A 106,271-nucleotide genomic window follows, 5' to 3' on the forward strand; every position below is an offset into this window, starting at 1 on the left:
GTATACATTATGCAAATTAACCACTTACCTGCAGTGAAGACCAGATGTTGCAGCGCCATGCCTTTTTCTTTTCTTTTGTTGGTTTTATTTTTCCTCCTTTTTTTTTTTTTTTTTTTTTGAATTTCACAGCTTTAAACAAACATTGGAAATCCATTGAAAGTGTCCAAATTGCAACCTGGTGTTGTTTTAATAGGAACCAACGTTTTTTCGATATGAAGTGTGTCTGAGATCTGTACTGATGTGCGTGCCTGTGCGCATGTGTACATAAAACAAACATAGACTCACAGACGCATTGTGTGTGTGTATGTGTGTGTGTGTGCGTGCGTGTGAGAGCGAGTGTGCGTTGTGTGTAAAATTTTATAAATGTATGTACATGTAAATTTATAGGTCTATATAAATATATATGTACAATTATACATGTTTAATTATGTGTGTGCCTAGGTGTACATACCTATGTATGTATACGGTAAATATGTATACATACACACATAGGAAAGCATGTTTAGAATGGAGATGAATAAATGAGAGCGTGCAATATTAGTAATTCTTTGGTCCTTTGGAGCCATACCCAATGGCACAGGCACTATGAATGTGTGAGCAGCACCCAACAAGACAAGCTCTTCTCCTTGTACAAACAGCATCAGCCTTTTCTTCTGCTACAGTACACGTCTATCCCCAAAAGAGAGTGAACTGACTGGAGGTGCAAAAACCTTGTTTGGCCTGGGAGGATGATTAAATGACATTTTTATTTTCTTTAAATAAAGAGGCACATTAGAGGACTTTGCTTTATTTCCATCTTGGTGTCCAGTTGTGTCCACATTTGTTACCACTGAGGGGTTATTTTTGTTTTTATTATGTGGATGCTGCGGTGGAGTTAACGTGAGGGGCCGCACTCGACATATATGTGGGTGAGTAGTGCCGAGTACATTCAGTGTCTTTACTGTGTTTCAGCAGGGTTGTTTTGGTATAAATATAGGCCTTTTTTTGAGTTGTCATTGTAGAAAAAAAACGCAGGTGTTGCTAATAACATTAAAGATGGCTGTGTTATATTCAAGTGTGCCAGTCAGTCATGACAGTGTAGCATGAACAATACCAGGACCCTGAAACTGGAGCAGCTAAATGGAATTCAGCCATCATTAGTTTTATTGGTTACACCTGCACTTTTCCTACTGTGACACGTCCACGTGTCTTCTGTGGAAAAAGGCCTACTGAGATCTCCTGATTTAAAGGCCCCTCACACCCCGATCAGACCTCAGATCCAGTTAAAGGTGCTGGGGACCACAGGAGGTCCCGGTGCTTCATGAACGTAGTCTGATGAAAGAGCCATTTCAGTGCAGTAAAGCTGACAGGAGAGTCCGGGAGATGTCAATCAAAGAGGTCTAATCAAGCAAATAATTAAAATCTCCTGTGTGGGTCGACAGCAGGTGTTCAGGGCTAGCGATTATATTTTAAAAATACTTTGATTGTACTTTATATTACCTCACCCCTAATACAGTGACCGTCAGTTTGACTGCACTGAATGTAGAAAACGTTGCACTTCTCATGTCTTTAATTAGTCACAAAGAAGATTAGGAGTGGGCAATATAGATGAAATTTTATACAACTAAACGCATCATAAAGTGCTTTTTCTGAAAATGAATTGAGAATCAGGAGTTTTAGAGCTGAAGAGCTAAAACAGCTGTTTGAATATCAATTAGTTGATCGACAGAAAATTATTTGGTGACAATTATAGTAATCAATGAATCATTTAAGTCAGTTTTTAAGAAATAGCGCTTTAAGTTCTTTCTCTCACTTTGTGTATCAAACAAACTAAAGTCAATTTGAAGACGTCACTTTGTGCTCCGAGAAATTGTGACGTTTCATAGCCTAAATGATTATTTTTGGGAAAAGGAATCGATAGATTCATTGATAATGAAAATAATTGTTAGTTGCAGTCATATTCTTGAATAATCCAGTTGTTTAAATACCTGACAGATATATCATATTGAGGCAAAAATCATATAAAAAGCTAATGTTGCTCATTGATTTGCAACGTTGCCAAATATGATCTGATACACGCAGACATGTTAAAGGGTGCACCACCATTTAAATATTCTCGCAGCACGAATAGAAGCAGATGAATGAAAGACAGATTTTTAAGCTTTAAGACGAGTCAAATGTGTGTGAAGAGGACTGAATCTCAGTATCAGTGATAATTTCTTCTTCTTTTAGTACTTTTTTTTTAATTTGACATGATTCTGCATTTGCAAACACGTATTTGTGTTGAAATCACATTCATTTCATTTCCACGACGTTGTGTCCATCTCTGCCGCCATTTTCCAGGTTTTTTGCAAAGTGAGGTGTGGACTTTAACGTCCCATGATATTTAGTATTTCATCCACAGAGTGAAGTGGCTTCAGGTGAGCGATTATACTGAGTCATAGTGCACACGGACCTCTAGCTTACACCACAACTCTCTAAAACAGACCTTAAGATTCTGATTTATTATGTACAGTTCATCAGAAACAATTTAACAATTTGGCAAAAAAAACCCTCACAAACATTTGGCACAGAAAGTCAGCAATAAATATATTCAGATATGCATCTTAAAAACAGCGGGTGGGTCATCGGACATCAACAACAGAAACAAACAGTGTTCAGAGAGTGAGATGATCAGAGTGTTTACATCAGGTCACAGTTAACAACCAGAGTGAAGAGACCTAAACCACCATCTGACTTTACCACCTTAAATCAGACCAGTTAGTATTTACATATGTACTTGTTTGATTTGTCTCACTTAATGCCACGTGTGTTTACTCTCTAATAAGGAAAACTGCTGTAAAGTCAGTGACTTTTCTGTGACTGAGAACTTCCTGTTTCTTCGTTGTGGTGATGCATTAAGCTCCACCTGTTTGGCACTCACAAGGAAGGTAAAACAAACACCAGTGATGGTTTGTAACAACAATTTGGTCCACATCATCATCATCATCATCATCATCATCATCATCAGTAGTGATAAACTTTGAGTCCTTTAAAGACATTTAAAATATATATATATATTCAAGTTCTTCACAGTGCCGCAAAACATTTTGGACAAACAAATTGAGGTTGTATGAACAGATTTTTGGACCCGTTCAGAAGAGGAATGTCACATTTTCAAATCCTCACACCAGGTGTTTACCAATGGGCTCTGTGCTGGGACGACGTGGTGCACTCTGGGTAATGTAGTTCACAGAGACTTGTGCTTCCCCAGCAGGCAGAGGCTGAGGCACTGCAGCAGGCCCTTCATCCACAGACAGTGAGCCAGGAACAGCAGCAGCAGGCAGGCGCCGGCCGAGCAGTACACGCCGATCACCGTGCTCTCCTCCGGCAGGAAACACTTGGACAGAGCGTAACTGCTGGGCGACACCGACGCCTGAGGGGGGACAGGAGGGGGGAAGCAAATGGGTTAGAGGTGATAATCAGCGTTAATATCAGCGGACGTTGCTGCTCAGCCACCAGGGGGCCTCAGAAAACAGAAGATGTGAACTCTGATTTGGTTACTTGCAGCATATTTTTTTACCTTAATTTGACTTATTTATTTAAAGATGCAATAACACGATTTAAGGGTGCTATTTGAAAATGTTGAATCCTTACAGATTCTGGAGGCGCTAGCGCATATTTCCAGAAACAAATCTCACCACAGGGTCCATTTAGTAGCTGTTCTGGAGCTTTCAATTATATTTATTGTTGATCTTCATGTCGCAAAATGGACAAGAAGTCCTTAAAGTGCAAACACATCAAAACTACTCATTATGCAGAATGGCCCAGAATAATTGTATTATATTATAGTAGTATAATTATTAATGCATTAATGCATGTATCGATTTAATGTTGCAGTTGGTACAGATGGGGCTGGTTTGAACTGCTTTATATAGTGCCGGGCCGTTTAATCTATAACAATACATCAGAATTTATTTGTTTATTTATTATATTTTGTATTAATAATCTGAATCTGCAAAGTAACCAAAGCTTTAACATAAATGTAGTGCAGCAAAGCGTACAATATGTCCCCAATATTGTAGTGGAGTAGAAGTATTAAGTAGCATAAAATAGAAATGCTCAGGTGAAGTACAAGTACCTCAAAATTGTACTTAAATACAGAACTTGAGTAAATGTACTTAGTTAAATTAAACAGCTAAACAATGAGAGATTAGGGTGATAATTCTCTGCAGGTTCGTCACCATGAGAAAAGCTCCTTTCACATCATTAAACTTTATTACCATAACAATATTGATTATAGCACAAAGAATGGACTCATGTTGTTGTTGATGTTTACATCATCTCTTAATTAATAAACAACTCATGTCGGAGCAGAACTGGAGGCTGTTTCTACTCACCAGGATGAAGCTGGGGTTGTTTCTGTTCCTCCAGCTGAAGGACGGCACGCTGATCTCTGGGTACTTGTTGTCATGGAGAACCTCACATCCGCTGTGGGTGTGTCCGCTCAGGATGAGGCGGGGCTTAAACCACTGCAGCAGCTGAGGAGAGAGAAAAGCCCACATCTACCTCAGAGACCGGTTGCTGCTCGCTTACATCACCAGTTTCATCATCATCATCATCATCTTGCTGCTTCTGCACGGGACTATGTCTGACAGCAGACTGTCGTACTGTATTTTAATTGGATGGAACCGCTTCAGAAGAGATCCGTGCAGAGGCGGTGTGATGCGACTGCAGAGTACTCACCCTCTGTGAGGCCTCTTTAGACAGCACGTCATACTTCTCTCTGAACAGCAGGTGTCGCTCTTCAGGCGGCGCAGCGTCCAGGCCCGTGCAGCCGGCATCGCTCACTCTGTACAGAGGATAGTGCTGGAGAACAGGGGAGACATGATGATGACCACCTCCTCAGCGTCTTTATCACCTTTAGTTTTAAATTATCTTTTGCAATTTTGATAACTCAAATAAGACAAAAACAGAGAAGATTAACAGGAGTTCATGTGCAGCAAAGATCATGAGAAGGTCAAGTCCAAATATTGTGCTACAACAACAAACATGCAGCCAAGAAATTGTTGAAAAAATGGCCCAAAACTTAATTAACACGTGTGCTGAAGCAATAAATCATATAATAAATTAGTGGTAGTGGTATTTCTGGTTCAAGATTCTCAAATGTGACGATTTGCTGTTTTTTTCTGGTTTATATGATTGTAAACTGTGATATCTATTTTCTAACATTTTAAAGACCAAAGGATTAATCAGGTAAATGACAAAATAATCGACAGACAAATAATCAGTAGAGCTGGCCGATTCAGCCAGTTTCTGTTTCTGTAACTCCTGTCAGTTTTCCCCCTTTCCTCCCTGATAAGTAGCTTTAAAACATATATATTGTTAAAATATATATATTTTACAATTATATTCTGCATCAGCTTTTTCCAGTATTACAGGAAGATGTTTACACTTAATATTCAAATATTCAAACTCAAGACCAACGATGTTTTAAAGGCTGAAGTATTCCATCAAAATGATTATATATTCTAGATCATTTTATACACATTTCTCCTTCTTCAGCCCGACGTGTTTGTTATCTTTAGAAACTTTAGGATCTTCAGTAAGATTTTAAATGATCAGCAGTATTTGGATGCAGCATTGAGTTTGTACTGTCAGAGGGGTTTAACCTCTCAGGGCTGCAGCTAACAGATCATTTCATTGATCTTTACAATTAATTTCAGATTAATCCGTTAATTGTTCGGTCTATAACTGTCAGATAAATAACGTTATGTCTCAGTTGGCAGGGTAGGTCGTCCAACAATCGTAGGCTTTGTGGTTCAATCAGAGGCCTCTCCTGTCCACATGTGAGCTTGAGCAAGAGGCTCCCAATGTGCGCTTATATAAGGGTTGAAATGTAAACAAAGGGACTTGATTTTCCATAACGTGAAACAGAGGGCTGCTGCAAACATTTACATTTGAGAAACCAGTTAATGTTTGTGTTCAACTTTTTACTTGAGAAATTAGTTCAGTTGCTTGAATTGTCTTTGCCTCATTATCTGTCAATTGAATATTTGTTTAAAGGGTGGGTTTGGAGATGCTGAAGTCTGTCTTTATACAATATTCACATGCTGTACGCTGAAACAGTCACTGGTCCCTGTAATCATTCCTCAAGTTTTGAAAGATATATAAAGTTTTGCTGAAGATAATATTTCCTCTTCAGGCTTTAGTGTTTCCCTCTTCCTGTGACTGTCCCAAGGAAACTCAGCTGGGAGAGAAGGGAATTGTGAACTCAAAAGTCAGTAACTTTGGAAACCCAACAGAGTGAAAGAGTCACTTTGAGGCCAACAGGAACAATTATATTGACCAATAATCTTTCACTGTACATATCAGTTTGTAAGTATTGTATAAGACAGACTACAAACGTGTCCTCTAATCTAATGTTTTGTGCAGTGTGATGAAGAGTGAGTTGAGCCTTTCAGACAGAGAAGAGTGCACATACAGAAGGCACTTGCAGTTTACCTGTAACATGATGGGGGGTGTGGGAGGATAGAGCTGTGAGCCCTCACAGCTGTCCATCACTCCGCTGCCCGACTGTGAGTTCTGCAGAAAAGACAACATAAAGAATTCATCGTCTGTCTTGTCCACAAGCTTGCAACACGTCCTCAAACATCAGCCGACGTTTTTATGTCATATTCTCTCCACTCCTTCTGTTTCGAGAAGATCCGCGCTGTTCGCAATCAGACGCTGCACTTTTAATGTGCTTTTAAAATTACTGCATGTGTAAAAAGAACCAAACACCTACTAAGTGCAACTGAGCTTTGGATATTATTGTGTTTTTTCCCTCTTCCTCGACTTGACTTGAGTCTTTTAGACTTCATGAGCGCCGGCAGCACAGTGTGCTCGAGGTGCTGACGGTGTGAAAGTGTGCTACCATCTTCCAGAAATGTTCCTCCCACCTGAAGAGAACAGTTGAGGTCTCTGGAGAGTTTGATCAGCTCCTTCTCCACCGACTGGCAGATGGGACAGCCGTCGCCGTGCAGGGCCACGCTGTTCACCAGCAGGAAACTGAGGAGGGAGGCATAAAAACTCTTCAGTATCGCTGGCATGAAATACAGAAGGGCTGCAGTGAGGCTGCAGAGATACATCATATCATAAAGTTTTTCATTCTGGGTGCTTTAAATGTACCTTCACACTAAATCTTGTATGGAGGAAACGCACAGCTGCAATGAACTCTTCTCAAAGAGGGTTTAAAGGTAGACTGTTGTACTTAAGACCAGCAGAGATGTAGCATTTTACAACAGTGCGACGCTACATCACTGCAGCGCAAGCAAGGTTATTTGTATGGCTGCAGTTGCTGTTTAGTATGAATCCCACCATAACAACATTCAACATGGTCTCTTCTCATCGAAGCGTTGTGATATTTGTTACAAATTATGTATTTACTGTATTTTACAATAAAGGGATCAAAATCATTTATGGGCAGTATTGTGAAAATACCTCTCTTTATATTGGAGTTTAATACGAAATACTTTCATCATAAATATGCAGTTTTGTAATAAATATTTGGTTCCAGTTCACTAGCTTTTTGCGCAGGTTAAATGTGTGTAATGAAGGAAATTTTTATATTCTATTCCTTTCTTTTTTTTCTATATAATCTGTGTATAAATAACTATGTAATTTTCTGTTGTTTTTTTGTTCATAATAGTAATCTCACTAGACTCTATATTGGAGTCCTCAGACACCTTATTCTTAAATAAAGTGAAAGAAATGATAGAATATTAGAATAAAAGAATATTTCAGCCTTAAATAGTAAAAAGCACTAAGGTCACTGCAGCAGAATTGATAAATATATGATGAATATTTTGGTTCATTTGTAATGCAAACTAAATGAAATATTTGTACTTTGGCAGATGTGTTTGCTGGTTTCAGGAGGATCAGGACTTAACAAACATAGATGACTTGATAAGGAGATTATTTGCAGTGCTTGCTGTATGTAGATCCACGTTGATGTCAAACACAGTGTGAAAATAAGAATATAATCTCAACTGTTCTCATTTGTGCCCCCATTAGCAGATATTTAAGATCTCTGGGCCACTTTACTTTCTGTTGTCTTGTTTAAAAGCCCTTTTGTTTGGCGCAGACTGACTCAGGGGATTAAACCTGTGACCTTGCAGCCTGCGGAGTCACATTCCTGCAGCTGCAGGTTATCATGTACGTTGCCTCCTCCTGTCACTCACTTGACTCCCTTCTTGGTGACGATCCTGGTGGAGGAAGCGTTGAAGACCTTCTCGAAGCGCTGCAGCTTGAACCAGTCCATCCTGCAGGGAGACACAAAACGCACTCGTCACACCGCAACAAAAAACCTGCTGCTCAGTCTGTCACGTCTGCCTGTCATATGCTGTTACATAAGAGCTGTGCCATCTCACTTCCTGCTCGCACGAGTCAAATCAAAGCACACATGAGCTGCTGCGTGTCTACATGGTCCCACATTTCTGACTCGCAGGCATCAAACACTAAACTGTAGGATGATTTTTATGCATCTCGTTGTGTTTCCCTTTCGCTGCTTCTTCCCCTGAGAAATTAAGAACGACAGTTGGACACAATAAACGCAACAACTCTGCAATATAACGCAATCCAGTACAACACCACCACAAACATACTGGCTCAAACATTACCATAAAGGTGAACCAAGATCTCTCAGATATAATCATATCAAAGACTCCACAGGAGTGTTGTGTGTTAGGTTGCTTTATATTGTGTAGGTGCTTCTTTCAGCTCTGTGGTGTTTTTCTTGTGACTTTCTCAATTAATGTTCGATGTAATATACCAAAAACTAATCATCTATTATTCTTAATTCAGTTTACCAAGTGTCTTAATTGCTATGTTATTTTTTGATTATAATACTAATCTCATTACAGAACTCTATAAAAAATGATTACATCGGATGTAAAGACACTTGTAAGTGTGATGTAGGAACAACATACTGTACCAAGGGACATCAAACTGCTTTAAATGTCATAAACTTTGTTATAAACTAAGAAAAACAACAAAATCAATCTCATAAGAAAGTACACTTTTCAGATGAGATTATTCTTTGACTTGGACTTCAAAGCCAAGACTTGTGACATGCAAAACAATGACTTTGTCCTAAACATTTGCCCAGAATAAGTCAAAATTAAAGATACTGAGTGTAAAAAACTCCTCGGGTCTACCATAAAAAGACCAGAAACAACAAGTCATTAGTCCGTCTCTCAATACTTTACGACTTCCCAACCCTGTCTGTGGCACTCAACCACAAGCCCATTAGTTCCTACTACAGCTAACAAGGCTCCTAAGACATAATTTTCTCAAACTGGGTCACAAATATATAATTTCATTTTTTAAAAAGGCTCAATCATGTCCTAAAACAGCTGGGCACTTTTAACAAACGCCACTCAAACTGGAGTAAATGCTGCATTTGTTAGGGACTATTTTCACCTGCGGATTAATACACATTTGGTGCTCCAGTGCGTATTTACAGCAGCAGGACGATGTATGTGGGATTGACTCTGAATAAACTACAGTGCCCACGTTCATTGTGAAGAAGTCTTTTGTCTTTTGATAGGATTTTGTTGACAATACGTAAAACATATCGACGGCTTTGTCCTTTAAAAATTCCCCAAATTCCTAAAAACAAAACATCAGACATGACCTCACTGTCCTCACAGGTACCTTTGGCCATGACTGCTTTCGCTGCGTCCGAGCCGTGTACGCAACATCTCAGTAAAATCCCTCCTAATTGGCTCATAAATATTCCCTCAAATGTTATGCAATGTGGAGTCCCTTTGTTGTAATTGTTTGCTAGCTGCGCAGTGTAATAGTATGAGGCTTTTTGGCAGCCGACACCCGTCTTCTCAAGTCAACACTTCTTGAGTTAAAGAGACACACAAATAGACATCTGTTATCAGATATTTCTGTAACTGGGGCAGTGAATAATAACACATCATACTGAGGTTGAACAAGAGACAAATAGTGAAATCAAAGTCCTTATTTTATTATGACTCTCTGCACAAAGTCCTTCCCTGAACCCCACACAGCTTTACCTAAAGCTGAGGTTGAACAACAAAGACAATAAGCCTGTAAAACCTGTACGTACTCGTAATGGAAACCGATGTCGTGATTTCCAACCAGTACAACCAGTTCTGTGTCCGTGGAGTGTCTGAACATCCTGTGGAAGCGGCGCACGTCGTCCTCCCAGTGCTGCAGAGGGAGAGAGAGAGACAACAGTAGCACAAACACACAGCTGAAGCAGGTTTCAGTACAGGCCTTTAATAAGACAGAGCTCCCCCTGGGAAGCTCATGAGAGTTAATGGGGTCTCTGAGGGTCACCCAGCAGCCCCCACGGGTGGCTGCTTTGATTCAGACTCCAGATTCAATTTTGCACCTGCAGGGGCCGAAGCCGCACACAGTCTTCTGTGTGTTTACATGATGTTTTTCACACTGATGTGTCTCTAAATGGCTCCCTGATGACGACTTTTATTAATCAATTAATCTTTGAAGTCATTTATCGGGCAAAAATATCAAACACTTGCTGGTTTTAGCTCCTAAAATATGCAGATTTGCTTCTTTTTTATTTTTTATATCATTTTAAATATTTATATATTTGGGTCTTCAGAAAAGTGCGTGTTTTGTCCGACTATTGGTCGGACAAAACACGTCCCTTTGGGTTTTAAGAAATTGTGATCGTTACTTATAGATCAAACAATTAATCACAACAAAAATAATCATTAGTTGCAGCCCTACTTTTAGTCTCGTTTCTCTTTCTGCAAATTCAAAGCTCTAAAATTCTCCAAGAGGAAGCCTGAAACAATTAAGTCAATTATCTGTAATTTAAATGATCAATGAATCGTTAAAGTGCCAAATATTGCATCATTTTGAAAAGAATATGTCTGGGTTTTTCAGACAGAACAAGTCATTTGAAGATGTGGCTTTGATGAATCAATAAATCAAGAAAATAACTGACAGATTAATCGACAATGACAGCCGTATTTCAGACAAGACAAGCACTTTCAAGACGTCATCTTGGGTTCTGGGAACTGTTGACTGGAATTTTTCACTATTTTCTTACATGTAAACCAAACAATGAACTGAGTAGTTACGAAAATAATCAATAGATTGATCCATAATAAAAAACAATCTCTAGTTGCAGACCTACTGTAGTTTCAGTGTTCTGCAAATTCAAAGATTTGAGTGCATCCTCTTGCAGAAAGTCTGCAGAATACAAATGACAGAAGAGTTGCCAACCAAGTGTGACGATGAGTGAGGAAGCTGACGTGGGAACGTAGATTAGTGGAGATTTTACAGTCTGCAAGCTCTGTTTCCTTTTTTTAATGAGGCTTTGCTCTGTGCTGCACTTGTCCAACACTCTCTTCTTTCTTCTATCTGGCTTGATGGATGGATCCAGTAATAGATGAATTCCCAGGGGATTTGTTTCTTTCTTAAAGCAGGATGGATGTACCATGGAGGGCTGAGAGGCTGCAGCTGATGCTGATGCTGTTGTTGGTGTTTTCCTCAAAACCTGCAGCCTCTCGGGCCTGGATGGTACAAGATGATGATGATGATGATGATGATGATGATGATGATGACCGGAGAGTACCGGCCTCTGCTCTGCATCCACATACTGTTCTCTCACAAGCATCACCACCACCATCATCATCCTCATAAGCACTGTGGGTTTGCAGACAAAGCAAGAAGGAAAATAAAGGGCTCTACGTTACCTTCTGCGAGCTCCACTTGCCTTCGTCGAAGATATCCCCGAGAATAAACACTATTTCGGGCCTGAGCAGCCACAGAGCGGTCTGGAAAGCCCTCTCCATCTGCCATTCCCTGCGCGTTTGGAGACAACAAGTAAGCGTTAGCTCTATTTGTTGTTTTTGTTTACAAATGACAGACGGATGTATAGATGGAGGACTGGTGATGGATTGCTGTAAAAGAAAAGAAAAAAAGGAAAATGACATTACCTCCTCAGCTTGTCGAACCAGTGTCCCCCGACGGCTCCGAGGAGGTGGGTGTCCGACAGCACCATAGCGCGGACCGTTGAGTCCATCGGCCGGCCGTCGATGCCCTCTCCGCCCCGTGCATGGCTGATCTTCGGCCAGGCGCACTTGAGGATGGTCGGGAAGTAGATGAGATACTCGCAGAAGAAGAAAGCGCCGCCGACCACGAGAATCAGCAGCACCGCAACCATCCATCTGACGCTAAACCTCGGCATTTCTTTGTTATTCGTCGTTTGGGATGCCCTGAACTGGCGCACTGGCGGTGATGGAGCGGTCCATGAGGCATCTTCCCCGACTGTTTAGGTCTCCAGCCGAGTGATGCTCATGGCAAGTTGCTCTGAGGCTGCGCCGGATACACACAAAAAAACCCCGTGTCGAGTCCAGGTGATTTAAAACGTACGATTAAAAAAAAAGTTTAAATTGTCCTCTGCTTGTGGTGAGACAACCGAGAGGACAGCAGCCTGCCGCTGTGGAGAAATCTCGGCTCCGCTCAGCTCCTCATCATCAAGCTACAAACATTTCCGGTGGGTGTAGATTTTCAAAATAAAACGTCAAAGGCGATCATGTACAGTAAGGATCACATCAAAGTCATGTGTTTTTGGGTAATGGCGGAATGTAATGGCAGATAACGGCATTTAGCGTTTAAAGCTGTAAAATAAACATTGTTGTGGCCAATAGTCGAGAAAGTATTCTGGTTGAAAATGTTAAAAGTAAAAGTGTAGCCGAAGAGGTATTTAGCTTAAGACGATTTACGGTTTGTTAAGAAGAAATGCGATACATGTATACTCGTGTAAATCCTTTAGGCCTCTCTTCTTTTTTTTAATCTGAACTGTCACTTTTGTGTTTAACTCACGAAGTAACACATTATTTTATTCAAACGTAGCAGATTTAACTCAACGTAAAAGCATTAGCGGCTAACTTCCGGTGTTTTTCTTGCTAACACCTGCTAGCTTGACGGCTGTGTTTTTGAGCGTATGTGTGTGCGCGTGGGGGCGAGGAGCGGCGGAGGGGGTGTTCAGCACGAGAGACTCAAAAACTCTTGAACTAAAAGTTGTTTTACAAAAAGGTTATCAGTCATGAAAGTTATCAGTCTGTAAACTACACAACTATTGATAAATACTGATCAGTGACGAGAAAGCCTGGCTCCTGTCCACACAAACACAAATACAAACAGATGGAAAGGAGCCAACAACTATGGGACAAATGAGATTAAGTGATTAGGAGCAGAAATCTGATCACCAGGAGACTTGCTTGTGTGCTCAGCTCTGGAAACTAGAACCAGTGAGGAGTTTGATTCACACAGTAAACGGCTCGAACAAGATGGCTCTAATTGTGGCCTCAGAGTTCCTGCTAAACCAGTTGGTTCACAAGAGCCAGGTTATACTCACACATGCAAAGATGAGGAGGAAATTTACGCCCATTCACTCCAGTCCTGTCTTCGCCCTGACACAAAAACATTTGTTCCAGCAGCTGGTATTCGGTGCAAGATTTGGGCTCATCCCTCTGTACCCATTTGTTCCCAGCACGTGTGTCTCTTGATATAAACTAACATTGTAAGAGATTGGTGAGGGCTCAAAGTGCAAATTGCAAAAGAACAAAGGGAGATGGATGTTTCAGATACAGTTTGAATGGTAAAAATCCCTTCAGCCACTCTACAAGGACTATAACATCAATTAGACCATAAGCTGTAGGTGGGTGATATCAACATACTGACACAGAACATAAAACCCTTGAAATGTCTCCTTATTGTGTCAAATTAAGAGGATATTAAGCTGGGGAACATTGGTACGCTCCCCAAAATTTGACTCGTGCAGAATGAGGAAGCTGCAGCTGTGAAAAAGTAGAGCAGCACAGCAGCACAGAGGGGAGCTGACGCACAACAGAGCGATTAAAGGGAGAGGCATCTCAGTTTTCAGACTTCTGATTTGATTTCCATCATGAATGGACATTTTTGTCTCTAAAAACCAAAAGGGTGGAGACTCATAACTCCACTTTTCCCCACTGACAAACAGACTTTGACAACATGAAGAACATTTGCCTTGAATTGTAAAACGGCCCTCAAATGCACAACTTAGTTTTGAAGCCTGAAACTGATTAACAAAGCTGCCCAGTATGACTCCTCGCATCGCAGGAGAAAGCATTCAAGAGTACCAACAAAACCCACACCAACGAGCTGAATTTCTAATTTGGAGATACTCTCTTTTGAAACAACCAAGAAACACAATTCACGGTCTTTTATATTACAAATCCTGCTTTCATTCACTGTCAGGGTCTTAGCCACTATTGAGGACACACAGGGCGTGTACTCAGTAGGTTCTCTGGGAATTTGGAGGTGGTCAGCAACCTTGGAGAGAGGGGGGGGTCCTATAATGTAATAAAAAAACTGCACAATATTTATTTTTAGGCTAGTATTCAGTATTTAATTCCTGTCAGCGTTGGGAGGGCTTTAAAACACCATTTAAACCTTCATGTTGTCATGCAAAATTGTCTCCTAAAATACTCTTTTCCTTTCAAGGCAGTGGCCAAGATTTTAGTCCAAAGACCGACTGAAAAGCTGGGAGAGCGACGGGAGCAACAGGAGCGACGGGCTGCTGTTCATGGTGAATGTGACGTGTCTTCAGAGCACAACTGTGCAGCCTGAGAAGAGAATGTAAATTACACACAGAGCTGCAGAGACTGACGACTAATTTGTCCGTGAACGCAGCGTGCTCTTTAGCCCCAAGCATGGGTCAAACTCCAAACACACTAGATCTTACATTTCCCATAAAGCAACTCAATGGTGTCTTTCATTTCATTCTTTTTTTCCAGTTTTTATTGACGAACATTTTTCACATTATATGGACAGTGAGCAAAAAGCAAATAAGAAACAAAAAAGCAGGCTAATATGAGGTCTTGGGATGACGAGTAAATCAAAGCATTTTTTACTGTGTAAAATTTAAAACATTGCACATTGTACATATAATCATTTTGTCTCATCTGTCTCATGCCCACTGTTTTTCTCCCAATTCTTTTTGGAGTCGTATGGAGTAGGTCATCTGCATAATGTCTTTCATTAGACCCCCACCGTGTCTTAAATGTCCACTTCTTTCAAACCCCACACCTTCATTCTGCAACACATTCTTTTCTGTTAAAAATGTGAGACTCAATCTCGAGATTCAACGTGAGGATGGACATGCTGTTCGAAAGCCTTCCCCACATGGTCAGGAATACAATTCTAATGGGGAAATAATAAAGACTAAATAAATAATTTCCTTATACAGCTGGGCACTGTATTTGTACCTCAAAAAGGAATAAATTGAGCATTTGTTGGGGACTATTTTGAGCAGCGGATTAATACACATTTGGTGCTCCAATGAGTATTTACAGCAGCGGGAAATGTTCGTGGGATTGACTCCAAATACCTGGATCAATTAATTGTTGGTTTTGGTCTTTTCATGGGATTTGCTGCCAAAAAGAAAAATACAGATCATCACTGGCCTTAATCCTTATCAAACACTAATTAATAATTTAACAAATCAAGTGGCTAAAACCCCAAATTTCCACAAAAATAACAGAGGAGGACATGACCCCAGTGTCCTTAACGGCCCTCTGTTCTTCAAATCTGCAGGAAACACTGATTCATGCATCCATTAACCTAACAAATGAAGGTGACAAAGAAGACATTTCCATATGAGTCAGGTTTGCATGTAAAAAAAACCCTGACACCCGACTCGTGTTGGTTGTCTGTGATACTGTGTCCAACCAGATTTGATTTATGTTAAATTAGTCTCACTGGTCAGCCTCCAGACACTCATTAGAAGCAGTATGTGCCGATGTTATGCAGTGTGTCGGAAGAAAAAATGTAACTGTAAGCTCCCCTTTCCTGAGCTCTGCCAACGCTGTTTCATCACAGGTGAATTTAAATGTGAGTGACTCAGCTCGCCTGTTGTTTGAAGGAATAAATAGTTTCCTCAGAAATGTGTGATAATGGATCTGAAGTGTAGAGCTTACAGTTTTTGCAGACTGTTTTTTTTTTTGTTTTTTTGTCTGAGTTATTTCAAGCTTAAAATTTAATTCAGGAGCAGATTGTCTGTCCAGGGGCATTAATTATTCACTGATTCTGTGTTACAATATTTATTTAAATTCAGTGTTAAGCTTGTAAAATTCATGGGGAAAGCTCTAAAACTGCATGAATGAATGAATTATGAAAATGAATGCATTAATTACAGGTTTAACACGAGTGGACATCAAAATGGAGCTAATCTTTCCTCCTCTAACTTTAAGTAATAATTTGACAGTTTAGGAAGTGAGCTTATTCGCTTTCTTGCCGAGAATTAGATGAGAAGAACAATACCACTCTCGTGTCTGTAAGGAAAATATGTAGCTGGAACGGTATAGCGGTAAGCTTAGCTTAGCATAAGACTGGAAACAGGGGGAAATGGCTATCGTGGCTCTAAACCTCTAATGCTCAATAATGAACTTATTCTGTACAAAAACCAAAGTGTGAAAATTACATGTTGTGGTTTTACGGGGAGTGGTTTGGCAAACAATTTCTTGGCCTGAATCAGTTGCCTGGCAACCAGCTGAGACTCCAGGAAGTTATTGCTCCCGTCCAAGACATAGTTTGGCAAAAACCTTGTTGGTTTTATAATTTGGTTTTATAACAAAACAAATTTCCTAAAATGTTGAACTATTCCTTTAATTTTTCCAAATTATCAAAAGTTAGTTAAAAAAAACAAACAGCCATGACAAAATTATCTTTCTATCAATAATGATGCATCTATGTTACAATGGGGTCTCCATATGCACAGTTTTTCTCAATACCCAGGTTGAACCAATTGCCTTTTCGTCCTTTATAGGCACTGGTGACTATTCTTGCCCAGCCATGTTCTCCCTGAAAAGAAAAGAAAACAAACATTATTTATTCTGCAATGAATGACTTAATTACAAATGACTTCTTAAAAATATGTAGTGAAGTGAAGTTGTTAGCTCCTGCTGATTTATGTCAGACTGAGAGCAGGCTGAGCAGGCAGGGTGTGTTGCAGGGAGAGAAAGAAAGAGACCAACCCAAAACTCCCCCCAGGAGTTCCTGACAATCCAGTATTCAGTCCCGTCCTCCGCCACACCCCAACCAGCCACAGACACAATGTGATTCGGCAAAGACAGGGGGTGAAACTCTGAGAAGATCCCTCCAGAGTATTCCTCCAGGCCCTCGGTGGCCATCAGGGCACAACTGAAAGACGGAGTGAAGAGAAGAAGTCCTTCAATCAGCTGCAGCAAAATCTTACACGTCTCCTTTTTTTTCGCTTGATCACTAAAATGTGATTATGAATCATAGAAAGAACATTTCTATGGGCTCAAATAAGGGTCTAAATCTAGACTTTTTTTCTTTGGCCGTGCTTTTGTCTGTAAAAGCAGGACCAACGTTTGTCCTTGTAACTTAAATGTTTGAGTTTCACACAGTTTTCTGCTCTGAGTCTGCAGTCAGATGTTCACAAAAGCAGTTTCAGTTTCCCCCTGTAGGGCCTTTGTATAACTTCCCCACTGACATACGTACCAATGTCACAAATTCTCAGTTCTTTTCATGGTTAGACATATTTTTTACTCATAAAATGTCTCATACAGTGTTTATAAATAGTGAGTTACAGTTACAGGTCAGCTTTTGAACTTCTCCATGTCACAATCCTATTAACTCTTATTTAAGCACAAACATTTCAAATGACAACTGATGAGTTTTTGAAAAGTTTGATCCAACACATCTGCAGGTATTAGAAAAGCAAATGGAAGACTTTTTAAGACCTTGTTAATACTGCATGGGATTAATTTAAAGACAATATAAAAGCTGTCGCAGACAGAACTTTACTAAGAGAATAACAGCTAATGTGAGACGTTAAATTATAAATGGACAGGATGAGGAAAAGAACATCAGTAAATGACATTTTAAAAAATGACATGAAGCTCAGTTGTGTTAATTAAAGTGAACACATGGTCAAATATATACCTCTGTATGTAAGATATAAGGTCAATACTTTAAATTAATATAGTTTACTGTATTTTAAGACTTATCTGAGTGAAATAAAATGATACTCAGTGCTGTTACGTTTCTCAAAGTTTTAAAAAGACAATTAAATATGTATCTACCGATAAAAACTTCACTATGATTAAGAATTACTCTGTGAAAAGTTTAGGCTGAATCTCTTACTTCACATGGAGGCTGTAGGTGGATGGATAATTTGAAATGACTGGGGAGGACTCTACCTGATGGGCCCGTTGGTGTAAATTTCAGCTTTCATCTCGTCTCTTCCAGAAACTTCTCCATAGTCTCCAACTTTCCACGCAGTGTAGTTCTTCACAACGGCACAGGATTCAGATGAGCATGTGCCGCACTGGTTAAACTGCTCACACTCTGAAACAAATGGAGAAGATTATTTATGATGATTTACATCGCAGTGCGACACTCATTTTACTATTCAATCCCATACAATTTCCATGAAGTAAAATGTTGAAAAACTGCAACCTACAATGTTAGTTACATTTCCCCAATAATACTTTTTAATACTAATAATTTTTTTCCCAAAACGACGATTTAAAGATATACCTGTCCTTAAACAAACAAACATTTTACAACACTACGGCAACGTCAGTCTGAAATATAGCAACACTTTTCCACTAAAATGGATATACACTATATGGCCAGAAATATATGGCCACCAAACCATTACACCCATACGAGACTGTTGAACCAAACCCGTGGGTTTCAATGCTGTCTGTTCTTCTAGGAAGACTTTCCAGGAAATTTTGGAATCAGGCTGCAGGGATTTGCTCCCATTTAGCCACAAGAGCATTAGTGAGTTAGTTGGCCACTGATGCTGAGCGATAAGACCTGGCTCGCAGTTGGTGTTCCAGTTCATCCTAAAGGTGTTGGATGAGGTTGAGTTCTGGGCTCTGTGCAGGCCTGTCAAGTCTTCCACACCAAACTGAGAAAAAACATTTCTTTATGGACCTGGCTTTGTGCACGGGGGTCTTGACATATTGAAAGAGGAAAGGACCTTCTCCAAAGTAAAAAGCACACTTTGGTATTGTATGCTGTAGCATTCAGATTTCCTTCATTGGAACTAAGGGGTCCAGGCCAAACAATGAAAATAGACAGCCCCAGACCATAAATACACAAACACAAATATTTTTGTCCATATTTAACAGCATGCAGACTGATCAGAGTCAAAAAAGATATAAATTGTATGTTTGTTACTTTGGTTTATGGCTTGGTAGTTGTTGCAGGTTTCGTCAGGAATGCCTCGCTGGTGTGCATAGGCGTAGACTTTCAGGTGATCTCCTCCATAACAAGAACCCGCCCTCCCACAGTCTATCACGTTCTGGACTGACAGGTAGGCCGACGGCCACGTTCCTCCACGCTTGATGTTGATGCGGTCTTAGAGGAAAGAATAACAAAACCAAATACTGACAAGTTGAAATGGTAAGCTCAGCCAGCAGGGTGGATGCTGCTCTCCATGCTCACTGCCACACTAATGTGATACTGTGTAGTCAATAAAAATAAAATATGCACATTATAATATCTATATAACATATTGTGTGAACAAACTGTGTAATAAACATATTCTAAATACACATAATAATATCAATCCCATCTTCTGTCCATCCCTCTATTCTTCTATCACATTCCCTCCCTTCTCCATCCTTCCCTCCGTTGCCGTGGTTACCAGCTAGTGCACTGGTGGCTCCCATGGCCCAGCAGGACCCACAGTACTGGGGGATGTGCTGGTTCCGTGTGACGCTCACATAATTCTTCCCCTTGATGTTCCTCCAGTCCCATGACAGAGGAAGGTCCGACACCTTCACATACTCACGTGGGCGGGCCTGCGTCCTGAAATAAGTAAAGGATGAAGCGCATGTGTAGCTGAAATCGTTAATACTATCAAGAGAAATCAGAACAGTCAGCCCTCTTAAGGAAGAACCACAGTAATCTTGTAATAAATATAGAAACATAGAGCAGAAACACATAATATCGCAGAAAAGTCAGATTTCAATTATACATATCCATAAGAGATTATCTTCATTTACAGCTGTAACTGTCAAGTTAATAGAGTCACAAAATCACAAAGCCATTAAGTACATTTAATCAAATTAATTTGCTTTAAATGAGTACCCTTAACTGCCAAATCTTGTACAATTAGAGGTAATCAGTCAGGAATCATCTAAAGGACTTTTGATTAATTTAATGAGTCATTGATAATAATTACAATGCATGCCATGCAGAAAAAGCATGAAAAATTGCCTCCATGAATTTTGTGCCTCTACGAATCAATAAATCCTACAAGAATCCCTATGACAACCCTAATGGCATTTGTATTAAGTAGTCCTGATGATTGTGTAATAGAGAAGTTGGACATTTCAGAGATAACATACTGTGCTGTGGTTTATAACGATATAACGTGAGTAGTGATGATAATAGTGATGTCTAATAATAATAATAATAATATACATTACAATATGGATGGAGAACCATCCCAAGTTAATGAAGCTAGCTACCAGCGTTACATTACACCAGAGCGAGTTACTATTAACTATACTAGATTACTATAAACTCACTACTGACTACTATATAAGCCTATGGAATATTTAAACTGTACTTATATAGCGTTACTTGCAAACAGCTTGTAAGAAACACAGATAATATCCAAAGTAGCGTCGCTGTTAGCGTTAATATAACGCTAAGCTACTTCTTAAGAGTGTAACGTTAATGTTAAATGTCCAAATCACCGCTGAGGAGTAACGTTAGTCCACTCAGAGGTAAACGACCAAAGTCCAAAACATTACACTCAGAAGAAAATGTACGTTTTCTCGTCACTTACTGGACAGAGTCTGGTCTGTCGTCTCTGAAGGGTTTGTAACATGGCTCAGATAAGAGACTGGAAGAGCTACTTTGCAATGAAAATGATGCTAAACAAAACAGCAGCGGTACAGTTACTGAAGGCGCCATGTTGGCTCCGCCTCCCTCATCTGACGCACACACAGAGCGCCCCCTGTCGGCTGCTGTTACCACGACAACCTCCCGTGACCACCATCACATGGGCTGTTCAGTACTGTGATATTAAATTCAATATACATGAGGATGCTTTTATGACAGGAGGCTATAACTGTAAATGTATATGACGTCCATAAAGTTTCTTTAATTGAAAAACTTTATCGAACAATACGGAGCACAGTGGTGGAAGAAGTACTCAGATATTTTACTTAACTAAAAGCAATACCATAACGTAGAAATATCCTGTTACAAGTAAAAGCCCTGCATTAAAACATTTACTGAAGTAAAAGTACAAAAGTGTCAGCATCAGAATATATTTAAAGTACAAAAAGTAAAAGTACTCATAATGCAGAATGACCCATTTTAGAAAAATGTACATTCAATTATTGAATTATAATTATGTGTACATTGATTTTAATGTTGCAGTTAGAGCAGCGCAGGTTCTGCAGGGTCAGCAGGAAACTTTTTAATAACATACTCACTTACCAGTTACAGTACAATCACATTACACCTAATGCAGGGCCTGATGATTGGTTGGATTGTTTTTATGGATAATATGCAGCTCTTAACAAGGTTATTATATCTCAGGATGAGGCTCAACTTCAATCAAGGTCTGTGTTTGTGAAGGGGAAGCACAATTGTTTGTGCTTTTAATGATTAAAACTTAAATCAGATTAGATGTGCATTAGGCGCCTAATGAACCCTCAACAGGAACACTAGATAAATCACTCACCAGTTGTTATTTGCAGTGCGATCCATCTTCAGATTGTGGTCTTTATCCTGACGATGATGATGATGCTGAGCAGCTCATGTACTGTAAAAGCTGCTCAGCTGTGAGAGGAAAGGTTGTTCGTGCGTTGATGGCAGTTTAAACTCCACATGATGGGCTCTAAAAATGAGTTAGATGCCTTCTGCTGGGTTGGAAAGGTATGAAGGCAAATATCAAAAGACAAATCAAAGTGACAACATGGTTTCACTCCACTGTTTTCAGAGATGTTCTGCTCAAAAATCTTTATTGAGCCTCAGCCTGTTTGATGGAAAAAATGTCATAAAATAGAGTGGTGAAATATAACTAAGAACATTTATACAAGTACTGAACCTAAGTACAATTTGCCACTTTATACTTCAGAGGGAAATATTGTACTTTTTACTACATTTGTCTGACAGCTTTAGTTACTTTAATTTAAAGTTTACTTTAAATTAAAGTTTACTTTAAATTAAGGTTTTACATACAAAACATATGAAGAGCTTAAAGAATATGATGTTTTGTTCTAGATTAAACTATCTAAATCTGAAATTAATGGATTTATTGATTAGTCGACTGACAGAAAATGAATTGTCAGCTATGTTATTAATCATTATTAAAAGTCTTACAAGGAAAATATTGCACTACTCCACTACATTCATCTGACAGCTGTAGCTGCTAGTTATTTAGGTTTGCAGGTAAAGATTTGAACACAAAACACACATCAGTACAACAATAATGATAATTCAGTAATATAATACATGTAATAATACAAATTCTGAAGGGGGAACATTCTGGATAGTGAGTACGTTTACTTTTGGTGCTTTAAGACACGTTGAAGAGAGGACCTTTCCTGCAATTAAGTTATTTTTGCACAATGTTATTGCCCACGTAAAGGAATTAACCACTGCTAATGCTACTTTGCTATTGCTCTTTCCAACTTCACATATAACCCACAGCTGACAACAATGTATTCAGGTGGATGTTGAAGGTCATTCTGAGAAATGTAGGAACTCACTGGCTGCAGTACACGTCGTTGAGAGAGGCTGAGATACCACGAAAATATAAACAGCACACTTTATCACAAAGCAAACACTGAATCATGACTCTGAACATCAGAAAATGATGATGTATGTGACAGTGAGGACGCGGAGGTTGTTCCCAGAAGGAGTCGCTAACCTCAAATAATTTATTAGTCTGCATTTAAAGCTTCAAGAAACTTCACCAAACAAACCTGACCCTAGCTGATGGATGAAAAGTTCATCTCTGACCGAGTCTTATCAACTAAAACTGAATTTTAATCACAGACAACGCTCCTCCTCATCAAGTCACTTACTCCGTGTTTTCTCTGAGAGCAGACACCGCCTGCTCCTCTTAAGAAGTGCATTGTGTTGAAACACAAGTGGCTGTTGTCTGCTGCAGGACCAGAGGAATGAAGTCCCGATGACCTCTGTCCTCTTAGCTCATAGCTGCTGTGTGAAAAGCTAAACTCTTCCCTGCTTTGAGGCGTCTTCAGAAGCACAAACAGTCCTCAGTAGCACGTGACCTCACAGAATGAGGCTGCTCTTCAATCTGAGTGCTGTAAGTCATTCAGGGTGTAACGTTACAAACAACACAGAGGTAATACTGTAATGTTACTAATAATCTGTCAACATATCAGTTCTGTCTGATGAGGCCGACATCCTGTGTGCATTAACATGAGCATCTTCCTGCCTTCTAATGCTGAGGAGCTATATACGCCTTGATGACACCGCTAAACAGACCGTCAGTCCTCAGTGAATGAATGCCATTATCCTTCTTCAATCTTCAATAATAAAAGAGCTTTTAAAACTGATCTCTTACATCCAGGCAGATGATAAGACAATCAGGCGGTTGTTGCAGTTAAATCATTTCAGCTCTGTCCGTTCGTCTTGCCTTTCCAAAACAGCTCTTTGTGATTGTGATGAATATCCTGTCAAGTGGCGACAGTTTAAAAGTGAGAGTTGAAGCTTGAAGCCATGAGAGGATCCTGGCGCTATGGATGGTAATGTTGGTAATGAATAAAAATATCTCAACAACTGCTGCATGAATAGCCATTGCATTTTTTGCAGACATTCATGGTACCAGAAGAATGTCTAGTGCCACCAGCAGGTCAAAGTTTTCTCTTTTCCTGTGAAATATCTAAACATCTATTAAATTCAAGGGACTGGCGCAAAACTTTGTACATACATTCATCGTCCCCAGATGTTGAATCTTACGGACTTTGGTGATCCTCTGACTTTTCATCTGGTGCCACTGTGAGGTTGACATGTGTGATTTTGAGGGAAATATCTTAACAACTATTTGATGGATTTGGAGCAGACATTCATGTGCCCATCAGGATAGATTGTAATCGCTCTGGCGGTCCCTTCAACAATGAAGAACCCTATTTTATACCTTTTTAGCCATGCTAGCAGCAGGGCTCTGGGATTGGCAATGTTGGCAGGTTCACCACTTTGGTCCAGAATGAAATATCTCAACAGCTTTTGGATGCATTGCCATGAAATGTTGTCAGACATTCACGGCCCCCAGAGGATGAATCGTAAATCGACTTTGTTGATCACTGGACTTTTCCTCTTGTGCCACCTTTAGCTCAACTTTTGAGGGAATATCTTATCAACTGTAGGTTGGATTGCCATGAAATTTGGTATTGATGAATTGTAATTACTTTTCCTTTAGTGCCGTCATCAGGTCAAAATTTGAATTTGTTCAATACTTTGGTGACCAAATACCCTAAAGACTAATGACATTGGCATTAGCCTCAACTGTACTTTGTATTTAGTGTTAATTACCAAATGCATGGCTGGAAAAAAAACATGTATAATTTCAAACTGTCATGTTTTAAACATTTTATAAAAACGGATTATGAAGTATTTGTATATTTAACCAATATAGTTGACAGGTGCAAAGATCACAGAAGAACAGGAGGTTAATTCACATGTGTAGTTAAAACATGAACATCACAGACTGGAGTCACAAGGTTTCCATACGACTACAGCGATATACAGTATATCTGTCTAAATTCCAGAGGAGACGATCTGCCCGCAGCCACCGCATAAAGACACTAAAAAGCCCACTTAAGCAGAGGCACCTTTAGAGTGCATGGAAAGTGCATCCATGTAAATATTGAGCACACACACAGTTTGGATTTCACTCGCGGATCAATATTGAAGCAATCTGGACGTTAATTTCATTTGCACTTCTGTTCTCTTCTTCTTGGGCTGCTGCAGACGGGCAGTGTGGGATCTCCAGTGAAACAAAGTCAGCATTTAGAATGATTTTCGCCAGATTCACATGAACGTTTTAGGCTGGCACGATTTCTGTTCTGTTACATTTTCAATCAATACTCCAGTTATTCATGTCATTTTCTACTTTTGCAAGTATTTTTCAGACAGACTAGACAGAAAGAACAAGTTTTGGGAAAAAAAAAAATCAACCTGCAGTTGAGGACTGCATTATACAGTTGAAAGCACCAGAAAAAAATGAGTAAGTTGACCTTAAGTTTAGACCTTAAGTTTTGTCAGCTGTTTTCTCTAAGGTCAAGTATGAACTGTAAAACTCCAAAAAAAAAAACTTTAGAGAATCACATCTGTAAAAGTTCTGTTTTCATTTCATCAACGTGATTCATTTTACAATCAAATAAGTTTGTGAGACGTGAAGTTTTGACATGTGCACTCTATAATATTTTAGCAATCTAAGAAATGGATCCTGCACTGTTCAGGCTAATTATGAGGCCTCCCATCGTCTCCACTATAAACATCCACCCAAAGATGTACACTATATGACCAAAAGTATGTCCAGTCATTAAACTCACGTGACTGTTGGCTTTCCACCTGATTTTGGAACCGGGCTGCAGGATTTGCTCCCATTGGGCCACAAGAGAATTAGTGAGATCCAACACTGAACATACTATTGCTGCTGCCAGACACATTAACTTTGTAAAACTGTCCTCTTTTCTTCATGCAAGTTTCCTTTCATCAAGGAAGAAGGTACAGACTGAAATATCTCAAAAACTGTTAAACGGATTGCCATGAAATTTGGTACAGACATTCATGCCCCCCTCACATTGAACTGTAATAACTTAAGTTATCCCCGTACTTTTCCTTTAGTGGCGTCATCAGCTCAAAATTTTAATTTGTCAAGAACTAACTGATGACATTCCCATCAGCTGCAGTTGTATATGCTAGTTGACACATATTAGCATGCTAACATGGTAAACTAATATGGTAAACATGATAAACATTATATATCTGCTTATCACCCGAATGTTAACATTGTAATTATGAGCATGTTAGCAGGCTAGCATTAGCTTTTAGCTCGAGCAGCGTGACAGGAGACTCTTGTTTCAGTATGAAATGCACACATGTGGAGGTCTCAAAAGAACAAGGATCCAACATAAAGCAACACAAATAATTCCTTGTAATTGCTTTTATAGTAATTCGGACAGGCAGGTCAGTCGGTTTGTGTAAAACTGTTGTGTCCATTTGGCTCGAGAGCTTATCAATAACTCCCTCTCAAGAATCGGTTGAATAATGGATCAAAGACAAATGTTACTTAAGATTCACATTCATCTGAGGGATTACATCAGCAGGTCCGGGCTTCAAACAGCAGAAACAAATCGAGGGCTGTCATGTTTTGAGGTTGGTTATTGATTATGGCTGGCTGCAGTTCAGGGCCTCATGGGTGACTCTCTGACTGCGCCCCACATGACAGAGTATCCAGCCGGTCTGGATTTCCTGGGGAATGTGACGCTTTAGGGCAGAGGTTGGCAACAAGCATGTTGATGATCTCCCAAAGTCAGCTTTTCCCTCAGCAGCATTTAGCCGTTTATTTTTCTTATTTTCATAAACTGAATCCATTTTGGTGATTAGGCCAAACGATGATTCATCACATCACAAGCAGGACCTTTGCTGCTTTAAGTGCCCTGCGTTTTCCAGGTGGAGGTTGAGGAGGGTCATTTGGCTCAGTCCTGACGACTCCCATCATACCTTGCTTTCCCCCTGCCTAATGCACTTCAGAGGAAACAACAGCATGGATCATCTTCTTGACAATATAGTCATTAAAAATATCAACGCATGCATGATTGATTGGTTTGAATCATATGTTAATGCTCCAGTTAAAACTTGGCCGCTCCTCTTCATCTTATATACAACAACATGAGGTCAGCGCTCCATGGCTTGTTCTGAAATGCCGTTTCTTTTAATAGTGGTGATAAACAACCTTAAGTGGAGTTTTAAGTATTTCTGACATCTGGGAAATAAGGGGAAAACCAGTTACAGTCATTTCAATGTTTATATATTCTGTTTGCTGCATTATTTTTAGTTTAAATGTAGTGGGCAGTGGTTGCTGCTCCTTTTATACTCTTTACAGCAATCAGGAACATACATTTTGTCTCAAATCAGATCATTTTGTAAGTAGCAAGGTAAATTTGTGTCCCAAGACACACTAATAAGCATAAAACTTCTGCTAATGAGGAGCTTGAATGAAAATGGACTTTAGAAATGAGGAAAAAAATACTTTCTGGAACATTTCTGTGTATGTTGGCTCATACGTTTTACCATTATTTTGAAATGTATCTCAAGTTAATGTTACGTGAGTCAACACCAGGTGCTAGAGGAAAGTCAAGGGATCAACAAAGTCATTAGGATTCATCCTCTGAGAGCCATGAACGTCTGCGCAAAATCTAGGACCAATATTGGCACTAGATGAAAGTAAATGGTGTCACTGAATGGTTTCTGAGTATGAAATTGATGAGAATCATATGACGTGGTCTTCACAGTCACAGATCTCAACCCAGTTGAGTGTCTGCAGGAGATTTTTGGACTAATATGTTCGACATTTAAAGTAATGGACAATAATTAGTTGATTTTAGAAGATGTATATAAAAAGCAATGTCTCTATACATTATCATGGTCAATGTATCAAAGTCATATATCTATCAGTATTGCTCTTAAATGTAACAACATTATTAACCCCACTGATCACCTACTAATCGTCTACTTTCTCGTTGTCTTCAAAAGTACGTTCAGAGATCAGACTCGGGTGCCGAGCAGGAGCCACGCAGCTGGAAGGGATTCAGTTTCCTTCTTGCTCAGCAGCTGTCACAGGGGTTTTCCTTCTGCACGTTATCCCACTGACAACTACCACCACAATGATGCAAATCAACTTAAATGTCCCAAACATTTTGGGGGGAAATCCACAAACAGATCTGAGCACTCTGGGGTTGAGGTGTGAGTCATGATACATGTTTATTCAGCATACAACTGGATGAAATGTAATCAGAGACGATGTTTTTGCTACAGTTCTCTTAATTATTTCAAGAACTTGAAAACATTTTGGTAAAAATCATTTTTCCTGCCTGCAAGGAGAAATGTGACAGGCCTGTTTAATGGTAACAGGGATTAGATTGAAGTGGATGTGTTGCTTCGTGCAGGCTGGTTTTACACCAGTAGGCGTCGCTGTTTCTCCCAAATGAACAGCTGGACAGCAGATCTGAGGAGACGCAATGATCACTGAAAGTCTCTTGACATTTAGCCTATGAAATCTTCCTGGAAGTGGGCGTGCTTTATATGTAGACTTAAAGATGCAGACTAAATACTGTGAAACTATGAGAATAAATATTTTTTAAAATCAAACAAAAGCTGGATTTGGTTTCGTTATCCTCTCATACTTGAGGTATTTGCATCCATCTCCGCGTCCCACCTCTTGCTTCCAATTATCACAGGAGGCTGGACCGATTACCAGACAAAGACTTCTGATTGGCTGAATCAGGTGTCAACCACAGACACGTCCTGCAGCCTCCTGTTGGCGAATACAATCCACACCAGAAGTCAGAAAGTCAAATTTCACCAAGGGAGCCTAACGGGAAGGGTAAACTATCCGGTTATTCTGAGAGCTCCTGTCACGCTTCACAGTAAAGAAGTGAAATTAGACCTTCTTATATTTTGAACGTTTCTCGTCTATGTAGTTTTGTTGAAAAGAAAAAGCAGGTTAATTGGTCTTGAGGACTTGTTGGCTCCTTCCTCCGGCATTTTTTTACGCGCACCTGAGTTTGTGCAGCGCCAACATGACTTTAATACGCCTGAGCAACTAAACTATCATGGTGACATTACTTACCGGTGACATGCCCGCTGTGGTGAACCTTGGTAGTAAATGCGCAGTCTTTCGCCGTGGAATAACCACCGGAGTCCTGGTGTCATCAGGGAGAGCTGATGTGGCCGTTTGGAGGAGCGCACCAGTTTGATGTCAGCTGGGATTTGACAGAGCGCAGGAGTTTGTGATGAGAGAGAAACCTTAGAGAGACAATCCTCGGCTACTTTTACCTGGATTCAACGCGGGCTGCCCGGAGCCATGGCCTCTGAGGTGGTGTGCGGGCTGGTCTTCAGGTTACTGCTGCCGCTGTGTCTTGCAGCTGGTGAGTTTTTTTCTAGAATCCCCACTTTTTACGCATCTTAATCGGCCTGCACTGCAATGTGTGCGCCAGGTGGGGTTCGGTGATTGATCGATTAATAGTTTATCTGATATTGTTATTTCAAATTAATTCATTATAAATGTAACGTTTGATGAAGGCTGTAGCTTATATTTAACATTGTGACTTGTCTTTTTTTTTTAATTTGCCAAATATTCCACCTCCTACACTAAACTACATTAAAATCTGTGACATTCATTCAAAATCTGAGGTACACTAGTGCAAACCTGTGTGTGTTTGAATACTCAGAATCTCAAGAGCAGAAATCAAATGTATGATTGTGGGAACTTGTAATAGATTTTTATGATGATTTGTGACTGACCTCATGATGCTGGAGGTCACAGTTCATTCCTCTTCCCTGTTGAGGTCTGTGCTCTAAAACTGGGAACCAAACAAAAGCAATAGACTGAGACACAGAGTCATACACCAGCTGTGATATATTTAAATTACAAACCAGAACAGTGGTGTACCTGGCTGCCACCTTTTATTGGATTTAGTAAAGGAAACACAGCCGATAAGAGAGCGTCCAGTCACTGCAGAGTGTGCGTCAAAAGCGACCCTTTGGAGTCCCCACACTCTACACAGTGTTTATGTCTCAGTTTGTATGTCCAGAAATGTCTGATATTTAAAAAAAAACAGACAAATATTAAGTGCATCTTTTTCTCTTTTAAAAGCCTGAAATGCTAAAATAATCAAATCAACAAATCAGTTTACTGTTTTAATTTGTTCTACTCAGAATAAAAACAGAAACCATTCCTTTAGGTTGTCTATTTGCCTCAAACTGTATAATGTTACATGTTATATAATTGATAGCTGTGGTTTCTAGTGTGGTTTCTGAGTTTTGCTTATTGCCTATTAATGAATCATCAGTGTTGTTATTGATTGTTTAACTGCTGACTGGACATTCAGTACATGCCTGTAGTGTTAATACTGTTAATTAACATTTATATTGCCTTGACAGTGTTAGAGCTACGTGTCCTGTGTTGTTCACATTCCTTTTAGTCAGCGGGGGAGTTTTTTGGTTTGTTTACAGCATTTGTAACTTTGTTAAGAAAAGCGCTCTCACACAGATGAAGTTATTGTTCCTGCTGTGTTGGTGAATGTTTGATTCACTCTCTTGCTATGCAGATTTAGAAGATGACTCATGGTCAGAGTTGGCAGCTTATTTGGACTTTTAGCAGCTTTAAACAGACAGGAAAAGTCTCGTCTTTGGAGCTCAGATATTACTAGTTTCACTGAAGAAGAAGGCACACGCTTAAACGCTGATTTAGTCTTTGTGGAGATGAAGCTCGAGGTATGATCGCACCTTGCAGCCTCTATTAAATGCAGTTTACTTTGTGCTTTAAGCTGTAATCCTGTGGCAGGCCACAAGTGAAAAATGATTAGCGTCTAACTGCCATTGTGGTGTCTGTGTAAGCTTTATGAGGCTGAGGTACTTTTAAAGCTAACAGCATGCTTTCTATAGATAAGACCCACTCAGTACCACCATAATGCATCACTTGACAGCCCGACGCCCCCTTTATTTCCAAAAGCAATTGTGAGGCCATGCATTGTCTCCATTAATTCGTGGAAAGTCGTTTTAACAGTATGAATTAATAATGTGGTTGTGAGGGAGAGAAGAATTGCCTTCCCTTTTATCGTAAACATACCTTTAATATTTTATGTTTTTTCAAAGTGCAAAATGAGCACTTGTCATTCACTGCAGCTTGTACACAGTAACTGACAGGATGAAGGAAACGTAAAGTGGAAAGAAGGGAAGGTATATAGGAGCAGACGGCGGCAGGGATGAGAGATCATCAGCATCATCTGATCAGCGGATGACTTTCCTTCGTTATTTCTGTTTGACAGACAAAGATCTCATCTTAATTAAAACTGAATGGGTTTGGTGTAAATCAATAACCATCAAGCCATCAGCTAACAAACGGTGTAAAGCAGATTATTGTTTTTTTTCTTTATCGTTTGTAACTTGTGGCTGGAAGATCATTTTAGGTTCCATTTCTTTTCCTTCTCTTGTTTTGGTCCATATTTTCAGCTTTCATGTTGTGTGTTTTTGGGACAAAATAGGATTAAGAAAGTATATTTTTGGCCTCTCAGTGCTGCATAAACAGAGAAGAAACACGCTGCAGCACAGCAGATGTCATCTGACTCCAAACACCTACATTATTACCTTTACTGTATACGTTCAGTAGTGTAATATATGTTGCACACCGTCGCTTTTGTCATGTCCTAGTGACAGACTTGTCTGCTGACGTTACATAGTCTGTGTTTCCTGTTGGTCATCTGACAGCACCTCTTTTGAAAAGCACAGAACTGCTGGGCTCATGTGTACACAGTCCCTCTACCACACACACATTTGCACACAGCTACAGTTTTGCAGATCAAACAGGCCGCTGTTTATGTGTTTACTGGCACAGTTTGGAGTGTGAACATGATTATGAGCGCGGCAATTGTCTGATCTGAAATCAGACTTGTGGTGTGAATGTACAGACGGGGCAGGAGGTCAGCTGTGTTTTGAGTCGGGCAGGTTGCAGCAGAGTAAAGCACTGAAGCAAACAGAGGTGGACATGCGGATGCTTCGCTGCTGGCAGCATCATGGGATTCATGATGCTTTAGGTTTTTATTTGAACTTAATGAGACAAAATACATTTGCATCATAAATCTTGAAGCAGACACAGTTGGCACCATCATGATGGTCCAGAGGAGATGTGGGTGTGTAAAAATCATGCTTTTAACCCACTGAATCATCGTACAAATAAAGCTCTGTGTCAGGGTTAAAAACAGTTTTCAGGTTGTAGAAAAAGCCATTTATCATTCTTAGATCAGAAAATGGTTGATAAGTGCTTCATTTCAACTTACTTTGCTTATTCAGTCTGTAAACTGATCAGGAGCAGAGAAAAAAACAAAGAAAATGGTACATGGTGTCAGGTAAAACAAACTTCTATACATGACAATTCACATTTGTAAGTAGATAGCTGATAAAAAAAAGATTATTAGTAGTATTTTCAAATGAGAGGTTATTGTGACACAAATGGTCATGTCGTCAGCCTGAGTATGTGGTACTAACCCACGTCTAAAACACCTGTAGCTTTATTAGAGTCTAACAAACCATGGTTTGTACATTTTTGGCTGTTTGGTAGCTAGGCAGCAAGCTAGCAGGCTAATGTATCAAAACTACTGACGTTATATAAATGTAACTTCTGAAATATCCCTCGTACAAACAAAAAGTTGAACTCATAAACAATAAAACACCCCCTTGCTCAATTCAACACACTTTAATTGCCAAAACAGTGTTAATTGTTGTGGTATGACCAGCAGCTTATGCTAGCTAATGTTAGCTAGTTAGCTAAGTTAATGTTAGCATATTTCAGTTGACTTCATGGATGTTTTGCTACTATTACTGTCGCTATGGTGTTTACCATTATACTGTAACTTTTATTTGTGGCTGCTGTTAAGCAAAGGTAACATAGTTTTGTTTAACTAATAAATGGCTATGAGCTAGCCCCTACAAACACTAGCGTCTAGCGTTAGTTAGCTTGTACATAGCAAGCCTGTAAGTGATAGTTAGCTAGCCAACAAACACACTCTCTTTCCTAAAATTGAATGGTCAAGCTACACTTTTGATAAATTAAAAATTTAACTATTTTATGGACTAAACGATTAGTCAAGAAAGTGATCGATAGGTAGATTTAATAGTCATTAGTTGCAGCCCTGAATTAAAACAGCTGCTCCAGGAAGATGTGTTATGTCATCGTAGAGGCTTCTTTTTACCCAGTAAGCAGTTGTTGTTTGTTAAATATACTTCAAGTTTCATGCTCTGTTGAAAACAGTAAACCTCCGCACAGCGGAGGTATAGATTTGATGTGGTGTGCTCTTTATTATTTTCTTCAGAAGGGTTTAAATTCCTCTGATATCTCCCTGTGCTCGGTCTTGCCAGGCACCGCACCACCTTATCTTCTGTCATGACATTTATGTTTTTGGGCTCAAACTCTGAAGTCGGTTGGCCCTGTTTTCACATTTAAGGCTGTCTTGCTTCTCTTGTGTTTAGGCTTTGTGTGCTGTAATAATAGCTTTTACTGGGAGAGACAAAAGCCTGATTCAGACGTGAATGGGGATTTTTGCAGTAATCTGATGTCTGAAAACAACGGCAGTTTATTTTCATTCCTTGTGTTAAAATCCTCAGATGGTGAGTCATACAGTGGAGGCAAACGGTCAGGAAGACTGCGGTCAAGTGTCTGCAGGCTAGCAGCGGGAGTAGAGCCATGCAGATACAGATTATCTGTATCTCTTCACAGTAGAGATACTAAAGGACTTCCTTAGATTTGTAACTCTGAACAGATGAATAATGGGAGCAGCGGGCTACAGACTGCCAACTTGGGCAAAATAGGCAGGTTTAGAGCTTATTTAATGCCACATTTAAAGAAGATAAAATGGGTGGGGATAGAAATGGTGCGTCATTCCCTCCTCATTCACCTTAGAGGCTTAGGCTGAAAAAAGTATCTCACCTACTTGTTTGAAATGTTTGAAAAGGAAACAAAAAATGATGAACAATAATGATAAAGTGCTTCTTTATGTTGTTCGACTGTCTGGCATATCAAGCATACATGTGTACTTGAAATTGAATCACATCAACAATCTACAGATGTTGGTGGTTTTCTCAAAGATGACAACTCCCATAACATTTATTAACTTTTGTTGGCTTTCATTGGTCTGTATCTGAGAGCACAGAGAAAACAAGGAGGTTCACTTACTTACTTAGGGCTCCAGCAAGGGAGAAGTCAGAGCCAAGTCAAATGTCAATGAATAGGTCCATTGAGTGTGCAAAGATAAATAAAAGCACCATTTTCAGCAGTTAAGTGTAATTTTTCAGAAGTTCAAGACCAGTAGCTGCCCAGACGGGCCGATCTCTATGACTGAGACGGCAACTCACTCAGCCGACCGGGTTGTAAACTTTGCGCTTGTTGATATAACCGCAAAGAAAAATTTGGGAGGTCAGACTGTGTGTCCACATTTTGTACAAAGTTACTGTGTAGTACTTCCCACCCTGCTGCACTACCTACTGACCTAAAAATGTTCAAAGAAATGTAAGGCAGAAAGGGCGTTATCACATGTTTTGTGCAAACTGTGAGCTGTAAGTGTTATGTGAAATATTATTTAGAACTGATTTTACTGCTGTTAAAAGTACAAAACTCAAAATGCTCTTCATGCATAGGCTTCAGTGGTTCAGCTGCAGTGTGGTTCATTTTGGATGCGTTAATTGATGTTCAGTCAGCAGGTGATGAGAGCTGTTTAACTGTTAAAAGCCCTGATTGGGGCAGATGGTCAGTCTGACTCTGGGAAATGAGGTGCTTTACGGATCAATACATCAATTAATGGTTTTTGGAAGTCATGTTTGCACTTAAGTGTTTTAACTTTCATCATGAGCTCAAAAGACTTCCTTCATGTCCCTGGACGGGTTGTGTTTATATGTGGGTGAGTGTGTGCGTGTGCAGGGGAGAGTGTTCGGGAAAGGGTGAGTGTGTGGAGTTACATAATCCAGTGTGTAGTGACACATCCTAGATACAGAAACGGTGCATTAAACTCAAGCTTAACTGTATTTAAAGCAAACTAACGATTATTGTCGTTATCATTTAATCTGCGGATGATTTTCTTGGTCTATAAATTGTGAGAAAAAGGTGAAAAATGTCACATCATCACATCACAAGATATTCACTTTACAATGATATAAGTGGCAAATCCTCACATTTGAGAAGTGAGTTAGTTAAAATAAATCAATATTAGCAATCAAATCTCATTTTAGTCCTCGATGAAAAAGACTAAAACCAAACACTGACGGTCATGACATTTCAAACTCTGCACGCTCCATGTGGCTTTGTTTCATTCAGAGTTTTGGCAACCAAAAGTTATTTTCCTGTTTTCTAAACTCTGAGGTACATCATGCATTTTAGGGGCATCTGGTTTGTGACGCCACTCTGTTGCAAAACTTTTAGAGATTTTAGTTTTGTGGATTTTATTACAAAAAATGATCCAGTTTCAATAATGCTCACAATCCATGAAATGCTATGTGATTCCTACAAAATGAAATCTTCTCATGTGATATAAACCTGTACTTTATGAGGCATTATGAAGCCCAGAGAGGCAAAGCTGACTGCAGAGCTGCTCACTCAGTTAATTGTCTCTCTTAACACCCAAATACTATCGGGTGATTATTGTACTTCAAAACAATCGTCAATTCCCTGAATGACTAAATTAAGCTCCGGTTCTTTTTGTCATGCAGGCCAGATGAACAGATAATGAGGCTTGTGAGTGTAAAGTTTGGTTAGAGGAATGTTCTGGCTTTTTATTACTTAGAGCTTTTCTACACCAGGAACATTTTAATGAGTTTCACCACATGTTTCTCTCAAATCTGCGTTTGGTTGATCTCAGTGACGACTCCTGACTGGGCAGCTTGTTGCCAGCTTCCGCACTTTATTTACTGTTAAAGGTTATGTAGCGCACACACAGCAATAAAGACGCTATTGAATTAGTGGTATTTAAACTGAGTTTTATTGTTGTTTAGTGTGATCAAAAGGTGGATTTGCTGTTCAATCTGTATTTGTGTCTTGGTCTCTGCAGCTTGCCTGTTCAGGTACAATGCCCTGTCCTTCGTCTACCTCATCTATCTCCTGCTTATTCCACTCTTCGCAGAGCCCACAAGCACAACAATGCAGGGTAAGTGAAACTCTCTTTGAAGCTTCACATGTTCGATGGCTTTGGCTTTGTACATCGCCAAAAGCCTCCAGTTTGAATTGCAATATTGTTCTCTGTAATGTAAACCAGCCCTTCTCCAGGAGACTTGAATTTCCTCAAGATGAGGATGGATTTGGCACATAGTTCAGTCCATGAAAGGTAATATAGGTTAGTGCGGGCATGAGTCCATCTGTAATAATAAAAATGATCCACGGCTAGCCAGATCTGAGATAGAAAGACGTGATCCATCAGGGCCAGATCTAATGTCCACTTGATGAAAATGTACATTTTAGCCTCAGGTTTGGTTTAATTTACACAGATAATGTCCATATAAATGATATAAAACTGAACACACGAGCTTTACAGTTGAGAAAAGAAACACAAAAGAGCCTGTGAAATATCCTTCAGAGAAAAAAAAAATAAGAATTGGAATGAGGGCTGTTTTTGATAATGGCTAACCGCTTCACTTATCTAAGGGGGGGGGTATAAAAATTGCTCCTAAGGCTCCACTGATTCTCTAGATGGGTTTCATGTCGTAATACCGTGATCTGCGTGCATTTGACAAGTGTTATTAGTTAATTCAGCTGATGTGAAGCTTGAGGCATTTAAGCTCTTTGGTATTTTGGTTTAGAAAAGAGTTCAGTAAATGAAAGCCACCCTTAAAACTGGTGACGGGGCAACTACGCAGCCTCCAAAGAAATATAAATCACAGTTGACCTCTGAGGCCGAGGTGACTGTTCTCCTTACGGGGTGATGAATGTGGGATTGCGGTGGCCAACTTCAGCCGCGCCTTTATGCCTTCCCCTCAACGCAGAAATACTAAACATAATGTAGGTTTCTGTAGGAGACCACATGCAGTGTTTAATTATACATAAACCCATATTGGTGGAGGGAACAACATCCAGTCCGAGAGCTGTCTCTGCTCGTCTCCAGCTGAAATAACAATCAGGAAGTAAAGGAGGAAGAGAGGGAGAGGGAGAGGAGGGAGCAGAGAAAGTGGACCACTTACACTCTCATCAATAGTTAAAGAGAGAAGTCTTCTAGTAAAGCTCAGTGATCATGTATCTGATAGCTGTTGACTTCAAACGTGGTTCAACACATGGCATTTAAATCAGAATTTCTTTTTTTTAATTTATAAATATTAGTCTTATTAGGCTAAAACATGAAGCGGGCCTGTAGGCAGAATGTCCTGTCCCCCTAAACTAAACTTAGGTTTGGGTTATAAGACTTTATTTTATTCTCCCATTGGATTGGATTGGTATCCAGACACCTTTACACCTTCCATTAACTTTGGGGATTCTGGTGTTGCTAATAGTAAAGTTACATATGTTATCAAATATTGTTGAGTGGTTTATTTCTGTAATTTCCACATAACCAGTTTGATTCAGGTAGTATAATGTAATGTGGTGCATTATATTTCACTCAACTGTCAGAGTGTTTGAGTAAATGGTGATCTAAAAGTAATCACAATAGAAGAACAATGTCCCAATTTACAGCAGAACAACCTCTTAAATGCTCTAAATCTTAAGCGTATCCATTCTCTCTTTTAAAAAACAAACAAACAAAAAAGAAGATGTCATTGAAGCACTGAAGCTCTATTTTCCGGGAGGCCCAGCTTATGTTTATGTAACATTTAACCAGAGATTGTTGTGTTTCACAAAAGCAAAACCACAAAAGAAGTGAATATCACACATGTAAATTGCCGCAGGCTCTTCTAGTGTAACACCTGCCAGCACATATCCCATCTGTCTGCCTCACCTGTCGGCCATCATGAGGAAGTGTGAGGAAGAGGAAGAGTGAGCAGGGTCTTTGTTACAAAGATCAGTTTTGACTGATTGGAAACTATAATCATTGCAGGTTATTTTAAGTAAATATTTATCAGGTTATGGCAGGAAGAAGTATTTAGTTTTGGTGCCACGTAAGTTTAAATAACAGCTGGTTGTGGTTGAGGATGATTGTGATATTGCCATAATTACTGATCTGTAAATTATCAATTGTCCATTTAACTTCAGATTGTTCACATTTAGAATGAAAGGTAGTAATACACAGCTACACTGTGGTAATTATGTTATTATAATCATAATCTGTGGAGTTACAACTTGACAGTTATCTCCTTCCTCCTGGCTGTCGTACATGACATTTAAATTGTTCTCTTAATTAATGTATGAAAACCTATTGCAGACGTCCAGAATACACACTGAAAGCACAAACTTAAAAAAAAAAAAAATACACATCTCATCGTGCAGAAGAGACACACGCTACATATTTGTTTCAGAGGGAATTAGAGAGGGATTGAGCTAAATTCAGTGCTTTGTTTTGATGGTCTGCTTCATTTTGTCTGTTGAATCTTAAAGGACATGCGGCGGTTAAATCGGTCAAGTTAATTTAAACCAAATGTTATACATGAATAATTCATTAGATGTAATTTGCTTTAAAAAGCCACAGCAGTGCGGTTTGCCCAAGGATAAGTCAGAATACAAGACTCCAATCCTAACTGGAGACGAACAAGATCTTATGCAACTTGTTGTTGTGTGTGATTTACTCTCTAATGTCGTAATTGCAGTATTTGGCTCCACATCCCCTTGAATGCATTCAATTCTCAGTGGAGGTGAACAAAATCTAAACGGTTGCTCTCATATGGGTAACAGGCATTTTAAGAGGCTTTACAGTGGGTGCTATATACCTTGTTGAATGGGCACTGACATGGCAATTTCCCTTTGGGGAGTCTTTTAGTACTGTTGCATGAATTTGTATAAATATTTGATGTTATGGATGATTTATCAGGTTTATGTTTTAGCAAGTAAACTTCTAACAGAGGGTGTCTGGCTTTAACGCATCTCCTACTTTGGCTTTTTTATTTTCATATCCATCTTTATCATACCCTTTTAAGATCTGAGACAATTTTCTCCTTTGTATTGTCTGGCAGGGACTTCTCAAAAATACCAAATGATTGCATTGAGGTTCAAAACATTTAATTGGCCCTCTCTGACACTATGATTTAGCAAAACCATGTGGTTAAATCAGGTCTTAATGTTGTCGAATGGATACGATTATCTGATTGATTGGGGGAAAAAAGCTGCAACTGAACAATGCCCTCTGTTTTGAAAGCCTTTAAAAAGTACTCTTGGGACGGCACTTTGAGACTAAATAATGAAGCGAAGCGAAATACTAATTCAAGATGAGCGTCAGGCTACCAACATAGATGGCCGTCACACAACAAAAATGCTCAATTACAAATAGGAAAAAAGGGGGACAGAGCCAAAGCAGTTGCGTTGTCCGGAGCCTTAGGTCCAATTTGGACGCAGGAGCTCGCTAACAGTCCTCATTCCTTGTATTTACAAGCATTCTTTTCACACTTTGTGAAAGCCCAGGGAATTGCAATGGGAAATTAGCACAAATTGTTTTCACTTCAACATTTAATTTGCCTGCCGTGGTTGTTGTTGCACAGATTTGAAGGTTAGCCCTCGATGGCCTGAGGCTCTGCAGTAGCATTTCACCTCAGCCAGGATATTGTGCCATACGCTGTAATAAAACCGGTATGTGTTCCCCGCAAGGATGCAGTAAATATAATGAGATGGAGACGTTGCCATGTGAAGACCCAGTGGACCAAACCGTGCAGATATGTGGGACATTTTACTCTTTCAGGATGATGTTGTCATTTCTACCTCAAAGAAGAAGAGCCCCATTGAGCTTATTCTTCCCTGAGGATGATCATTTTCTCAATAAGAGGGGGTCCGAAAAAATCCTACTGTAGAGGATTATCACCATAACAACTCCTGAAATTATCCCAAATACCTGTAGGTGCACTATAAAATAGCCATGTGTTGAGCAGCTGTGGCAGCTCTTCAGACTGCTTCCATCCTTCCCTCCCAGGATCAGTAATGTCCACTGACAGCTGTATTCTTTACCTACATTAAAGACAGACACTAGGCCAGTCAACACCTACGGTATATACACTGATCTTGGACAGCCAAGTAATTTCTTGCCAACTTCTTCTTTGCTCCTTCTATGATGAATTAGAGACTCAGAGAGAATTAGAGGTCTTGTGGTCCACCAGAATGTTTATTTGACTTTTCAACAGAAATAAGCTTTGCTCTATGGTGGTGTTGCCAGTTCTTAGCCAGGATATGTATCGTGATCCACAGAAAATCCCCCTTGGGTGCTCTCCCAGTCACCTCCACCTTTTTTACAAACTCATTCAAAACATCTCCAGACTTCACAACTGATCATATGAATCGTTGCCCTCCTTGCTCTCCTTTATGAATACTATCAAAATTCAGAAATATCAGGCACTTTTTAATGTTGCACAACTCAAAAAGGATTAAAATTTCACCCCTTGTGTTGGACAAAGTTCTCTGTGTCTTGAAAAAATAACCAGCAAAGAGACCTTTTTCTGGGTTTCAGTGCATGAACGGCAGAAATAACATGTGGAAATCCTTAAACTGAGTGGTGGTGGTGGTGAACTCACTGTAGCTGTTCTCCTCCTCCAGGCCACACAGGGCGTCTGCTGCAGTCCCTGTGCTTCACCAGTATGTCCTTCCTGCTGCTCCACATCATCTATCAGATTACCGTCAACAGCCTCCTGGCAGGGAAGTCGCTCACCTCTGACTTCAACTGTGAGTACACTGCAGCCTTTATGGTCAAGGCTCTAAAGGTAGTGAGGTTTCTTGAGTATGTTCAAATCAAAGCGACTTACAGGTCAAGAATCCACGAAGAATGTGCAGAATGGACTTGACTGATGACGTCTCTTTCAGTTTTCTTTTGAAAGACATACAAGAAGAAGGTTGACAGACTAATAAAGCCACAATCAACCCTTTAAACTCAATTTTTAATATTGGTTAAATTTTGACAGTTGCAACCCTGTCTCCTAAAAATGATGTGGGTATGCTACAAAATGGTTTAGCCAAATATGTTTATATGGAGGAAACGCAGTTGTTGCCTGGATTATATTCACTGGCAACATTATTTCCAGTCCAGTAGTGTTAGATACAAAGACTTTGACCCTGGAAGGGTCCCGTGTGTGATTAGGTTAAGGCTACTCAATCATTTGGGTAAAGGTTAGGGAAAGATTGTGGTCTCGTCTCGAACTTCAAGTCACTTATTTAGTATTTAAACAAGACCACCCTCTTTCCCTAACCTTAATCAAGTGCTGTAAGAGCCTAAAGGAGATAAAGCAGGTCCTCCAGACACCTCGGGCGTAGGTTTTGATTTTGCGACTTTGCAGGTACATTCCTGAATGATCCATTCTCATTATGTCAATAAAAACCTAACAAATGTGAGTATATAAACATAATTTGTAGGCGACAGTTGGACAGTGTTATGAGTTCATGCTGTTTCAGGTGGTCCAAACAGGAAACCCTATCCCTGACAATGTTAGTACTTAGTGCCTTTCTCAAAAACTAAAACAATTAATTAATTTCTAATTCTATAATTTACTCACTCTGAGCCCTCATGTAACACCAAAACAGCGAGGTCTCTACTTGTTGGGCCACACGTTCATGACAGACTGTGTGCACACGTGTGTGCCATCCATCACACAGGCCGTTTTGTGTCTTAAACTCTGACCTGAGCTATTGGTGCAGTGTCACAGAGTTGTTTATCACCAGAGAAGGTGTCGGGGGGGTTTCTTTTTCACAGCCTGAAGGAAAGTTTCCATCCAGAAAAACTAAGTGAAGACATGCTCCACTTGTAGCAGTTGGTAAAATATGCTCTCTAATAATGATTCACAATTTCTAGAAATATCCTCACTCTTATAGCATTTTGTCACATCATGAAGATTTATGAATCTAACACATTCCTCAATGTAATTAGCTTCCTTGTGCCATATGGCGATCTAGAAAAAAAGGAGATTCTTGCTGCCAGTAAAGCAAACACTGTAAGCTACTGACTCGGTGTTGGGAAGGTGTTAATAGTTGGCCTTGGGTTTTCTCATGAAACTCTGTATCAAACTGTAAAATTTGAATGTGTCTAGACGGGACAGACCCTGACCTTGTGTTCTAATGACTTGTTCTTTCTAATGGAGGTAAGTCGCTTTCCAGCGTCGAAGTAGAGCCAACTTTGCTCAGAAGGCAGAACGGACCTTATCGCCTCAGGCAGAAACACACAGAGCCGTTCAGAGAGGGTAGACTAAATATTCACTCAAGGAGATCTTTATTACTGAGGTCTCAAGGGCTGCCGTTTCTGGCAGATCAAACCCTGGTGTGATGAGACCATAAAATCTATCCATCTATAGATAATTCATAGATCCATTTATCTATGTATTATCTATCTACAGTACCTGTCTATTGATCTGCTTATTTATTTAAACAATAGTTACTCACATTAAAAGGATTGTGAGTCGTGAAACAAAACTTTTTGTGAATCTTTGCAATGTAATATCACTTTGAAAAGCTTTAATTTCATACTAGCCAGTCAACCGATTGACATGTTAACAATGAAATTTATGACTAAAAGAATCAGCCTTACACTAATAATAATCAGTGATCAGCTCTTTGGTTTTGGATAATATGAGGCTGTTCCACCGGGGTAAAAATTTGGTTTCTGGCTACGTGATGCACTCGAGGCACTTTAATGCACCATCTTCCTGGTGTTGTACGTATGCTGGATGTATGGACTATAGCTAGCTGTAAGTCAAATAAGGGTTTTGTTTCGAACTTTATATCATAAAAGGTCCATTGGCACTTGAATGACTACCATCTTGAGTCATTATCTGCAACATTTAGCAGCAAAGTCCCGCACTGGGCTGCTCACGAATTGCTCCATGGTGAACAGCTGGTGGATCCTTGCTGTCATTTGACAATTAATGAGGCTCAGGGTGGAGAAATACAACAGCACACACTCATGATGAAAAACTTCATATGGAGCTAAAGGGACACTAAAGAATGACTTGAAAAGAAACATTTGTTCAGCACGTTGCTGACAACAGTAAGACTCACAATATTGCACAATATTAAACATACATATGTATTTGAAAACTTATATTTACTTATATAACTTGTGTTTTTGCCAAACTGTGATGATTTATATGCATATTTCTACTTCCTGAAGTTAATGCCATCCTATTCCTATTTTTATTTTTGGGCTACATATGCAACAAGAAGTCAGATATTAGTCTTTGTCCCCTTGATCCGCCGCCTGTGTTCTGAGTAAATCCCTTATCTCAAGTTTCTATATCTGGCATTTAGCCCCTCGACACCCTTTTCCTTTTGGCAGCCTAAGTATAAACAAAGAGTCCTCCGTTGCGGTGAGGCGGTTATCCTCCCTCCAGATAACTTCATATAATTTCCTCTGTTCGCCGTAGCCAAATACACCATTAGAGCAGTAAATTGAGTTGAGTATGACTGAGAAAACCTTTCCAAAAAAGCTAGCACCTCCAGCTGTTAGAGCAGGTCAGTGACTGGTCACCAGATGAGCTCAGGCCGGCTTCCTTTGGAGTCATCTGTCATTCCTCTGTGCTGACTCGACACTACGGGAACTGCATTTACAAACAGTCACGAGCGTTTGTATTAACCGTTAAAGAGCACCAGATGGGTGGAGCTCATTACATTACAGATAATGTCAACTAAATTGTCAGATAGTGACAGAAAGAAATACAATGACTTACAAAATACTTTCCCGTGATTGTCCTTTTGGCAGTCATTGTCCTTAGTGGCAACCCCCACCCAGCTGGCGATGAGGTAGGTTAAAACAAACCATAAAGAAAGAATTTTTCAAGTTTGATTCAGCCCATATCTGATGGCAATGGATATTTCACCAGCTCATAAGGAGTAAATGGCCTGTTGAATGGCTGTTTTGTGACAAGTTCCTCAGGGATAGTCTTCATTAAGTCACATAGACGGAACTGTTGACCTTTACCGCCCTCCGTATCCCCACATATCCTGTCCACCATTCCCCAAATGTGAGACATTTACTGAATTCTCCCTCCGCTTGCTGATTGTCTGATTACAGTTATGACGTGCTGAAATGTTGACGCTGCATATCACCGGTCCCTGCGGAAAAGGGCAACTGGCATTAGGCCCCAGAGATAGAAGAGAGTGTGCAAAGAAATGCTGTGCTGAGAGGTTAACGGCCCAGCAAGTACAAAGGGTGTTTTATGATGTTCACATAAAGTCTGAGGACAGGTATTTTTGGTTCTCAGCTGGGGTGGAAAGCGGCCTCGCCTCGACGGGCAGAGACTCTCACACTGTTTTCCAGAAGTCTCCATGCTGAGTTCAGGCTATTAGACAATATCCCCCTCCTCATCCTATGGATCAGACTGGCCTGACTTTACCTCTGGCCGTCATCGTGTATGATATAACACACAGGATGGGTTTCCTCTGACACCTGTAAACTCAGTTCGGGCCGGGTGAAGTTAGGTGTTGCAGATGTCTGAATTTGGGATTTACTGAAACAGCCTCTGTTTTGCCTGTGATCACCGGCCTGACATTTTAAGATGAAGAGTTTCTATTTGAAGATTTAAATGGGCCATTAAGTAATCTATGACCTTTGTCCACCTTATGGACAATGATTATGATTATTAGGGATTACAACAACATCAATTGACCTTATCTCCTCCTGTGCAAGTTTCTGGCCTGTCTGGCTTGTAAATGACACAAACAGTTAAGAAGCTAGCTAATTAGACCAGAGGCCCAAAAACGGTAGTGAAGAATTAATATGATATACCACTGGCTTGTTGGCATTACATTTCCAGACTCTGATGATTTTTCTTTTTGTTTATGCTTGTGAGAAGTCTCCTAAATTAAAGCTGCACTGTGCTGTGCTGCTGCATTGTGCTTGCTAGCTAAATACACAACTTTGATCACCAGCCATCGCCAGGTGGTATTTATTTGCTTATCTGATATTTTTTACCACCTATGGTTTAATTTGGGCAAGCTATAAAACCAAAACAATGAGCTTAAAGCAGCTAAATACTGTTCACAGAAGGCAAGTTGGGTGTTGATTCTCAGTGAGTCTGGGACTACTAAATGTTAATATAGAAAACATCAGTGAATGGATGTTTTAGCGTCAGCCAGAATTTTGCCCTACATTTGTGTAGGTGAGTAGGACTTGTTTTTCTCTCAAAAGTGCTCCTTACAGGTTGTGTTTTGGATCCAAGTTAGTACAACAGAAGAGAGCATGGTTTTCTTTGTTGTTTGGGTGGGTTTGCCTTTATTAGATAGTGACAGTGTAGATACAGACAGGAGTATGACATGCAACAAAGTTCCCCGGCTGGAATTGAACCAATGTTGCAGTTATATACTGTGCATCTTAACCACTAGGAAGAGAGCGTTATTGTTCATCTTCATCATCCATCATCAAGTAAAATTCTGTTTCTATTAATTATCTTTTGATGTGTAGAGATATGATGAGACGCAGCATTCCTTATCTTGGACAAAATACACAAATTTAAGTAGTTTAACACATTCGTTTTCAGCAAATAATTCACATCAATATGTGATTAAGATTTGTGATTTTAGAAAAAAGTGTCACCAAGGCTTAAAGAGGTTGTCATTAAGGTGAAATGATTGTGATATTGATTTGAAGTCATGTCACCTTCCTCTAGATAATATATCACAATGCATTTCTATACCCACAGAATAATAACTGATTTGTATTGGTTGTTTTGTCTTTTTATCCTTTACAGGTGTGATGTGTTGCCCAGTTTGGTCAGTCACAGTACTGTCCGTCCTCACTGATCATATCATATCATATCATGTCACATCACTGAGCAGCTTGAAATGGGAGTAGATGTGTGGAGGTGGACAGATTCTTCTAGTGTGTCATAGTTTAGTTGGAGTAGGACTGTTGGTGTTTGATGTCAGAGGTTAGGTCAGGGGTTAGTCATGTGGGCTCCTCCCATGACAGATGATGCCCACTGACCTCTACACCCTTCTCCTCTACATCTACCACAACACACATAACATCTGCGATAGTGAAGCTTTTCCTTCAGATATTGACAGGGTTTTTACTTAGAGCCCGTTACCGTTTTATTCAACTTGAGTGGAATTCAGAGTCTGTTTCCTGTTTGTGCCTAACAGTGCCTAATAGTGTGACTCATTCCTTAACAGGATACATGTCGTGAGTTTCATTTAGGAGAACATCCTTCAGATTGTCTTTTGACAGTTGTTTTTTGCTTTATCTGTTACCCTCCATTTGCAAATTAAGCTTTTCAATCCAAAGTGACATCCACTTTCTAAAAATACTCTACTATTGCAAAAGATTGAGTAGCTGTAGCTATCAGGTTATAAACAATATTTGTTATTGTCTGAATCCTCTATGTTTTAGAGATATCATCCTGAAGTAATGGTTTAGCTTTCTTTTTTTCTTTCCTTTTTCTAAAATGGATATATTCCACTCTGGAATTGAACATTTCATATACTGTTTTAACAAGAATTGCAGCAAAAAATATTTTTTAAGCTTAACAAACTCCTGAAAGTAGAAGTAGTTTGCACACTAGATAAAGTCTCTCTGATGAAGCGCTTTGTCTGGTGTCTGTTTTGAGTTACGCTCACCCGAGTCGAGCGCTGTTACTGAAGTGTGTTTAACATCTTCGCTCTCCGCACTGCGCTCCATGAACCAGAAACTTCAGCACCGCAGCAGTTCAGCACCTAATTAGTCGGCTAATACACTGGCAGACACAGCCGGATATATCGATATGTCATTGAGTTGAGATCCTCAAGTCACAAACTGAACTGTTATGTTTTGTCTGGCAGTAGAACAAAGGCCGGTCAACCTTCGGCAGTTCTTCTCAGTTTACCAGTTGAATACCTGGAAATCTCTTTCTGAGCACTGGAGTGACGTACAGGAACCCTTCAGCCAGTACGAGCTTTGGAAACAAAGCTTTTTGTTTTCTTGTTTTTACATGTAGGTTATCTCAGCAGAATTCTGGCTCTTACAAGTGATTGATAGCAGTTTTTTTTAAGGGTTTGTTAATGGTTTTGTCAGAGGCAGAAAAACGACTATTATACTAATAGTGAATAATAAACAGCAGTTATTGGCTGTATATATATATACTGGATACAGTAATGGAAATAATCTCTTCTTAATTATGTGAAAGTTTTATATAACAGCTGCTTGACCACCTGTAACACCACCGTTTGTTTTTAATGACTATGATATAAAAGTGTTATTAAAGGTGTTAAGGTGTGTTTCTTTGCCAAACAATATCAATGTTCACTAACTGACTTCATGTTTTTTGTCCAGGTTCCACGTGGGAGAAATCCATAAGACAAATTGGCTTTGAGAGGTAAGATAATGATGAATTCAACACTTTCACAACAAGCTTATTCACTTAAGTAGCATGTGCACCTAATAATGATGGTGTTTTACAGTTCGACAATATATTTAATTTATTTTGTAATTCATATAGCAATCGATGAGATCCAGAATATTCATAACTTCAAGTTAACACTTTTTCGAAATCACATTTCTCCTGACGATCATCAGCAGCATAAAGTATACAAGTGTGGGTTTTGTTTAAAGGAGTGTGAATGTTTCTCCCACCTTTTTCAGGAAGTGATAGGACTCAGCTCAGTGACTGTTTGCTGATGAAAGGGAGGGTCAAGAATATGACAAGACTATGCAACAGAATATCATGGAAACATTTCTTTTTTTATCAGATTCAACAGCAAAATCATTTTAAAATATATATATTTTTTATTTCACCTGTCAAAGATCAGACATGTGGTTCTCTTCCACGGTATTTACAAGTAGAAGGCTGCATTGTGGAAAGTGTCCTAAATATAGCAACCCTACAATAACATTAAACACCACTTTTTGCATTTAGCCACGCTGGCTCGTCATCTGACAAGGTTTATAAATGCTCCTAACCTGTCCCTGTGTGGATTCTTGATGAACGCTAAACCCAGTTACGGCTGACAATCAGTTGACAGGCCTATTTTTCAAAGCTTTTGCCGCTGTGTCTGTCTCCTCACACCCCCGTGATCGTGTTAGATGTGGTTTCCTAAGTACGGGAATGTCCAAACTCAGCCACATCCTTTTTCCAGTACTCAACAGCCCTCGGTGGATAGTATACTGTAAGTGGCGGAAGCAGAGCCATAAACATTTTATCCTGCCTGCATTCACCTGTTTGTGTTGAGGATCATATACAGTGTACACAATATTTACAGCTGCGTCTGCTACACAGGCGGATGCTTTCTCCTGTTTACTGCCCGTATGGAGGAAAATGCAGCGCTCAAGTCAGATGTATAGGAGTCTAAAGACAATTCACAGCTGTCGTGGGCCTTTTCACCCAAACAGTTCCTTCACTTTCCTCAAGGTTGACCTTTTCAAATCCCATATAAATACCAAATATTTATATGGTTTTGAACATATTTTGCGGTCTCTGTATTTGTAGTTTTTCACTGTCTCCTCATGAGTAATTACCCCTACGGCCTGAGGCAGAAAGGACAGGTCTTAGCACTGCTAATGTTATTGTAATTCTCTCACATGATAAGCAGGGGAAAGTAGGAGTCATTAAAGTTGCTGGCTCAACCATATCTGGCTCTGACGGTTTCCATCTCTTTCATCCATGTGAGGATGCACGAAGCTTCACAACAATAAAGCACATGGAAACAGACGTCCTTGATTAGATTAAACTCGCCAACAGCAGCCAAAGGCCCAACTATTTATCTGAGTGTGCGTTTTCCATCGTGTTGATTAGCACTCTGTTTTCAACTTGTTAACTTTTATAAGCTTTATATCCATTCAAGGCCAGAATGAGATTGGTTCTGTTTGAAATGACCAGTTGCTTTATAACTCGATCCAAGCATCAGGTCAGCTTTTTCTCCTGCAGCCTGCGCCACAGAACCACCAGTATGTTTTGTTTATTGTAAACAGTTTAATTACACTTGGAGCTCAGCATGAAATGTAAAGAAAACACTTGGTGGCCATTCACAGGATGCAGTGAGATTGTTGTAAAACTGAAATAGAAATTGGTTTGGATGATAAAAGTGAGTTTTAAAGGTTTTGAAACCTGTTAGCCATTTCAAGGACAATTTTTATTTGCTTTAATTGTACATGCAATCATGACACCTCATAAAACTTGTCCTTAGGCAGCACAGATACATCTCACCAGATCATTTGAAGCCTGACGTTACTATAGCTGTCATGGCAACAGTCGGCTGCCACTGTTTCGCTTCCTGTTTGAACAGCCCTTTTGGTATTTAGTTAGCGGTGAGCAGACTAATCAAATAACAAATGTTACAAAAGCTTTGTTTGCTTACAGCGATATAACCACAAGACATCAAACAAGTCTTATTTTAGTCGATGAATGAAAACCACACACTGTGCAGACCATAACTAAGATAAATAATATGTGTTATAAATTATTATAACAGTGTTTGGTGTGAAGAGAATTCAGATTATCATCATCATACCTTAAATTATAAAACTCTAAAGTAGTTTCAGTCCTTTTCACTTTATTCTATGCAGTTTAATGAGGTAAAAGAGGGCTTATTGTTCACACTACCTTATTGTGAACAAAGGATGCAATTTTCAAGGGAGTAAACATGTTTTTCACAGTTCAGTTTAAAAAAAACACCCACACTCTCTCTCATGGCCTTTTTGTTTGAATGGAATTTCACTCACTTCACTACATTTAAAACCGGCAAGCCTGATTTCATTAAAGTGGGTGGTACTCCATATAAAAGCTGAAGCATTCAACACAACACATATTAAAAGAACAGTTAAGTCATGGAAAAATCCAGATTCCCATGCATTCATGTGAACAGGTTGTGTTTTCTGAAAGATATAATTTCTGCAATAATATCCATTCTTATGAGTTTGGGTGCAGCTCCAGGCTGCATGAACACAGATTGTAAGGATGTAAAGACTCAGTGACAATGTAATTTTTTTAAGATTGTTGAAATATTTTTTTGCTTTTTTTAAATAGTCAAAGAGACACAAAAGATTGGATACAGATACAGAGGGAGGTGACATGTGACAAATATCCCAGACCAGATTCAAGCACACTACAGCACAGTTATTTGTGGGCCTCATGCAAGTGAAATAAACGAGCAACCACAAGTCCCGGGATTTCTTAGAAAAAACGTTTCATATTAGAAGTGATCGTTCATGGACAGTTAAGTTTGTTGTACTCTCTGTCAGTGCGTATCCTCTGTCTTCTGTTTGTCCCCAGTGTGATTGGTGCAGACGCAGGGAACGGCATCCGAGTGTTCATCCCTGACATCGGCATGTTCGTGGCCGGCTTGGCCATCTGGCTGCTGTGTCGCAGTCTGGTCCAGAAGAGACCGCCTGAGGACATGGCCCAGTACAACGCCGACTTTGAAGCAGAGGAACAAGTGGGTTTCAGACATCTATCTATCTATCTGATGAATTGTTTAAAAATCAAAGAAAAAATCGTGAAAAAAGCCCATCACAATTTCTCATAGTTCTTCAAATAATTAATCTTGCCCAAGCAGCAGTCCAAATCCCAAAGATATTCAATTTATAATAACATAAATCAGAAAAAAAGCAGCAATTCCTCACCCTTTGAGCAGGAAACTGCGAGTGTATAGTATTTTTCCTTGATCAATTTATTAGCCTCAAGATTTAAAACAGTTTAAAGTATGTCTTAAGAATGGGCCAAGATGTTTTTTATTTTCAATAACGTTTTACCACATTTTACCCCTGTTAAATATGCATTTATGCTGTAGCTAAGGGTAGTGACATGTCAGCTCACGGTTGGTGGTTGGAGGTAACGTAACATTGTTTCCAGCACGTGAGTTTTCCAGGTGCATGGCAGTCAGAAATATTAATTGCCAGAGAAAGCAGCAAAAGAAGCCATTGTGGTTTTAAAAATGTTTAGGAACCGCTGGACTAATAGATTATTAAGACTTATCGTTTCAGCCTAGTGTGTGTTGGGATAAACATCTAAAACCATCTAAAAAACTGTGTTCAAGTCCATAAAACTAAACTGAAGAAGTAAATGAGAATGTTCTCCTAAATATAAAAGAGGAAACGTCTTTACTCGGTTGGAGAAATGTTCTCCAAACACCTCAGATGGCCACAAATCTCAATGTAAACATCTCTACACGAACTGAGTTTAGATTTCTGGACGAGGAAAATGACAAATTTTTCAAATTTCTATGAGCAAAGACAAATTTCTATGAGCTTGTCAACATTTCCAGGCTGCAGCTCAGGTCTCTGACAGTTTATATTGGTAATGGATGACATGTATGTGTGTTTAATGTAAACAAACAACAACAAGTACCACATTTTGGGAGTTATAACTGCTCAGATTTAATTTTCACAATGGTTAGAAAAAAGCTTTTACTTCCTGAAGTGCCGGTAGAGTGTACAGTCTCTTCTCCTGCTCTGTAGCTAATGTCCACATTGAGCTTCATGAGCAGAGCAGGAGTTTGAATAGAGAGAGTTCCCTTTGAGTTGATGACTTGGAATACAGCCCCCATCCCCTGGCAAGTCCTCCCTTCTCTTTATGACTCGGTGCTAATTAAATCCACATTCACTTTCACTTCGACTGTGCTGCTCACGCTGGCACAGATGGCGTCGCTCCCCATTACTGAGAAACACCAGGAATTCATCTATAGAGCCGGCGATGTGTTCAGGCTTTTATTTCCGTCAGTGAGCCAGAAATTGTTGTTTGATTCAAAGCAGGGTTTGTACCACCTGCTACTTTTTTTTTTCTAGAGCCTTATGTGTTCTATATAAATCACAGTGAATGGCTCGCTTGTCATTATGTCTCTATTTTATTGAGACTGGAAAAGAGGGACACATAGTTGTCTACAGCCAAGAGAGGACTGACTGGATTAGATCTCAAGCCAACATGTGGTTCCAGAGCAAAACATCTGCCAAGGGTCGCTAATAATGTCTCAAGCAGCCACACAGACCATATATATGTTTAAATATGCCGTGCTACGTGCTAAACATGCTCATGCTACCTGAAGGAAGCTGTTTTCAGCACCATGGAGAGCTCTGACCTCCAAACTGCTTTCATCATTAGATACTGAAATGTAACGTGTCACTATAACCCACCTCCAAGGAAGAAGAGGAGAAGCTGAGCCTAGAGGACAACATCCTGCTAGAGGAGGACTTTGAAGCGGGGTACGAGGCCGAGGAGGATGAGGAGGACGATGAGCTGGACGAAGAGGAAGAGGAGGAGGAGGGAGAGGAAGAGGAGGCAAAGGAGAGCACCAAGATGAAGATCCTGCGGCGCGTGGCGGAGGTTGCGTCCAAAGTGAAGGAGATTATCGGAAACTTGATCACCACCGCGGGGCAGGTGGTGGTCACCATCTTGTTGGGCATGACAGGTGAGCAGCTTGGTGTGCGTACAGTGAATCCGCGTCTTGATCTCGTAGAATTACCATCTGAATATTTAGGTGATTTATTGATTGACTTTCTAACAACCAGAAAGCCATACATTCCAGTTTACAAGATATCAGAATATCTTAATAATACTTTACTGTTGGCTTTTATTCTGTAGTAATGTACTGAAAGTCAAACAATATTTTCAAATAATTCTGAACTGTTGTTTGAACCTGCTTCTTGAACTACATGTGAGGTGAGAGGTTTGCCACGTTCAGTAAATTGAGGGCCTTATGGTTTAGGAAATTAGGGACACAATTCAGTTAGCGATTCTCGGATTGAACGATTTACCTGACGTCCACTGAAGTGTTGTGATGTGCTGCGTTCTGCCAAGCTGGTGCTCTATTAAGGTCAAAACAAAGGCTGATAATTATACATCATCCTATTCAGATAAGTAACCTCTGACTTTGCATCCACTGTTTTTGTTGTCTGCAGGCATCATGCTGCCCTCGTTGACCTCGGCTGTCTACTTCTTCATCTTTCTGTTCCTGTGCACCTGGTGGTCCCTCTGCCGGACCTTCGACACACTCATCTTCAGCTGCATGTGTGTCCTGATGGCCATCTTCAGCGCTGGACACCTCATTGTCCTCTACCTCTACCAGTTCCAGTTCTTCCAGGAGTCCATCCCACCGGACGACAGCTACATCAGGTCAGACACGTGCAGTTAATATCCATAAAAACACACACAGAATCCAATCACTGAAACTGTCAAAATCCTGAATGTTGCCTTGTTTGTTTTTAAATTTGTATTTTTAGTGTAGGCGCAAGGTTCAAATATTGGACATTTCATTTTTTAATCGGTCTAGATCAAAAAGTGTTTAAATTTGCGATATCTCTTGCTTGTTTGTATGCAATAGATTTGGATTATGTTCCCAATTTAAACTTTGTTGGCACACTTGACTGCCGCTCTGCCTGCAGAAGGAGATGAATCAAACCTCAGGAACAAAATACAAACTGTCTCCCAAACAGCAGAGAGCGATGGCTTCATCTAGAGAAAGTTAAACTTCACGGCATTGGATCTCCCGTCTCTTTGATGAATTGTTGTTTTCTAGTTAAACAGCACACGCCCGTACTAATGTCGTCTGGCTCCTTAATAATGTGAAAATACATGACGTGATGACAGCGCTCAGCAGCCAGAGCTCCTTTGACTCGACGATATTTATTGCGCCCAAAGGCAAGTTTGTTTAAACGATAATAAATATTTACTATTGTTACAAACAAGAAGGCAAAGGAAAAGGCAAACCCAGCTGGAGGGGAGATATATCAAACTCCTACTAACAGCACATCAATATCAGAGGCAGAGCTTTTAGGCTCTCCGCTACAACCAGTGTTGTTTTATTATGCATGAGAAAGGAGACAATCAGCTGTCTGTGGCTGCAGCGGTAAAACATTGTGGTTGGAGTAAAGCCACATTGTTGCACATCTTGCCAGCATACGTTAGCCACAGTTGTAATGAATACAAACTCTGTAGCACAAAGTACCTCAAGTCACTGAGCTCATTGTGTTTGACTGACAACCTGGAATGTAAAGAATGCTGCTTATTTACTAATTACAAAACAAAATACACATCAAGTCTACCACCCGAGATGTTTGACAAAAAAAGTAATGTTCTGCTACATCAGCAAAAGAGGAACATTTATCAATATAGCTCAAATTATTATTAGAATGCTGCCTTTATTTTGACAGGTAGATAAAGGTTCCTGCTGTTAATTGAACTGATTACATGGTATGTGTATTTACCCTCTCGACCACCAGGGTGCCCATTATAAAACATTTTTAAAAACGTATGGATCCACATAAAAAAGTAATTCTACAGCATATTCCTTTGTCCATTGCCTGACTTTCCACCGCATTTCTTGCCAACTATCAGGCAACCAAAAGGGAATAAAAGCTGCAGGCAGCAATAGCACCATTTGTGTATTGACAGCTAACTGACATATACGTATAATATAAAACAAACAGTAAATACCGTGTGTTGAATTAAGAAAACATTGTATCTGCACTACGAGTAAAAGCTCAAGTACTTAACTGAAAATCCAAACAAAGTCCACAGTCAGATGCCAAAACACATGAATATGAAATAGAAAACAGTCTCAAAAAGTGATGTACACCATGCTCAGAGTAGCTGTTGTCTCACTGTAGCCTGTTGTCTCAGTGTAGCTGTTGTCTCACTGTAGCTGTTGTCTCACTGTAGCCTGTTGTCTCAGTGTAGCTGTTGTCTCACTGTATCTGTTGTCTCATTGTATCTGTTGTCTCACTGTAGCCTGTTGTCTCACTGTAGCTGTTGTCTCATTGTATCTGTTGTCTCATTGTATCTGTTGTCTCACTGTAGCCTGTTGTCTCATTGTATCTGTTGTCTCACTGTAGCCTGCTGTCTCACTGTAGCTGTTGTCTCATTGTATCTGTTGTCTCACTGTATCTGCTCTCTCACTGTATCTGTTGTCTCACTGTAGCCTGTTGTCTCAGTGTAACTGTTGTCTCAGTGTAGCTGTTGTATCACTATAGCTGTTGTCTCACTGTAGCCTGTTGTCTCACTGTAGCTGTTGTCTCAGTGTATCTGTTGTCTCACTGTAGCCTGTTGTCTCACTGTAGCCTTTTGTCTCACTGTATCTGTTGTCTCACTGTATCTGTTGTCTCACTGTAGCCTGATGTCTCAGTGTATCTGTTGTCTCAGTGTAGCTGGTGTCTCAGTGTATCTGTTGTCTAACTGTAGCCTGTTGTCTCACTGTAGCCTGTTGTCTCACTGTATCTGTTGTCTCACTGTAGCCTGTTGTCTCACTGTATCTGTTGTCTCACTGTATCTGTTGTCTCACTGTATCTGTTGCCTCACTGTAGCCTGATGTCTCAGTGTATCTGTTGTCTCACTGTAGCTGTTGTCTCAGTGTATCTGCTGTCTCACTGTATCTGTTGTCTCACTGTAGCTGTTGTCTCACTGTAGCCTGTTGTCTCACTGTAGCCTGATGTCTCACTGTATCTGTTGTCTCACTGTATCTGTTGTCTCACTGTAGCCTGATGTCTCACTGTATCTGTTGTCTCAGTGTAGCTGTTGTCTCAGTGTATCTGTTGTCTCACTGTAGCCTGATGTCTCACTGTAGCTGTTGTCTCAGTGTATCTGTTGTCTCACTGTAGCCTGATGTCTCACTGTAGCCTGATGTCTCACTGTATCTGTTGTCTCACTGTAGCCTGATGTCTCACTGTATCTGTTGTCTCACTGTATCCTGATGTCTCAGTGTATCTGTTGCCTCAGTGCCCTTGGTGTTGCAGGGTTTTATTGATCTCACAGTTTCTCATTTGAAAGCTGTGCTGCTGTGTGTCAGGACCGAGGCTATTTACAGCTATGTATAGCTGAAACTGCCTTCGACAAACCTTGTGTCCTCCCCATTCTTCTCTTGGCTCAGATGGCAGATAAGGTGTGATTACAGTGTTGCATTGACGGGCTTCTCGTTGGAAAACAAACTCATGAGTATGCATGCACTCCTCTCACACCATCTGCACAGTCAACAATAGTCTGTTTAAACTGTGAATGCTGTAGTAACTATACAGTAGGAGTACCATCTAAGTCAGTGGTTTCCAACCTTGGGGTCAAGACCCCCTTTTGGGTCCCAAGATAAAATCTTAACATTTTTGCTTTTTTTCCTGAAATACTAGATACTTTTACTTCGTTAGGCCTCAAAAAATACTTAAAGTTAGATGAATACTTGATACTTTTCACTCTTTGGGCCTCTAAAAATATTTAAAGTTTGGGAAAAACCAGATACTTTGATCTCTTTGGGGCACGAAGGTTGGGAACCATTGATCCAAACTACTTAGTAACATAAATACTGCCAATAAAAGCTAAATTATCCCCAAAGACGACTCTTAACTTCAACACTAACTTTTGCTCCATTTAGTTTCCAGCAGTAAATATGTCAGAGTGGGTGTAATATTTGGGACAGTGGACTTCTCATGTTGCAAAGAAGCTCTTCATTTGTGTATTTGAAGTCCTAAATTTGGAAGGTATACGCCAACACGAATTCTTCTTTGATAGCTCTTTACATGTACTGGACAACTATTTCATCATGTGCCGTCTCTGCATGCGTTCATGTTGACTTTCCACAGCGCTGAGGTATTTCTGTCTGCTGCTGCGTGAAAACTGAGGCCCAGTGTGATGATAAAAGTAACATGTTCTCCTCTGATCCGGCCTGTTTCCTCTCTGCACACCCTCAGACGGTCAGAGGGAAACTCTTGCGGACATAAATATGTGCATCCCCCATTGGACAATAGGCCACCTCAGTGCCTGCCCTAATTGTGCCTGTTGACAGTGACTTGGCCTTGCTGTCGGCCGGGTGTTGAATGAGACTGTTGAGAGGCCTGGCTTCCACTCCACTTCCTGCCTCCCCTCCTTACAATGGAAGTCCCCAGTCACGTGACCAGTGGGCCTTCCCCAGCCGCAACAAGAAACCTTTCAGGAAGTGTGATGGGGTCAGAGGGGGGTGTTCACTCCTCCACATGGCATAGAAAGAAAAGACACAGGAGACATCTAAATCAGTGAGGTTGTCACTGGAATACGTCAGTGCAGTTCCTGTTGAGCAGATGACCTTTATTCTGCTCAGAGGAAAAGGAGTGAATCATATTTCATCCTTTGTGCTACAAACAGATTTCTAGCCTCAGTGCATTTCCCAGATTCCACAGTTAGGGCGTAGAAGGTTTTTTTTGCAGGAATGTCATTTAGCAGAAAGTGACTATCAAAGCCAGCGACTAAACTTTATTTATAAAGCTGTTTACATGAGGGCAAGTCAACTGTCAGATACTTTAACATTGTTGTTGTTGATGTAAATTGCCTTTCTACACTTTAGTTGCTTGACAGTATATTTTGATATGTACATTGAAGGTAGTTTAATCATGACAATATACCTGTTATCAGGGCCTGTATTTATCAAATGTCTAAGAATTACATGATGAAACCACTTAACACTGAACTAAACTTTAGCAAAATTGGACTTACCCTTAGCTCCAACCATCCACCATCTTGAGCCACATATCCAGGGTGCTTGTCACGGTGGCAACAGGCTAAGCAAGGTAGTCCAGATGTCCCTCTCCCCGACCCCCAGGTTGGGAACCACTGATAGTACCCAGCACAGACAGCATGACTCTGCAGTTCCTACTCTCTTTTGTAACGTTTAAAGATGGAGAACCCAAGGCCTCCTGTGCTGAATTGAATGTAATGAATTGAACAATACACTCATCTCAATGAGAACACGATTCAAGAAAGCCAATCTATTTTTCTCAACTATTATACTAGATTTAAAAAGGGTTTAAGTTCAATTGTAAACTCACCTTCAAGGATAAATTCAAGGAACAAAGGTTATATTTTTTGTCAAGTAAAAAGTTAATTAGTTAGGATAAAGTATACAAACAGTATTCTGTCAATTATTTACTCTGTTAATCGTTTGGCCTGTTTGCCCATCACAATTTCCTAAAGTCCAATCAACAATCCAAACCCCCAAAATGTTAATTTTACTATAAAGACGAAGAAAAGCAGCAAATTCTTACCTGTGAGAACCCGGGACCATCAAATATGTGGCCTTTAATCTGAGGGGCAGTTAAGAGAGAAATATTTTCTGGGAATGAAATTGTGTGATCTTGCTTAGAAATCACAGCCCTACGCCAGAATGACTGTTTATGTTGACCTCTATTTTAAAATGTCAGGCTTTGTTTGTGGTCAATATTTATGTATATCTTTACACACAATGTTGTTTCTTGCAAATTTATACTCTTAAGTTCCTGATTTTACAACTAAAATCCTGTCCTTTTCCTATCCTCACATACCTGTCTGTCTGTCTGTCTGTCTGTCTCTGCAGTGTATTTGGCATCTCCCCCATTGTTCAGAGCAACTGCTCCTACACATGGAAGCTCATGGTGCACCCGGAGCGGAAGTGGTACCACTTTGTGAGTCCCATCATGCTGCTGATTCTCTACTACACCCTGGCCACGCTCATCCGCCTCTGGCTGCAGGAACCCACCGATCATCTGACGGTGAGGACAGCAGACAGAAACGCAATGAAAACACATGAGAGTAGACAGCTAGTTCACAGCAGTGTGACATTTTATTTTAAAGTATATCAATAATTTGATCACGTGGAAAGCAAAAACTGAACTACATTTAGTCATTTAGCGTTTTTAATGATTTGTGATGTACTATTACTACTGTTAATACTACTATTATTGGAATTATTTGTTGTTTTATGATGTCCTTTTCTTGTTCCTATACCTCAGTGGCCAAAATTAGACATTATGAGATCTTTTCTGGAGTTTGAGAGAGAAAATGTTTCAGCTATCAGAAATATATTGTCCTTGGTTTCTTTAAAATCATAGAGAGAGAACACTGATTTTGCAGTGCTGTTGAGCAATCATAGAGGAAGAAATAGCCTGAATAGACAAGTATACAATGCACGTTTTGTCATTCAGTTTTCACTATCGCTCTCTTCAACTCTTAGTTAAATGCACAAAGTTCATGCTTGATTCTGGGAGAGGCAGCAAAGCAATTAAGTAACCAGAAAACAAAATACAAGACAAGAAAGGGCTAATGTGTGTGACAAAGAGTAATTTACAAATCTTAACCACAAAATCACAGCTAAAATGAATAATGGCAGAAAATTGAAATGCCAAGAATGGATCTAGATTTTCACCTCCAGATAAAATAACGTGCCTTTCTGCCCATAAACAGTGTTTAATATTTATGCTGTTAAACTTGAATGAGCTCCTGCTAAGAGACAGCTGGGTTTGCAGTTAATGAGAAACTGGGTGGATGCAAGCAGTCCAGTGGGTGTCAAAGATGTTTAGTCGAATTCGGCACGCTACACCTCCACACGGCTCCTCTGTAAATTCCAGACAGTGAACTGAAATAGAAAACAGATTGAATTAAATGGGCAGCCAGGTGGCCTCGTGATCAGAGAAACTGTATTGATGGAAGATTCCAGGACGATCGATCGCTGGCTGGATCTGTCCGCCGTAGCTCAGGTGTTATCTGAGACACTGCTGGTCTAATTTTGACAAAGCACGAAGGGAGGATGCATCATGGCTCCATGTTCCAGTGTTCCAGTGCTTTATAGGGAATAAAGAAAATCTAACTGTTACATAACAACTCCACTTGTCCAAATTTTATGACTTTTGAAGTGAAGATGCAGTTATTGTACAAATGTCTACACATTAAACTATGATTTTAATTAAAAACTGCGGTCAGTTACTGTAAAGTTTTACACTAGCGAGTCTAATTGACAGGTGCTTCAGATTATAAACTCTGACTATGAAAGAACAAAAAGATCCCGCACATTTTAATGTAATTACAAGTCAAACCTTTAAACTCTGAATGACGAGAGCCGCACCTGATTTTTCACCTGATTTTGACTGAACTTAATCGATCAGTTCACCCAAATGACCAAACACACCGTCAAATGTTTTCATAAGAACTGTTTCTTTCTTAGAAATTAGTTCCAGTTGTTTTAATTGTTTCTGAAGCAGATATTAAAATAGACCAAAACCTGGGTAAATAAAACCAAAACTATCTGCATGACTAAATACCAAAATGAGAAAATGTGTCCTTCGTGGGTGATTTGACCCTTTAGGGGGGGTTTATCTCATAACTGATAGACTAAGTAGTGTCTAATCGTTATTGAAGACTTTGCCTTTATTTGATACAAACTACCACCACTGAAGTGGAAAGACTGCAGTTACCAATGAAATGTCATGCAATGTGGGAAGACGCTCCTGAATTCAACTTGTCCTCCTTCTCCTCGGAGCTCGAGGCTCAGCTCCTCTGTCCTGTAATGGAGTTATAGATTAGTGTTTTTATAGAGGGGTCAATACTTCCCTGTAAACCTGTGGGGCTGTATGCATTATTGATCTCTCCACAGAGGGGGGTGGGTGTGTGTGTGTTTTCACCTACTCTTACACTTTAGACAAAGCTAATAATAAAACATGATTACGAGATAAATCAGCAGCTGACAGGTTTGGTCGATGGTGGAGATGCCAGATCATGATGGACCTCATCTTCAGTAAAAAGACAAGAACAATCTGGATGCACTGTTACCATTTCTGAATTGATTTATTGCTTGATTTGTAGTCCATCTTCTGTGTTTATTCAGCAGTAGTTCACAGAGGCAATAAAAACTGTGAAAACAGATTCATTCAATACATTTTTATAAAAGTATCTAAAGGCAGACACGAGGAATCTATATCTGGCTGCAGACCGGAAACACATGATAGCGTCAGTGTAATAATTTGGTTATAACGCAAACATTTAGATTGTGCAGTCTGGGCTTCATGTTGGTTTTATTAAGAAATTGTTGTGTTGAATCCACAAGTGTGTGTGATTGACATTTTTTAATCTCTAAGGAAAACACATTTAGCACCATAACCAGCAGGAGAAACACAACTAGAACCAACAATGAAAACGTCTTCTTCAGCATAAACCTGCAGTGTATTAATGGATTTTACTAAATCAAATTTTTTACTGATAATAAGATATTTAGTGTAGAAAATAACAGACTTAACAAGTGTGTTTATCTGTTATTGAGCCCTGATATTTTACAATTTAATCTGTTTCAATAGTCTTGTTTTCTACTACAGCATTATCCTGTCTTGTCCGAAGATACTGACACTCGGAATTCCTAAAACTCGGGAAACTGCACTGAGAACAAGTGGGATTTTCATACCAATGTGAATCGTAGAAGAAAACATGTCTTGAAGGCTGAAGAGCCTGCGAGTAAATTAATTTCTGTGCAGTTTTTTTCAGTATTTTGTGGTATTTTAACCACTTGGACACTGCCAAGATGACACTTTGTTTGTTTTGAATAAAATAGAAAAAATCAATGGTAAGTAATGCTAATAATTTACAGTAAAACTACACATTTTCCTCTTTTAAAAGGTCATCCAACTCCTCCTCAAATACTGCACTCCTACACTGTAAAACAGTGTTCAATAGCAGACGGTTAAAACTGTGATTCTTGAGAGTATCGTCTCTGTTGCACAATAGTGGACTGACTTCAAAGTTCAGTAGTGAAGATATATATTTTCCAAACTGCCTCATGTTTTTTCAGGACGACAAGGAAGACGATATGTGCGAGGAGGAAGATCTGGACGGAAACAGAACAAATAACTCCGCCAACAGGAAGAGGCAGCTGTGGTGGGAATCACGACAGGGCACAGATGAGAAAAACGTACGTCAGGGTTAATACACACATGACTAACAGAGTATTGATTATTGGACAGGTCATGAAGTAATCACCCAGCATACCATTGCATAATACATATATGGGATCCCATTTTTAAGAAATGGTGTTTTCTAGGACGTGGGAAACATGTGAACAGCCTTGTAAAGATCTGTTTAAAGATCTGTTTAAAGATCTGTTTAAAATATTTTTCTTCAGCTTCTGAAGTGTTTAACTTTTTTTCAACAAGCTTGGCTGCTAAAAACCCAAATAACACATTTCCTTTTTTTCAGTCTTACAACTGATAACTGACGTTGGCCTGGAACAATTTGGTTCAGTTTAGCTTACAAACAATGGAGTGGAAAACTCCTGTGATGCTTTAGTGCAATAACTGTCAAAAATAAACAGGAAACCAACTCTTTGTTAAAGTGTGAACTCAAGCTGTAGTTGTTGATTGTTTTCACAATGCTCACTTCTTGTTTTACCCAAGCTTTCGCCATCGTAATAGACTCATCCCTGGAAAGACACACACACTCACACACACACACACACACATTCTGACCTTGTTCCCATATCAAGGTCCGTAGTCTGTCTCCGCCGGCCACCTCCTGAGGTTTAAAAGCTTTTAGGGTGTGCAGACGCAGATGAGCGATGGGCTCGATTTACAGAGTAGTGCTGCTCGTCTTTGTTCCTGCTTATCAGCGACTATAAAGAACAAGGAGGCCTTTGACTTCAGCAGCTCATCGATAACGCACCTTGCCTTGTATGCTCTTTTCTCCCTCTAGCTCCTCTCCACCCAGGATGGCATCAGTACAACGGAGGTGGGGGATGCTCTGGATTAAATCTGTGCATTTTACTCCCCCCCCTTCACCCCTCAGTCTTGCTGCAAGAAAATGAATCACTGCAAAGTACTTTTCACACTGCACCCTCATAGAACAGGGTTAATCTTAAGCTGTGTTTAAAAAAATCAAGTTTAACTCCTCTTCCCACTGTGTCTCTCGGCCTAGACTGAACATACTGAACTGCAGCGGCTCAGTTGAAGCTGAAATCATAAAGCCACTTCGCTCTAGTGCCTCTGAGTTGGAAACATGGAAGATGTCAGATAGCTGGGTTATAAGGCAGGTTGTCTAAATTAAAGAATGTGCAGTGTGAAAAGTAGAAAAACTCCCTTTACTGCCCTACAAAGCCAAAGTGTGGTAACTAAGCAGCTAACAAACACACTGAAACTAACAAAAAGCCAATTTTTTCGGGTGAAAAAGCACAATATCCAGCTGCTAAATCAGTGAATCACACAAAAAGCAGTTACTCCTGTTTGCCTTTGTTGGGGCAGAAGGCTGTGCAGTAGTGTGATCCCATAACAAACCTGTTCCTCTGTTACTGAAATGTCTTTGTAATTTATGATGATGATCTACAGGCTGTGCCCACCTCAAACGGGACGTCCTTCGAGTTCGTCACGACTGATAATGGACCAGTCTGTCTGGACTTGTACTCCACCCCCCAGTATAAAATGGACCAGCCCGGTGATGAAACAGGTGAGCTCTTTACCTGTGTCTTCTGTCTGTCCTTGAAAAGATCAAAGTGAATGATGTGAAAATGGGGTGGAATGACTGTAGAAAGAACACTTAACTAAATTATAGCTCATTTTGAAGAAGAAGAAGAAGTCCTTGTCTCTAGTTACATCCTAAACTAGCACTGCTGCCATGTGGAAACCCTGTTATGCCTATTACGGTTGGTTTTATTTTCACGCTAACCCATTTTCACGCTAACCCACTCGACAGCCTTCTGTGACTCTAAATGAGTTTTGTAGGCTGAGAAAATAACTCATTTGAGTAGTCTTGTTTTGGGCTTGGAGACTACACATTTTTAGCCATTCTATCGACGCGGCTCTCGTGATGGTGATGTCGGTCTGTCTTTGGTCCAGTCTGACGTATCTCAACACCTATTGGATGAATCGCCATGAAATTTTGTACAAACATCCGGAGGATGAATCCTACTGACTTTGGTGATCACATGACTTTTCCTCTAGTGCCTCCATGAGGTTGACAGTTTTGGCTTTTAGTGATATATCGTAACAACTGTACACAACAACTGTAAATTTGGTACACACATTCACGACCTGCTTAGGATCAATTTGAATAACTCCGGTGATCCTCTGACTTTTCATTTACCACACCCATCAGCCTCAGCTGTACTTCTGTCTAACTTTAGTGATAATTAGCAAATCTTAGCATGCTAGCACTCTAACTAAGATGGTAAACATGGTCTACGTCCTAAACATCTGCATGTTAACATTGTCATTGTGAGAAAGTTAGCATGCCCACGTTAGCATTTACTACTAGTACTGTAACTGTTAGTAACAGTGAGTTGTGTTTCTGTGTCCAACCAGAGAAGAAGGATGAGTGTGTGTATGAAGTGTGTTTGCCACCGGAGGATTCGCAGTTGGAGGGAGGGGAGGAGAAGTCGGAGGAAGGAGAGGATGGGATGAAGAAAAGAGGAGTCAGTGCGGCGGTCAAAGTCTTCCACTTCATCATGAAACAGAGCTACATCTGTGCTCTCATAGCCATGATGGTGAGTAACGCGGCCCACAGATGGCGTTACAGAAGTTGGCTTATGCTGCATTTGTGTCATGTATTTAGAAAGGAAAACATCCAAAATCACTTTAATTTATTAATTTAAAATTGACCAAAAACAAACTGTCAAAAGTGACTCTCTTTAAGTAGAGTTGTGAATGTAATTGACAGTAAAACATATCCTACTTCTTAAAACCTCTACAATGAAGATGTGAGTGTTTTCCAGCTTGCGGTTTATATTTATAGTTTAATTTGACGTGACATGAACGCACCAGAAAGTTACACGTTTAAAGCCACAGACCTGCTGGAAACGGTTAGTAAATGATCAACTTACATCAAATACCCTTGAGCAAGGCACCGAACCCCTCTCTGCTCCAGTGGAGCCGCTGGCTGACCAACAAGAGGAAACTGTGGTTGTACTGGGCAGCTTCTTCAGCAGAATGTGTGGCAGGACATTTTTGAAAAAGAGCATCTGTTCTCAGTTTAAACATTCCTGGATGAATCACAGTTAAATAAAGTTGAGTAACAGTTACTTTGTTTGACAGTGGATCTTTCTTTAAATGCGATAAATGAAAGTCTGAGTTTAAGTAGCCATGTTTACATTTGTGCATAGCTGCAAAAAACTAATATGGAATAAAACCAAATGAACCCTTAGCCCCCAATTGACGCATTTCACCTTAGATATTGCATCCTGTCCTGACTCTCACACACAGATGTCATGCAGGTACATGTAGTGCTGGATGTCACAAATGACACATGTCCATAAATCTGTTTAGAAATCATGTAAACAAATAACAATAGTAAACAAAAAGTAAGAAAATAGTAAAAAGCTGTCATTGAGGACACGCAGGTATTGTTTTTCTGTAAAGGTCATAGTTTAAGCAACTTTAGGGGAGTTTTGCAGTCAAAAACTAAATATTTTTAGGTATTTTTAGACCCTTTTCCCACCAGGATTCAGCATTTCTACTACAGAATTTTAATCTCTGCAGCATGGAGAGGATGTACACGTTTAGACCTTCAGTTTGAGAAACAGGTGGCTGTAATTTCCTAATAACTTCCTTAGGAAGCTTCCAGGAAAGAACTAAGAAATGAGGTAGTAATTATAGAAAGCATTGAGGCAAAGTTCACAGTTATTTTACTTAGTTGTGCTCACAAGCAGAAAAAAAATAATCGAAAGAACTGCTTAATTTAAATAAAACATACCACGACACAGTCTTTAATATGGAGGTCTTTGGTCAGGATTGTAAAATAATCAAATTTTCTTCTGTATCAAACGTAATCCAGGTGATAGTTGTCAGTGTAAACAGCTAACTCTCTGACTGAATGGCAACAATACACATAGGTTTCACCCAAGGCATGATGGGAACTGTAGTGCCAAAACTCATTACATATACATACCAAAAGAATATAGGAAAACGACACATTCTCCTCTGTCCATTCATTCACAGCTATTTAGTCTGCATTGCAAACCTGTGGAGATGCAGGCAAGAAACCCGAACAATTGCATAAAACTTTAAAAACTATGCTGAAATATTTGACATGCGTAGGTGTGTCATAAGTCTGTAAATACAGGGAGTGAAAACTGAGCAAAAACAGCCCAGGCTCAGTCCACAAATATTTGTACAACAAATAACAACAACAGCAGACTTTCTGCATTTATATTTTCTGTGATTTGTCCTCCTCAGGCGTGGAGCATCACGTACGTCAGCTGGCTGACGTTTGTCTTCCTCATGTGGTCTTGCATGCTGTGGATGGTGAGGGACCGGAGGCGTTACGCCATGCTGTCTTCTCCCTTCATGGTGGCCTACGGAAACCTGCTGATAGTTCTGCAGTACATTTGGACTTTTGAGATTTTTGGGAACAAAGAAGAAGACTACCAAGCATACTCAGGATTCTTTGTAAAGAAGAATAACCCTTTCCACTCACTTTCATCCAAGGTTTGGGAGTTCAAATTACTAGCCAAAGAATTTTCTTGATTTTGACACTGCCATGTATTTCTGTCTACAATGAATCCATGCGATCATTAAAACTGACCTTTAGATTGAGTTACAACAAATGTGCTCTAATATGTGCAAGGATTTCTAATGCAAGGTGTACTCTGCATGCAGCTCATGGAATATACTTTTTAGATTCTGAAACTAAACATTGTCAAACTGTGTCTCTCTAATAGCCAGTTAATTAAACTGACTTTCACTGAGCCTGACCTAACTGTGTGTAGAATGAGATTCTATGCATCAGTAGGCGAACCGCAGACTTGCAGTGGCCTTAATGTATTCTTCATCACCCATGCTGCTGTTTTATTAAACAGCGCATGTGTTCATCCCTTCAGAGAGACGAGATGCAATTATATTTCACATCAAACTGTGTTTTTAAAGTTTATTTTAAATGTCAGTTGAAGTTTAGACAATCCAATTTATGTTTAGAAACTCAATTCTGATTTATGTATATATATATATATATATCTTCTCATGTTGTTTTGACCACACATATATGGGCTCTCAGCAAGTTAAAGTAAATGCAGAGGATTTATTAGTTCATCTTTTCTTTTCTTGCTGGTCATCTGTTTGTCTAAACATTGTATTTATTGTGTGAAGGTCCTGTGTATGCTGAGCTTCTGGCTGCTGCTGAGACAAACGCTCACGGAGAGATGGGAAAAAGAAAAGGAAGACAGCGCTGGTCTCTCAGACGTTCATGTGGAGGATCAGAAGAAGAAGGGTAAACTCTGGGCTCTTATTTTGTTTAGATTATAGTAGAAATACTGGAGTAGCAATTGAATTTGGAAACTGCCACCAACTGCTAGCAGCACCTGTAATGAGAAAGTGGCTGGTTACTTTAAACATTTATAGATGGTGGATCGAAAGGTTGAGGTTTCTTGCCTCAGTTTGGAATCAGATAAGACTATTTATAATTTCTTTCGAACTATTTCAGTTTTTCATTCACAATCTACCAGGCAGTCTTTGCATTTTCACCTTCCAGTATGTTCCACAAACTTGTTATGTTTTCATTTAGATATTGAGGCACTATTTGAGTAAGTCAGTTCCCACTTCACACCATTTTCAGAATCAGAATCAGAATCAGAATCATTTTGGTTGTTTACTTGTGAAAACTTTAGTAAGGCTGTACTTTAACCCCCCTAAACTAGCAATTATAAGCAGTGTATGAATATTTCATATGGTTTATAACTTAATAAGAAGTTTTAAGCAGATGTAAGTGTTTATTAATGTATTTGTTAACAAGTATAACTCCTCCTGTGGGCACCCATAAGTGGAGTCTGCTGTATAAACAGGTAATGAATGACAATGTAGTAAAACACAGTTGTGACACTATAAAATATGTCTTCATAGGAGAAGTTCTAATTGCTGACAAATATTGTACATTAACAAACACTCGTATGTGCTTTAAACTACATTACAGTGTGTTGTAAACCATCTATTAAATGTTTATATAATGCTTTTAAATAGGGCGTGTTAAAGTAAAGTGTTGCCAAAAAGCTCAGGAACAGTAGTTTGACAAAGTAATTTCAACTCAAGGTCCACTTGCATGCTTGCTTTTTGTGGAGCTTTCAACCACATCTCACAGTCTTTATCAGCTCAGTTGCAATAACTGATGGTTCAGCTGTAAGCTCCGGAAAAAAAAAGCTAGTCAGTTTTGCTGAGGTAGTGCAGAGTTTTCTGATTCGCTGCTGTGTTTTATAGAGGAAGAGGATTCTGAGGAGGGAGGGGAGCAGGACATCATGCAGGTTTTGGGCAACATGGTCATGGCTCTACTGATTAAATACTGGATCTACATCTGCGGTGGCATGTTCTTCTTCGTCAGCTTCGAGGGAACCATCGTCATGTACAAGATCATCTACATGATGATGTTCCTCTCCTGTGTGGCGCTCTATCAGGTACCAAAACCATTCCATGCCTTTTACATTATTGCGTTCTTACATCAGATGTATGTGACACTTGTAGTTACATGCAGTGTTGCGTTAATGTGCGCAACCCTGTTTTCGTGTTTTAGCCTCATATTCCCAACGTGTCTCTTGAATTTCCTCTCAGTTATCTTCAATGTGAAACTTTTTTCCAAATGCATTAAATACATTCTGTATCTTCTTATTCAAGCGCACAACTGAACACACACAAAGTTGAAATGAAATCCTAAATACCACTTTTTATGGCTACACATATACATATAATACACAGTACACATGTATATGAAAATCAGACACAAATTTAATATTCATGGAATAATTTGGACCATGACAAAAGAAAAGAAAATTACTCTTTCATTTGCACAAATCCTCAGACCAACAAAGTTTGATGACCTCTTTTGCTTATAAATCCATTCTTATCTAGGTGCACTTTGAGTGGTGGAGAAGGATCCTGAAGTACTTCTGGATGTCGGTGGTGGTGTACACCATGCTGGTCCTCACCCTGGTCTACACCTTCCAATTTGGAAGCTCGTTACCCTTCTGGTCAAAGATGTTGAGCATGGACGAAAAGGGGTGAGCTCCGCTGAGCGCCACAGGGCACCGCTCTTCCCTTCGTGGATAACCGAGTTATCCAGATTAGAACGTTGTCGACTGGACATGAGTCTTGATCTTTTTTGGGGGTTTTTTAGGCTGGTTTAAAATTTATCTGCAACTGTTGTCAGAGCAACAAGTCCTTAAGCCCAAACCTGCAAAAGTGCAGGCTTAGTGACAGTTAGCTGGATCACAATGACATCAAAGATGTTTTACATCTTTAACAGGTTATTGAGAAATGATCTGTTGGTGTAACTATCACAGTTTAATTTTCGTAATGAGGAGTTACCTGTACTTACCCTATGTATGATAAAATATACGACAAAAACAAATGTAGTTTGAGATGCTGTGACCAAAAAGACAAAAAGCTCAAAGATTCTTACTGTTGAAGGATCAAAGGAACCAGAACATGTGGCATTTAATTTGACATTAAAATAGGAATTTGTTATTTGAACACTAAAATTATTATATTATTAAATTATTAACTGCAGAACTTACTTTGCTCAAAATTGTTCAGCAAAATGCAGCTTTTTAAGAGATTTTAGTTTCATTTTCATATCAGGCTTATGATTAAAACTTAAAAGCAACCAAGCTGTTTTCAAGCAGTTAACATCAGGTAACATGCATATAACATCGTTAAAAAGAACTTTGACTTTTTATTCACCTTTTGTTGGTTCACCTTTCATTGACAGTTACCTCAAAAAAGATGTAAGCTCAAGTCTCATGTTTTCCTGTTTCCTCTAATTTTTCCAACATCTATGCAGCTTGAATGACCTGGGCCTGCAGAGGTTTCATGTCCCCGAGCTGTTCACCAGGATTTTCATCCCCACTTCCTTCCTGCTGGTGTGTGTTCTCCACCTGCACTACTTCCACGACCGCTTCCTCCAGCTCACCGACCTCCAGGCTGTGGTGGCCAAAGAGCAGAGCACGATCTACAGGTCAGAAGCGTTCTGTTTCGTAATGTCACACCCCAGCATCCTGTTTCAAAATAAAATACTTCACACTGAGGAAGTAATAATATTGTTTCATGGGTTCTTACAGCTGAAAATGAGCATCAGCCCAGACTGCAGTTATCCATTGGTTATGTTGTAATGCAAGGCACTAGTACTGCTGGCACCTGTAAAACATAGATATTCTGGGGTTTTTCTCTTCATTTCTTCAAATCACTCTAAGAAATACTAAGTCAAACTGCACCAACCTAATAAATAGATCTCAAAATTTGTCAAATGTATGCAAAATCACATATGAAATAATCAAACTGATGTCCAATGCAACATAATGTGTCCCATTGTTACTCTTTGTGGAAAATGAAAAGTTCAGTAACTTTGTTACTTTTTAATTAAAACTTGCATCATCAGAAATTTGTATATAATAACACCTGATCGCAGTTAGCTCCAGTTTGAGCCTCTCGCGTATTAATGTTTGAGTTAAGAATAATTACTTTTGGGTCAAAGAGCTAAGCATTTGTTTTTCTAAAAGGTAAATTCCTGGCGATCTTTGAAAAACCTCGACGGTTGTTAAACATGGAACTAAGAAATAGTTTCACAACTTGAGAAATTAGTTGAAAATCTTTTTTATTGTGCATCAGACATAATATTGCTCATCCAGATGGTCAGGAGAGTCTCATCATCTACAACATAATAAAGTGTGCAACACGTGCGTCTTTCAGAAAAGCAGCTGCTTCCCTCTGTGACTCGAATGTCATAATACATGAGAGGCACAAACTGGAGCTTCATGACCACCTGATTCCACTGAACTGATAAACAATAAAACTGATTTCTTTTTCTCCAAGAACGGCCATTACACAAGAATGTTAAACCCGATGACCTTACTTGAGCGTGAGGTGAAAGCATTCATCCCTATTCATCTCACACCCCGTTAAACGCCCATTATAACCACTGTTCTCATCACACATCTGTCGCTCTGTGCGTTGATCGTGCGCTCTGTGTGTTGTTGAATGTTATAACATCCACATTTTCACGGTCTGTGGCGTGGTGTGTTTAACTTTATTGCCGTGTTGTTGTGGATTTTCCATTGTTTCGCTGCCGCTTGCTTAGCTCGTCTCTGCTCTGCTTCTCACTGTGACCTGCTGCCATCTCTCCTCTGCCACCCCTTCTTCTCACAGCCACGCTAAAGTCAGTGGGCGTGTCTATCTGATCATGAATAGGTGGGTATCTGCTCGATTTCTGTGGCATCCATCACCATCCCAGTTCACCTCTGAGTCTCACCTTCCTCCTCCTGTTGCAATATGTCCTTTCCCCCCACACTGACTTGTCCCATCTATCCAGTTTTGGCCAATGATGATACATTGATGATCTAGGAGTTTAAGTATTTTACTGACATGAATGGTGTTTGCTTTCAGGTTTGGGGTTTTATTATTTTGCCTGTAGCCTTCTCTTTTTTTATTTCTCTGCTATCTTTCTTAACAATGTTAACCCTCCTCCAGCCCAGCTCTTTCCCCAATAAAAGAATTCTACTTCTCTCCAATAGTTTCACACACGAGCATGTTTGAATCTGAAAGAACTGTTCTTCCCTTCCAGTATCTTGCCAGTGATCCCTTTTCTGCACTGAACCCTAGAAAATTACCCCCTTCCTGAGAAAGCTCCTCTACCTTAAACCACAGGATCCTTTTGGCCGGTTTTCATGCATTTTAATGAAACGATGTGGATATTTCTAAGTGTCAGTTTCAGCCTGCAGCCTCTGTCGGTTTCTCTCCGCACTGTTCATCTTGACATCTGTGTAACTTTATTGTTCTGAGCAGCATCAAGCAAAAACTTCCCACTCAACCGAGCAAGTAAGTGTGATCACTGGATGACAGATAACCAAATGCTTGCCTTGATATGCGGCCGGTTCATGCAAGCCAAACCCGACCTTTGACCTCGCTCCATTGCCTGAGAAGAAATTAAAGGGTTAATGCCTCCCTTCAGCTACTGCCATTTATCTGCTGCAAGAAGAAAATCCCTCAGACACCAAAAGACCCCCCCCAAAAAAACCTCAACACAGATTGATTTAAAGAATGCAAAAGGAATGTGCACTGCTTATCAATTACAATGCCTGATGAAACGTTGCTCTGCTGTTCAGTTAGTGGACACAGAGCTGATGATTCCCATCCAAACATTTGCATCGGAGCCTTGTGAGAATCACCTGGACCATATATATGTGTTGTATTTACATACTTATGAGGACAGAATGCCTTCAAATAGATATGAATGCGAGGAAAACCCCTAAATACGTGGAATTATTGCTGTTTTGAGGTTTAGCGTTAAGATCAGATTCAGATTGATTTCTAGGAAAGTTAAAGTTACTTTGGTGGCAGAACACATATTTTAATTCACAATGATAAAGGAGTAGGTCACGCTTTCACATAACCGCAACGTCCCCCATTCAAGTCCGTCTGGAGACCTTAGCTGCACGTCGCCTCTCTGCTGTCTCTAATTAAAAACAGAAGTAAAATCCATTGAAGGTCCTCATAAGTATAGTAATACAGATATGTGTGTGAGTCTGCATGTGTCTTTGTGTGAAATAACTTCTCACATGTCTTCAGACTGGTGGGAACCGATGGCAGCCTGGCAGACCTCACCATGCTCAGCGCCAGCTCGGTGGAGGTGACGCTGCCCAGGGAGGAACAGGAGCCGGAGGAAAAACAGGAGGAGCAGAGGGAGCAGGAGGAGCAGGGGGAGTGGGGGATGGAGGAGAAGGAGAAGGAGAAGGAGCAGGCCCTGGTGGTGGTGATGCATGACAGTGACATGACTGGCAAGAAGCCCGGGAGCTTGTCCGACCTGCGGCAGTCCAGCACAGAGGAGAGCCACCACTGCAGCGCGGGGACCGAGCCAGAGCCGAGCACTGAGCAGAGCTCAGGTACTGAGCAGCTCTCGAACGATGTTGATTAATTGTCTGCCAGTCAACTACAGTAATAGTAGAAGTGATGTAATTTCAGTTGCAGTAGTTTCATGTTGCCAAACCTCCCTCTCAAGCTCGCGGAGGTCTGGAATAATTCAAGCAAAAAAAAGTGTGGCGAACTGGAGTAGTTTGTATTTTTCTCAAATCAATACCATTAAAATATAGAGAACTTGTAACGAAACACAAAAGCCAGAGGTGCTGTTCCCACAAGCAGGCGCTTTCTAACTTACAGCCAGTCAAATTGCTGCCTCAGGGTTTCCAAAGGTGTCAGTATCCCAATTTAAAGTTTTAAAGAGTATTTTGTCAGAGATGGAGGTTTGTCAAGAAGAGTGTGAGACACCTCAATAATAATCTTAGTAGACGACTTGTAAATAAGATTGATTCTAATGTTAATGTAAAGCTTTTATTTACTACTTTACTTTTTATAACTATATACTGGAAACTCAACCTTCTAGTCCGAGCTTCCTCCCCTTCAGTTGCCGTAGAGTCACGCCCAAGTCACTGTTTTATGAAGAAGCAGATGGCAAATGCAGCCAGTCTGCACTACTAAAAACAACACTTGTGCATTGAGCTTTTGAATGGGAATCTGCTGCGCTTTTAGCTTTGCTGTCCTTGTTTTGTACTGTTTATAATCACAGTGACTGAGCAAACCCAACAATGTCCTCCAGCGTGGTACTGTACTAATTAGTGCACCTTTTAGAATAGCATAGTGTTGAATAAAATGCTATTGTCTAATTGTCACATACTAAAACACCCTCATGGTTTACTTGGTATGTGTGTCATGTGATCACTTATATGGGTTTTAATGGGTTGCATATCATTACTCTCCCAATTTTCCTGAATCGTGTTTTAAGAGTTGTATTTAAACACAGCATCTCATGTGAGCTCTTGTGTGTGATGCTGTTGTTTTCCTATTAAAGCTTCCCCACACGACTGGCCGCGTTTGCTCTCCTCACTGTGTCTACAGCCGAGGCTCATGTGCTGTTATGTAGCGGCACAGAGCACTTTCAGTCGCGAGTGTAGGGACCTTTTCTCTCAGATCTCTCTCAGCCTGTAGCTCTTCAGTCTGCTCAGAAGACTTATGTTGCATACAATCTTTAAAGGCCAAAGCTCTGTTAGAGAAGCTCAGTCTGCTGCCCAAGTATCTGCTGCCTGCACTCTCACCAGCCACTCATTAATCATCCCAAGCAAAGCTGTAAAAATCTGTTCTATTGCAGATTTTTGGGTTTCAGTAAGATTTACCTCCAGTTTTCTGTTCTGACACAGCACGTAGCTCAAGTGCTCACTTTCACCCATTACATCGTCCTGCTAAGGCCAGCTTGCGCTGCACCGTTAGCATATTTACACAGACACAGTCACACTGGTCTTAAATTAAAGTGTTGTTTATATACACTGAAAATAAAATAGGTGATAAAACACAACCCTGCAGGGCCTCTCGGTTCATAATGAGCTGCAAGCTATACAAGCTATATGCTCTCTCAGAGTTTCTTATCCAAACAATGAGGCCTCTATTAAAACCTGAGATAATACGGCTTTATGCGCACCACCAAACTGTGGCTTGAGTTTTTATAACCTTTGTGAGAATATAAAACCAAATATTAAGTTTTCATTCTCACGTAATTAACGCAACACTGTGGGATTTGTTTGTTAATGCAGATTTTAGGTATGTTTCCACACACCTTAACATGCTGCATATGGGAAAACAAACATTTTACAGTTTCAGAACACATTGAAATTTCTCTTTGCCTCTATAAAATGCAGACTGTCATACACGTCATTCCCATTTGAATCATTTAACACACAATAAATACCTTATTTCTTCTCTGATTTGCATGTTTGCTGGTTGGATTTAGTTTCAATGTACATACCGCCTATGAATTGAAGATGATATGCAGGGCTGCAACTAACGATTATTTCGCTTATCAAATAAACTACAGATTATTTCTTGATTCATCGTTTGGCCTCTAAAATGCTGGGATATAATAAGTCTGAAAACCCAAGGTGACATATGTCTTGTTTTAGCCAACCTATACAACAAAACCCAAACATGTTCAATTTATTATAATAGAAGACAAAGAAAACCAGAAAAAAATCACATGAGGAGTTGGAATTACTGAATTTTTGCCACTTTTTGTTAAAAAGAATACGTATTTTCCTTTGATAGACAAATCAGTTAACTGACTAAATGTGTCTAATGTGTCTCTGACAACCTCTAGATGTAGTTTGGTAAGACTTTTAGTGTATTTTTTATTGGAAAATATATATTGAAATACAATCTAACCATCCAGGACACGACTTAAAGAAAGTAAACATTTTATTTTTATTTTATTTTAATACGCATTTAATACGCATTACGAAGAATCATGCCAACCAGTGCAACACTGTGGCTCATTTGTGTGCTTTATTAGTTTTCGGACAGCATTAAAGCTCCATGGCACAGAGGAATAAGATATATCAGACTTGGGCTACACAGACAATACTGACTTACTTGGTATTTACATGTGATTTGTTGACAATAAAAAGACATATTCCTGAAGTGTAAAGAGAGAATCATATCATCAGTCTGTTCCAGCTTGAGTTGGTGTATTAGAGGACATGTAAGCTAAATGCCAGAAGAGGGATCATAGTGTTTAAACAGAGGACACGCTACTGAAATGAAGAGGTGGAACCTGGAAACACTTTCCGTTTGCACCTCTTCACTCTTGTTGTTTTTCCATTTAAGTGTATCTGGTTTTTATCTCTTCCTCTTCAGATCTGAAGAATAAATGGCACCTGGTGGTCGACCGTCTCACCGTGCTCTTCCTCAAGTTCCTGGAGTATTTCCACAAACTGCAGCTGTTCATCTGGTGGCTGCTGGAGATCCACATCATCAAGATCGTGTCCTGCTACATTGTCATGGTTTCTGTCAGAGAGGTATGAAAGGATGAGGTGCTGAGACTAAACTGAGACTAAACTCAGTATCTGCAACAACGGGTAGTCATGTCCACTTAATGAATTGTAGTGTGATTTGACTGGTCAGCTTTACAGTAGCCCGTCATCACAGGTGGTAACGTTTAAGACTTCCAGATGTTCCCGCAGTTATTTTCTTGCCCTTGAACCTTGAGTTTGCGTTTAAAATCACGAAGGAAATCTTAACCACGATGCTCTTCTCTCTTAATGTGTGTATAAAACAGATTAATGGGAGAAATACACATTCAAGCGTTTAATGTCCATTCACTGTAAATCCATTTTGGACAACCAAAGAAAAACAAAAAAAGAAAAGAAAAACTCAGAGTGCAAGTGTTGCTGGAGTTTGACCCTTTTAAGAGAGCTTTTCCGTGCACCTTACATGGAGGGGAGGTTGTGCCAGAACCCTAAACAACCCTGACTCTGCAAAGTGGATTTTATCCAAGAAATCAAGCTCTTGAGTGTTTTCACATTGTTAGGCCGTGTGCTAAACTGGCACAATTCAACCAGGCGTGGTTTTCGTGGTTTTTAGTATGTTGGATTCTACATGTAAAATGAATGACAGCTGCATTTAATTGTTTGTTCATAAACTACTGTCATGTCACCATCTTCCACAACTAAGTACATTTCATACAATTGTGAGGTAAAACGCTCTCGCATTGATAATCACAAGTACCCACAGTTACATTAGCCAATGCTCAGATTTTCTCGGTTGATTTTATTGCTCAGACGCTGTATAAAATAAGTTGATCTCTTGCAACACTTAGCCAACTTGAACCAATTTGAAATGAACCAGGACTCTCTACTACACCGCAGACTAGCCAGATAATAGTCTGAGGGTATTTGGGCAAACTGTAATAGCTGTTATAGTTTCTGGATGAAAAATGATCTGAGTTTTCTTGCCATCTGGTCTCTTTGACTTTGGAACAAACTGACTGAGGGGTTTAGCCTGGATAAGCTCCTCAGGCTCAGTCTATTAGATTCTTATTAATACTCACCTTTATAGACTTAGACTTATGTAATGATCTTTTATTGATGGTTCTTGACCTCAAGTTTTTATGTGTTTTTAATTTTTTTATTTGCTTCACATGATTCTTTACTCTTTACATCAGTTATTTCATGTATTGTGCTGTGTTTTTAACCTTGTACAGTAATACAAGAAAAGTATTATATACTAGTAGTTGTAGGAGGAGGAGGAGGAAGAGGAGGAAAAGGAGAGTGTCAGTGGAAAAAGGATTTATGTGAGCTGGTTTCTTTTTTTTGTCCTCATCGCCTGCATTGTCTCCCGTGCAGGTGTCTTTGTTCAACTATGTGTTCCTGGCGTCCTGGGCCTTCGCACTGCCCTACAGCCAGTATCGGCCCCTTGCCTCCAGTGTTTGCACTGTCTGGACGTGTGTCATCATCGTATGCAAAATGTTGTACCAGCTGAAGTCTATAAACCCGCCATCGTACTCCCAGAACTGCTCTATGGTAAATATAATCAGAACATGCTTTTTGACCTTGAGTATACACTACATACTGCTTAACATGATCCTCACTATCTTAAATTGTACTAAGAATCAATTTGTTTATGTTTCATAAGAGTCCTATCTAGTATTTATTGCACCACACATACACACATCACACACCTGACTACATCCAGATATTTATTTCATGGTAAATATTACGGCTGGGACGACATGGCACGGTAAATACCTTTAAAGCAAGTTTGCATTTCATCACAGCCAACGACACTTATATTTTCTGTCCGCAGCCACAAAGCTACTCAAAAGACCAGAAGACTGAGATGCAGGAGTCTCTGCTGTATGTGAAACCTGTGGATCCAGCCATGTGGTTTGGCCTGGAGAAGTCCAATGACCTGCTGGAATACCTCAGGGTGAGGGATGGAGCCATACATCAGCTGAAAGTTAGCAGTATATACAGGATATCATCGCAGCAAGGGAAGAACAATTAATGATCATGAAAATAAAGGAATCAGTTAAAGGAATAGTTTTGGGAAGCACACCTTTTCGCTTTTTTGCCGAGAGTTAGAAGTGAAGGTCGATACCGCCATCATATCTGTTCGTTGAATATGACACTGGAGCCAGCAGCTGGTTAGCTTAGCACAAAGACTGGGAACAGGGACAAACAGCTGGCCTGGCTCCAAGGGTAACCAAATCTGCCTACCAGCATCTCTAAAGCCCACTAACACATTATATCTCATTTGTTTAATCTGTGCAAAAGCCGAAGAAGAAACAGTCTGGCCAAGAAACAGTCCCTCACATAACCCCCCAGAAAACCACGAAGCCCTGTAGTGCACTATGTCCACGTATTCCTTTAACCGTAGCAGAAAGGGCCTCCAATATTATGTTAATAAAGTGAAAATAATATAATCAAATAAACTTTGATTACAGCATATTCAAACTGAGTTTTGGGTATAAAATTATAGAAAATATCCATCATAAGTTACCAGAAATTAAAGTAATGGGTTAAAACGTTTACTAAGTCTAGCCAGTGGCTGAAATTTAACACAACTTTGTTTTTAATCAGAAATCAGAAAAGGTTTTGGTGTTTTTATTTGATAAGTGACAAAAATAATTTCAATATTCTGTCTATCTATCTATCTATCTATCTATCTATCTATCTATCTATCTATCTATCTATCTATCTATCTATCTATCTATCTATCTATCTATCTATCTGTGTTTTCAACAAAAGAAATACATATTTAAAAATATTCTCTCTGTCACCGTCTGTGCAGAACAACCTCTTGATGCTGGCTCTCTTAGCGTTCGAGGTGACAATCTACCGCCACCAGGAATACTTCAGACTGAGGAACAAACTGTCTCCTCCGGCTGCCAGGATTATCTTCCATGATATCACGCGGCAGCATCTGGACATCGGCATCGTCAGCTTCATCAAATACTTCATCAACTACTTCTTCTACAAGTTTGGACTCGAGGTAGAGACAAGCGAAAAGAGCCAAATACATGTTTCATATTAGCTCCGTCGCTTCATGTGTATATTCCTCATGTGTTTCCCTCAGACGTGCCTGCTGTTGGTGGTCAATGTAATCGGGCAGCGCATGGACTTCTATGCCATGCTTCATGCCTTCGCCTTGATAGCGGTCATGTATAAACGCAGGAGGAAAGCCATCGCTGAGATTTGGCCCAAGTACTGCTGCTTCCTGGCCTGCATGCTGACTTTCCAGTACTTTGTCTGCATCGGGATCCCACCTGCAGCCTGTAAAGGTTTGTGTGATTGACTCGGCCAGATTGTATTTACAATAACCAGACTGTCACAGGAAAGAGATCGACAGCCAGGTGTTCAATCAATGACTATTTTTATTAGCAATCAATCTAGCATTTATTTTTTCAGTCAACTAAGTTATCATGTAGTATATAAAATGCTCATTACAAGTTCTCAAAGGTGACATCTTTGAATTTCTTGTTTTGTCTAACTAATAGTCCCAAATCCACAGTACTGTATTTATAATGCTAATCTTTACATTTGAGAAGCTGACAACAACAAATGTTTGGTGTTTTAGTTAATTTTCTGTCCATTAAGTATTCATTTAGCCCTTCTATGATTGATAACTTAGCTTAAACTGTCAAAAACTATAAAACTATGTTATCAAGGTGATATCATCAAGGTTTATTCACAAAATACAGGGGGGCCATTGAGGCCTTAAATTGTTTCACATATTTACAAAAATACAGCTTACAAGGACATAAAAGCTCCTCTGTCTTTGTGATGTACATTTTCTTTAAGTTTTATTTTTTCTTAATGCCAGTCCTGTCATTTTAAAGTGCCCCACTAAAAATTTTTTCATATTGTTCATTTCATGTTGTTTACACGTATGTCCGATGACAATGGTGCATGTTTTAATTTCAGACTATCCCTGGAGGTTTCCCAACTCTACTACAGACTCCAATGTGGTCAAGTGGCTCTATGTTCCAGATTTCCTCACCAGACCCAATTCATCGTTCCTCATCTGTATGTGTATCTGTGTAGCTCTAGAGAGTTTGAACCACTTTTTCCTAATTTGTGGATATGTAGTGGTGGTGATAAGTATAAATATTTGTTCAGCGGAAATAAGATTTTTCCTCCCTCCACCTCTTTTCTAGATGACTTCATGTTGCTGCTGTGTGCCTCTCTCCAGAGGCAGGTCTTTGAAGATGAGAACAAGGCGGCAGTCCGCCTCATGGCTGGAGACAACGTGGAGATCTGCAGAGACCTGGACGCAGCTTCTTTCAGCGTCCACAACCCTGTCCCCGACTTCATCCACTGCAGGTACAGAGCTTACACTGACATCATGCTGCGTTCACGCTGCAGCAGGAAGTGAATGTTTTCGAGAATGTTTTCCTATTAGGGCCACATTGATTCGGTATATGGCACTGGATCCCATACTTATATTTCAATTAGATTTTACATTAGATTCACTTAAAACGTTGTCATAATTTTGGTGCCATTCGAGTGAACTGGCATTAACATGGAGGACAACAAGACCAGGAAATGGAAAGGAAGTGAAGTAGCCGGCTTAATTGATGCTTCATGATGTTAGATGTCTACAATTAAGTCAAAAGTGAAATGTGTTCAAAACAAGCAACACTATTAAATGTTTTTATCATCAGCATCCAAAGCTATCAGGTTAGAGCAGCAAGACAGTTACAACATTAACTTTAAAGTATTACCATTGTTATAATTTATTCCTGCCAATGCAGAAATGCCTGTTTTTGGCCTACGCTTTACTGGATCGTACACCTATATGAAATTGTAATACCGTATAGGGAATTAATATACCTTTAAGAGGCTGATGCTAATTTAAATTCTGTAATGCTATTTATAATGGTCTCAGAAATGTATTATTAATTTAACATTCAATCTGTTTCTAGATCCACTGTGATCTGCAAGCACCAGCCAAAACATGTTTGAGGTTTGTCTTACTTTGTCTTAGAAAAGTAAAACAACACATCATTCTCCTCATTTCAGCAACCACCACCGAGGCACAGTTGAATAAGGCTCTCACTGTGCACCACAGTCTCTCCAGTCGGGCTGCTCGGAGGCCGACTCAGTAGAAAACTGTTGTTGTACTTGGCTGCTAACCGTGTAACTGTAATCTTAAGTGGGGTGGTGCTGAATAAGAACACACTCTCTCAGCAAATCCCTTATCCTAGATAAATAAAGGTAAGAAAAAAACTGACAGATGACAGTAGCTCATGTCAGTAGCTTAGCGAGAGCTGTTATCGAATACCCACTGTATATATAATTCAGAATTTTGGCTGTCGTCCGACATTTGAAGCTAGAGCGAGATACTGACTTTGCACATAAAAACGAGTGAAGAGAGGAGGGAAGAACAGAGAGAGCGAGTCAGAAAGACAGCGAGAGCATCCTGACCTGTCCACAGTCATTGATTATGTGCCCTTCACATTCCACTGTTTTGATGCGCAAAGTGGACAAGTCTTTTATTAACGCACTCTGTGTCCATCAACAAGCCCTAGTAGAGAGAAAGAGAGCTGTACAGCCCGTCTGTCCACGCCACAGCAGCTCTGCACTTATTCCATCGTTTCCCTCCAGGATCGAATTACGGATACGGGGTGGGGGAGAAATCCATAATCCACAAAAACACTCTGTCCGTCACTCCGCGACTCAGACGCTTTTGCCCTGTACTCTAACTCAATAAATAGCTTTTAAGTATGGAAAAGGTATTTTCTCCCCCTGATGAAGAAGGACACTCACTCAGCTATTCCGGCCCATCAACGCATCGTCCGATCCAAACCCACTTCATCAGAGCTGCTTCCCAAACAGGGCAGCTGTTGTTGTGGTCCCGTGTTTGCCATCAAATTAGTGCACGCTGCTTCCTATGTTTTCACTCCACACATTATATTAATGCTCTCTCACATGACAACACAGGATCCATACGCATGCTTTTAGCATGTTAGACACACGCAGGACATGCATGTAGTGTACCTGTGCTGAGTGACAGGAGTCGGGTTTCAGCTCTGGTTCTCATTCATTGATCAGACTCCTACCGGTGTCCTGACACTAAGTGATACACTAAGTGTGATTGATGGGCGGAAAATGCACACAGCAACAGAATGAACTGAAATGTTGTTTTGACTTTTACTATGTGGTAAACATGCATCCTTATTAGCAGCTTAGCTCAGCTGACCGGGGGTCCACACTTCCAACTTCATGTGACTGAAATGAACTTTCCAGTTCTCAGTCAAAGAAAGAAGAAATGTTATAAAACATAAACAATAAAGCCAGCTTCTATGTTTATGTAAATATTTGTCTGTCTCGCTGTGCTAATTGAGAGAGGGCGTGAAAGTTCAGTCTTGACCTCTGGGAAAAATAGTTTCTTAACTCAACGTCCACTTGATAGCCTTTTCTGGAGCTTTCAACCACACCTCACGCTCTTCATCAGAATATGTTTGCTCAGATGTCACAGAGTTGGTTCTGTTTTTATCAGGCGACAAAAGTATGGAGCTCTAGTAATAACAGATGGTTAACTGACTGGCAGTTGAAGGCTCTGGGGAAAGCTAGTAAGTGGTCCACTGAGATGCTATAAGATTAAAATAAAATTTTGACACTAACTCTAACCCCACCCACAGCAAGTAACAACGAAAAAAAACTAAGAACAAAATACAAACTTCCTCCTAAATAGCAGCAAGTGAGCACTTGATTTTTACTTCACTTTACATCACAGACTAGCCGGGTTGGATAAACCTGATGGTGCTCCCATTCAAGAGTATTCACAGTACGTTTATACATTGTTGAACTTCTAACAGCAGCTAATTTAAGCTGTGTTACCATGTATGAGGTGTGACTACAGGGCTAACCGTCGGGGTAACTGTTTCGGAATAATGCGTGAACACTCTTCCCTTTCTCCTGACATGACATGAATGCATCACGAGGATGCTCTGTATGTTGTGTTTACGGATGTGAGTTTACGTCACCTCTGGGTATTGAACATCAGATTCTTTTCTGACAGTAACTTTCTCTGACATTTGGAGCAGCCAAGGCTTCAAAAAAAAATGTATCTGTTGAATTTTGAATCTGTTGTAAAAATAGTGCTGACGTATTGGTTTCATCACTATCCTGTAGATCCTACCTGGACATGCTGAAGGTCATCATGTTCAGCTACCTGTTCTGGTTTGTCCTCACCATCATCTTCATCACGGGGACCACACGCATCAGCGTCTTCTGTATGGGATACCTGGTGGCCTGCTTCTACTTCCTGCTCTTTGGCGGTGAGCTGTTGCTCAAACCAATCAAAAAGATCCTCCACTACTGGGACTTCCTCATCGCCTACAACGTCTTTGTAATCACCATGAAGAACATTTTGTCTGTGAGTTGTCTATCTCAAATTGTATATCGAGATAAGTTAATTAACTATGTGATAGACAAATCCTACATACTGTTCGTATTAGGCGATATAATTATTATAATAGATTGTAAAACATCTGAATGTGCATAAAGAAAAAGGAAAAACATCTTTGTTTGGGCGAAGTTCATATTAACACGGCCTGTGTGTGAAATCAAAGATGTTAACAAAGATATTTAAAGATATGCTATATAAAACAAGTTATTGCATTAAAGTATATAATAAATAATAAAGGATTCTTGTTCTTAGATCCTGGCTTGTGGCTACATCAACTCTCTGATTGAGAACCAGTGCTGGTTGATTCAGTTGTTCAGTTTGGCCTGCACCATCAAGGAATACAAAATCAACAACAACCAAGAAAACCGGCGTGAGTGGACTCTTTACATCCTTATTCATCTTATGATTGCCATTGTTTATTTTGGAGCATATACAAGGTGAGATATCACCTTCAATATTAGGATAAATCCACATTTTGGCAACAACTCAAACATATGATGTCGGTGTGATTTGCTGCCCCAGATTGTTTCCCAAGAAGCTGAAATTAAACCCACACCCATGTTTATTGTTCAGGCCAATTTCGTTCAGCGCAGTTTTATCGTAATCCTACTGGGCAACGGATTTACAGTGAATACAAAACACTTCCACAGTACTCCAATTACATCACATTAACATCCTTGAGAGTTTGTGTGATTTACACTCATAAATGTCCTGACTTTCACCTGATTAGAGGCAATCACAATCAGACTGATAGTAATATTTTTCAATTGCACAGCAAGAGAGGAATTCATTCCAGATTAACAATTGCGGTGTGAACAAGTCAATAATTCAGGTTTATAGAATGAATTTGACTAAAATAGATTGTGTTGTATGTACTGTATATTCCAGCTGTTGATGAGATCTGTGAGCTGCCCAGCAACGAGGCTGGGATAATCTGGGACAGTATCTGCTTCGCCTTCCTGCTGCTGCAGAGACGAGTCTTCATGAGCTACTACTTCCTCCACGTGGTGGCTGATATCAGAGCATCACAGATCCTCGCATCCAGGTACACAGCTGAGGCCGAGGCTGAGGCCCAGGGGTGCTGCTCCCATATTCAGATTCTTCTAATGTAATATTGTTACTGTACGCACATATAAACAAGCCCCTAATTAAGCTACACAGTATTTATAAAGGTTTGCTGTATCAGTTACGGCAGTGCGGTGTAGCTTTTCCTGCCATGACGTGAAAAAGTCTGAAAAATCTGATTTATTTGAGAATGAAGACACAAGAGTGCTCCGATGCTTTCAGGCTATCTAGACTCAGGTTTGCAAGATTTATTCAGTAAGCAACAAAGAACAAGGAAAGTACACGATGGACAGATTTTTGACAGAGAAGAGCAGAAAAAACGGCGATGTGTTTTAAGCAAACACATCGGCCAAATCCAAAATATGCTCTGGAATTCAATGTCAGAAAAATGGGAAAGCTTTGTCTCTGACAGTTTCGTTAAAGTTTAACTTGATTTTTTTAACTAACTAATGAGAAACATGCTTTACATTAATACAATGGTATTTCAGTAAGATTCTTTTGTGACTGACCTCCCCTGTATAGTTGAGTCACAGTTACATAAATATGGAATCAATGTACCCGTTGAGGGGATTGTGTGTTTTGGCCATTAAATAGTACAGTAGGCTCAAACCTTCCCACACTGACAGTGGATGTTTTTGAAGATTTGATTGGTCACTGATGTGCGTCTGTTTCTCTGTGTGTTTCAGAGGGGCGGAGCTTTTCCAGGCCACTATAGTGAAGGCGGTGAGAGCCAGACTGGAGGAGGAGCGCAAATCTGTGGAGCAGCTGAAGAGACAGTGAGACTCCAAATATTTAACTCACTCCATGTTGTGTAATGCTGTGGTTTGAGTGTTTGTGTAGAATATGCTATACTAGGGGATGTTCTGACATCTAAATTTGAGAAGGTATTGCCCGAGACTTAAAATGACCTTTAAAATCCATACATACACATACGCATCAATTCAAAAAATCCTGCAGTTGTCTTCCTCTGGATTAGATTAACCAGAGTTCATACATACATACATCCGTATGAATTCATGCAACTCTGTGACTGGTTGGTTCTCACTGTTCACCTAAAGGGGAGTAGATTTAGGGCAGGTAGTGAAATTTGGGCCCAGTGATAAAAAGACCTGCCCTCACCAAGTACAAGAGCAGGTTGAGAAGAATCGGAACGAAACGTCACTACTAGAATTTTTATTGATCAGACAACTTGTAAATACGCTCTTTGGAAAACACTTTTCATACATATTTTCAGTTCTGGGGAAAACAGTTTGATTTATTGCAGTTTTTGTGTTGTTGGACATTTAAAATAACCTTTTTCTCTGCTGCCGTATTTGTACTGTGATTGGTTTGTTTTCTTTCATTTAAAGAATAAGCCTAACAAATATTCTGTAGCTGTCATGTCGTCAACAAAGCCCATGAAAAGACCAAAATCAACAATGTGTTAGTCTCTCTTTCAATACTTTCTCGACTGTCTCTGGCTCTCAGTCCCAAACCCATTCATTCCTACTGGAGATTTAAATCTTAAAAAAATATATGGTTAAATATGTCTTAAAAGGCTCAGTAATTTCCAAAACAGCTGGGCACTGTAGTTTTTAGCAAATGTTACTCAAACTGGACTATTTTTAGCGGCGGATTAATATACGCCCGGCCTAATTTAGTCCATAAGTTAGTAAACGTGATTCAGAAAACCATTTAAAATGTATTCTGGATTAAAAGCGACCCCTGGCTCCGTCTTTACTGTTTCCAGGAAGCCATCTCTCAGTATATCATACTATATAAAGTAAATGTATTTCCACCACTTACAGTTACCTCAGGAGTTACTCATAAGCTCTGATAATGTCCACTCACCCGCTCTAATGAGCACTCCGCTGTTACATACCATACACTGATGTCCATACGCAGCCCGGAGACGTTTATGTCTGTTAGGCCGTCACTGATGTTCCTCTGTGTCGATACTTCGTGTCTCTTCACTGTCTCTCTGATCTAATCAGGATGGAGCGCATTAAGGTGAGGCAGCAAAAGTTTAAGAGGGGCAAGGAGAAGATGCTGAGCATGACGCAGGAGTCTGGAGAAGGACAGACCCTCGTCCAGCCCGAGGAGGAGGATGATGATGATGGTATGACGACGGCTGCCAGGGCCTCTCTCTGTGCAGTCAAAGTTGGTTTTGTGGTTATATGACTGCTAGTAGTGCTCAAGGACGATGGCTGAGAGTGTATGAATGCCTAATCCACCTAATTCATTAACATATGTTGTGTAATGATGTATTTGCATTAGTATTTGATCTAAAAGAGCAGCTTAATAGAGTAAAAATATGACTTGAAGTTTGCAGAAGAATTCATTTTCTTATGAAATGTTGCATTGCTGTATTTGTGAAATTTTAGGAGCACAGCGAACGAAAGCCAAGACCAAAAAAAAGCAGTGGTGGAGGCCGTGGGTTGACCATGCTTCTAGTAGGTTGACCCCCCCAACCCCCCTTTTTCTCTTCCTCCACTCTGATTGGCCCTTGTGTCCTTGACCAGAACGTTGAGGATTCCCATACTGCCCATGGGCTCTGAAGGCACCAACATACAATAGCCTCGCTCCATCCAGACTTTAGTCCTTTTCTGTCTCTATTTAAGGGCCCTTGTAACCTGTAGCTCTCATGTAACTGCACACTGTGTGTGGAGAGGCACTTCAGTTTCAAGACGATCTATAAAACCGTGTCAGCATTGGTGCTCGGTTGCCTTAAATAGACACGATGAGACGATGAAGAAAGAGAAAATGACTAATGGCTGGAGGTTGACTATGTTTTAAACATAAACATCATCATCGGTCTCACCTAAAGAGCCCACAGTAGAGAATCACTCTTTTGTAAAACATTTTCACGCAAAGACATGAAGTCGACTCGCCTTTATTCTCAGTACTGGAATAAAGGATGAAGGGTTTGTTCATTCTTTGCCTGCGGACATGAACACCAAACAGGTGTTACCCAGGAGAAAATAAAAGGATGATTGGACCAGGGATCGAATACATAAAGAGACCATTACAGTCTCTTTGTAGTAAATGAAAAAAAACATCTTTCTGAGTCAGCACAGCGGTTGCCTGTTTGGTTTGAACTCATGTCTCACATTGTACTCCAACCCCACATGACATTTTCAAATTATTTCTCCATTTTATCTCTTTGTCATTTGATATTTCATCTCCATATCCCAGCATCCTCCCTCACCCCCCGCCCACTGTGGTTCTGTTCAAGGACATAAGTCAGCCTTGTCTATCCCATTGCTTTTAACACTTGACTACAGTAGACAGGAGTCACTTGCTCTGTCAAATAGCTGAAAGGCGACTGTGCTTACTGGAATAAGATTCTTTAATAGACATCCTTTACTGTGCTTAGTGTCCATAGTTGCACCAAGTCAATCTAGCATTTTTGATGCTTTTTCTGCATTTTCTGTTTCATCCTGTCATGTCTCTGATGTTTTTAAAAGTGTGTCTGTATCATAACTTACTGTAGACTCATGTTACTACATGTTTGATATGTAGTGAATTACACAGAATTTAATGGTAAGTGGTTTGATTTTCCTGCATCTTCCTTTCAGCAAGGGAACCTCTCTGAACCTCATTTTAATGAAAATGATGAACGACTTCAGCCTCTGTGTGACTGAATGTAACGACATTTTTTACCCTCTGCCCCTCAGTGGTTAGAAGTGGAGACTATTACTTGTTTGAAACTGACAGTGAGGAGGAAGAGGAGGAGGAGGAGGAGAAAAAAGATGACGAACCTCCAAAGAAGTCAGCATTTCAGGTGACTTCCAGTAGCTGCTCATTTTTCCATCAGTTTCAGAGGGAAAGTTATTTAATCAATTGGTCACATGTTTGATGTTACATTCAGCGCAGGTAAAGAATAAAAAAGTGTCTTTACTCTCGTACTGTACAGTTTGAAGTACTGGTACTTTGCTCGAATTTTTCCATTTTGTATGACTTTATAGTTCAGAGGGAAATATTGTACTGTTTACTCCATTACATTTACTATATTTACTGGTGGAAAAAGTACTCAGATTCATTACTTAAATAAAAGTACCACTACGACGATGTAGAAATACTTACTTACAAGTAAACATCCTGCATTTAAAGTCCTACTTAAGTAAAAGTACTGAAGATTATCAGCTGTGTTATTATATATGACATTATCGTTATGTCAGATAGTTAATCCTGATGCATCACTGTGTAAACAACAAGCAGTTGTAGCTGGTCAAGGTGGAGCTACTTTTAACTACTTTATATACAGTTAGGTAGTTTAATACAGGATCATTTTACTACTCTGGTCCTCGAGCAGTTATTTAAATGAAAGTTATATACATTTTACTGTTAATTCTAGTTTTCTAGACTAAATGTTAGAGTTTGTGACTTTTAATGGATTATTTTTACTTTGCTATTTGTACGAAGGTTTAAAGTAGTAAAGGTTTTGAATACTAACATTCAGTAGAGTGTGATGAACTATGTATATCTCTCTGTCTCCTAACAGTTAACTTGTGCTGTTTCTAATAATGTGAAATCATTTTCTACTAATCCTCTTCCACTCTGTTGTCTCTCTGTAGCGAGCTATTGGGAAGTTTGTCTCTGCTGTTCTGGCTTTGCCCAAGTCTATCATTAAGCTGCCTAAAACTATACTGCAGTATGTAGTCAAGGCAGGCAAGGTACTCACCACCAGCACTCACACAGCTTGCTTTCTCTATGAACATCTGCCACTTTAAGTAACAACTAATGCCACAGCAAACTGCCTTTTCAGCTCATGTTTGGTGTTCTGCTTCGGCAGAAATAACCCAACAGATACACACACACCATGTCACAAGTGAACGCAAATTTGGCATAAATTGTCAAACGGGAAGATAAAGCATCAAACTAGAATGCAAATGCTTTGCCCCCTTGCTTTTTTGCATGATGTTGTCTGAGCCGAACCGGAGTTTTATTCTGACATGGTCTTGGTTGTGTTAAGTGTTTCCTGTCTGTTTTGCCCTTTTCGTGTGGTTTACTCCTTTGTGAGTTATCATGATCAGTGAAGCAGTATTAGCTGTTAGCGTCTGGGCCGTGTCTCTGATGAAAGCTGTTTGTGTTTTGTGTTACACCGGTGGTTGTGCATGTTTCAGTGCATTAACAGAAAAAGTTATTTGACAATACTGCCGACTATTTTCTTTGCCATACCATACATTTTAAGATTGCTGTGTATAAAATCTTGGTTGAGATCGCCGGGAATCCACCAGCCGTCTTTGTTGTTTTATTAAGGTTCTTACTGGAGTTTTGAATGGACTGTTTTGAAAAAGCTTTCTTGTTGGTGCATTCAAGCGAGCTATGTGAGAGTCTGCTGATGATGTTATAATGAAATCATTTTTAGAATTTAAGGTATTCTTTTGAAAACGGTCTGTAGTAATTGATAGACTAAAATGTGCAAAACCACCTTAAATTGGTAGTTTTTCCTTTTGCTTGTTGTTGCTCTGGCATGATTGACCTCAGTGACTCCTCTTCTTCACATCCTTTCATTAGCACTAAACTCCTTCTCTCTGTTCTCCAGTTTCTTTATCACGCCTGGATCACAGACCCCAAAGCTGCCCTGAGGGCACGAGGCAAAGAGAAACGCAAATTTTGGAAAAAATACACCAAGGGAGTTAGACACAGAAAAAGCAAGAAACACGGTAAGCAGGTTCTAGAGACAAAAAAGTCATGTGAAACAAGCGCTTCAATAGTTATGAGTGGGAATGAATTTCATGTTTCTTCAATGACGGTGAGGTGTCTTTACTGTACTTCAGCAGGTCATGTGACCATAGAGGTTGGTGAGCTCTCAGATGGGCAAGAAAAAGGAGAGGAGAACAAGAAGGCTGGTCCAGGTTGGTTTCTCCCCAAGAAAGTTGTTTTTTGTTATCTTGAAAGAAAAGATTGACTTGATTTAATGCTGTTGAGTTCCTTCTTCTGAGTCTGAACGTGTTCTAGCACCCGACTAGAGATACTGAATGAGGAATATAATCATTAAACACCTGCATACAGTATTGATCACTATTGTATGTTTGTTTTTATCCTCTTTCTTTGGCCGTGATAGTTATTATCTGCAAAAAAATAAATGGCTCTCTTTCTTTTGACCACCCTGATTCACCTTCTTGTCTAAATGAATTCTGGTGTTGGATAAGGACACTTCTTTGCAGGAAGTATTTTGGTGAAATTTCACTTTCACACCACAGTGACCCATCAAGAGAAAATAGGACTCATTAGATATTAGATTTGCCTGTCTTTTCCCTTGTGATCATCTTTGGTGGTCATTCCTTCTACGGGCAGATCAGGAGAGTAATTATCAGTGTTCAGCAATGTCCGTTTGCATAATTTCTTCATATTAAACATAAAAAAATCTGCTATTTCTCACCCCCCCCTCATCAGTTCTTTAGTGCGTCCTAAAAAGTTTCATTTATGTTTTAAATTGTAATGTACTGTAACAACTTTTTGTGTCGTGCGTCCTCCCTCAGACAACATCATCAAGCGAGTGTTCAACATCATAAAGTTCACCTGGGTGCTCTTCCAGACGACGGTGGACAGTTTCACCAAGTGGATGAACGACATGTGCAGGGAGTACATCGACATCTCCACTGTGCTGCGAATAGAGCGCTGTATGCTGACCAGAGAGGTCAAAAAGGTACCAAGAAACTCCAAGAAACCAGTTTTTAAATTAGAATTTGTATATTTTATTTAACTATTTCTAAGCTAATTCAAGGACATTAGTGTGATTAAGAGAAGCACTACATGATTAACTCCTTTCCTCCTACCAGGGTAATGTACCGTCCAGAGAGAGCATCCACGTCTACTACCAAAAGGCCATGAGGCTCAACATGTCCAGGCAGGCCAGTATGGATCAGCTAAGCGAGGACGAGTTGGCCTCGGGCTCCACCAGGGTACGAAGAAAGCGGCCAGGCTACCACATGGAGAGCCAGGACTCCACAGCCTCCAGAGACAGCATGTCCAGGTAGACAGAGCCTCAGCAATGCAACACAGGAGACCACATGAGTCTCCATCATGAAATGTTTCAGGGAGTGTTTACCAGTGGTGAGAGAGACAACAAAAGAAGAGATTCCAGCTTCATGACATCTTCCCTCGCTGAACTTTCTGCCTCTTTTTTTTTTTGTTTCAGGTCTTAGCAATTAAAACCCATATACTTTAGCACTTTTATGCCAGAAAAATGTGAAGAATACTTTATTAAAGCATGACTGGACAGGACTGAATATGTTTTAGGTTGTAACACGTAACCATGCATTAGTAAAGATTTGTTACAGTTTTCCTGCATCACAATTCCTCAGATTCATGTTTTTCATTGAGGAATTGTTCATTGTCAAGGAGGAAGTGATGAAAACATGTGCCGTGATCTACACAATAAAGGGTCAGTTCACTCAAATTACCAAAAAGCATATTTTCCGACATCTCGACATGCAGATAGTTTTGGTTTTATTTGTCCGTGTTTTGAGATATGACATTTAAAATAGTCAACAAAAACATTTGTGATCAGTTTCATTGCCGCTACTCTCTGCAGAAGAAATCCCTATAGCGTGCTGTGTGGATTATCCAAGGTAACTGGGACATTTCTGAAATAAGATGTCGTTGTTGAATTTTTTAAATGTCATTTTCAAAGCTGTTATATTCATTTCACCTCCATTGCATCGGTGTGGTTGCAAAACCCCCAGAGACAGATTTCTTAAACCCTTTACCAAAGAAACCAAAACTCTCTGCATGGCTGGATATCCCGAGAGGTAAGTGAGAAAATGAAAATGTTTTTTGCCATTTGGGTGAACCGACCCTTTAAGGTGTACATGGCAGCCATTGATAACAGTGAGGTTGTTCAATAATATCTTGTAGTTATCATCACATTGAGCCATTTCATCCTCATTCTTTGCTGCATCTCATGTGTTTTATGTGACAAAGTAAACATGAAGATCATTGTCCTGCTCATTTTAATGTTAAGGTTGGGTTAAATGCTTCTTTTTTTTACACAGTATATGTGGAACCTCCTGTCTGTGTAACCTAACATACATCCCATCTCATCCTTCTTATCACTAATCATTGCATCTGTCACTCTCACCACCTCTCAGTGCCCCCACCGAGGCAACCACACTGTTTTCTCGTCAGTCCACTCTGGAAGACCTCGATGGGATGCCAGAGTGCATTCCCAAAACCAGCGAGCGCGCCAGGCCCAAACTGCGTGCGATATACGGCCTGGACGTGTCCAATTCATCAATGGACAGTTGCAGCAGCTTCATGTCCAGGTGCCTGGCCCCTGCATCACCCATATACACACCTGTGTTACTTATCATTGTCACTGGCATGAACCTGACTCCTGTTGGTGCCTCTTTATCAAAAGATGTCTCCAGATCCGTTTTTTGTTGATTTTCAGTTGCATCATTGCATTTCTTTTCTATAACCCCTTTGTTTATTACATCCTGTCAAAGATAACAAGAAAATAGCATGTCCTTTTTCATTTGGAAATACAAGGTTTTCACTCAATAGCAGCAATTTCCTTTCTGTTATTTAGGGTTGGAATTAGCATCGCTTGAGATTGACACAGTCTCTGCTGTTTTTGTCGCCTTCAGTGAAGCAACTCAGTGCGTCATGCTCTACTCCAGACAGGGCACCACGGACACCATAGAAGAAGTGGAGGATGAGTATGATCAAGGGGAAGACAAGCAGCAGGTTCCCTGGGAATCCCAACAGCTAGACGAGAGTCAGGGGGCCGTGGGCGGCCACTGGAGTGACGGAGAGCCAAGGGAGAAAGAGGAGGAGGAGGAAGAGGATGAGGGCCAGGAGAAACTGGAGGGTGAGGAGGGAGCAGAGGTACCAAAAGACCAGGAGAGTAAAGAGAGAGAAGAGGCTGCCTGGGAGTCCTTTGGCCCAGATGAGGGCCCCTCCCTCAGGCTGGAGCAGGCAGAGTCTGCCCCATCTGCCCAGGAGAAGGACTTCATCACTGAGAGTGAGGACGGGGGAGGACAGCAGGACTACATGCAGACAGAGGGGCGAGTAGGGATCCTCTACACCCCTGACACCGATGCTTCTAAAACATCTGACGCTGACGTGCCTCCCAGCTACAGCAAGGCCGTCAGCTTTGACCGTCTGGAAGTTAGCGATGACGAGAGTGACATGGATAGGAGGAGGCGCGTAGTTATGACCTCTGACAGCCGCTCAGACAGCAGGTCAGACCTCGTGTTGCCCTCTATGACCACTGAGCTGACTGCCAGCGAACTGCTGCTCAACAAGTAAGTCCAAAAACAACTAAAGCCTGTTTAGCATGAAGCCTCACAGGAATCACAATCAGCACTTGTTGGTCTTTGCATGTTTATGCCGTCCACTGGTCTGGATATTTACAGAGACTCAAAGTTGCCATTGTACGCTTTATTTTTCAATCAGATCTCGCCTGATTTAAATCATAACTTTGCTGTCTTCAACAAAATCACATTACACTTGAGACTATTTGATTTTGGCAATTGAAGCATTGATGCATTTGAGAAGTTTGGCATATTTTACTTATATTAATTATTAATACAAAAAATGGGTTAATTGTAAAACATTGTCCTCAAAGTAAGGTATTAAAACATATAGTTATAGTTCAAGGATTGGCACCACAATTCTGGGGTTGTTTTGTGTTTCTATCCGTGACATTGTGCAGGTGAAGTGCAAGTATGTTTCACACGTCAAATTAATCCATCACTCTGTCTGTCCAGGATGTTTTATGATGAGGAGCTGGAGCAGTCGGATACATTTTACCAAAGGCAGCCTCTGATCCTCCAGCTCTGCTACGCCCTCTACAACATGCTGGTGGCCCACTCAGAGATGGTGTGCTACCTGGTCATCATCATCAACCACATGGTGTCGGCCTCCTGCGCCACCCTGGTCCTTCCCATCACCATCTTCCTCTGGGCCATGCTGTCAGTGCCCCGGCCCAGCAAGCGCTACTGGATGACTGCCATCGTCTACACTGAGGTACAGTCAAATACAGATTCAACTTTTCAAAACATTTTTATGTCAAATCAAGGTAGGTTGTGTATTTAGAGAGTTGTTGGCAATATTTTTCAAATGGTGGATATCTCATTTGGGAATAAAGCTCTCCTACACACCTGGACTATATTATTTCTGCTGTCCACAATGAATGGCAGTAAGTTAAGACAAGTATAGTAAGCTTTTAAAGATCAATTTATTATATTTTTAAACACTTTTTGACAAACATGAATGAATAACATTGACCAGGTAGGAGTATAAAGATTAATTTGTTGCATTGAGGCAAGATAAGAGAAAGATAATTGCATTGTATTCCAAGAGTGAAATCAGAATTCACTTATTATTGATTTTCATGCAACAGTCTCTGTTGTGTTTTGTTGGAAAGCTTTGACATAATCCCAACAGCTTCACCGACATTCATATCATTTTCCCTCCAGGTCACCATCGTCGCCAAGTACTTCTTCCAGTTTGGCTTCTTCCCCTTCAACCAGAACAAGATAGACAAGAATAAACCGTATCACCCTCCCAACATCATTGGTGTGGAGAAGAAGGACGGTTACGTCCACTACGACCTGGTCCAGTTACTGGCTCTCTTCTTCCACAGATCCATTTTGAAGGTAACCTGAATGTGTGCATCATATTAAAGGATAAATATGGGGATTTTCTACATAATTATAATTCTCAACAAATTCCATGGAAGTATTGTGCCATAGACTTCAGTTAGACTGGGTGACATGGTCCTTTATTACCATGAACACACACACACTGCTCCTGCTGCCATACACACTCACTAGAACACCAAATGTGTATTAATCAGTGGCTGAAAATAGTCCCAACAAAAGATGATAGATGGACCGGCTGTAAATATTTACCTGTTCAGTAGAAACAAATGGGCTTCGGGATGAGTGCCACAGAAGGCTGAGGAAGTCACACATTGTTGGTCTTTTCATGTGTTTAATCTAAAATATTTCCAGCTTTGTCCGTTAAAGACAATCAGGCTGTTAGCGCTTCCCATAGATATTGTTCTATATGGGCTTCCCTTTAAAGGAAGCCTATATACACTATATTGCCAAAAGTATTCACTCACCCATCCAAATAATTGAAATCAGGTGTTCCAATCACTTCCATGGTCACAGGTGTATAAAATCATGCACCAAGGCATGCAGACTGTTTCTACAAACATTTGTGAAAGAATGGGTCGCTCTCAGGAGCTCAGTGAATTCCAGCGTGGTACTGTGATAGGATGCCACCAGTCGTGAAATTTCCTCGCTCCTAAATATTCCACAGTCAACTGTCAGTGGTATTATAACAAAGTGGAAGCGACTGGGAACGACAGCAAAGTGGTAGGCCATGTAAAATGACGGAGCGGGGTCAGCGGATGCTGAGGCGCATAGTGCGCAGAGGTCGCCAACTTTCTGCAGAGTCAATCGCTACAGACCTCCAAACTTCATGTGGCCTTCAGATGAGCTCAAGAACAGTGCGTAGAGAGCTTCATGGAATGGGTTTCCATGGCCGAGCAGCTGTATCCAAGCCACACATCACCAAGTGCAATGCAAAGCGTCGGATGCAGTGGTGTAAAGCACGCCGCCACTGGACTCTAGAGCAGTGGAGACGCGTTCTCTGGAGTGACGAATCGCGCTTCACCATCTGGCGATCTGATGGACGAGTCTGGGCTTGGCGGTTGCCAGGAGAACGGTGCTTGTCTGACTGCACTGTGCCAAGTGTAAAGTTTGGTGGAGGGGGGATTATGGTGTGGGGTTGTTTTTCAGGAGCTGGGCTTGGCCCCTTAGTTCCAGTGAAAGGAACTCTGAATGCTTCAGCATACCAAGAGATTTTGGACAATTCCATGCTCCCAACTTTGTGGGAACAGTTTGGGGATGGCCCCTTCCTGTTCCAACATGGCTGTGCACCAGTGTACAAAGCAAGGTCCATAAAGACATGGATGAGAGAGTTTGATGTGGATGAACTTGACTGGCCTGCACAGAGTCCTGACCTCAACCCGATAGAACACCTTTGGGATGAATTAGAGCGGAGACTGAGAGCCAGGCCTTCTCGTCCAACATCAGTGTGTGACCTCACAAATGCGCTTCTGGAAGAATGGTCAAAAATTCCCATAAACACACTCCTAAACCTTGTGGAAAGCCTTCCCAGAAGAGTTGAAGCTGTTATAGCTGCAAAGGGTGGACCGACGTCATATTAAACCCTATGGATTAAGAATGGGATGTCACTTAAGTTCATATGCGAGTCAAGGCAGGTGAGCCAATACTTTTGGCAATATAGTGTATTTGTCCCCCATCATAAATGATGATCCACGGTCCTTTTTTCGTGCCAAAATGTAATCAAAACTTAATATGAAACAAAAAGGGGGAGAGGAAATTTTGTACTGAATCTGTAAGATATCCACTTGATTTGTCTAACTCAGACTGCTGAAGCTTCATATCAGCTTCAGAAACACGTTGGCATTTCTTTTCGCACAGAACGAGGACTGTGGAGCATGAAGGAAGGGACTATTAAATGGCCAGTTTGTGGGTTTGTTAAGTGACTAAGGATTTACTAGAAATTAATTTATAGACAACAGAAAACCAAAACGAAAATTAAACTTCTGATTGTTATGTATCTGTGGTCAGGGAGGAACCACTGAATCTAAAAGATTCCTCTGCATCTGTTTCTTGCAGTTTTCCTTCTTTCTCAAAATGAAAGAAGCTCTGTAGAGTGCACTGTTGGCACTTTATGGGACTGTGAGTGTTTGGGATGTTCTGTGAAATGTTTGTAAGCAGCTGCACTCCCTGTACCAGACTCTCAATTCATTTGGGCGTAAAATACGACACAGAGTTTAAAAATCTCTTTCCATTTCCAGTGCCACGGTCTATGGGACGAGGACGACCCCAAAGAAAGGAAAGAGCCCTCTCGTCAGAGTGAGTCAGAGGACGAGGGGAGAGACAAGGAGGAGAGCGAGAAGGAGTCTGAACCCTCCTCCTCGGTGTTCAATGAGAGGAGAGGCTCCACTCACACCTTGAGATCCATAAACTTTGGGACCTCCGTTGAGTCAGGACACGTCCAGGTGCACTACCCGCAACAGCAGACCTACCAGCGTCGCAAGAGCTCCAGCGGCGGCTCGCACATCTCTCACCGATCTCTCCACTCTTCTGCAAGGTCCAAGAGAGGTGAAGATCCTTGTCTGTTATTTCCAAATGATAACTAGACCACTGGTTCAAAACATGAGACTGAACTCATGAGCAATGTGTAATTTTGTAGTAAGCCTTACCATTATTCTCCTAACAATAATAATCATATTAACAGTAATAAGTAGAAGCAATCCTCCGGCCAGTTTCTTGTGGTCTCTGGTCTTCACCCTTGGATTAGGTCTCTGTGTCTGTGGATCTCAGGCTGCATCAGTGACTCAGTGCCTCGTCACGGTTCATTTACAACTCGAAATGTAAAATGTTTCCACAGGAAGCACCGCTTCCCACAACAGCAGCCGCAAGGATGGCAGCGAGGCCAGCGTCCACCAGAAGACCCGCAAACAGATGATCATGGAGAAGCTGAGGGAGCAGCTCCTCAAAGGAAAAGCTTTCATCATAAAGCGGTACAATGACGCATAGCTGGTTCATATAAGTTGAGGCAGCTGTGTTTTTTTTATCTGCTTACTGTCCAACAGTCATTATACAAGAAAGTGTGTAACTTTATGAGGGCGTTGATGAGAGCCGTGCTCAGCGAGTATTCTAGACCAATAATGGAGGATGCACTGTGGAAAATCATATCAGTGATACAGCCGCTAAAACCTTTCAAAGCTCTAAATTTAGACCTTTAATTACAGCATTCCCGTCAGTGTCACTTTTGTAAGTGCTATTATTATTATTGTTCTAAATTTAATCGCAGTGGAACAAGTGGTTTCGGAAACATTACGTCTGGAATAGTAACTGAAACACATTCTTCATTCATTTACACTCTCTCAAAATAAGACCAGTGGTGTCTGACCTTTTGCTTAACCATCAAAGCCTCGTTGAGATTAAATATCTCCGTTCGCCGTGCCGCATAACCGCAACGTCACAAATGTCCTGGCCAAAAACAACATAAGACAGAGAACACAACATATGCAATAAGAGAATCGGTGACATCTTTTAAATTACTTCTCAAAGCTTTTTATTAATGCTAACATACCATTTACAACATGTGTTATTACTACCCTGATTCAACTTTATTTTGAAAAGTACTGTATAAATAAAGTTTATTATTATCAATAATAAAATCTGAACTTAAGAAATTGCATGAATAATATTTCTAATACACAAACTGAATCCTCAGTGGTGCCCAAAGGAACATTGTGAGCCATAAAAATAACTAAGACCAATTCAAAACAATAACTTAATAAGACAATCACATCGATATTTTAAAATACCCCCAAAAGAACAGCAGCCAGAAGAGAGAACATCCAGTTTTTATAAACATTAAAGCTCTTTAACCCAGTTTGACTTTAGAAACTCCTGGGAATGAAAAGCATAGCTGATTTTACAGTTAAGTGATTGATGACAGCAACAGCACAAGACCCGCCTGGACCAGTTTCATCACCTTTAATTTAATTAAAGGTGGTAATTAGTTGAATTACTCATAATAACATTGTTTGTTTTATTGTTGTTTGTATACACTCCTGTTCTTTGCAGGTTCATGGAGATCTACATTCCTATGAGGCAGTTCTTCTATAACTTGATCCATCCGGAGTACAGCGCCGTCACAGACGTCTATGTGCTGATGTTCCTCGCTGACACGGTGGACTTCATCATCATTGTGTTTGGATTCTGGGCGTTTGGTGTAAGTTTTAAAATTTGATTTACATTTTTCCACCTGAATCCTTAAAGATAATCTGACTTCTGAGATAGTTAACATTTTATGTAAATCCCTTCTAGAAACACTCAGCTGCAGACATCACGTCGTCTCTGTCGGAGGATCAGGTGCCGGGACCTTTCCTGGTCATGGTCCTAATCCAGTTTGGGACCATGGTGGTGGACCGTGCCCTCTACCTCAGAAAGTCTGTCATGGGCAAGGTCATCTTCCAGATCATCCTGCTCTTTGGCATCCACTTCTGGATGTTCTTCATCCTGCCAGGAATCACAGAAAAGTAAGAACTCACTCTTACTTCACATTAGATATGTTTAGTATTTAATCTAAAGATTCAATTGATTAAAGTTCAATATGTTGAGGTGCAAAATATGTTTGTCATGGTTTAATATACGGCCTGGGATCTTTGGTGCATTCATCTCTCACTTCTGTTGTTCCTATTCAAATGAAGAAAAACATTTAAAAGATGTTCCTCATTAATACCAACTTTGATTGTGAAAGTTTTACAGCTGAAATGAATTTCTTTAGTCCTGCTTTAGTTTGCAAAAAAAAAAAAAACTATAACCAAACTTGCTTCTCTTCCCCTCGCAGGCGTTTCAGCGAGAACACAGTCGCTCAGATGTGGTATTTTGTCAAGTGCATCTACTTTGGGCTGTCAGCCTATCAGATCCGCTGTGGCTATCCCACCCGCGTTTTGGGAAACTTCCTCACCAAGAGCTACAATTACGTCAACCTCTTCCTGTTTCAAGGGTGAGTTACGCTGGGAAAGTATCATTTCTCCCAGCTGGGCAAACAGGTCCAAGGCTCTGGTCATGTCGGGGGTTGACAGTTATTTGTTCAGATATTTGTTAAAGGGGACTGGACATTTGTTGTTTCCAGCTTCTCAAATGTGAGGATTTGCTGTTTTATGTCATTTTGAAATTGTACATTTTTGAGTCTTTTTTTGGTCTGTGACTCAAATAAAACAAGCAATTTATCGACGCTCTGTACACTTGTGATGGGCATCTTTCAAGACGTTTTGTAGACTAAACATTTAATTGGTTAATAGATAATGAAAATAATAATTGGTGGAAACCCTAGTCATGCCATGTATATGTTATGTAATAATCATTATTAATTTAAGGAACCACACCTCCGGTTGTTGGATTATTAGATTTCTGTTAAAGTAAATATAAGTTCTTTCCAGCACATATCATATATATTTTTTGTTTTTATGAGTACAACACACCACTGTGTTTTCTACTATTTTTGGCTTTGTGTTTAAGTCATATTAATGTAACAATTTGTAGTGGTCGCCAGTAGTTGTCAGTATTGTTCAGTCATGTAACTCTTAATCATGTTCATATACAGAATATATCATTATGTCAGAACGCCTGCCCTTCTCTTGGACATAGCATAACTTTGTGAATAAATATATTGAATCTGATTGAATTCTTTCATATTTTTGCCAGAATAACTAAGACTTGTCTGTTGTTTCTAGTTTTCGCCTGGTGCCGTTCCTGACGGAGCTGCGAGCCGTGATGGACTGGGTTTGGACCGACACCTCGCTGTCTCTGTCCAGCTGGATCTGTGTGGAGGACATCTACGCTCACATCTTCATCCTCAAATGCTGGAGAGAGTCTGAGAAGGTGTTTATCATTGTGGCATCCGTCTAGTGTGAGAAGAATCACTTCCACAGCCAAAGTCTGTCATGTTGGAATTCATGCTGAAATTTACTTTTGTGATTTGTTGAAGGAGATCTTTCTTTTTTTAAAATTGCATTGGCTGGACGATGGCTCGGCTCTCTCTTTCTGCCATGAACTGTGAAATGATAGTAAGGATATATTGTGTTTGTGGTTCCCAATATTCTTAAAAGTGCACTAAAGATATCTTCTTCTTCTTCTTCTTCTTCTTCTTCTTCTTCTTCTTCTTCTTCTTCTTCTTCTTCTTCTTCTTCTTCTTCTTCTTCTTCTTCTTCTTCTTCTTCTTCTTCTTCTTCTTCTTCTTCTTCTTCTTCTTCTTCTTCTTCTTCTTCTTCTTCTTCGCCTCACCATAGTAAATAATGCACTCTTACAGTCTTTCCCAGTCTTGAAAGTTTTAGTTCCATCTTTACTTTTATAACCCTGGTCCAATTAATTGCCTAAATCTAATGGATTTACAAAAAAAAGTCCAGGCATAGAAAACATGAAGCCATTATCACTGCATCAGATCTGCTGGAGGTAAGATGGAACAAAGTTTCATGAGGACTGCCTACGCATCCAGGTCAAATAAACCACCTCACAGTCCTTTATCTCATCCTTCTGCAGAGGTATCCCCAGCCGCGAGGCCAGAAGAAGAAAAAGGTGGTGAAGTACGGGATGGGAGGGATGATCGTAGTGCTGCTGATCTGTATCGTCTGGTTCCCGCTGCTCTTCATGTCCCTCGTTAAGTCTGTAGCTGGAGTCGTCAACACGCCGCTGGACGTTTCGTTTGAAATCACCCTGGCTGGATTTCAGGTGTGGTTTCCTTCATCAAATAATTTGAGCCAAGTGCTTCACTGAGAAACAAAGACCAAACAGAAATAACAAGAGACCAAAGAGATGCTCTGCCCAAAGCCAAATCCTTTCGAAATTAACAAAATAAATCTGTGATTCATTAAATTTTCATTTATATTTTCTAGGTTGTGTGAGCACTTTGGCTGCAGGGTTTAATGCTTCATTGTGATTCAGTGCAATTACTGAAACAAAAAACATAAATCAATTTCTCCAGCAACAAAACTAAAGAAACATGTACCTAATTCACAAACATTAGAAGTGTTTTCAGCCTTAACAAGTCAAGTCAAATGTATTTATACAGCATATATATATGTATTTATATATGTAGTATTTATGTCCTCTTCTCACAGCCCATCTTCACCATGAGCGCTCAGCAAGAACAACTGCAGAATGTGTCAGCAGCCGAGTTTGAAAAGTTTGTGAAGAGATATGTTGACGATGTAAGTACAAGAAACACAATACAAATACGAGATGTCAGTCGTTTATAATGTTGTGTAATTCACTGTATTGAAAAAGAATAGTGGCGATTGCATTGATCACATAATCCGGGTTGCTTTTTCTGTCGCTATATGTAGGATTTTAAAATGTCCATCTTTGGTGCTCTGTAGTATCAAAAAGGACACTGGCAGACATGAATCCATTATTTGTTTATTCTATAAAAGGTTAGATTATAGTGGAAATACCTTTCACTTTTTCATAAAGTCCAAGGAGATCAGACGCTTGTTTTTTACTAACAGATCCAAAAAGAAATGGGTTCTCGTTCATTATCTCATCGGACAAAGAAAAGGGAATGCTCAGTATTTTTGCCTGAAACATTACTTAACTGATTAATTCATTATTAAAATACTTGCCGATCAATTTTTCTGTCAGTTGTCTGCTAGGTTAATCAACTAATTGATTCTGTTCAAAGTAAAACAAAGTGTTGGACAAATTAAAAGTTTGACCAGATGCTGCCTCTGGATGAAAGTCTGGGCATCAGTGAAGTTATTACAATTCATCCTCTCAGGAACATAAAGGTCTGTACCCAGTTCAGTGTCAATCCATGCATTAGTTGTCACTCACTCGAAACCACAATATGTCAACCTGCTGGTGGCGCTAGAGGAAAAGATTGCAGATTGCACCCTCTGGGGACCATGAATATATGTACCAAATTTAACGTCAATCCACCCAACAGTTGTTGAGATATTTCGCTCTGAACCAAAGTGCCGGGGCCGACCCACATTGTCCTCCTTGGAGTTGTACGCATAGTAGCTTTAATTTATACTTAATTTATATCTTTATAATTATTTAGACAACTTTAAATGACTAATTAATGTTAAATAGTCAGTGAAATCCTATAATATTCTGTTTCTACTGTGTGGCTTTGTGCCGCGGTTAGGAAGCCCTGCAGTGGCTGGAGGGCTACATGCCAGAGGACCTGATCATCGCGGAGCTGAAAGGCAGCTCCAACTCTCTGTGGACCATCAGTCCCCCCAGCAGGAAAAACCTGATAGCCATGTTGGGCACCAAGAAGGATTTCCCCATCACTGTGTCCTGGTCCGTGCAAAGGTGCGCAATGACAAAATGTTTTTAAATATCCGTCCCTCATGTTCATGTTCATTTTCTATGACCACTTATCCCTTGCAGGGTCACGGTGGGCTGGAGCCAGTCCCAGACGGTGTATAGTCATATAGAAATAAATTAATTTTATGTCTCACCCTCTGTGAAAACATCTTCCAGTAACAAAAGCAAAAGAAAGACATCAATAAGGCAGATGTTGATGTTTTTGCACTAATGTGTTGCCAGATTTTATTTTATTTGTTTTTGCTGTTGTTTGGAATATGAAACATAACCTTTTACTTTTTATAAGGCTTGTATATGGCCAGATCGAATAGTCATATAAATGTAAATCATCAATTGATATTTCAAATAAAAAAATGTGTGCTTACAAACAGCTGCAGTTTCATGAGGTGCAAAATCCTTAAAATGAATTCCTGTATGTTTTTCCTCTTGTTGTGAACAGAAACCTCAATCTTGGTGCCAAGGCTGAAATAGCGTCTGGAAAACTAGCGAGGACTCTAGACAAAGACACAAAGAAGGAACTCATAAAGATCCTAAGAGGAACAGGAAGCAACTCAGTGTGAGTATATCAGCTGTTCACTCTCTTCGTTACACGTTTCCCCTGTGACGTGATAATCAGGAGCTAAATTAGATAGTTTTTCTTTTCAGAAGTGTATCTACTTGTTAATAAAATCACATACTGTGTGTATGATAACAGGAATATTTGTATATGTGTTGAAAATATTTTTTGCAAGCACATAAATGATTTTTTTTTGTAGAGAAATTAGAATCGCACAAATAATTATTTGATTTAAGCAAACATAAATCTGTCCTCTGCCCAATTAATGTATTATTTTTTATATCATTTATTATTAACCCATTAGATTATTCCTTGTGGGTTAATAATTTCTCTACAAAAATACAACTTATGTGTGCGCGCAAAATGTGTTTATTTTGAGGCGCTAACAATAGTTCAACATTTTGGAAAACATGTTGACGATAGATACGACTTATGTCTGTGCGTTAAGTACGGAGCTAAAGCTAGCAGGCGCTCGATTAGCTTAGTTTAGCTCAGCATAGTGACCTGAAGCAGGAGGAAACGGCTACCTTGGCTCTCCCCAGATGTTGTGACATTGTCTTCTCCTCTCTCATCTCATATCCATCTGGAAGAACTAATTTTTGAACGTCATAGATTCTTGCAGTAAACAATTCATATGAAAACTACAGTATACCATAATATAAAACCCAGAGTCAGTCTTTTAACAGAAATATTGCTTGTTTATCTTTTTCTCTGTCATGCTCCAACATATTGAGGAACTAAGTAACAGCCTCTCTTCCTCTGCAGGATCCTAACGGACATCTTCCCTCGATATATTCGAGCCCCCAGCGACTCAGACGCCAAGCCTGTTGAGCACCTTTTTAAAGGTGAACGTTGCCGTCTTTATCACCATACAGACTGATTGTGACTTTTTGTGCAGATGTTACTTGATTTGGTGACAGCAAAGAAAACTTTGGAGACTCTGTTTAATGTGAAAATTACACTTTTCGATAAATTGACACAAGTGCTGGTGGGAATATAAGGCTTTGAGCATCTTTGTTTAAAGCCACCATGTTTAGAATTTAAACATTTCTGACTTATAGATCAGAATAACCTCAAAGATGTTAATATCACATTAAAATTCTACACATAGTGGCTTTAAAAAAGTTGTTTTTAAAATATTTTCAATTGGCTACATACTATATTTAGAGACTTTATTTATATATTTAAATTTTCGTCTTAAATTTCTCATTTATATTCGATTATATACTTGTTATATACCCGTTTACAGACTGTGTTCTGTTACCGGGGATGGAAGATTGGGTTTTTTAAATGTTTAGAAGTGTCATAAACAATGAACAAAAGTCTTAGTTTTATTCTGATTAAATTACATAATTTCATTCTTAATCTTTGTAGATAAAAAAAAGATGTTGAACATAACTTTGACCTTGGAGCGATCTGAGAACGTCTCGGATCAGATCCAGGAGTGGTGGACCGTCAACCAGATGGAGCCCGGCCCGATCGAAAAGAGGAGTGCAGAATACAAGGTCGAAGCCGGCCTGGAGCTCTACATCTTCAGCGACCAAGTCAGCCCGCCCAGTTTGGGCTTTCTGGCTGGATATGGGTACGTGGTGAGACTTTGTCCTGCTTTGGTGTTTCAGTGAAATGTCTGTGTTTACATTCGGGAAGTGCTTTTTTGTAATTTAGTCATTATCTGATGCTGCGATCCAAAGCTGTACAACCAGTGAGTATGTAGAGGTTTGATAGGAAAGCAGCTAAACACATATGTTTTTTGCACATATGCTCCTGCAAAGTATTTAAATAAAACAATTTGAAGCTTTTGTGTGATGAGTTGTTGCAAGTAGACAAAGCTTCGTTTTCAGGGGTCGCAAGCTCAAAAGGTTGGGAACCACTCACCGTAAAGATTAGCATATATAAAGAAAATACAAAATACTTTTCTTTTAATCTGAGTATGAGCTTCGCCGAGCTTTTTGTAACCAAATCATCAGCCTCGCTCTTTTACACTTGTACTGTCCTGTTGTTCCGTCAGCACATATGAAACCGTGGTGTAGTTGACAAAATACTCAAGTTTGGCAAAAAAAACTCTCAGCCCAGGTCCTCGTACTGGAAATCTTCCAGTAAAGTAAAGTAGGTCTTCAGCTGCAAGGACCAGATGCTGCCAAATATTTCAAACTATGAACCTCCATCGTTTTAGGTTTATGGTTAGATGACAATATAAATAAAATGAATAGTGGAGTACTTTTTCTAACCTTTTCTACCTGTAACTACAAGAGCTCATAGATGGACGGTAGGTGTCTCTCCTGTTCATGTGTGTGCGTGCAGGCAAAAAGCATAAAGGATCAGATGATAAGTTGGACTGTTGATGAAATGAACTAGAAGCCGAGCACCAACAAATCTAAATAGTAACATCTTATGTTATGTGCTGGGATCTATGATACAGAGCAGTCAAAGTCTGATGGTACAACTCCTACTAACGATGCCTGTAGGGGTCTCCTGTTGGATTTGCAGATTGAGAGATGTACTTGCAGCATCTCCTGTATGTTTTAAGAAATCCCGACTTTATACATGTCTAATTTCCTTTCTCTCTTTCCTGTCTAGGATCATGGGCCTGTATGCCTCTGTGGTCCTGGTCATCGGCAAGTTCGTGCGTGAGTTTTTCAGCGGCATTTCCCACACCATCATGTTCGAGGAGCTGCCCAACGTGGACCGCATCCTCAAGCTGTGCACCGACATCTTCCTGGTCCGAGAGACGGGGGAGCTGGACCTGGAGGAGGACATGTACGCCAAACTCATCTTCCTCTACCGCTCGCCAGAGACTATGATCAAGTGGACCCGAGAGAAAACTCAGTGAAACTCAGCGAAGGGGACGTTAACTAACGGAGGCGAGTCGGAGCTTTTCGGACGGGAGCCGCTCACTCTGGAAAAACTGGGTGGTCGCTCTGTTGGTGTGAGCAGCTGTTTCAGCCCATTCGCCTGCTGAGAGAGCACAAAGCAGCTGAGGACCAACTCTGTCCTCTGATGGCAGTGACACACTGTTAGTTCCACACCAAA

The 106,271-nt window shown here is 40.1% G+C and overlaps 3 protein-coding genes across 5 annotated transcripts; 1 reads left to right on the forward strand and 2 right to left on the reverse strand.

Annotated features, from left to right (window-relative positions):
• Positions 1 to 2,542: 2,542 nt before the first annotated feature.
• On the reverse strand, positions 2,543 to 12,308 carry mppe1 (metallophosphoesterase 1). Of its 3 annotated transcripts, none has more exons than XM_070919295.1 (9): positions 11,943 to 12,308; positions 11,700 to 11,808; positions 10,079 to 10,182; positions 8,181 to 8,261; positions 6,900 to 7,008; positions 6,463 to 6,543; positions 4,705 to 4,827; positions 4,359 to 4,499; positions 2,543 to 3,394 (listed from the first exon to the last, which is right to left on the reverse strand). In XM_070919295.1, exons 1-9 carry the CDS (start codon positions 12,191 to 12,193, stop codon positions 3,209 to 3,211), a joined length of 1,185 nt encoding a protein of 394 aa, XP_070775396.1. In that variant the 5' UTR covers positions 12,194 to 12,308; the 3' UTR covers positions 2,543 to 3,208. The 3 variants fall into 3 exon arrangements, with proteins under 3 accessions (XP_070775396.1, XP_070775397.1, XP_070775398.1); XM_070919296.1 differs by having other exon boundaries at positions 6,463 to 6,512; positions 6,884 to 7,008; XM_070919297.1 differs by lacking the exon at positions 6,463 to 6,543.
• A 4,332-nt stretch (positions 12,309 to 16,640) lies between these two features.
• LOC139296590 (cathepsin Z) lies at positions 16,641 to 20,955 on the reverse strand. The gene is made up of 6 exons (XM_070919044.1): positions 20,828 to 20,955; positions 19,676 to 19,839; positions 19,207 to 19,386; positions 18,216 to 18,363; positions 17,025 to 17,190; positions 16,641 to 16,851 (listed from the first exon to the last, which is right to left on the reverse strand). The coding sequence occupies exons 1-6, from the start codon at positions 20,953 to 20,955 to the stop codon at positions 16,738 to 16,740; spliced, it is 900 nt and encodes a 299-aa protein (XP_070775145.1). The 3' UTR covers positions 16,641 to 16,737.
• An 8,158-nt stretch (positions 20,956 to 29,113) lies between these two features.
• LOC139296353 (piezo-type mechanosensitive ion channel component 2) lies at positions 29,114 to 106,071 on the forward strand. Its single transcript, XM_070918735.1, has 58 exons — positions 29,114 to 29,177; positions 35,844 to 35,939; positions 40,448 to 40,573; positions 47,139 to 47,181; positions 50,074 to 50,240; positions 51,944 to 52,204; positions 52,695 to 52,908; positions 58,100 to 58,274; positions 61,337 to 61,456; positions 62,233 to 62,268; positions 62,862 to 62,979; positions 63,834 to 64,015; positions 65,703 to 65,954; positions 66,612 to 66,732; positions 67,713 to 67,906; positions 68,358 to 68,506; positions 69,289 to 69,462; positions 70,650 to 70,691; positions 71,286 to 71,318; positions 72,069 to 72,382; positions 75,177 to 75,337; positions 76,664 to 76,840; positions 77,124 to 77,246; positions 78,111 to 78,311; positions 78,396 to 78,600; positions 79,244 to 79,345; positions 79,477 to 79,642; positions 82,457 to 82,700; positions 82,986 to 83,078; positions 83,615 to 83,778; positions 84,485 to 84,574; positions 85,772 to 85,896; positions 86,162 to 86,230; positions 87,455 to 87,561; positions 88,355 to 88,453; positions 89,326 to 89,446; positions 89,561 to 89,638; positions 90,266 to 90,432; positions 90,566 to 90,759; positions 91,877 to 92,050; positions 92,375 to 92,448; positions 92,593 to 92,682; positions 92,803 to 93,034; positions 93,500 to 93,758; positions 94,211 to 94,390; positions 96,631 to 96,937; positions 97,227 to 97,359; positions 98,435 to 98,582; positions 98,678 to 98,889; positions 99,201 to 99,359; positions 100,090 to 100,237; positions 100,895 to 101,083; positions 101,473 to 101,562; positions 102,501 to 102,670; positions 103,125 to 103,241; positions 104,007 to 104,086; positions 104,616 to 104,823; positions 105,819 to 106,071. The coding sequence occupies exons 1-58, from the start codon at positions 29,114 to 29,116 to the stop codon at positions 106,069 to 106,071; spliced, it is 8,790 nt and encodes a 2,929-aa protein (XP_070774836.1).
• Positions 106,072 to 106,271: the final 200 nt, after the last annotated feature.

Source organism: Enoplosus armatus, chromosome 14 (genome assembly GCF_043641665.1).
Source record: "Enoplosus armatus isolate fEnoArm2 chromosome 14, fEnoArm2.hap1, whole genome shotgun sequence".
Classification (NCBI taxonomy): Eukaryota; Metazoa; Chordata; class Actinopteri; order Centrarchiformes; family Enoplosidae; genus Enoplosus; species Enoplosus armatus.

Bases quoted from the DNA above. Each gene is read 5' to 3' on its own strand.
- mppe1 (XM_070919295.1), bottom strand. From the start codon at position 12,193: ATGCCGAGGTTTAGCGTCAGATGGATGGTTGCGGTGCTGCTGATTCTC. The intron at 10,183-11,699 runs GTAACGTAGAGC...CTCCCTCTGCAG, and splicing joins GCAAGTGGAGCTCGCAGAAG to CACTGGGAGGACGACGTGCG. The intron at 6,544-6,899 runs GTGGGAGGAACA...TCTTTTCTGCAG, and splicing joins ACCTCAACTGTTCTCTTCAG to AACTCACAGTCGGGCAGCGG.
- LOC139296590 (XM_070919044.1), bottom strand. From the start codon at position 20,955: ATGGCGCCTTCAGTAACTGTACCGCTGCTGTTTTGTTTAGCATCATTT. The intron at 17,191-18,215 runs GTAGAGTCCTCC...TCCGTCTTTCAG, and splicing joins TACACCAACGGGCCCATCAG to TTGTGCCCTGATGGCCACCG. The intron at 16,852-17,024 runs GTTGGTCTCTTT...TTTTCTTTTCAG, and splicing joins ACTCCTGGGGGGAGTTTTGG to GGAGAACATGGCTGGGCAAG.
- LOC139296353 (XM_070918735.1), top strand. From the start codon at position 29,114: ATGGCCTCTGAGGTGGTGTGCGGGCTGGTCTTCAGGTTACTGCTGCCG. The intron at 71,319-72,068 runs GTAAGTGTGATC...ACATGTCTTCAG, and splicing joins CTTCCCACTCAACCGAGCAA to ACTGGTGGGAACCGATGGCA. The intron at 100,238-100,894 runs GTGTTTATCATT...ATCCTTCTGCAG, and splicing joins GCTGGAGAGAGTCTGAGAAG to AGGTATCCCCAGCCGCGAGG.